The following is a 143116-nucleotide window of genomic DNA, read 5'->3' as shown; positions in this document are numbered from 1 at the left end:
AAAACTCTTGTGGTTTGTTAGAAACGCAAGCTAGCCTATTGTCTGGTTTAACTTCTTAAAGAATGCCTAGAGATGCAAATGCTTGTAAAAAAAGTTTAATTACATCTCTCTGCATCCACCTGTCTCTTCCAGAGCATTTCTTGCTCAGTTGTGCAGCCCTGAGCAAACCCAAGCTGCCAGGCAGCAGCACGTGTTCCTCCCTTGCTCTCCTCTGTGATTTACTCCCGTGCCACACATCTCCAAACAGCACACCAAGGTCTGGTCTACTTTGAATACATATAGTGAAAATATCCATGTGTGTACAAAAGCAGGGGGACAGGGAAAGGGAAATATGTCACATGGCCTTGCAGCTCAGAGCCAGCCAGAGCACATTTCTGCTCCCTTGTTTCTGAAAATAACTGGCGCACATTTGACTTCAAAGTAATAAACAGTACAGACATTTTCCAGCCATATTTTTATCACTGTAGGAGAACACAGCAGGAGACTGGGTTAGTGAACCAGTTTTTCTCTCTGCTGCTCGTGTTCTGGATGAATTGAAGCAGTACTTCCAGAAAAATTATCTGTTCCCAGGAGAAAATCGCTTTTCTTTGCCCCTTCCCTTCTCTGCTTTCCAGGAGGTTCAGGGAATTCACATCAAGCAATAGTCCCATCTCCATCTCCCTGCTGCTATCCAGCCCACAGGAGAGGGAGGGACTGGCACTGCTCTGGGAGATGGGCTCTCTGCCTGGTGTGTGGATACCATCTGCCTGGAGTGTCTGAAGTAATTTACTTCCCATTTTGAGGTGTTTGAGCTAATGATACTAATTTATGTCTAGCATATTAGACTCCTAGGGATTCTTGTTGGGACTGACCTTCTGATCACTCTGCTATTTAAGCCTGACTGTATTCTGCTCGTGTTTTGAGACCAGGGCTTTATGCCTGAAGCCCTTAATGACTGTACTGCTGCTCGTGTGAGCAATCTCCTAATTGACTGCCCTGCAGTCCCAGATGCCAGAGCCCACTGACAGCACCACCCAGGACTGGTCAGCCCCAACCCTCCTGTGTGCACCATGCCTGGCATTCCTGGGGATGCTGTGAAGGGGATGTGGGTGTGCTCAGGGTGTCCCAGACCTGCCCAGCACACACAGCAGTCAATCCTTACATCAGTGAGCTCATTCACAGGGAACAGACTGTCCCCTGTGAGATCTCTCTGAGGAATTCTGCACCAAACTGTGGGTCAGGGAGTGCTAACTCAGCCAAGGAGAAATGCCTTGCACAACACATCTGGGACCTCATCTGGGCTGTGTGGGCCCCATTATTTCCACCCCATACAGATAAGATGACTAAAGATATGGCCACACTGGCCTGGAAGTAAGAATCTCTGGAGATCTATGGCCATCCTCAGCACTCACTCTTTCAGCAATCTCAGGAAAGATATTTAACCATGCCCTTTCTGGTTTCCCTCCTGCAGCACAGTTAATGTCTCACACAAAAAAAAATTGTGGCAGTTCAGGCTGTCCCTCGGGTGACTGTGAGCAATGCACCTCACTTTGCTCCCTCCTGAGCTGCCCTACATCAGCCTGGGAGCCTGAATCTCCCCACGTGGCACATAAACCAGGATTTATGGCAAGGCAGCAGCATTTTCTAAGAGTTGTGCCCTAAAATCGAGCCAAAAAGTCATCTGAGCCATCTGTTAAAAGCACAGGTTCTACATAAGGTTTCCTTTCATATGAGTATGGACCAGGGAGGAACAAGTCTACACTTTTGGATGGAAAGTAAAAAGTTTTTTTCTATTCTACTCGTTAGATAATTTTTTTGTTAAAAAAAAAAAATAAAAAATCATAGCTTCACCTATTGCTGAACTGCAGCGATTTTTAGGAAGAACTTGGCCAAAAAGGCAGGCAAAAATATCTCACCCAGGGAAGGAACAATTCCCAAGGGAAGGAACAGGTGAAGGGGGCATCCAGCCCCACATCAAAGCAGAGCTCCCCTCTTTGTAGTGCCGTGAATGAGACCCGTTTTGTGCTCCTCACAAGTGGGTCCCGTGTGGAAGAGGCTCACATTGATTCTCCAGCCTACTTTTAAGGCTGCGGCAAAACCAATCAACTTGATGTCATCGACGGCTTTTGAGAGGCTGAGCGAGGATCTCCGGAGGGAACAATACAACCTGGAAAGCCCTCCTTCCTTTCGGTGCCCCGCACTTCCCCTCTCGCCTTGTTCTCCCTCTCCTCTTTATTAAGCCGCTTTTGTGGGGCTTTCACCCATTCTCTCCAATAGTGAAAAAGTCCAAGCGAGCGAATCTCCTCCTCCTCTTTTTTTTTTCTTTCTTTTTTTTTTTTTTTCTTTTTCCACCCCTCCCTTTTCTCTTATCCTTTTGCTCAGTGGGGTCCCTGCCTCGCCGCTTTGTTGGCATTGTGCTGGCCGGGGCTGTGCAGGTGCAGGGGGTTTTGTCCGCCTGTTGAACACGGGATAATTAGCCGGAGGGAGGGGAAGGGGCATTGCGGCCGTGCCATTCATTACACCGAGACATTCAGGTTCCGCAGAATTCGGGATCTGCTCGATCCCCTGCTGTAACACAGCACACAGGTTTTGGGAGGCAGCATCACGCCCGGAGCGGGTTCCATCGCCTCCTCTCCGCTTGTGCTTGCCACAATCGGGCAGCACATCTCCGGTGGGAAGGATAAATTGCCATCAGCTCTCCACAGCACTTCCACACCCCTGGAATGGTGAAATGACATACTGGCTCAGGAAAGTCCTGTAAAAGAAACACAAATAACCGGCACATGAAACACCACAGACATCCCTGGCTTCGAGGGTTAATGAGTGAGGGTCTGCCCTGACTTCAGCAGTTTTTCTTTGCAAGCTCTCGTGAAAATAAATCTATAATAAAAAATAAATCTATAATGCACACCATATGCAGTTTACATGGCATTCGGTCTGGATATTTATTTTGAAAGACAAGAGTCTTCGCTTGGTTTCATTTGTCACTAAAATGAGAAAGAAGAGGCATAAAACAAGCAAAAATGGGAAAATTTGACCCAAACCCAGGAGAGGTTTAGCAGCAATTCCACAGAGCAGCAGATATGAGTTTCATCCTAGGTATCGCCGTGTGCTTGCTGCGAGGTGTTTGGCACCAGCTGCCTCCAGAGCAGCCCTGGAACACTCCTGGAGCAAACCCCAGCCATGGCCCGAGCCCAGGAGAGGGGCACAAACCCCCGGGAGCTGCTGGAAACAAAAAGGGAACTTGTTGGGAGTTGAGGACTCTACATCCCCTCGGGTCCTCCGACCTCATTTCCAGGGTGTGAGCCGCTCCTCATCCACACCTCCCATCGGTAAACCCAGCCAGGTCAGAGCAAATCCCGTGTTGATTTAGCAGCGTTTTACATTTACTTTGGACTCACTTTGTGCTGGTGTGAATAACTGCATAAGTGTCAGGCAATCAGGGGAGCAAAGATGTGCAAGTAAAGCAAAATAAACCCTGCAAAAATCTGGAAAGGAACAGTTCCAAAAAGTCACTCAAATATTTTTGATCTGAAGAAATTAAGCATCTACATTAAGTCTGGGACGAGGTGACAGCTGCAGATATTTCTCCTACAGTCCAGGTCAAAATTTAAAATCTCATCTTTTATTTCCCCCATCAAGCAAACGATAGCTCAGAGAGCCCGTGTTTGTGGGACTTTTCCACAAAGGGTTTCAGGCAACATAAAATGTTCCTGGCACCTTTTTCAGCCGTGTGTCCCAGAGACACTTAACTCTGTGCTTAATTCAGGTTTAATAGGCCGCGATTATATTAAATAAATACCAGCTGAACTGATTGTTTAATACCCAGTTATAGCTGTTTTAACAGCCATGCAATTGACTGTTACATCTCAATAAACGTATGTTTTTCATCGATCACCTAGTATTTTATTTCACATCCCATAATTTTCCTGTATGACTCTAGGACTTTGAAAGCATCGCCGGGGGTGCCCCAGCTCACCACGCTGGTCCCGTTGGCAGCAGGAATGAGACCAAGAGCTGCTGCCTCTCCAGGGCCTCACTGCAGGTTAGGTGACTCCTTCCCAGCTCCTCCCTGCGTGTTCAGGTGATGTAAAATTCCTCCTTGCATCCCTCCCGGCCTTGTCCAGCTGCTCCAGGCCGGTAACACAGCTGCATCCCTCCACCCCTGCGCTGGCCTCCCCGCAGGAAGTCAGAGATCATTCTGCTCTCAACAGCCTGTAAAGAGTTTAAACCTTCAAGAGCCTCTAGAAACGTATAATCCGGATTTTATCCTTTAAAATTCATAGTTCCTCACCCACTGATGCTTCCCGACTGATATTTGTGCTCTCCCCTCTTTGCCTGCAGCTCTTCCCAAGGCCTTTACTCAGCTGAGTGGCATCTTCATCCCGTTGCTGTCAGGCATTTGGAATGATCATAAGATACATAAATAAGAAATTGTTTCTAAAAGCTGCATCTCTCTGCAGCCCAGGGAGAGGAGTAACAAACTCTGACAAAAGCACATTTGCTGAGGTCTGACAACTGCACCACAGAATACACACGGGTTGTGTGCAGGGCTGCTTTACCCCAAGTAATCCCTGCACTTCTCCAAAGACAGTGTCAAAATAAAAATGATCCATGTGCAGATTTAATTACCTGCTGGTGTTGCTATAAACAAAATGGGTTTTTTAAGGGATACATTTTACAAAGGCTTTTAGCTGGGCATCCACAGAAACTGCAGGCAAAGCCATTTCCATGTATTATAGCAGTGGAATTTCCATGTTCCAACAGAAATTTCAGGGGGACACAGCAAATAGCAGGTTGTTTGGCTGATTTGTGCGTGTCACTGTAAGGTCAGCGAGCCTGAAAATACAAATGTGATTCAAAAAGTGTCAGGGATAAGAATAAAAAGATGTTTTTCACTATTTAGCACTGCCTATTCTTTGAGAATAAAAAAGACAAACCCCTCTACATTCCTGGCTGTCACAAGCTGCACTTTCCTATTCAGATCCCAGCCCACCAAAGCCAGTAGTTATAAATGCTCAAGAGCCAATAAACACTCCTCAGGATTTAGCCCTGGAGAAGCACATGATAAGGAATAGACAATTCTTTGTTATTACCATACGTAGCCCCCTCCTTAAAATGCCCTGACACGATTTCTCAGGCAATAAATCAGCTTTCTTCTGCTGATGTGCTAAAGCCCATCTACATACAATAAAAGCTTCTTTTTCCCCTCCACATTCAATATCCCTGTGATGGCTTTAATCAAAAGCAAGAACACGTGCACGAGAAGAGAAAATGCAGATCTTGCATTTCTGAGAAATAATTCTTTTTGCAACTTAATACTCCTCTGAGCAAGTGGAAAAGTCCCATCCTCACCCAGCCAAGATGATCTTTATTTGCTTTATATTTTCCTGACACAGTCACAGCTCTGCACCGTTCCATCATATGGTAGAGGTATTAATTCACTATTTCCTGCATTATACAATCCCCACTTCCTTTCCAGTTTTCTCACTATAATGATGCTATAATAAAAAACAGAGGTAATAATGAAGTTGGAAAACAGTGTAATTTCTAGCTGGCTGGAACAGAGCACAGCTCTGGAAGCTGCCTTGCTACTAACTTATTACATGAGGTTTTGAACAGTGTCTGAATGACTACCCGTGAACTGCCCTGAGAATCTGCCAACACAGCATTACTGGATCTCCAGAGCAGCACACCAAGGACTGACTCACTGATGGACAGAGCCAGGTAGACCAAAGATTCAGCAGCTGGGGGTTGTGTTCAATTCTGACAGCAAAATTCCCCCAGATGGGCAGATTTTTGTGTTGGTTATAGCTGCTGTGTGCTCCTACACAGTGAGGAGTCCTAGAGGTAGGGATTTCCTCTGCTCCCAAATTCCTCATGCTGCACCACCTGGGTACTGCCATATCCCTGGCACGAGCTGTGCTCCTCCTGATTGCTCTGGAATAAACAGGATCTGAATCAGGACATTAAAATGAGGTTTTTAATGAGCAATTTGGAGATAACATTTCCTTTCAGCACACCCAGAGACACACCTTTCCCCGTAAGCTCTGCCCCTCATCTGACTTTCAACACTTCACTCATGCATCCATGACAATTCCTTATACAGTTGCCTTTTCCCAAAAGAAGTCCTCATGATATAAAGATACTGATCTTCTGGCTGCCTGCAGCTTCCAGAGCTCCCAGCACCAGGGGAAATGGCATTTCACAAGCTGGATGCTCCTGGGAAATGCAGAAATACCAAGGAGACAGCTTGGATGCTTTTCTCAACCAAGCAGAAGAAATACCCTCCTGCTCTCAGTGCACAGCCACAGGAGCAAATGTGAGGAAGGAAATGCCATCTCCAGAAATTGTGACACTGACAGCTTCTTGTAATCAGCTAAATCAGCATTGGAGAAGTTTGGCAGGTACCAATGGAGAGCAGACCATGGAAAAGGCCGTCCTCAGTGCCAAGGACACCGTTTTCAAGGTCTCTGCTCCAAGGGCCCCTCAAGCTGCACCTCTGGGCTGGCTCCCATCTTCCATTAACCCCTCCCAAATGCCTCCTTTTATGCCTCACCTTCCACCACGGGAGAGCAGAGTCAATAAGGACAGGCCTGGCCTTACCCTTCTCTAGCAGAACAGTGGGTTTGCAGAGGAAAATTTACCTCTTCAGCTCTGCAGAGAACAGGACAGGAACACAAAATGTGGGATCTCTTTTATGGACACCAGCTGGAGCCTCCCTCCAATGCATGGGTTACCCCTTCACTACCCATGAGGAAAGGCTGGGCAGAGATGCAGAGGGGACAGGGGCTCTTGCCAAGCTCTGTGAGCTCACACTGAGCAGCCAGACCTGGATCTCATGCAGAGACACAAAATCCTTGTGTGGAAGAAAGCGTGAGAGCAAAACTGCAGTTCTCATCTGCCTGCCATGAAACAGGAGCCTGCAGCCCAGCCCTGCCCAGCTCCTGCAATTACAGAGAGCTTTGGGGGCAATAAACAGCACCCAGCTGGTTGCAGCACAGCCCAGAGCACTTGGGTTTCCGTGTCTGGAGTCTTTGCAAGCTTTGCAAGCACAGATTTAACAGGGAAGCCCATTTCCACAGGTGAAGTTGAGCTGCAGCTGGGAGGAAGTGGTGGATGGCTGGCTGGGCAGAGTGCATGCTGTGGGATGGATCCAGGGACACTGGGTCTCTCACTGATCAAAATGCTGCTAACCCTGACTGCTGGCACAGCTGGAACTGAGCTCCTGGGGAGCAGGAGGGCTACAGTGCAAAGGAAAGTGGCATCCTGCCCTCCCTCCCCACAATAAAGGGGTGCTGGGTGCCCTGCAGCCCTCACCTGGCTGCCAGCACTCTGCACAGGTCTGTGCACCTGCAGAGAACACTCCCCATGGCAGAAGCAGATCCCAGAGTGCATCAGCTACTCCATGCATGGAACAGGAATGCACACCATCCATCTTCTCTCTGAAGGGGATTTCATGCCACCACTTCTGCTTTTTGATCCAGTGGCTGTCACCTGAAACAGCCAGTGCTGCCAAGCACAGCCACAAAGAGAGAGACACTTGCTTGATGCAGCACTATTCAAAATATGCCCAAACATGATGGATACAGTGTCTGAGTGTTTTGACCTTCAAACCTCTCCCTCAGCTTTTCCACAGTCTGCAGTCAGATATGATGGTTGTTTCATTTATTTGGGGTGTGTGGGCAGAGATAGGTGTCTGTTGACTGATGGTATCAGGGTGCATAATTTGCTTTTAATTTATATCTGTCCTCCCAAAGTGTCTAGTGGGGAGAATAAAATAGATCTGAGGATAAAAACAATGGCTTTGGGGTGGGAGGGATGTACAGAGCAGTCCTCCTCTCCCCACACACGTCAGCCTCTGCTGAACAACGGAACAGACATTAACAGCTCCTGTGGGCTTCAAACTATCATGTGAGCTAGAAAATTATGCCTAAGTGGTTAGAGCCCAACTAGAACTGGTTTTGGAGCAGATATCAGAAAACAATAATCTGGGGTTGCACTGAACCACAAGCCTGTGCTAAAGAGATGCTCAGGTGAGCCAAGAGTCAGAGAGGTAGAGAGAGAGCAGTGTAGCCAAGCAAGAGAGGTCAGAGACAGGCTCAGCCACACCTGTGAACTCCTTGGCTTTTGGGAGGCAATGCCAGCCCCTGAGCAATGAAGCCTGTCCTGATTGGGACAGTGGCTTGGCTGGGAGCAGGGACAAGGACAGCCACGTGGGGAAGCAGAAACTGGCCAAGGGGCAAAAGGAGCAGGAACAGGACCCAGAAGGACACAGCACAGGGCACCTTGGAAAGGTGAGAGCAGCTGGTGGGACTCCCCAGCCCCTGTGCCAGCCACAGGGACTGGCAAGATTGATCTGGAACTCATTATTCAGATTGGTCTGGAACTCATTCTTCAGACAATCTTTTTGAGACTTTGATCAAGACAACAATCTCTTCGTTTGTTGTTTCATTTACAGCTCCTTCTACTCTGCAAACACGAGAGCAGTTTGTGTTTGCAGGGACTGGCAGAATGTGTTAATTAATCCTGAGATGCTGAGAATTTTCTCAGCCTTTGTAGTCACACCTGACCTCTGCATCTGCAGAAAAGCATTTTAATGCACTTATCACCAGATTTCATTGCAGTCATGCTCAGCCATCCTGCCTGTGGCTTGGCCCTCTAGAAGCAGGCAGATGCCATCTCTGCCCTCCTAACCTACCCACACCCATCAGCAGCTCACCTTTCTCCACGTGGGGGGAAGGATACAGGCACTGCCTGGCACCTTCACCGTGTGGCCACCTGCACAAGGGTAAAGGATCTCTCTTGGTCCCTGCCAGCATCCCTGCTTGCTCACAGGAAAAGTATCTGTGTCTTTTGCAGCCCAAGACACTCTTATATGACAGTGGTGACTGTCATATAAAACTCTTTACTTTCTCTATAGTTGCTAGCTAACACATAAAACATGTGCCCAGATTTAAATTGTCCCTGTGCACAAAGCAGCACTGGTGCATTTAACCCCCCCTGGATTCCCCTCTTTGCCATTGAGGTTTCCCTGGACTCAGAATTCAGTTTATGACAGGCAAGAGCCCTTAATCATTCACACACTGAATTAACTTGTCTGAATCCAGTGAAGATGAGGAGCCAGTATGTAAAAATGCTCCATGTAAGCCAAATGTTCATGCAGTTTGATTTGTTTTTAATGCCTCAGCTCACGTCAAGTCTCAGCTGGGATCTGACTGCTTATTTCCACTGACTGGGGTAAACCCAACTATCTCAAAGAGTCAGGGAGAAACATTCAAAATAATTTTAATAAGAGTGCTGGTCACTCCCAGCTCCATTGCTCACATTGGAAGGAAGGAACTCTTTTTCTTATTTATCTCCCACTGTCTGCAGCCTGGTCCTGCAAGAAAAGAATGGCTAGCAAGGAAAAAATATCCATCCCAATATCTGAGCCTCTCCATGCCTTTGATAACTGACTTGACTCACTGCCTCATCACAAAGCACAGCAAGACTGTGGGCAAAACTGAAGGGGAGTCTGACATCAGCAGAGAATTTGAGCTCCAGAAAGTAACAGCTGCTTAGAAATAAAACAATTTGGAAGTAAAATAAAATAAAGTAATTTAGCAGTCAAACATAAAGAAAGAAACAGTGAGATTCAGAGTGGGATCAGAACATTTTGAATGTCCATCAGAACTTGAATCCTGATCCAGCAGGTGAATGAGCCATCCAAGGGATGTGGCTCTGTAAGAGGGTGAGCAGTCCCAGGAGCCAGGACAATGCTGAGACAGAGAACAAAACTGTAATTTCAGCAGAGCTAGACAAGAAGTCAGATTTGGTCATATAAAAATGATCTCTCTCAGTCTTGCACTTGGTGAATGTTGGATCCCAGCAGTGGGTGAAGGACCCCCAGGCTTTCAGGTTTGCTCCATACACAAGGGAGTCTCAGGAGAGCTGGGATGGTGTGAGCTAAGCTCTGTACCAAATTAACTTGATAGCCAGCATTTGGTTATTCAAAGCTGGCAACGGTGGGAAACCCTTAGAGACTTCTCCCTGGGGTATCTGCACTAGTTACCTAGGAACCCAGGCTGAGTTTTATGAGCAGAAAATATGTTGGGAGGCATGTTTGCCTCATCTGCTTTAAAAAAGAGCTATTTCCCCCTTTTCCCTACCCGGCAATTTCATTAGCTGAGAACTATTTATGGGCTTTAACTACCCCTCTCTTTTTTGCAGCCTGGATTTCCCAGCCTGAAGAACATCCCATCCCTTTCCACTTCCAGCACTGTGGCCTCACCCAGAAGCAATCTGTGCAAGCTTCCATGGCATCCACAGGACTTTGTGTGAATAACAAACCCTTTATGAGCCTAATGTGCTGAGACCTTAGAGAGAACTCCTTGTGAGACTGCTAATGAGGGGTGGGTGGCAATGGTTAGGGCTGAGGGCAGCCAGACCATGACTGAGCCCAGCGAGTTTTCCAGTTGATTATTCTCTCCTTTTGTCCAGGATGGAGCTGAGATTTCCTTGCAGCCCGTTTGCTGACCATCGCAGAGCAAAGAGCCCGCAGCCAGCGCTGGCAGCTCGATCTCCCCGCGCCCCGAGCAGGGCGCTCTCCCTTCGGCCATCCGCTGCGCCTTGCAGGAGCGATTTCCCAAAGTCAGAGCATCGCTTTAACAAAGCACAAGGGGGGCTCAGTGGCTGCGAGGAAGGCCAGAGTATTAGCCTTTCACCTCCGGAGGCCGTGGCTCAAACCCTGGCTCAGGTTACCAAAGGAAGCGGCTCCGATGCGCTCCTCCCTCCGCAGCAGATGTGCTGCACGCCCCGCTCAGCATCCCTGCAGAGAATCCCTGCATCCCGCATCCCTGCAGAGCATCCCCGCGCTGGGGCTCCGCTCCCCGGGAAGCCTGGCCAGACTGACAGCTTCATGGTACAAATTGCCACTGCAAAGCCAGCAGCACCCAAGGATGTGAAGGTGAAGGCAGGCTGGGAATTATAGCCCCATTTCTTTTCCTTGGGTTTGCTGATCTTTCTTCTCCAGTCCAACTGGACCAGCTAAAAATTTATTGACCCTTTCTCTCTTTGGCATTCTAAAACTCTCTGTGGGTAAAAGTATAGGAAAAAATATAGTTTAACTACAAAGTAGCTAAGATCATCACTTTTCTGTGGGGAGCTCTGCTTTACGTGGGCTGAGCTGCTGGGGGAGTTTTTTCTTTAATTACATCAAAAAGAAGCAAAAAGAATTGATTCTGAAAAAAAAACAACCCTGAACTCAAAAATCATCTCAAGCTCCTCAGACTGTTCCTGGAGATAAGGCTGAGCTTGGCACTCAGAAATGTACTTTCAGAGAGGAATTTTTTTTGCTATTCTTCCTTATATTTAACCATAGCCACCAGCTGTGGATTTTTGCAACAGCCTTCTGGGAACAGTATCAAGGACAAAAATACAGCTTTGGAGTTGAAGGTAGAGCAGTTTAATAAAAGTTTAAGAAGTGACTGCCAACAAGAGACATGGGGTTTTAATTTTATCTAGATGCAGCCTGCTTAGGGGTCTGATATAAGTTTAAATTATTTGCATCTAAAGAGTGCTCTAGTTTGGTTCAGGAAGAAGTGAAGCTGAGGTGTTCCTCCAAACCAGCTGATCTCCTGGCAAAGGGGACATTTTACAGGGACAGTAGACTTCTCAGCACTTCTAAATTTCCTGCTTCCTGACTTCAAGAAAAGTGGGATTGCTGAGATCATGGTGAGGTAAACATCCAGATGCTTTCAACACCAGGTTGGATGGGGCATTAAGCAACCTGGTCTAGTGGGAGATATCCCTGCCCATGGCAGGACAGTGGAAATAGGGGAATTTCAAGGTCCCTTCCAACTGAAACCATGCTGTGATTCTCTGTGCAAGTGCCAGTGAAGGATGGGGCAGGAGGACAGCTGGAAGTGAGCTGCAAATTGAGTTACCAGAGAGGTTCACCCATTTTCAAGGCCAGACTCACTGACCATGCACAAGATCACATGTTCCAGGAGAAGCCAGTTAATCTCAGGTAGACCAAGCACACCAGAGGCTCATCCCTCCACCAGCACAAACCTCCAGGGGCTTAGTGACCACTGCCTTGTGTCCTGTGCCAGCTCAGACCTCACACAGCCCACTGCGGGTGCTCCCAGCAGCCCTGCACGTTGGATACAGACAGCCTAGAGCCAACCAGTGTGAGCACAGGTCTGAACTGGGAGCTCTGGGCTTTTGAACCCTCCCATCTGTCCATGCAGGAACCCCACAGGGGCTCAGAGAGTTTTCCCTGCTCACATCACTGCTGCTTGCAGGAAGCAGAGACCACCATGGCTGTCCAGCAGACACGACCCACTGGTGCTATTTTAACTTTAGGTATTTCTTTTCCCTTCATGGAAGGAAAAAAACAAATACAAGACCTTTTGCACCTGGTGAGGAAAGGCTGTTTGTTTAGACAGCCAAATGAAGTCATCGCTGAGACATGATGCCCTCACACCCCCTTCAATACTCACTTGCCAGAAACCATAATGGAGTGAAATGACCCATCACCATCCACAGCTGTCTGATACAACCAGGAATGTTTCTGCCTCCTCCTCAGTCTCCTCCAACCATACAAAAGCCAAACTTATCATTGCCACTTAGCACAAACAGAAAAGTCATCTCTCTAGAATGAAAAGGAGGTGGAAATTACTGCTCAACCAATTTTTCCTGCAGATTGCCCCGTGAACCTTCTAATGAAGGCTTCAGCACCCGAGCCTGCCCTGCTCTGGGGTCTGGCCAAAGCATTACACTAACCCCCAGCCCAAGCAAAATTGCCTAAAGAAGCTCCATTCTCCTCAAGACAAATGGAAAACTAAGCATTTTTAATTTGCATTTTAAAACAAAGGCTGCTAATATCCAGACCATTAACTTGGCTGTGAGGCTTTCACAGCAAAACTTGTTACCCAGTGCTGCTTTGTTGTCACTAAGGTATATTAAACACTATTAATTGTGATGCCTTGCTATTATGCTGTTTGGAGACTTGCCACAAGCCTGCTTCCGCCCGACCTGTATTATGCTGTGAACCTTGGAGTCATTTTAAACATCTCCTGCAAAATTCATGAATGTGAAAAGGAGCCTGTCGATGCTTCCAACATCTTGAGGGGCTGGGGAGCCTTCCTGAAACCCAGCTCAGTTCAGGGCTCATCCTTAGCAGCCACTACGTCTCAATCCAAGCAGCCCAGCCCCATCTCAAGCCCTGATTATTACCAAGGTCCATATGCACCTTCCTTCTAATGAATATAGGCTTAGGGACATCTCATGCATTATTTACCAAGGGGTGCTTATTATGATTGCAGTGATTTAAGGCAGTTTGTTACAGGCACAGCTCTGAGTGATTGCGATCAATAGAAGAAACAGAACGAGCCAATCTGCATAGAACAACAGCCCTGGTCCTCAGGGGCTGTGCCCCCTGGTTAACCCTTCCCAACCTGGCACAAAAGAGACAGGCACAAAGAGTTGGTTCCCTCTCTTTTGCACTCCCCACTCCAGTCAGTGGTTCTGCAGCTCCTCCAGCTGTTTTTTGGGCAGGATCCCACGTGCTGCTACAACATTCCTTGTGGTATTTAAGGTGCTCCTTGGATGTGGCTGTACTCCACTCATTAGCATATGTCATGCCCCCTCCTTGACGCCCCACATACAAAACCTCCATCTCTTTTCCCAGACACCAATTGAGGAAAAGTGGCTTTTGCTGCCAGCTGGGGAGATCCCAGGTCCAAGCCCTGAGGATGGCCAAGGCAGCAGGTATGAAGCCATTACTGCAGACAGGTAGCTGGACACTGATCCTGCCTGCCTGAAAGGTGGTGGGAGCTTCCTCAGCTAGAATGTAGGGTAGCTTTGTGACTTTCCAAGTTTACAGACTGAGAGGTCAAAACTCTTTGCACCTGATACCTCCTAATGTACAGAATTATGGTTCAGCCTTTGCTCTCTGCACCCTGGGAGCTGGAGCAGATCTCTTGGCCAGCCAGGATGACCCAGTGATGCTGCTGCAATGCCCCACCACAGCAGCATGAGGTCCCAAACGCCAGAAACTCCTTCCCTGTAGCACAGGGAACAGATAACTGTGACCTCTGGGCAGGGCTGGAGTGTGGTGTAAGGACAACCAATAAACACTGCTGTATGTTTATCCAAAACTGCTCACCTGAGGTGACTCTGGAGATGTCCTTTCCCACTGAGGACACGACTGGACTCAGCTCACTTCACTTCTCCATCAGAGCTTTGGATTGGACCCGGCACAGGGGAAATATATTCATTACTTCCAAGGGGAAGCAAACAGGATGTCTGGACAAAGCACCAAATAAAAGGCTAATGACACAAATGGATATTTAATACAATGACTTCCTCTGATTATCCTATAAGGAAACACTTCAAATGCTGTCCATTTTCTACATCCTGCATCGTTGCAACGTGCTTCAGAGGCTGGGAGGGAGTTTTCCACACCACACACTGGTCAGGTGCCCTTACCTGCCTGCTGCAGACAGTTTGGTACATCATGTACAGCCTGCACAAGTGGCTCAGGGCCCCGGGCTGCTCTGTCCAGCAGCAGGATGGGAGCATTCTTCCCCTTCATCAGTGCACAGTGAGGAGGGTGACAAGGCACTGCTTTGGTGGCTGATCATCTTACAAATTCCAGCGATGCCAAGGAGAGCAGAGTTGCCTTTCCCTCTCCTCTCTATCCCTGGGATAGCCAGCAGAGCACCAGGAGCTGGGGATAACACTGCACTGCAAAGCACTGCCTGGGTTCAGCCCCAGACTGGCTCTCCAAAGGTCTGTGCCTCAGCCTGAGCCATCCCCAGGGCACTTCTGTGCTGGGGGATCACTGAACAAACTGAGTTTATCCCAAATCCCTGCTCAGATTAAACCTAGACAGGATTTCATTAGCACGGCACTTGTTCTGCTGCTGCAATCTCTGGAGAACAGACAACTGAAGCCTTTTGCTTCATAGCAACTGGAAGGAAGAGACAAGAACAAAGTAGTTCAGTTAAAAAAAAAAAAAAAATTGTTTCCAGAGTCACCGTGACCTGATGATTGCTTTGGGTTAAACTAAATCCAACCCAATTGGCCAAGAGGCCAGAGACATCAATATGTAGGATTAAGCTTAGATTTCTTTTTGCTGGCGAGAGAAGCCTGAAAAACTTCTCTGTAGAAATTGCCTTTCATTTCTCTGTGATTTTTGATGTGAAAAATTCAAGTGAGAGTTGAGCTTTATATGGTTACTAAATAGAAAAATAATGACACCATTAGGAACACAAAGCTGAATGCAGAAAGTTCCTTTCTAGTTTAAACTCATAGGTTTTGTTAACAGTTATTTCATTCCAGTGTCTGGCCAGCACTTTGTTTAAAAGAGGTCTTTGTTAATATTTTGATTAAGTTAATAAACATTATTAGGCAAACTTGCCTCTACACAGCTAAGGAAGACCTCCTAGCAAAACCAGAAGAGAACATTTGACAGTCCTGGAAATTCTAAGATAAGGAAATACACAGGAAAAACAAAAAGGAAATTCCCTCAACATCAGTAGTCTTTAACCATTCGAGCAAAATTAAATACATAAATTAAATGAAGTCTAATTAAACAGCAAATTTTATTACAGGCTATTTTCAAGGCACTGTTCTTCCAATAAAGGAAATCTATAGTCTGGGGAGGAAGAGGAATACTTTCTAATGTCTTTTGAACTCTTGACTTTCTTCCAGCAATTTATACACTGTTTGCTGGGATAATTCCACTGGAAAAAAAATGAAAAGGAAAAGCCAAACAAAACTAAAACCCCTTTTTCATTTCTCAGCAACATCCTTGGGATGTAACTTGCTTTCCTGATGCAATTAAGAGAGTTGTGACCAATACAGCCATTGCTGGTAGTAATCAGACTCTGGTATCTTTGTACATGGTGTGAATTATAGCTATTTCTGTACCAGTGATGCAATAGCAGCTTTCTACCCATCTTGAGTTGTTCCTAAGCTCGAGGGAAAGAGGCTCATTCAATCCCATCTTTGCTGTACAGCTGCTTTAGGAAAGAAGCCAGTTAATGTTCCATCCCAGGCCAAGAAAAATAATTTTTAAGGATGAGATAAGACAGAATTTGATCCTGTATTTACAGCCCCCATTGCAACAAAGGCCAAGCCAACAGACCTGTGGGAAAGCCTCTCAGTCTCACAGAGCATCAGTGGCACTAAGAAATGTTTGCCCCAGAGCAATGCTTCTCCCAAACACCTTTCTGGAGCAGCACAAGGGATTAATTAGTCTCATTATTTGATAGCTCAAAGCTCCCTATTGATTCCCAACTACTGCTGACACTAAGGAATCACAATTAATTGTGGCCAGTGTTCCTGCTGGGACCAAGCTGCTGGCAGCACCCCTCAGCAGGCAGAGCTGTGGTCCCATCACCTGCTCACACAGCCCGACACCAACAGAGAAATCAAGATGCAAAATCAGGAAAACACCTTCAGTCAGATTCAAGGCCACCTCCTTCTTCTCCCACAGGAGCCCTGGGCCCCATCACCCCCTCCAGCCTGGGAAACAAGCCCCTGTTGCCTCACAAAGGAGCAGCTGATGCTCAGCACAGACTCGCAGCCACCTCCAGCTGCTGGCGGCTGGCTCAGCACAGGAGGTGAAGTGTCACTGGGGCTTAGCAGCAAGATGGGACCTGCCCTTCTCCAGCTGCATCCGTTGTGCTCTTGGGGCTGGGCCAGGCTCGAGACAGAGGATCTGACGGGGTGGAAAAGGAAATTCTGTGCATTCCTCATCCGTAGCCTACATGCCAAGTGAAATGCAGCCACGAGCAGCCAGAGCGGAGTGCTCGTCTGAGGGTTGTGAGAGCTGCAGAAATTGCAGTGGTTTAAAGCACTGCTGTTGAGCTGGGTCCAGAGGAACCAGGCTGCTTGGGGTATGAAATCATTAGACTTCCAGTTGTACGGCTGCAACAGGTGAAATATCAGGAGGAATGTAAATCCCGGGATACACCCTTCAAATATTGAATTCTGGCTTAGGAAAAACACCTGCCCCAAAATGTTCTGAGCATGTGATTTTAATTTTCTATGACCTTTTTACGTCTCTCCTTAGCCAGGCACAAAAATATCCTCCTCAGAAATATTTCTGCCTGGAAATGATGGTCCTTTTTCCTCAAGTCCTTTTAAAGGGAAGAAAATGACTTGTCTTCCAGAAATATGCTGCTATGAACAAGCAGTGCATGAACTGCCTGTTTGGGGGAAGGAAAAAAAATCCTGTTCTGCATGGGGAATTCTCTCAATGCTTATCCATGCCCATCCCAGCTATATTCTGAGCAACCTGATCTCGTGGAAGTTGGCCCTGCCCATGGTGGTAGGGTTGGAACTGGATGGTCTTTAAGATCCCTTCCAACTCCAGTCATTCTGTGATTCTGTCCTAACAAACATAACTGTAATGAAATTAAACAGCAGGAAAATCCAACTTAAATGCAGTGTGACCTTGATAATTAACAGTTGACAAAGTCAGCCTTTGGTTGCCTTCTGCCTCCTACCAGTGCATTATTAACTTTGTATATGGAAATCTCCCACAAGCAGAGTCATGGCTGCTGTGATTACAGCATCATGATAAACGCCCTTTAGTGCCCCATCTGCCTTCAGAGGGTTTGGAGAGGGACTGTACTCCACCCCCACAAGAACACCAGCTCCTTTTCATCCCCTAAAGCACTGTGTGGTTTGCTGGGTTGTTCCAGATCCAGTCACATCCCCTCAAGAACTGTTCACCCCAGATAATTTTGGTCCCATGGTGTAGCTGGGGATCTGTAGGGATGAAGAACATAAAAAACACACAAAGTATCTTCCTTTTAGAAGAAATGTTGGAGAACATGTTCAATATTCATGTCCAGGGGTGCCTGTCAAGCATCCCATGTCCCAGGGGTTGGACTCAATGATCCTTGTGGGTCCTTTCCAGCTCAGGACATTCTGATATTCCATGTGCACTCAAACCTTTAAAACTTCCAGAATGAGGGAGCTGGAGCCAGCAACACTCATGCCTTGGGGAGAGAAGACTCATGCCTCCTAAAACATAACCTGTACCTTCTCACCCTAGCCTGGCAGCCAAAATATCAGCCAGTACCACTTCAGCACCTCACCCTCTCTGTCCAAGGCTGCTGACTTTGATGGGCCAACAGCTCTGGCCCAGGATGGCTTGGACAGAGCTCCCAGCCAGGTTTGAGTCCAGGCATTTCTGGCAAATGTGCCTCTGATTCAACAACTACATTGGGTTTGGAGACCTGGCTTTTGAAAACACACCAGCTCAGCTGAAATCCCTAGGGAACAGAATGGAGAAGGGTGCCAACAGCCAAAGGGAAACAAATTGCTCAAAGACTCTTCCAGGAAGCTGGATCATGCTCTATTGGCATTGGCCACACAATGTTTTCTTCACCACAAAAACAATGTTTCTGCCACTGCTACCACTTATTTCACTCCAGCACTGGGAAAACACTCCTGTCTTTGTAAATCTGTTTCCTGAAAGGGCTCATAAGCCTCCCTCTTGTACCATTCAGTGTGGGACTCATTCCAGGTGTGTGGCCCAGGTGCACTCAGTGGTCACCTCTGGTTGTGGCTGTCACATCTGCTTGGAGGAAGGTGCAACCCTCTTTGGACACCTCTCCATTACTGTGAGCCAGAAAGGAGGATGAACTTCAGGATAGAGAAGCCAGGAAAAGCAATATGTGAGGCATCATTATTAGGAAATTCTCCAGAGCTCTTGGTACCATACCCACAAAACTTGAAGTGCCTAGAAATACAGATGTAGGTGTATACTTCCACACTTTGGTGTACTAGAGGTATAAATTATGCCCAAGCAGCTGAACTAAAAGCACTTCTGCTTCCACATGAGGAACAGTTTCAGGCTGAGATGACTCTGACTCGAGCAGGTCAAGCTGGGGGCATTGGCCCCACAAGAGAAATGGGTCACAGATCAAGCATGCAGGAGGTGTGTGGGGGGCACATCACTGACACTTTGTCCATCAAAGGGCTCAGTTAACAGCTGTACCTGATGCCAGCAGCAATGTGCCAATGCTGCCTAAATGGCTTTTGGTGCTTAAACTTGCTCACATGGATGCTTCTTTCAGCTGGGTTTGCTACTCTCAATATCCTTCCTAAACCATGCCATCAGTGTTCTCTACAAACTGAAGAAAGTCTTCTCTCAGGGCTGATTTCTGCCAAAACTGTTTAAACTCAAATTCACATTCCTCTAGTTAAAATGGCCAATGAAAAACTTTGGGATAAATATCAGCAACAACTTGTATTTCTTGGGTAGAGCAGAAACCTCCCAAGGCAGGATAACCTACGTGCCTGTAGGTGCAGCAGATGGAGCTTGTGCTGAGTTGGCACAGGGCTTGCTCTCTTGTTGAAGGACAAGTGACACAAGATCCTCAGCTTTTCTTCCACATTTCTTCACAGGAAACAGTTGGGATCCAGGAACAGCCTTGCAGCACATGTGCTGGGGGTAAACAACTGCACTGCTTCTAAAACAGTGCAAACAAGGCTACATAACACGGGCCAAAATCCTTGCCCTAAAAGGGTTTTTCCAGCCCTCTGTCCTGTGGTCCTGTTCCTTTGACCTTGCCTTTCTAACATTAACACATACCACACATTTTTCAAAAAGCAACTTGCAAAATGAGATATTTCACTGCATCTGATCCTCCCAGGGAGAGATGAGAACAAAACCTCCTAATGCACGTTAATCCCATCACCAGAGCACTGCTGAAAGATGGCTGATACTTGGGACAGGAGCACTGGCAAGGGATAGGAAAGCCCATACCAAGGCTCCCATATCCCACCCCAGCAGTGGCTGCCTATCAGTGGCTGGGGAAAACATTCTCAAATATAATTTTTTCCAGCATAAATAAGTCTGCAGCAAGGCTCACAAAGCAGGCAGCACCATGGCTCAGGCTCTGCAATCTGCCTGTGTAAGGTGTTGCATCAGGTAAGGGGTGGCCTGGCAGTTTTTGGGTGATGGGAAGCAAACCTCACTGCTCTGCACGTTTTGGGTCAAATCCCCTCCTCCGCAAGAACCCTTGTGTCTCCATCTCAGAAAAACCCAGAACAAGACAATTTGCTTCTATGGGACTCTCAGCCACTGGTCTGGGGGAGAAGAAAGCCTCTGGCAAATCCATTGAAATACAAACAGAGCCTGGATGAAGGGTGAGACCTTCAACAGGAGGAAGGGAGAGTCAAGCAGCAATTTCCATCCTGGGGCCGGGGCAGGTGGCAGCAGCAGCAGCCGGGCTGAGCACAGACTTGTTCTCATTTTTGTCCTTTGACCTTCTCCCCTCAGCAGCTGAGCCTTGTTTACTGGCATTTCAGCAGCCCATCTCCTGTTTCCATTAACCCTCGGAGAGGTGGGAGGCACAGAAAGGAATGGATTTGCACACTGGGTGGTTGGTGCTTGGTGTGAAGGGCAGTGAGCTGCTCTCAGGATACACCACGGGCACAGATTTATCCATGGGAGAAGAAGGGACAGCACCTGGCATGGGCTTGCTGCTTTACCTGATCCACAGCACACAGGGAGAGGCACAGCAGCTATGAGGACTCTGGAGCCACCAGCTTTACCTCTGATGTTGCACATCTGGGGGGCTTTACTGTTCTGACAATTAGATAGACAGTGTCAAAACTAGCCCAGCTTTGCCCTCAGGCTGTGTTTATTCAGCACAGAGATGAGACATTTCCAGCATTCCTCCACCGAGCCTGACCTTGTAAGAGAATAAAATCTGAAGGATCTGTCCCCCGCAAATGACACCGTGGAGACTTCAATGCTCCTGAACAGCCATGCCCCATGGGTTAACTCCAAGAGTTTAACAGAAAAACAAAGGGGAAATATTGCCCTGCTGACATTGAGAGCCACTGAATGCAACTGATCTGAGCCACTTTGGGCCAAACAGATCAGAGATTAAAGATACCTGCTACAGGCAGGAAGGCGCATCACTCACTCTCCCTCTTGACAACACTGCAGTTACCACAGCATGGCTGGTACCTGGGCTATAGATCAGGATTTTTTGTGGGGACAGTCCTGGGACAGTCCTGAGCCATCCTGGCTCTGAACCAGGCCAGTGAATGCCCAATTAATAAATGCTCCATGGTGCACACACCCCGGAAAAGCCCTCCCAAGTCTTCACATTCTCAATGCCTAGTGAGAAATAAGCTCTGCTTCCCTGCAAAATCATCGAGGTTTAGTTTTGGGGTATTTATGTTTATGGATTTTTGCTTATCTCTTCTCTTTTTCCTTTCTCTTTATGGAATCTATTGGTAGCAACAAAGAAATTTCATCTGTGCCCCACTGCCAACTGCAAGGCATCAGCCCTTGGTTTGGGCTGATGAAACCCCACAACCATTCTCCAAGGTAAATGCTGATTTTAATGACAAGCTGTTATGCAGTTATTCAGGATGGACAGACAGACTGACTCTCCTTCCACTCCTAAAGTGTTTCAGTCAGGCCACAGTCAGCCAGCCTGGCTTAGCTGTAGGTTTATTTGCCTTACAGGGACCTGACGGATGGTGAAGGGCACAGATTTATCATTATTCCTGCAAGCACAGGCTCCCCACCCTTTGCCTGGGAATTAACAAATGGCACAAAGAACAAATTGAGGATTACAAGGACCCCTCAGTCCCTGCAATGTCCTGCTCTGCTGCTGGCCCCGGGGACTGAACGCCCCCCTTCCCTTTGTCTGATCCACACTTGTGCAGGTGGCAGCCCCTGGCTGGACTAGACACCCTGCATGCATCAGGGTGCTGATGAATATCCATCTAATTAGAATTAGGGATTCTCCAGACCAGCCCTTCGACTGCAGAAATTAGCTAGTTTATTCCAATAAAGATGCTAATACGGGGGGCTTTGTGAAGGGCTAGAAATTCCCATTGTCATTCAGAAGCAATTTGTAGCGGATTTGAAGCCTTTGAAAAGGTGACGTGCTGGTGGCTGGGTTTGTATAATACCCATCCCTGAAACTCACAGCTGAGCATTCTTCCCCTCCATATGCTCCAGTGCTGCCCAATTTGTATTGCCCCTTGTATTCCCCCGGTGAGGAGGCACTGGAGCAGAGCAGGGAGCGAGAGGGGGTCACCAGCAGCGGCACAGGGGAGGGTGGCTGGTCCCAGGGAAGGGGGACATCAGCCCTGCACGATGGGGCAGAAGGGTTTGGGTAATCTCAAACTTGGCTAATCTCCCCACAGTGCATAGCCTGAAATGGGGAGAAAGGTCTAAGGTGCCTTCCGACATTTGTACTTATTATTTAATGCTTCTTCAGAGTCTTCACACCATTTTGCTGGTATTGAGACCCTCCACATTGCTCCTTTGCTTTTTGGAGCTCAGACCTTCATTAGTCTTTATTTCTAGTGATTGATGTTGAAGTTAACACTATCTCTCCAGAACAATCCCAAAATCCTTGGCTGAACATTTCAATTTAATTTATCTCACCACTCACTCTCCAGATGTGGCCTTCTGAACTGAAGACTCTTCTGGTAGTGTCCTGCATGAGTCACCTGATGGAACTGAATTATATGGGGAGGCCTAAGCTCTCCAAATTGCTTGGCAGGTGACTTTTTCCTCACCTTGTAGCCAGACTTGTCTCCAACGCACCAGTGTCTGCAGCAAACCTAATCAGCATTTTAGGAACAAAGCACTTTTGCAAACTGCAACCTAAACTCACATAAAACCCTAATGCCTCCCTAAGCTCCTCTTGGTGGATCGCTCTAGGAGACATAATGATGTAAAAATGTTTCTCTAACAGCTGCCTGGAAACGGAGGTAGAGCTCTGCAGCACAGAAAAGGACTATTTTTGTGGAGAGGGCATCCTCTTGCCACTGACCTTCCATCCTCTGCTCTTTCCATCTTGTGACATCAAGTCAAGGAATGACAGCAGAAGCCATGAGCAGCTGGGGCTGCTCTCCAGAAGCCCAGATGCACTTGACTCCTGTCCATCTCCCTGTCTCTGCAGCTTTATCCATGCACAGCCTGGCACTGAATTTCACATTTGCTGTGGATTGCATTGCTCTATTAAGTCCATTAAGTGCTAGGGGTTGCTCTACTGTAAATGTCACTCCAAGGCTCTCAGTCAGCTATTTCAACTCATGCCTAAATTTAAACACAGGATGGCCATGCTGAACCCAGGGGACTACTCCCATGCCTGCTGCAAATTCTTTAAGGTCAGACCATTTAGAAGCACAGGTGAGGGAGGAGGAATAATTCCATCTGCTCAGGATTCTGCCTTTGCCCACGGGCCATGGCCCTGCTTAGGAGAGGACAACACTGACCAGGTCAGAGCCCATAAATGCTCACTTTCAGCCACAGTGAAGAGCTTCACATCTCTGGGAATGAGCCCATCAGCAGCTGCAGCTGAACCAGTACCAGGTTTTGATGCTTGAAGCAAGCATCAGTTTAAAACTAATAGGCAGAAGAATATTAATAAATAGCTGCATAGGCAAAAAGGAGGTTTGGTCCCCAGCCAGGGCAGCTGATGCATCTGTGAGATGCTGTTGGCTGTGCTGCCTGGCTTGCCATGGGTCCCTTGTGTGACCAGAGCACAGATGAGGATCATACAGAGTAGGAGAGCAGTCTTGGCTGAGCTCAACTTTGTACTCTGAAATAAGCTAAATTCAGCTCTGAAACCCCCTGAGTAGGGATTACAGAATCTGTTTGTGATCACAAAGCGCTACATAATTGTAACTGAACACTTCTTTTCTTATCTTATTTGCAATGTTAATATGAACTTTATTTAAAAGGAGGGGGAAAAAATGTTTCTCAGACATTTTGGCCAGCACTGAAGCATTGCTTTACATTATCTACCCAGAAAGAATAGCTTCACTAGCACAATAAATTTTTTTTTAACCTCTTGAAAAATGGAGCAAAGATAGAATTTTATTTTTGGTTTCCAACTAGCTTAATTTTCTACGTGGGGCTCAGAACTGGGGAATTTTCTCTGGTCCTGGATGAGAATGGGGCCATAGTACCTTCCTCCCAAAGGCAACAGGGAAAGGAGAAAGGAACCAATATCACCAAAATGTCCCAAATAGGTCAGTTAGGCTCAGGCCAAGGAAAAGTGTAAAGATCAGGACAGAGACCCAACAGCACATGGTCGCAACACCTCCAGACTGAAGCTTCCACAGGGAAGAGGGGAAAGGAAAGGTTACTGTGCTCCAGCAAAAGCATGGCCTTGCAGTCCATCCCTCACTCCAGTCTGGTGACATTCACAACATTCCTATGGTGAAGAAACCCCACCAGGCACCCCACAAAACACAGGCTCTGTCACCTGCCTGCAGGTCAGGTCTTGGTGGATGTTGGTAGCTTTGTGGCTACCCACAAACTGGTCCCCAGCTTCTCCTCTCCTCAGTGGCTCCACACGCTTTAGCTCTGCAGTTCAGGCTCTTTGGGCCCCCATTTTAGTGCAGCCCATGATGCACTAAATGCAGGAGAGGGGCTGGAAGGAAGAATTCCCTCCCTTGGGGACACAGTCCCCATGGGAGGTTTCCCAGTGCCACCACCAGCCCTACCAACGCAGCTGGGTTGTCACCTCCTGAATGGTGCCATTGTTCCTGCCTCCAAAATGAAACAGACACAGGAGGCGTTTCCACCCAAAGAAAACCAGTTTCCACTGGTGACTTCTTCCCCCCTTGCTCGAGAATCCTCCCTCCCTTTCAGGGCCCCCGTAGCTTTCCTTTGTGCCTCTTCCAGGATGAAAAGAGGTAGTCATTGATTGTATTAATAATTCAGGGCCTAATCTCACAGACGGGTGTTCACAGCCCGTGAGGTGGCAATCTTTCATCTTGAGATCAGGATCAGCCAGATCTTTTAGAGGTCAAGGAAGATAGCTGCAGCATGGAAAATGCCTTCAAAATAATAGGTTTAGGCAATCCTCATGCATGGATGGAAATGGCAGATGAAAAGCTCGTGTGTCTCATACTCTCAGTTGCACCTGCATGTCAGCCTAGTGATGCCCAAAAAATCTTGAAGATGATTTCCACCAGTGTCAGTGAGCTGTGATCTCTGCCACATATCCCATGGCACGGGGGCTGGAACTGGATGATCTTTAAGGTCCCTTTCCAGGCCAAACCATTCTATGATTCTATGGCATATCCCAACCCATCAATATTCCCCAGGTAACCTGAGTCCTCCTGCTTTTCAGGACAGCCATCTGCCTCCTGATAATGGGTCTCATGCTCCTCTTCTCCCATGGCCAAGCTCCTCCTTCAACTGCCTGTTCACTTGCGTTGTCTTAATCATATCTGGAAGGACAAACTCTACAGGTGCTATTTGCTTTGTTTGGTTTGTGGCCAGGAAGGTCCCTGCACAGGCAGAGTGGCAAGTTCATCTCCAGGACTAAGAAACTGGTCACAGGCACTAAACTGGGGATTCACCAGAGAAGCAAAGAAAAGGGAAATCTGAATACGCTGGATCTAATTTTAACCTGGGGACCAAATTTATATCAGTACTCTTGGAGTTTCCCTGCAAGGACAATGGCCCACCCCCCATGGAGGCCTTCTCTTGCCCCAGGACCCGCAGCCATCCCCACCACTGCCCTGCCAGCTGGGTGCTGCTGCCCCCACAGAGGCTAAGCTCCCGCAGAAGGTGCCCATGCAGGGCCGTGCTGCTCCCACACCTCACAGGGTGTTTATGGAGGAAATGGCAAGGTCAAAGACATGCACCTTGCACCTGGAACTGGAGGTGCCAACTCCTGTTGTGATGCCAAAGATTAACGGGTGTGCCGATAAGAGCTGGGGGAAGCGGCCAGCGGAGACTTCTGAGAGTTCCCACGAATGCAGCTGTGCTTTGGTGGAGCCTCCCCACTCTGGGGCTCCTGGTTCCCAACAGGAACCGGGCTCAGCACCAATTTGCCGCCGCCGCAATGCTCTGCTGCTGTTACCAAGGCACCTCAGCGCCCTGTGCATTAGCATTCTTCTGTCTTGTGCTTTGTCTTCTCAGGGAAGCCCTTCCCCAGCACAGCCAAAGCTGCCGTGGTGGCAGTGGCAATGCCCCCCCAGCCAGCAGGGGCACAGTCCCCAAGAGCTGGGATTAGTAACGCTCCAGTGTACAGTATTTTACAGCCTGGGACTCACGCCCGACCCACTGTGCACACCTGCAGGAAGGCCTGGCCTTGCCATCACTTCTCCCCCCTCCTCTTTGTCTGCTGCATTCACTTGGGCTCCTCTGAACAAGCAGTTTACCTTCTCCCAGGCAGGGTCTGTGCCTGGTTTCCTGTCTGTGCAGCATCCCAAGCCTGACAGAAGCTGCTCTGTCTCTGCTATGGTGTCCAGACACCAGAGTATCCAGAACTGAGGACTGATTTGCAAATAATTATTACGGAAGGAAGCCGTTCCTTCTATAACTGATAACTTATCTGGTATACATCAGGCTTTCCCCAGACTTCTCTCTGTTCCTGCTTTAATAACTCATCCCCAAACACGTTGTTCCTTTGTCAGGACTATACACTCACTGTGCCCACATTTAAGAGAAAGCCCTCTTTGATGGCAAGGTTTCTGTAGCGGGGCTGTTTAGATTTGTTGTGATTAAATCACATCCATTTTCTAATTTGTACCTTACACACACTCAAATCCCTCCTTAAGCCTGAGCTCTACAGGCACATTTTGTCTTCACTGCTGACTTAATCAAGCAGTGGAGAGCTGCTGTGTGCTCTCTGCAGTCGTCGTCTCTTGCACACAGAGGAGAAAGGGGAGAAAGAAACACTTTGCAAAGAGCTGCTATTATCCACGCGCTACGGCGACAGCATATTTAGTGTTTGTGGCTCTGGGGCTGCAGTAATTAATTGTGTGTCTGACACTCGGGTTGGCACAGCCCAGCACCCAGAGCTTTCCAATCAGCCTGGTACCCGTGCCTGCCAAAACCAGCCCCCACAGGCCTCTCACTGGGAGTGCTGGGGAGACTTGAGGGCGAGCTGCCACACTGCCCAGCTCTCGGCAACGCTGGCTGCTGGGGCAGCTGGGGTGGGCAACTCCACTGAGAGGCTCTGAGGGCAGCCTGGGGTCTCCATCCCTTCCCCACCGCACAGTTCTTCTGAGAGTCCTCCTCCCGCACCCAGTCCCAGTCTTTGTCACCATCCCCCATCAATGTAAAGATGCTCTCAGCATCTACACACACCCCAGGGGCTGGAGAGAGGGGTGACCCCCAAATCCCACCTCCCCTTCATCCCCTCCTGTTGCAGGTGGAGCATCCCGACCACTCTGGGAAAACCCTAAAATCCTCCTCCACGTCCCCCAGCCTTGTCTGCCTGCACACGGAGAGGGGGTGCTGGGGGTCGGGGTGTTGCAGCGGAGACCCCCAGCCCCCCCTTCGCGGGGCCGGGGCTGCGCCTCCTTCCCTGCCTCCCTCCCTCCGCCGCTCCTTGCGAACGACGCGGCTCAGCGTGTGCGGAGGGAAGGAGGGAGGAGGGAGAAGGGAAGGAGGGAGGAGGGAGGGGACCTCTCTATCTGGCTCTATCTCCTCCGCTGCCTCTCACATGCTCCGGGAGGGCGATGCGGCTCCCCGCGTCCCGCTGAGCGAGGCCGCCTGCACCCCGCCGGGGCTGCCCGCAGGGCGGGGGGCTGCCCGCGCCCCTCGGCCTCCACCCCCCCGCCACCCCCACTTCGACCCTTGGGGGCTTTTACTATTTTATTTCGTTTGGGTTTTATTTTATTTAGTTTTTTATTTTTGTTTTATTTACCCCTCCTGGAAAAAAGAATACCAAAAAAGCCGCCGCTGCCTGCACCGATCCCCGCGGGGCTGGAGAGGCTGATGCGGCCGCCAAGGTAAGCGGGGCGGGGGCTGGGGGCCCCCCCGGCCGCATGTCCCCCGGCTCCCTGCATGGTCCTTCCTCCTCCGGACCTGTTGAGGCTCCCGGTCCCCTCCTGGCTCCCCCCTTCCCGGCCGTTTTTATAAGGAACCTGGATTCTTCCCGCTTCCCCTGCCCAGCGCTGCCTGCCCGGCTCGGCGCTAGCTGGCATGCATGAGGTTATTCATTTATCCTCCCTTCTGATGGTTGCCACTAAAGCTGCTCCCTGCTGCGCTAAGTCAGTCGAGTAATTCCTTGCAGACCACTGATGAGAACTGTAAACATCCTCCCCAATATTTCCCCCTTTCACTCGGATTGCTCATCCCGGGGCTGATCGGGTTATCGAGACCGGAGCGGGAACACAAAGCTCTCCCTGAACTCCCCTGGTTCCGAAGTGCTTGGGGGGGTTTACGAGCCCCGAGAGGAGGAAGGCGGGGGGTGACAGCTGGACAGATGTGGGACACGGCTGGGACGGGCACATCTGTGCGCAGGGAGAGGATGGGCAGCTGGAGTGTGGCAGGGCAGCGTGAGCGACTTCGTTCCTGATGTCCTGAGCCCGTAAATAGCCCAAAACCTCCTCCAGGAGACGGGGAGGGGACAGAATAAAGCCCCCAGACAGGACAGTTCAAACGCACCAGGCAGAGCAGCCCATGTCCAAGCTTCCAATCTGGGACATGCACGTTGCCCTTCCTAAAAATTACATATATTTATGGAAACCGGGCTGCGTTTGCAAGACAGGTGCTTTTTGTTGTGGTGGTGGTTGTGAGGCAGGAGATGAAAGTTTGGTGTTGTTTTGATGTGATTCTTGATTGCTGCCTGTTGGAGTAATTGCATCGCAATTGCTCAGAGGTAGAATCAATTTCCCCAAATTGAGATTTTAATGGGAGCTCGCAAGCTGCTGTTATGTCATGTGGTTTAAGGCGGCGTTGGATTGCATTTATTTTATAAACTGGATACTTTTGCAGGCGGCGCAGGGATAACAGCACCACCCAGTGGGGCCGCAGCCCCGGCCCAGCCCAATCCCAGTCCAGCCCAGTACCAACCCAGTTCACCCCAGTCCCAGCTCAGCTCCAACCCTGCCTTAGTCCCAGCTCAAGCCCCAGATCCAGCTTTAATCCCAGCCCAACCCTAACCCAGCCCCGAGCCAGGCATGCCCGGGAGGACTCCTGGTGCCAACTCCAAGATGCTCCCTCTTCACAAAAACTCCCATTTTCGTTTGCCAAAATACCCACAGAAGTGCTGGGTTAAAGTTGTTTGGGTTTGGGGGGTTTTCCCCCTATAAGAAGGAATGTCTCTCAGATATTCAGGACAAAGTTTTAAATCAGCTGTGGTCACTGTCACTCAGTGTCTCACAACTGAGAATGCAGGAAAGGCATCCAGTATTGGGTTGTATTTCTGGCCACTGCTGCTGCAAATTGACAGAAGGAGACCTGGCAAGGCTGATTGGGTTTCACAGAGCTTTTTCCAGAGGATCCTTCAAACAGCCCTTGCTCAAAGGGCTGCAGATGTAGGCTTGCAAACACTCGATGCCATCTCCCACCTTTAAATAGGATTGAGGAGATGTCCTTAGCTGACCTGTCAGTCAGCGGAGGGAAATTAGTGAGCTATGTTTGCACTTTCTCAATATGTCAGGAGCTTTTAAAAGCAGCAGAGAAAGACTGTCCCATCACACAGACTGGCTTCTGTCTCTGCTGATAAGCACCCAATTCTCTGCAATTCTTCTCCAGACCAATTCTTCTGGTCTCCCTGTCCATGGCAGGGGAATCAGAACTAGATTATCTTTAAGGCCCCTTCCAACTCCAGCCATTCTGTGATTCTATGATTCTGACCATTTTTTTGGCAGCTCAGACTTAGCCTTCTTTTCTGCTGAGTTGACATTTGGCCATTTGAACTTGCTCTAGGGAACCTCCCAGCCCATCTTCTATTTTTGCTTAGAGGGGAGCCCAGATGTGAAGAAGATAGACTACAGAGATATTGCTCGATATCTACACCAAAGAGGAGACTGGGCCAGGCAGACCAGCTCCCTGCAGAGAATGAAATATACAGATGGTGAATTCCAGCCAGCCCTCCAAACACAAGGGATGGTTACATGTTCCCATGTGTAGGAATTAGGCCTCGCTCCCCCAGGGCTTTGCAATTGAGGGAAAGGGAGAGACACAAATGAGTGTTAACAAGTCCAAAAAAAAAAAAGTCCATATAATGAACTCTATTTGTCTTAAAATATCCCTGCTTGTTTTGCTTTCTGTGATGGGTGAAACTGGAAGTTTTCTACCAGCCCATCTTCCCTTCCCCTTGCAGCCTGGCTGTTTTTCAGCATTTAGAGGTGATTTTTATGGCCGTGGGCTCGGAGCAAGCAATTTTAGGAGAGAAGGTCACCCACTGTGACTTCAGTGGGGGTTGCTGATAATCAGTTAATCTGCAGATGCAAGGATGCAGATCAACAAAGAGTTCTTACATTTCATTTACTGGTGGCACAAAGCTGTATTATTTTCTACCTTTCCCAACTGGCCTCTTTTTACACAGCCAGGTTGGTGAGGCTGATGTTCAAGGGGCAGCAGTGGGGAGGAGGATTTAGATAAACCAACAAACTCCTCTCTGCACTTTGCTGCACAGGAGTGGGTCACTCTTCAAAGCCCAGCTCTGTGCCATCCCCTCTGCCTGCCCCATCCAGCTGATGCCAAAGTTCACTGCAGGGCACTAAGGAGATCTCAGGGGGACATTTTCCTGCTCTACCTGCAAGGAAACATTGCTAGGGAAGGGGGTTTAGATGGGTATTTGGCAGCTTGGAATGATGAGTAAAAGGAAGGTCTTTAATTGCAGATATCAGAGGTGGCTTTTACTGCATAAAGATGTTGGGGTATTTTTGGTTCTTCTTATTCAGAGGCTTTTTTTCTTTAGGAAGGGAATTGTTCAGCGCACAAATGTTAGCTTTTATTTTCACAAACATTTTGGGATCAGTTGTCAAACCTCTCCAGGCAACAACTTGGGGGTTTCCGTTCCAAACTTCCTTTCTTCCTCCTTTAAGGAGCAGCTTGCTTTTTGCTGCTCACCCCAAACACACACATATCCCTGCAGAGCATTTCAGGATTAGCTTCCTGCAGGAGTGATTATGGCTTATTCCAGACAAGCCATGAGTTAACACCGTGTCCTGAGGCAGAGCAGGAGTGTGGAGATAGTGGTGTGAAAAGTGGCCACACAGAAAGTTCATGGGAGAGTCAGGAGCAGACCAGGAGCCCCAACATCCACTCCTCTAACTACTAGTTGCAGCCCTCGGAAATACCCATGTTTACTATTTTAGCCATATAATTACAGGTAGTGAATGATTCCATTAGGAAGGCTGTAAGGGCAGCCCTCATCTGCAAACCTCTGGGCTCAAATCAGCCACATTCACTCAGCCCCACTGAAGCCCACAGCCATGCAGGGCAGAGAAAAGGAAAGTTCAGCCCAGCTGAGTGTCCCATGGGAACTGTGACTCCTCCAGCATCCTGCAAATACCTCGGAGAAGGCTGTGATTTGCATGTCCCCCTCCACAGTGACACCAAACACAGCAACAACGTGCAGATGACCACGGAGGTGCCTGTGCCCCGGAGCTGAGCCGCTGCAGTGGTTGCATGTCAGTGGTGGGTGGTTTCCCACATTCTGTTTGCAAGGAGCATCAGGCTCAACCCTGCCTGAACAGAGAGTCCTGGATGGGCTTTGAGAAGGAAAGAAGTTGGGGGAAACGCAGTAGCTCTGCATTTCCAAGCAGAGATATCCCCATAAAGCAGGGCACAGATCCGAATTTCACACAGCCTCTGATTCAGCAGGCAATTTAAAGTCCAGAGCTTTGATTCAGCTAAACAGAAAGGTGAACTTTTTTTCAAAAACGTGTAAGGGGGAGCAGGACTTCAGAAACACACCTTATTTGGGGCCTTTTCCTCCCCGAAGTTACGGTTTGGACACATCTGTTGTTTTCTCCAGCGAAATCCGCTGCTTTGATCAGTGCCAAGAACAGCAATCCCATTTGCAATGCATGATGCAACGGAGCAAAATCAAGGAGAAGTTTTTACAAACTGGAGCCAGGGGCATCCGACCGTTGCTTTATGGCAGCACAGTTTTCCCTACACCAAAGGCAGAATTTCCATCAAGGGTCTTATTTTAACTCTAATGCCTCAGACTGGATTCCAGGCTATCGTTGCAATGTGTCAGCCTGCCCCAAAACAGCAATACCAAAGTGGTGCTTTAGGTCAAACCATCAAAGCAGCCTCGCAGCAGCTATTTAACAGCTGGGTTTTAAAAGTTCGTAATTCCGATGGGTTTTTTTAGTTAAACAGATCGTGTTAGATGTCATCAGCCAGGATAACAGCAGAAATTATGGTTTTTTTATTTTGAAATAGAAGCAAAAGTCGCATTGCAAGAGGAGAGGGTGGGAGCAAGAGGAAGGGATTTGAGGTCTGGAACCCCATCCCCTGGATCTCCTCCCCCTTTCCTGGGCTCTTCCCAGCTCACAGACCCTCTCTCTCCTCCCCCTAGGCCCCTTCCAGCTCCAGCTGCCTACACATCCCATCAGCAGGCATTTCTTCTTGGGTGGTAGGAGCAGCTGGCAGGGTTTGGACATATTTGCCCCTGTTTGACATCCCCCACAAAGAGGTGCTTCGAGTCGGCGTTCCTCCCACACTGCCTCTGCTACAGGTCGGGATCCGGCCTGCCAGCTTTCATCTCCTGCCCAGCTCTGCCCACTCTGGCAGCTCCTCTGCACACAGAGCTCCCTCTGACTTTAGTGGACACCATCTGAGCACAGCTCTAGGACCAGCAGGACCAAGGCAGATATTCCGTTAGGCAGGCAAGGCCACAGGATTTTTGGATCCCATCTGGGTCCCAGATGGAAAAGCTGCTGTGTTTTAATTCCTGTTGCAGCCTGGATAAAGCCCCAGAGAAGCTCCTCCTTCATTTGGAGGCATGGGGGCTCAGTCCCCTCATGGAGAAATAGATAGGTGTTAAAAGATATCTTTGCTTCTTGCATATTTATTCCCATCTCCTCTTCCTTCTTCTATGGCATATTTGCTGTACTGGATCACAGATTCAATCCATGACAGGAAGGAGATCACAAACTCTTATTAGAGACTTTAAGCCACAGTCACTCAAAAAAACATCCTTAAGGATGTTTATGAGCTAGAAGAGGAGGTTTCCAAGAATAATTAGAAGAAATGTCAGGGAGTATCCCAGCCTATACCAACCTGCAGGACGGAAGACACATGGTCTTACAGAGCTGGGAGAAGGGTGGTGTAAAAAAAACAAGCATCCTTTTATTCTTTGATAAGAACCCCAAAAGAAAGGAGATGAAACATCTGGATGGCAAGGGGACACGCCATCAAAGGAGAGCTAATGATCCAAAACAGGGAAGTCATTAAAGCCTACACTCGTGGGCACCCTCATTCAGAAGCGGTCTTAGCTCACTGTGGCTAAAACATCCCTCAAGGGAAAATTTTAAGAGATCCAAGCTAAGTGGATGCCTTTCTCCTAGCCTAGCCTTCTCATGGGTGGCACAGACCCCTGGGATGGTGGGGATGCAGATCCAATCTGCTCATCTCCACACGCTGTGGCATCGCAGGAGGAAGAAAAGAGAAAAGAGCAGGATCTTGAAACCCAGCAGGCAAACGCCTGTGTGCTCCAAGCTGCTGTTCCATCTGATGGTTGGTGAGCAGGCAGGGCTCTCACAGGGTTGGTGCCTGCTTGGGACTGCCCAGAGGGTCTCTAAGGGAGGCTTAAAAGTGACACCCTGGGACAACTCTACCAACACAATTGGTGAGACTTTCCCCCAGTGAACATCCAGGTCTGTAAGTGGGCTAGTGGTGCAGAGGAGGCAGTGGTGGCTGTCCTGAGTGAGTTTAGATATTGTTACTCATCTCCATCGGTCCTTGGTGGGCTGGCAGCTGGATTTGGGTACCTGACAGCCGTGCCCCTATGTAAGGAGTGCCAGTCTAATGATAAGGATCTATGACACTTAATGTTTCTGAGTCACCTGGGGTTACTTCACCGCTGCCAGTGCAGGTGCGGGTGAATGACCTGGAACTGTTGTGAAACTCTCACCTTCCATAGTGCCAGGGCTGGGAAGACATGGAGGAGCTCCATGTGCTGGGGGAACACCATCCCGCAGCACGCTGGAGACCTCAGTGTCGCCATCACAACCCCTACCCTGCACCAGCCGCTTAAAGCCTCCCTGCCTCAGTTTCCCTCCTCTGCTGTACGACAGCCCCTTTACCCTAAACTGCTTAGTTTTGGGGCCCAGGATTGCAGGGCCAGGTTACCTTGTTGTTTGGATCAAAGAACGCTTGGCAGGCCCATGGGAGAGGGGCAGGGAAGGCACAGTGTGCGTTGAGACCCGATGGGGTGGGAGGAAGCCCCTCTCCCAAACTGCCACCGAGCTGCGATGCTGGCACACATCAAGAGCCCTTCCCGTTACCCATCCTGCGTGAGACCACCGCCACCCCCTTCACCGGGGGCACGGCAGAGCTTGGCGGCTCGATCCCCATCTCCGACCCCCTCTCTGAGCTCTCCCCGGCTCTTTCTCCCCGCTCCTCCCAGGCTGGCTCCCATGGCCGCGGCCGCTCCCGCCCCTTCCCGCAGCATGGCCGGGGAGGCGGGCGCGCTCGGAGGAGGAGGCGCAGCGGAGGATGCAGGCATTGGGAGGCAGCGGGATGATTGATGGCTGGGGCTGGGTTGTAATGGGAGGGGACGGAGAGGAGGAGGAGGAGAAGAAGGAGAAAAAGTCTGTGTAATCTTTCAGTGCAGAGCCCGGAGCTGGGGGCGCCCGTGCCTGCCGCGCTCCGCGGAGCCATGCGGGGCTTTTGATTTCATTTTTCCCCCCAAGTTCTTTCGATTGATTTATTTTTCCCTTTTTTTTCTCCCCTCTTCCTCCCTCCCCTTCTCCTTTTTTTTTTTTTTTTTTTTTTTTTTTCCTTTTTAAACTCTTCTTCCAGGGAGAGGATAGTGGTTAAAGCTCGAGCTGGATGGATGGGTATGGGGAGAGGGGCAGGATCCACAGCCCTGGGACTTTTCCAAATCCTCCCTGTCTTTCTCTGCATCTTCCCTTCAGGTAAGGAACAGCCTCTTTATTTTGCAGACTTTTTCCTTGTGTTTCTGGCAGCCCTTGGATCGCCGCCCCCGTTCCCCTGTCCCTGGGCCTCTTTCGCTCTCCCTCTCCTCGCAGCAGTTTGCCACATGTTTAAAATAAGCAAGTGGGGCTCGGCTTTGGTGCGTGCACCCCCAATTCCCCGTTCCCCAAGCAGTTGCGGTGGGTGTTTCTCCTTGACCTCATCTTCTTTGTCTCCCCGCTCCTCATCCCACAAGGAAGGAGATGGTGGAAATCAAAGCGGCGAAGGCAGCCGGGAGGAGGTGTTCCTGACAGCGCCAGGTTACCTTGCTCTGCCCTTCCCGGGTGTCGCGAAAGGAAGGGGGGGACGCTGGTGGGGTGACCCACGTATGAACACCCCCATCCGAAATTTCTGCCGTCAGAGTGGTGTGCTCCACGCTCCGAGCCCCCGCGGAGGGCAGAGCCGGGGAGGGGTCTCGGAGGGGCTCGGGGGGTCCTTGCGGTGTGATTTGGGGTCGGTGGGGGCCCGGGGGTCGCACGGCCCCGGCGGGGGGAGCGCGGCCGCGGGGCGCACCTGGGCGGGCGGGCGGGGGATGCGCGGGCGCTCCGGGCGGCCGCCCCTTCTCCTTCACCGCCGCACAGCTCTGGGTGCTCAGCAGCCTCGTTTGCTTGGAAAACTTGCCCTGGCTGGGCCGGGAGCTGTTGTGCTGTCCGAGGGCGGGATGGCAACCAAATGGTCCCGCGAGCATCGGCACCCCCGGGCCGGCCGCTCGCACCCGCCGCGGGGCTCGGCCCCCCCGCCGCCCCCGGCCCCGATGTTTGTATTGTGTCAGAAAAGGGGAGAATTTCAGAATTACAGCTGAAAACGCCATCTGTTTCCAATGAATCCCCCATAGTTTTTCACAATGTTTTTGGCAGATCTCTGCCTGCAAATTCCTTCAAGCCCTGAGTGCTTGTTTTTGTTGGGGGAGGGGAAACCCAGTCCACAGAGGCGGATTTGTTCCTTCCAAAACTCTCCAGTTTCTTTACCTCTTTTTTTTTTTTTTTCACTTGCAAGGGGGGAAAAAATTGAGAGAAAGCCGGAGGGAGAAAGGGAGATTTAAGCCTTAGAGTTTTTCTTTCTCCCTTTTTATTTTAGTAAAACTTTCATTTAAAAAAAATTAATTTTTTAATTTTAAAATCGCCTCTGCCTTTCTTTTGCATAACCGTAGGTGAAGTAGTCTTGCACACACATGTAGGAAATAAATAAATAACTGCTTTCGCCCTTCCTCCCATCTTTGCCCTCTTCGCCCTCTTCCAGGAAGACCTTTTCAGCGCTGCCCTTAGCACTGAGGTGTCTCTCTGGACCCCACTCTTCCCATGAAACTTCGCAGCAGGCTGGAAGCTGAACCCCCTGTTTTTTTTTCTGGAAACTCTGGAGCTGCTCCCGTATGTGTTGCTTAACGCCCTTTTTGGAGCGGTTGAGTTGCAAAGCGTCGAGGCTGTGAGATTTACGGTGCAAGAAAGAACTTGATAGGAGATCTGGCTGGCTGCTTTGTTTGATTCTCCCTTCAGCAGTCAAATAAGGTGCAAAGAACTGGCAGAACGAGGCGATCCAGAGCCCGCGGGAGCGGGGCGCAGGCGGAGACGGGGCTCCCCGTGCCGTGGGCTGCGAGCAGGCTGGGGGCTTTTTTGAAAGCTTTGTGGGTGGAAAGGTAGGGGAAAAAGGGGGATTTATTCCCTGCCATATCCTTTTACCCTTTTTTTCTCTATGCTTCCTGGGAATTTGTGGGTTCCCAGCACCAAGGAGGTTTCGCAGCCCTCCTGGGAGCCCCAGGTGAGCAGGGCCGCTGGAGGCTGCCCAAGCGGGTGCTCGGCGTGTCAGATCAGTGCCTCGCCGAGTCCTGCCCTATTTATTTATTTGCCTAACCCCCCCTACGCTCGCAGCCCGGGCTGGATTCCCACTTGTGCTGCTCTCACACTGATGGCTTTGCCCTGCTGCCTCCTGGGCACTCCCCACCATCCAGTGCCCTTGGGCTGGGTGCTCTGGCCGTAGGTCAGGGTGACCGTGAGGCAGCTGGGGAAGGAGGTCTGGGCAGAGCACTGGCTCACAGTTTCCTTGGCAGAAATTCTCCTTGGAGCTTGTGCCAAGTCCCAGTGTTGGATGCTCATGGGTGCTCTCCCAGCTGAGACCCTGATCTCCTGGGTGAATCAAACCTGTGCCTCCCAGTACAGGCTGTGCTTAGTTTTCTTGCAAATCCTTTTGTACTTCCAGAATCTGGCCCTGGGTGTTTTTGCCCCAGGTGTGGCAGGCTCAGGTTTGCTTTGGCTTTCCGTGTTTGTTTCCAGCTTGGCTGTAATACACCTCTGCTCCCTAAAAATTTGGAGTTTTCTGCTCTTGGTCCATCCAGGCAGTACAGTGGATTCCAGATAAGGATCCAGTCCAATTGGACGTGTATCAGAGTAGTCAATAAATGGCTTTTGTCTCAGCAGCAGGAAGGTGATGGCATTGTTAAGCCAAAATTGAGATGGTTTAGAGGCTAAAATAACCCCCACAGTGCTGTGAACATGGAGCCCATCCTGGGGAAGGTGGAGGCAGGGGAGGAACGCGCCTGTGCGGGATGTTGTCAGGGCAGAGAAGAAGGGAGGGATTCAAACGTAAACCTGGAAATATTTTGGCTTCCCTGTTTTGTTGCAAGCTTGGAGCTGGTCTCGTACTTGGAACAGGGAGTTCTCTGCCATTGCCAGCAAGGCACGTTGTGGGGCTGGAAGGAGGTGCCTTGTTTTTGTTGTAGATGGGGTGGATATGTTGCTTTTTTTTCCACAGAAAATCGTGGAATTCCTGGCCCTTGGTTACTGGGCACAAGGCAATGTTAAGAGTGACTTTGGGTTTATCATGGGAACAGTGGAGGCTTCTTTCTCTGTGGCCTGGACAGCTGTGCTGAGTCGGATGTGCACATGAAAGTGCTCACAGGGCTGGGCAACCATAAAAACTTCCTGACCTGGGGGCTCTTCTTGGGCTCTGCCCTGACCTGCTGTCCCTGGAGAGCCAGGCTGCGGCCCCAGTGACAATGAGTTTTGTGGTCTCTCTTCTGGCTCCCTGATGGGCACATCCCATAAAGCATCCGTAGGCTCTGGTGTGGCAGTGTGTGGCCCAAGCAAGCCCCTCCTCAGCCTGTCAGCCCTTCAGGGGATCCCACAGCCAAGCCTACTGCTCCCAAGGGATAAGTGTTGGTGAGACAGCGAAAGAGGTCAAAGATGAGGGCTTTTGATCCATCTGGATGAGTTTGATTTGGTCTGATTTGCTTTTCCTGTTGGAGCAGACACCAGACTTGGAGTCAGGGGGAGTGTAGAAAGCCAGGACCAAAAGAGCCTCAGGGACCCAGGTGGTTTGAAGAGGGCTGGGATGAGCTCAGTGCTTCTGGAATCCAGGAGTGATGTGTGCTGGGGTGACGGAGAAGGGGTTTTGGGGAAAATGGGGGTTGCATGGAGATGCAGCTGTGGTGGGCAGGTGAGGGAGTGCCCTGGCCTGTGTTTGCCCTTGAAAATCCCATCCTGATGCCACAGATCAGGAATGAGCTGTGCAAGGCGAGGTCCTGCCTGACCGTGCACAGCATCCACAGTGCACTTGTTAGAGAAGAGCTCCTAAATGCCTTTAAAAAGCTCTGTAGCCTGCACTTGGCAGCTACTGGGATGAAAAGATGAAAAGAAGAGGATATTTATTCCCTTGTCTGTGAGCTCTCAAAATAACAGTGCGTTCGATTGTAGCCTCAAGATTGCTTTGCACTCAAGTGCAGCCTGGCTGAGTAAATCACTGCTCCACCAGCTGAAATTCCTGCAGCAAGGGGGAGAATTGAATTATAGCCAACTGCAAAACCAGATGCCATCCCCTTGATGAAGTCATCGGGCTCTCACTGCAGAGAACAAGCTGGCTCCGACACACACGCAGCCCTGGTAGGCGCAGACTGAGCCGCTCTGTCTGACGGCCTGGCCGTGCTGTGTGGGGTGGCCAGGGTCTCATGTCCCCACAGCTGCAGGGGCAGCAGGTCCTTCAGAAGCGTGTCGAGTCCCACTTTGCACTACATGAGCACCCAGAAGTGTTTGGCCATTCAGTTCCAGCAAGCAGAGCTGTCCCTGACGTACAGGTTTTATGGGTCAGGCACAGAGCAAGCTTCACTTGAGGCCAAAGAATTTTCTCCTCCCTTGGTTTCCTCTCCTTCCTGGACAGCTGTTGACTTTGGTCCCCAAAGCCTTAGTAATGATCTATGGCATTTTGGGTTTTGGACAAGCTACCTTTTTCTCTTGCTATGTGACATGCTCCAGCTGGCCCTTTCTGAAGTGACAAGGGCATGTGGCAGGACATGACTCCAAACTTTGCCAGCCCACAGTGATGAGAAAGCATCACTGTGCTAGCATACAAGTGCGGGAGCAGTGGGACTGGGGGAGTGGGTTCTAGTTAGAAAGTTAATTTTTGCTTCATAAAATTAAAACCTGAGTCCAGGAGAGGCAGCATTTAAAAAGAAATAAACCTCTGGAGGTCTGTGGCCGTGAAAGATGAACAGATTCTGTGGCTTCCATGAGGTATGAGCGATGGGGAGGGAATCTGGTGCTGGGTGGGAGCCCAGCCTGCAGGATTGGATCCACAGGGTCCCCTGCATCCCCAGGTGGGGCTCTAGCATCAGTCAGGTGTCTTGATGGGCTTGTGGGGCTGCTGCCTTCCAACCGGGCAGCTGCCACCCCACGCCCTGCACAAGCCAACGCCTCCGATTGAGATGCCGCAATTTTTTGGCAGACATCTAATTGTATAAATTTGCCTCATCCAGATTTATGTGCTCCGGGCTTTTCTCCATCTCCTCGTTTTGTATCTCATTTACCTCTGCGTTTGAAGGGTTGAAATTTCACAAGAGCACAGCGGGGATGATTATTCCTAGAGGGAATCCACACCTGTGAGCAGAAAGTGTTTCCCTGCCAGCCCTGCCACGGCCCGGGCGAGGGGGAGGAGGGTGAGGGACCCACTGCCACACCTGGGGGGCCCCCGGGCACTGGTGGGTGGCAGTGCTGCCTTCAAAGGCACCCTGGGAAAACAGCTTTGGCGTGGGGAGAGAGATGTCTGCTGGAAACCTGAAACACTCGGCGGTGGGGGTGGCTGGCAGAGGTGACCTTATCCAGGGACCGCCGCTCCAGAGGGATGGGGACGAGAGTGGCTGAGGAGGAAGATGAGGGTGATGCTTCGTGCAGGGCATGGGAGTGCAAATTCACCTCTTCCCATGGTACTCATCTTGGGTGAAAGCCTTAACATCCTTCACTGTCCTCATCTCTAAACTGGACCATTTGCCTGAGGAGATTTACCAGCTCTTGGGAACTGTTGGTGAAAGTGTCTGGATGCACTCCCAACAGGGAAAGTCAGGTGTGCAGCCCCAGAACGGCTTCCTAGCCTGCAGCACGCTGTGCTGCTGGAGAGCCAGCTTTGTTAGTGGCCTTCTGCAGAGGTAGAGTCAGAGATCACTGCCTTATCGCTTCCCTCCCTGCTCATCCTCCGTCCATGAGCTCATGGAGGAGTAAAATCTGCATCTTCTGAACCACCCACTGGCACCGCTTCCTCTGACCAGACAAAAGCTCAACAGCTGAGGCAAAGACAGCACTAAGGCCCAAATTCCAGGAGGAAGATTCAAGAACAAAGTCTGTGACTCTGTTGCTGCGTTGTCTGTTGCGCTGGTTCCCCCTCTCATCGTGCCTACTGAACTCCCCAAGGTTTGCTGGTAGTTCTCGGAGCAGCACGGCCCTGGCTGGCAGCTCCATGGGTGGTTCCCTCTTCCATGGTGCCTGGTCACCCTTCTCCCTGCACAGGGATGCTGAGGTGAGCCTGGAGGAGCAGTGCTGGCTGGGGGCTGGGGAGAGCCGCCTTGGCTGGCGCGGAGCATGCCGGGTCAGCCGTAAGCTGAGTCTGGAGCCAAAAGAGCTGACTAAGTGACAGCAGTGATCAAGGGCTCCTTCAGCAGCGGGCAGCAGTTTGTGCTGGAGCTGGTGAAGACACTGACTCTGCTGGTTTCCTGCCTGTACTTGCCCTGTGTCTCTGTGATGCCTGCAGAGGAAAGATGGGGGGCCGTGAACTCGGTGCTGAGGACAGAAAGGAGGTGGCCATGGCAGGTCCTCCAGATGATTTAGTGATTGACACGGGCTGATACGAGAAAAATCCTTCTGTGTCCCTCTTCTGACTTCAAGGAGCTGGTTTCTCCTTCCCCCGGCATCCTCTGGAGCCAGACAAGGACTGGGTTAAAGGAAGCTGCATGGTTTGAGGTGTGCTCTGGGGTACATCTAGAATCACTTTATCATACACAAAGTAGGGCCTTTGCCTGGTTTTAGTGCATTTGCTGCTTTTGCCGGTAGAAATGAGCACATAACCCCGGCCCCGGCGTGGAAGGTGGCCCCTCCGAGCCAACCTCCCGATGCACACCCCTGCAAAATACGAGCCCCAGCTCTTTAAGAGAGTCAGGTTTATTTTCTCCTTCAGTCCCCTCCTCCTGGTCCTCCCCCCGCTTCAGTGCAACTGAAACCTGATCTAATCCCTTTGCACATGGGTAATTTATTGGTCTATTGGGCTTTTCTTGATGGCAAATTGCATTGTCTTTCTTCCTGGGTTGAGGCTTTGGAGCAGTTTGCTGCATTCCTACAGCTCTTTTCTCAGGGCTGATCTTTCACACCCCCTCTGAGCACAGTCAAATCAGTTTTATTGGGCCTCTTTGTTATGCAAACAAGGCAATAATAACCAGGCTATTATTCTGCAAGATTGTGCTTGATTAACAGTTCAAAGGAGGTCGCTGGAAGAGCCCGGCGCTGCCTCCCCGCACAAATCCTTTCACCAAGCTTGGGTCAGGTGGCCCTTGGGTCTTGCTCGCCCCACGGTGCTCCGTGGGCTGCGGGAGAGCTGTCCCTGCCCGTGACATCCCATCCATCAGGGCTGCACCGGATCGCTCCTTTCTCTCCCTGGTGTGACAAGGCGCCGGCTGATCCGTGTCATAAAATAGAATCACACAATGATTTGGGTTGGAAGGGGCCTTTAAAGGTCAGCCCGTCCAACCCCCCTTCCCTGGGCAGGGACTTCTTCAATGTCTCCGGGAATGGGGTACCCACCATCTCTCTGGACAACCTGTGCCAGTGTCTCAGCACCCTAATTGTAAAAAAAATCCTTTGTGTCTAATCTCACAGCCCTCATGGGCAGCAGGGTGTGGGTCCAGCACGGCCACCGTGAGGAATAGCTCATGGGGACACCCTCTGGGACAGGAGCAGCACAAGGGGCTGGGTTTGAAGCACAGTGTTCGTTCCCTCAGTTTTCGCTTGGGACTCCTGATACCTTGCTGGAAGCAGTCCCTTGTGCGGGGTTTTTAAGGAGGAATGTGATTTTTTTTTTTTTTAAAAACACTTTTGGGTTCACTTTCATGCTGGTGGTGACTGCTGTCTGCCTGTGAGCAGAGCAGCCCACATCTCCTTGAAGCTGGCAGATGTTGCTGGTATTTAGCACCTTGGAGAATCGTGCCTTTCCTATTGAGGTGTCAGCATAAATATGTTTATTTAGATTACTTAAATAAATATGTGTTTAGGAGCCTAGGTCTGGGTGCTCAGATCTGAGGCCAAAGGTAATTAGGTTTTACTGTGTTCTCCAAAAAGGCCCTTTACTGCATGTGTGAGGCTTGCACATCTACACTTCAATCCATGTATTTGGAAAAACGCGGGATGATGTATTTGCATCACATGTGGGTGATGAAATACTTTCCAGCCCGTTAGGAACCAAGAGGATATTAAAAAACATTGCTTAGCAGTGAACACTTTAAAATTAACAGGTCTGGTGAACGTGCATTTAAGAGTCTTAAAAGAATTGGCTTTTGCTTACAGAAATTAATTTCCAGTAATTCTCTTTGTTACAGGAATTACAGGAGAACAGATGAAATGTTGGTTTTGTGCTAGTTTTCTGTAAGAGCCTGATTTGGATAAATGAAATCCAGGTTCCTTGACACCCACTGAAGGGAGAATAGGGGAACACTGATAATTAAATGCTGTTAAAGTTAGATGTGTGCATATGTTTGAACACTTAATCTGACATCAGGTAATGCAGTGTACTGATGATGAGGGCATCTGATACCCCAGAGCCCTGAGTGTGTGTTTGGTGGTCCATGGGATGTTGTTGAATGGAGAACCAGGGCTTTCCAAACCAGGAGATCAGGAAAAGGTCACAATTCATTCATTGCCTGCTCAATGCGATTTCCTGGGTAAAGGGCTGACCTCGGGAGAGTTGTGAGTGTGTCTTTATCCCCTGTCCTGTCGGGGTGGTAGGTTGTGCAGGAAACAAGGCTGCTGGAGGGAGATCTCATGGTGGGGCTGGGCAAACACCTTCCAGCGAGAACTTAAAAGTGCAAACCGTTTAGCTTATCTGGAGGATTGACAAGGGGCTTGATTGCAGTGTGTAAATATCTTTGTGGGAAACACACTCGTCACTAACGGACCTTTTACTGCTTTGGAGAAAATCGCTGGTTCTTTTTATGTCCTTACAATGAAGTCAGATAAAATCCACTTAGAACCAAGACCCGTGTTTTGTAAAGGTGATAAACTCCTGAAGCAGCCTGCCCAGGAACTGGGTGGCTTTTCAGTGGGTACAGACCTTACGGGAAGTGTCCCTGAACAGATGGGGGATGTGGGAGGGGGCTGTCCTAGTCCAGGTGGTTTTCTGATGTTTTTCTGGCTTTAGCTTTCTGAAACCGTCGGTTTCAAGATAACAAAGGAAATTTTGTTCTCTGGTTTGAGTGGCACCAAGGCCTTAAAAGAAGATCATGGGAAGGGGTTGGGAGGTGGCTTGGAGGGGTTGAAATCACCTGTGTGTGAGGTGAAGGCTGCTCTGCCATGGACGAGAAATCACCCAGACCTGGGGATGTCTCACAGATCCCAGGAGAGCCTTGCTGGATTCCTGCTTGAGAGGGATTTGTTTCCCTGCTAAGTCATCTGTGGTTGAAAAACAGAACCATTGTGAGTCGATGGAAAATAGATTATGCGAAATTGAATAAACATAGTTTCTTGGCCAGGGTACAAATGAGCCTGCACCACTGTGCCAAAGCTGCTGCCAGAGGGGACGAGGCAAGGCTGCTTGGGAGGGGTGAGGGTCGTGTTTTCTTCCTCCACAGACTTTGTCAGCTGTGTCCCTCCCCAGCAATGAGGGATTTGCCATGAGGGTGGTTGGGGAAGTGTCCATGGAAAGGCCAGGCACACGCAGGCTCTGCTCACACAGCGCCAGGGCACCTGGATTGGGAGATCTGGCCTTATATGGGGCCCTGAGCGAAACAGCCAGAAGGGGATCGGTGCCAAAAGTGCAGCGATAACATCGCAGAGCTGAACGCTCCCCCTTCAGGCGCAGGGAGGAAGGAGATGGGCTTCCCTGCCCTCCCTGTGGTTGGGATTTTTTAATTCAGGACCTTATAAAGTCATGTGTGACCCCAGGCAGGGCAGCAGTGGGGGATGCTCAGCAGCAGGATGTGCCCAGCACTGGGTGTTGGGGGGCTGTTCAGCAGGGCCCTCTCTGTCCCTAGGCAGCCTGCATCTCCTCATCCAAGCAAGTGAAGAAAGTCCTTAAAGAGCAAGAGGCAGTGGGTTTGTTCCTGCAAAAAAAATCCTCTCTATGCAGCAGCTGAAGGGCTGGAGCAGGCAAAGTGCTGCAGCCAGGACTCCATGCTGCTGCCGGGGTGGGATGCTTTGTGTAGTGCATCCTGGTGCCTTGCTGGGCTGTGGGATGTGCGGCTCCTGCGTGTCCAGGGATGTGTCCTCCAGCTTCTCCTGGGGCTGTGCGGGCAGGTCGGGCTTCAGTGACAGCACCTTCTGCCACACGGAACCCCAAGGCATCCTCAAGCTGTACATTAGCATAATAACTAGGAGAGCAATGACTTTAATTGCCTGATGCCACAAGGGTTTGGGATAACCAGCAGTGGTGGCACTGGCCACACTCCTGCATGCTGTTTTGACTCCCGCCTTCCATTATGACAGTCCTGGAAAACCACACTCCTGGGATGAACAAGAGAGGGATGTGAAATAATAAATATCTTTAAATTTGACCCCTGCATGCAGAAGACTTAGCAGAAACATGAGCCCATGTCCCAGGTCAGAACCTCGTTGTTGAGTCACCTCTGGTCAATGATGAGTTAAAGGCTTTCCACAGAGCTTCTTGCAGGTTTAAGTGGGATGCTGCCAAGACCAAACAGCTCCCGGGTTCTTGGTGCTGTTGCTAGCATCTGAGTTTATTAAACATGAATTTTAAAACTGTGAGGAACCTGTCACCATTTCCTATTTGCACTTCAGTCTTCTTCAAAACAGAGAGGAGACTGGCTTGTTTCTCACAGCCGAACTGCTCAGTGTTTTATAGTCTTAAGTCTCCCTTTCTGATTTTCCAGCACCAACTCTGTTTAGGTTTCCAGCACTGTGATGTTTAAAACTCAAACATACTGTTTTCCCTGAAACAATACTGGGTTTTGTAACTTTCTTTTTAAACAAATCTGAGATACTTTTGGCACGGATGCCCTGCCAAGCTCCTTCTAAACAAGCCCCAAGACAGGAATATATGGGTATGCCTGCAAAAGGCACCATGAAAGCATCTGGAAATGGTGAGGCTTGTCTTCTCCTCCTCCTGCTGCCTTTTCTGCCTGAACCCATCCTGTTTCCAAGCACTCTGAGGGGGTCGATTAAGAGGGAAGGAAGGAAAATGCCATGAATTTTAAGTAGTGTGAGCCTGGGTTCACCCAGCAAGACTCCAAATTGGCAGGGGCAGAGCAGCATCTGCGACATTCAGCGCTGGCCATGTGCTTTTTGCACAGCTGCTTTCAAGTCTGCTCCAGGGAAGCCACACTGCCCCAGGGAGCAGACGTTGTATGTGGGGGGAAGAAACAGGATCTGAATTTTCTTTGCTTTCCTCTGCCTTGCCAGGAAGCACCAGGGCTGTGGCTGAGCCCAGCAAAGGCCCTGCAGCCTCTGGCTTCTCCTCCGCCTGGGCAGCACACGGCGGGTGGGAAGGCAAGGGAAGGCAAGGCGGGGGCTCGCTGGCATCCCTGCACCTGCTGTGCCGGTTTTTCTCCTCCACCTCTTGTTCTCTCTCAGCGGGCCGTGGTGGGGAACGGGCTCCCAGGGCTGGGCAGAGCCACACAGATGTCAAGATAGAGTTTTTTTGGTTCCCGTTTCTTTACAGAGGCACAGGGACAAGCGTTGCAGTGTCACTGCTGTGGCGCTGGTGATGGTGGATGGCCTCTGGCTGTGCTGCAGGGTGGGTTGTGGCACTGGTCCTGCTCTAACCTGGGCACGGTGCTTGTGATGCTGCTCTGTTTTCCCAAGCCCATAAAGGAGGAAAAGGAAGAGAGCTTGGTGCTGGTAGAGATCAGTCTGGACACAGTGCCCAGTAACTGAAGCAGCACAGAGCTTAGAATGTCAAACCCTAAAAGGGCATTAGAAACCCCATTGCATTAATGGTCCTCCCTCATCACTGCTTATGAATATATCCCATTCTTCCACACCATGGTTTCCCCCCATGATCGTTCATCTAAAGGCTGGATGTTCTTTCCCTTTTTGGCTTCAATTGGGGCAGATCCTGTTGGTTTCTTTGGCTTTGATGCATGAGAGTTGGGTCATGTGAGAGGGTCACGTCTGGTGAGCGAGGCCCCGTCACGCGGCCGGGCCGGTGTCATGAGTTTGGGCAGCGGGAGGAGGACGCGGCCTCTGGACGGGCTGGAGTTGGGCAAGCCAGCACTGATCCCCCCTTGTGTTCTCCTGCCCTCCCGCAGTGACATCTCCATGCAAGATCCTCAAGTGCAACTCTGAGTTCTGGGCGGCCACGTCGGGCTCGCACCACCTGGGCGCGGAGGAGGCGCCCGAGTTCTGCACGGCGCTGCGGGCCTACGCGCACTGCACGCGCCGCACCGCCCGCACCTGCAGGGGAGACCTGGCCTACCACTCGGCCGTGCATGGCATAGACGATCTCATGGTGCAGCACAACTGCTCCAAGGATGGCCCCACGTCCCAGCCCCGCCTCCGGACATTGCCCCCCGGGGACAGCCAGGAGCGCTCCGACAGCCCCGAGATCTGCCACTACGAGAAGAGCTTCCACAAGCACTCGGCCGCCCCCAACTACACCCACTGCGGGCTCTTTGGGGACCCCCACCTCAGGACTTTCACGGACACTTTCCAGACCTGCAAGGTGCAGGGGGCTTGGCCGCTCATAGACAATAACTACCTGAATGTGCAGGTCACCAACACGCCGGTGCTGCCTGGCTCCTCGGCCACCGCCACCAGCAAGGTGAGCCTTGTCCCCCTGGGCAGAGGTGGGCGAGGGCAGAGAGGCTTCAGAGCAGCCTTTCTTTCCTCTGTGTCTTCCCCTGTTTCCACATCTGCTTGGGGAGGGTAAAACAGAGCATGTGCTCTTCTGAATTGGAATGTTTGGCCCTAAATATCAGATGTCCTTCCTTTTTTTGTCCCCAGCCTTCACTGAAATGTGGTTCTTGTTAAACACATCCAGCCCCGTCACAGCGAGCAGGCTGAGGTGCTGCACCTCAGGGGGCCTTCATGGCCAAGCCAGGTATTGCAAATTAAGAGGACTCCCACCTTGGGATTGCTGTGAACAGCCAGATCAGGAATGATGCTGGCACCTCTTGGGGGACCCCCAAAGCCCAAGCAAACCCCAGGACTGCCCTCCAGGGAGGCTCCAGCTTACAGGAAAAGCCTAGAGGGAGCTGAGCTCCTCGCACTGCCTTCCCCTCTACCCAGGCTTGTAATTGTCTCTGTGGTTTGCAGCCAAGTCAAGACATATTGTGGGGAACAGTCTGTTCTGGAGGTGCTTTGACAGACTAAATAAACATCCTGAAGGTACAAGGCAAACACAGAGAGCCCAAGGGAAAATGTGCTGCTGTGATACAGCAGGATTTGTGTGTCACAGCCTCAGCTTCAGGAGGGACCTGGAGCTGAGGAACTGGTATGCTGCCCCTTGTGCAAAAGCTCTAAAGCTAACAGTGCACTTTTTGTGTGAAGGAAGAAGGGAGACTTGGCAGGAGATATCCTCTTGCTTTTGGAAAATGTCCTGTCCCACCATGGCTGGGAGTTCTGCTTTTCCCTCTGTGTGGGGAGAGGAGGGAAGCATGTTAAGGACAGGGGCTGCTTCTCTGCTCTGGATGTCACCCCTTTATCCTGAGCTGGAACTGGCAGTGAGGTTCTGACCTGTCCCAGATAAACCCCCTGAAAGATACTTAATGATACTCTGATGTCCTTACCTGCTAAAACACATCAAAACCTGCTGAAGGTTGCAAAGAAGTCTGGCTTGAGGAAAGTGGTCCTTAAGGATACCAGGACCTGCTGGGATCTCAGGATCACCATCTTAATTGAGCCTTTTCTCTTCTTATCTGCCTCACAGGCTTGTGGTGAGGAGGGATTAGTCATGAGATCTGCAGTGTGAGCTGTGGGAAGCACTGCTGTGGGCACTGTGCTGCTGGAAACGATGGGAGCACTCAGTCCTTGGGGCTCTTTGTGTTCTCTGCTCTCTTCTCCAGCCCCACCCCACTCTGGCCAGGTCTCAGTCTCCCCCTTCATGGGGCCCACGTGGCAGGAGGTCCTCTTTGCCACTTCTCCCTCATGGGCAGAAAGGTGCAAGAGCAACTCTGCAAGAGCTGAAAGAGGAAACATAGTTTGTGCTGTTTGTACATGTAGATTCTACTCATTTTCCTTCCCAGGTCTTCCCTCCAAAAGCCAGGCCAGCAAGGGAAGAGCAAGCACTGTGAGGTCCTTCCTCTGGAAGGGGCCTGTGTTTGAGCCCAGCCAGCGCTGAGGAGGCACGTTGGGCTATGTTTGTGTCATAGAATCACAGAATCATTAAGGCTGGGAAAAACTTCTTAAGATTGAGTCCAACCGTTACCCCAGCCCTGCCAAGGCCACCCCGAAGTCACCCCCAGGACCATCCCACTGGAGCAGGCTGAGCACATGTGTGCCTGTGGGGTTGAGATGGAGCAGGACGTGTTTGAGGGCCCATGGGAGAAATCCTGTTGGTCTGCAATTGGTTAGGGAAACAAATTGGTCCAGCCCTTGGGATGTAAATGTCATGGGAGTCAGAAGAGAAGCTCCACCACCTCCGAGGGAGTCAGGGCTCATCCCTGCTGCCATCTGCCAGCCCTGGAGGCAAGGCAGTGCTGCATGCACGGGCATGCTGCCACAGGCCTGTGAGCAGGGATACTCCACCCAGCTCCAGCTGCAAGGAAGCTTCTGTGCTGGGCCTGGAGATAACAGGCAGATCCAGGTGGTGCATTCAGTCAAGCCTCTGGGTCTTGGATCTCTTCACAGTGTTCTCACGCTTTGGCTGGAGCAGGATCACCGTGTCTGGTGGGGCTAAAAGTCAGGGCCACTTCTTAGGATGAAGGACCACGAGCCTGAAGGTCATGCTCCTGTCTGGGCCGGGCATCCAGCCCTTCCACCTCCCACCCTACTGCTGGGTGTTCTTAGGTGGTCATCACTGGCTGTAACCATGTTCCTCTCCTCCCCCACAGCTCACCATCATCTTCAAGAGCTTCCAGGAGTGTGTGGATCAGAAAGTGTACCAGGCGGAGATGGACGAGCTCCCCGCCGCCTTTGTCGACGGCTCCAAGAACGGAGGGGACAAGCACGGAGCCAACAGCCTGAAGATCACAGAGAAGGTGTCGGGCCAGCACATCGAGATCCAGGCCAAGTACATCGGCACCACCATCGTGGTGAGGCAGGTGGGCCGCTACCTCACCTTCGCCGTGCGCATGCCGGAGGAGGTGGTCAACGCCGTGGAGGACAGGGACAGTCAGGGCCTCTACCTGTGCCTCCGTGGCTGCCCAGCCAGCCAGCAGATTGACTTCCAGGCCATCCGCTCGGCTCAGGCCACCGAGGGCCGTGCCCGGCGGAAGGGGCCCAGCCTGCCCGCCCCCCCCGAGGCCTTCACCTACGAAACGGCCACGGCCAAGTGCAGGGAGAAGCTGCCCGTGGAGGACCTCTACTTCCAGTCCTGTGTCTTTGACCTCCTCACCACGGGGGATGTCAACTTCATGCTGGCTGCTTACTATGCCTTTGAGGACGTGAAGATGCTTCACTCCAACAAAGACAAGCTGCACCTCTATGAAAGGACACGGGTCCTGAGCCCGGGCAACACGGCGCCCACGGGAACGCATCCCACCCTCTGGGTAGCACTGCTGTGTTTGTGTTGGTTGTGCTTGTTATAGAGGTTTGCTCCTTCACACCTTGGAGAGAAGGGAATGGGGAGCAGGAGGCAACCAGGGATGAGATGCAGGTGTTGAAAAACAAGAGGTTGGACATCAGAGCCACATGGGTTGTCCTCAACTCAGTCTCTCTCTTGGTGCAAGTCCTCCACCTTCCCAGCTCTTGCCTGGGAGGAACGTGCTGCCAGTGGGACCAGTCAGGAGTTTTTGCTGGACTGTTCCTTGTCTGGACCTTGCTCACTTCCCTCTCCTTCTGTTCCCATTCGAGTGGGTGCTGGGGAGCCCTTGTAGCTACTCTGCTTGTAGCACTCCCCTGGTCCCAGCCGTGCACGTGGTGACTGTGACACTGGCGTGTGTGAACTTGGCTTTGTCTTCAGAGAGCAGAGCCCACGAGGAAGGCACGGAGCAGTGAGACAGGACCAGCACAGCAGGGCAGGATGTTCTGCTCACTGGGGCTGGGCTCTGCTTTTCCTGCTCTGCTCACAGCCCTGCTGTTGCAGAAGGTGGTGCAAGGGGCCTAAATGGTGGGCAATGATCCCACACTTGCTTGGCTGCTGGTGCCAGGCACCTTCTGGGTGGAAGGAGGACACGTTCCTCAAGCCTTGGCCTGCGTTTTTTGTGATTCAAAGGCGTCCCCTATTTTAGCCAGGTCACCTGGCTGATTCACTCAGTAGTTTGACTCCTGTCTCCCTTGTCTCTGCCTGGACCCAGCATGGACTCTTGATGGCAGCAGGAGAAACCTGGCCAGTATTCAAGTGGTTTCTGCAACTTCTGCCCAGCATTGGATGAGTTCCTCACACCGTTCGCTCTCTGGTCCCCTAAAACGGGCAGCAGGATGGCTGCTCAGTGGGAGACCCAACCTGCACCTCCCTCCAGCCCCTCCCTGCCTGTGGCTCGGCCTGGCCCAGCCCTGGGATGGAGCAGGAGCATGGTGCTCTTTTTTTTGCTGCTAGGTCTCTGCTCTGCTCCCCATCCTGGGGCCGCGACTTGCAACCCCATTGCAGACCAGTTGCACCTTAAGCCCTTTAGGGCTTGAATCAGAAATGGGGCAATGTCAGAATTCAGCCAGGAGATGGGATGCAGCAGAGGACCCCCCAGCTGCCTCCAGATGTCTGTTCCCTGCCTCAAAACCATCCATAATCTCCTTCCCCCACCACGTAGTGCTGCCCATCTCCTCCACTCCATGTTCCTCTGTGGTTCACCCCATCACTCACTGAACAAACATCAAGACCACCTTTGGTCTGCTCCTTCAAGGCCTCCTGGTGGGTTTCCCCCACCTTTCCTCAGGGGGAAGTTCCCAGAAACAAGCCCCAAAACACTTGTCACACTTGGGGCACCTCCTGCTCTCAAAAGGGAGGTCTCTGGGCGTGATGAGACAAGCTAGCACCAAAAGAGGTGGGAACAGGCTTGGTTTGGCAGTCTGAACTGGTGCCAAGAGGCAGCCTGGTGTAAATACTGAACATGACTATTCATTGTGTCCTTACAGCTCTAGAGCTCCATTTGTAAAGCAGCAGAGAAATGCAAACTTGTGTCAATTGATGTAATTTATATTGTCTCTTTAATATATAGAGCCCTGGCATTGATCTCGTGTGACTGTACAGATGAAAAGATGTAATTGGTTTTTAAATGTTTAAGGAAAGAAAAGAAACAAAAAGATGTGTTTACTACTTTGCTCCTTGCTTTGTTTGCTGATGCCCCAGATAACGCTGTTTAGGGAGATTTTGAAATGAGGATATCACAATTTGGAGGTGCTCAGGTGAGCAGCCACTGGACCACAGCACTGGACAGTTTCATTTCCCAATGCACTAATGCTCAGCCAGGCTGATTTGGACTTTCTGTTTCTTTTGTTCGAGAGAAAACAAATTTTTATCTTCCCTAGAAGTTTAAAACACACTTTTTAAAACCTAAAATCTGTCTCTGGGCAAAGAAAAGGTTTATCCCACAGCTAAATGCAGCTGTGCACAGCCTCCCTCTGAGCACACTGTGCTGCTTGAAAGCTGCCTGAGCTGGCCCAGCCACAGGGTGCCAACAGGTCAATAATTCCCTTAAGAGCTCCCCTTCCTATAAAACAATCACCCCACAGGATGGCACGCTGTGGTTTAGGAAGTTTCCATCCAAGGAAAGTCTGGTTATGTCTTGGCTCATTCCCTCTGTCCAGGTGGGTGCTCCAGTGGTGGCTGATGGTGTGAGGTGGTTGGGGTATCCCTGTTTTAGAAGCAAACAGTGAAGCACTTTATTTTGGTTGTGTTTGACCCAGTTCTGGTTAAAGGTGAAGTGTGGCCAAGAAGGACCCGATACTTGGAAACAAACAAAACAAAAAAACCCCATAGGCAAAGGGGGGGCACGCTGAAAATGCCCCCCCAGCTCCTCCCTGTGCTGAGACCCAGGGGAGTGTCACCACCTGTAAATACTGTAAATTATTTATTGAGAGAAACACAAGTAAAGTTTGAGGTTTTTTTGACAATAAATGAGTGGGTCTCGCTTTGTTCCCCGTGTGTTGCCTGGTGCTGTTCCCCACTCAGGATGAGGTGTTGCCCCATTTCTGCACTCACTCCAAAGCATCTCTCTTCCACCTGAAGGACCCTCTGACAGCTCATTTCTGTCCTGAATCCTACTGAGAATTTCACTCTGGAGTTTGATTTATCTGGAGCCAAATGAGAAAATTAAAATGGGGATGGGGTGAAAATATAGCTAATAAACCATTAGAGCCTTGCCTTGCTGGGAAGGGAGATGTGCAGCAAAGGAATCCAGGTGGGTGCCACCACCCTTCCCCTGCTCACCACAGCAGACTGGGGTGTACATCCCAGTAATGGTAATTCCTCCCTTTTGTTGGTCAGCTCTCCTGTCCCAGCTGGGTTTGTTGCTGCCCTCTAATGAGGAAAAACGAAATTACATTTTTTTCCTGTTAAATTTTCCATTTCTGAAATCTGAAGGGACTCATTGTCACAGCAGCAGGAGACAGGGAGATGCTGAGGGCAGGTGGGACACCCACACCAACTCAAAACACTCATTATTTGGGTGAATTTGCAGTGATGCCCAGCACCAGAGATGTGATTGACATCTGGCCTTCCCCTCCTGCAAAGCCCAGAGAACTGGCAGTGTTTGGGAAGAGCCAAATCCACTCCCTCTGCCACTCCTTGCACTAGAGCTCAGGTGTAGCCATTTCATATGGCTAACACATACTGAAATGCCTAAACCTGAAATGGCTAAATCTGAAAATTCATCTACAAAGTGCCCAGAGTGCAGGGACCAGGGGTCTCCCTCACTGTCTATTCTGCCAGGAGGTCACCAATGGTCCCCTGCTGTCCAGCCTGGGACAGTGAGCAGGCAGCCCCTGCACGTTCCAGTGGGACAAAGTGCTGATGTGACCCCTGAGGCACAAGGATGCCCCGTCCCCATTAACCACACAAGGCAGCAGAGCATCCCCAGGAGGTCAGTGGGGAAGGCACAGGCTGTGCAGAGACATCGGTGGTGGCAGTGGTGGCCTCGTGGCACCTGGGAGAGGTTCAAATTGCTCTCCAGACCATGTTCAGGGCTGGTGAGGGGGCTGCCCCTGGGGCAATCAAGGGTTCCATCCCATCACTCTGTGATGGGCAGCAGCTCATGTGCCACCACCTGGGGCCTGGGGTGGGCTTCAAGCCCCACTTTGGCTGTGCCTGCCCATCCCCTGGCCTTTAGCCACTGTCTTGGGCTCTGAGCTCCACATCTGAGTGCTTGGGGTGAGCCAGGACCAGCTGTCCAGGAGCAGCCACAACTGCAGAGTGATGATGTTCACCAAAAATGAGCTTTTTGCTGGGAACCGGCTCCCTCTAGAGGGTCTGAAGCACAGCCCTGTCCCCTCACTGGGTGGGTGCAAGGCAGGGCTGGGGGAGACACCTGGCATCGGGGTGCTCACATTCTTACCTGCCTGCTTAAATCAAAATAAAAACATTTTAAAAGTCACTGGCCTCAGGTAGATTCACTCAGGCACGTAACACCCAGCCCAGCTCCCTGCAGCCCCTGTGCCTCCCTGCAGCTGAGCCCCATGGCTAACAGCCAGTCACTCTTTCCATTAGGAAATCCATTTTTCAGGAGCATATAACTCAGCTGTGAAATTTCACTCTTGGCTGAAACTTGGCTCAGCAGCAGAGAGACTGGGAAGGGCTGCACCCAGTGGCTACAGGTGTGAAAAGTGCTTTTTACAATGAGCTTTTATAACTTGGGAGAAACGGCTCCAATCCCTGCTCTGTGTGGGCCTCGGTGTGAGCAGTGGAGGGTAAAGAACAAACCAAACCAGCCACTGGATGCCATCACATCCCACCTGGGGAGAGGCACATCCTGCCCAGGAGGGGCTGGGGACAGAGAGAACTCACTGATGGCAGCAGGAGCAACACTTCTCCTAGAAAAAGGGGAATTCTCCCCAGAAAAGGTAAAAAAGAAAATTTACACATCCTCAGAGATCCATTAAACATGGAGGTGGGATAAACACGTAATCATCAGTATCATCCCAGTGAAATCCTGGTGGATCTGGGTTAGAGAATGTACAGCTCCTTCTGATCAGGTGGATATTTCCATCTGAAGAAGCTTCCAAGTCTCTATGACCACACACTGTGAAACAATGTAAAAACAGCCAAGCAGAACATGCTTATTCCTGCACAGTGAAAAGATCCATGGTGGCTTGCCCCTTCCTGGCAGGAAAGGGCCCTGTCATCCCAAACCAGCCCCCAGACCTGCCATGGGACCCTCAGAGACACCACGCTGGGGCCCTTCTGAAAATCTCAGTAACACTTTTTAATATACAAGAATCAAAAGTACAGCAGTTTTACAATGTAGGAAAATTTCATACATACTATATAAACAACATATTTACATCAGAAATCACTAGGACAGTGGCATTTCTTTCACAAATATAAATTAATATTAATTACTGTTTTTAGTCAACAGGTTTAAAAGTCCATATTTTTACAGTAAGAGTCCTTCTCTCCCCAGAGGGGAGGCAGAGGTGGGGAGGAAACGGGTGAAAGCAGAAAAATATTTTTGTGTGGATCACAAACCATTCACACAAGGACTTCAGCACTCGGTTCCGTGTCCATTTTGGTTGGGACCACATCAGCTGTCCCCACAACAAGTTTTGGTCTGCAGGATTTCCACCATGTGAACTCATAACTTTACACCATTTCCAAAGAGGTCAGGCTGAAAAAAATCTTTTTTTTTTTTTTAATTGAACCCCAGCAAGTTACTGCTTTTTTTCTGCAAAGAGGATGGAGGGAATCCCACAGCTGGTTAGGAAGGAAGAGCTGTACCAATGCTGTCACAAACACCACAGGGAAGTTTATGGCTGTGGATGTGTCCCCTCTGATCCCACTCCTGTCCCCGTGACTGTGTTTGGTTATGGTCCCTATGCTGAGGGGACATAAAATGCATTAAGTGTGTGTGTGTGTGCTCAGGGAAGACTTCCTCCCAAATCTTCTCCAGCTTCACTAAAGCCAAACCCAGCAAAGACTCACCCATCATAAATGGACATGATGTGACTTCAACATCAGGCTAAAGTGACAGTGGGGACAGCTCTCCAGTGGATATGGGTAAAGCTTTTGCTGTTGCACAAGAAGGAAATCCCAACCAACCTCATGCCTGGAACCTGGGATAAGCAAAAAACCCCACATCTCAACACAGAAAATGCCTCTTGCTGGGATCCAAAGCTCTCCTGCACCAGCCCTCACACTGGTTGCCAGTATTGCCTTTGCTACACGAGTATGGCACAAACTTCCCACCAAGACAGCACCGTGACAAAAACAGCAAGTCTCTTTGTCCCTCTGAGGCTGCCTCCATTTTCACATTAAAAGCTAATACCTCTGAAAAGAAAGGACCTCTTTGTTGAAGAATACAGCCTGCAATCACAGCTTAGTGGGAAACACCACGGAAATGTGCTCTCTCCACACCTCCCGCCCCTCCGAGGGGGACTGTGGAAGACTTGCCTTCACCTCACCCTGCACAGGTAAACACAAGTGTAACACTTTAACAGGGCAGCAAGTGCCCCTGAGGAAACAAAACTGCCCTGAATTCGGTGGAAATCTTGCAACATAAAAGCAAAAGGGGAACAAAACACTTCCGGTGTGTCCCCTTGGAGCAGCGGGATGGGGAGGAGTGATGGCAGCAGATTTCCAGGGATACACTGCATGGAGGAGTATTAGTGTCAGTTTGCATGCGCCTTCCAAGGCACTGCCTGGAGTCAGGAAGCCAGCCCTGAACACCCATCTGCCCTCAGTCTTTAGGGGAAGGGACATCACAGCTTATTAGAGTCAAACACTGGCATCTTAACAGGAGGCCCAGCTTCTGTGCCCTGCCAAACAGGAGTCTGGAACAGCCTGGTCTTTAATACTGAGCTCAGGGTGGTGATGCAGCCCCAAACACCACTCTCAGGGCAGCCTTTGTGGTCTCCAGGGAACTCCAACCTGAAAAATAATCACCCAAGGTGCTTCTGGCCAACAGGATGTGCACAACCAACCCCTCTCATCACACCAGTGTCCAGGCTGGATGCTGGTTTGCATCAAATACTGTGGTTTGAATACTTGGAGTGTTTGCCCTGAAGTCCACTGAGCTGGGCTGCATATTCCTCTTTTCCCTCTGCCATGCTGGGCTCTAAGACATTTGCTCCAAGGATCTTTACAGATCACTCCTGAATTCCTCATTCTGTCCCTGCTCACTGAGGTGCGAAGTCTTCAGGTTCATTTCCAACTTAGACCAACAAAAGGTCTATAAGTGCAGTTACTTTTAGCAATTCAGAGTCACTGCTGACTGCTGCAAAAGGTGACCGTTCCCTGAACAGTGATCACTCCACTGGATTCCTATTTCACTTTGTTCTACCATCCCCTATCCTTCAGTTACAGTAAAGGTTTGTGATCACTGCTTTATGAAGCAAAGAGAGAAACTATTTGCCCAAAGACCAGAGACCTTAGTGGCAGGAAGATTAGGAGTTCCAGTATCCCCAGAGCCATCTTTTGATCTTGCACCTCCCAGCCAGCATCTGTTAGTTCCTGGACCACACAAGCTGCCCATGCCAGAAGAGAAGAATTTTGTTACAAATTCCTGAGCCCTGTCCACTGGGAAATACTGTTCTCACTCCAATTATTTCCCGATAGTTAGAAGTGAACTAAGCCTTCTGTTGGCCTTTTCTTCCCAGCTCCCACTTACCCCCAGAGTCAAGATTTGCCAGTTCCAGCTCTGGAGATGGGAGGAAGATCCCCCCACCTCTTCTGTTGCAGGGGACACAACAGCAATCAAAGCAGAGCCAGTTTCTTGAAATGGATAAAGACATGAAAATGATAGAATGGCCAGGAAAGTGATGGACTGTCACCAGCATGGCTCCAGCTCCTTTGGAGTCATTCTGCAGGGACATCAAGTCCCTCTTTCAACCAAGTTTGGCTGCTGAGGGACTTTCCTGTCCCTCCTTGAACATATCCTTCCATTGTCCCATGCTGGTGACACACAAATCCCAGCCCAACCAGTTTATCCCCAACCCCAGAGCAGCATCTGTCACGTAACATCAAGTCAGAGCAGGCACACAGCCTTCTGCACCATCCTAAGCAGCATCAATCTGCCTTCTCCTTCTGAGGAAACACTGGCTGGGGAAAACTCCCTTGGGTCCATTGGACTGAGGAAAACAAAAACAAAACAACAAACGAGGCAGCAAGGCTGGTTCCGTGACAGAACAGTTCAATGGTAAAAAAGGGGAAAGGAAATGGCAATCTAAACCAGAATCAAGAACTAGGGAAAATCTTCCTCCACCCACTCCCCCAAATTCCTCCTTGACCCAGCCAGATGATAGCAGCATGTTCAGAGTTTCTGGTTGCTGGCTTGGAGAAAGCAGCCACCGCCGCACCAATCCCAGTATCTCGGACGCGCGCGTCGCCCTCTCCGTCGCTTTACGCTTTCCGAATGTTCCAGTTATAATCTGGATTGTTTTTCTGTTCCAATGACCTATCCAGAGGTGACCTGTGATCGAGAGGTGACTTGGAATCGTGGGGGGATTTCTGAGAGGGGGGCGAGCGAGGGTCCGACACGGCAGGGTGAGATGGAGGGAGGGGCTGTTTGTAATCGCCCAGTTTGTCTGTGTGGAAGGACCGGTAGTGGTCCGAAGGTCCTTGGCCGTGGTAGCCCATGGGCGGCCTGTGGTCAGACATCCGCCGGAAATCCTGCTGGTGGTAGTTCTGAGGCCTGAAGTCCTCGGACCGTCGGCGTTTGGAATCGTGGTGGTGCCTGTGCAGAGAAAAATAGACAGAGATCAGCTCCCCAAGCCCGCTGAGGTGAGGGCAATGTCTCAGGTTGGAAATGGGTGCGCATATTCTATTCCTATCTGTGGAGCAGTTATCTTCTGTTCATTGGGCAGTTTTCTTTATCTCTTCCACAACCAGTCCTCCCTCTGGGAAATATCTTCTGTTAATGAGCCAGTGAGTGTCACTGTTTGACTGATAAAATTACATCATCCCATTGGGAGATGCTCTGCCCAGGGGGAGGAGCCAACCATTCCTATCTGGATATAATCAGAAGTATGGAAGACCACAGGCAGCCTTTTCCACTGGATTCCCAGAGGAGCAGCCCTTTCTCACTGGATTCCCAGAGGAAGACCTGACTCATCTACACTACCACTGGAGGTACTACTACTGTCCTTCAGAGGAAGACCCTTCTACAAGATCCTTGCTTCAACAGAACCACACCTGGCACTGCAGGAGGGCTGCAGCCACCATTTAATGGGACTGCTCCCACCACCCTGACCCACGGCTCCTATTCTGACTCTGTCAGTGTTGTTTTGTACCACTGCATTGTTTATTTTATTCTTTTTATTTTCTTCCCTAATAAAAAACTGTTATTCCTCCTCCCATATCTTCGCCCGAGAGCCCCTTAATTTCAAACTTATACCAATTCAGAAGGAGGGGGTTTACATTTTCCATTTCAGGGGAGGCTCCTGCCTTCCTTAGCAGACACCTGTGTGTCCAGACCCATCTCTCACCTGTCGTAGTAGTCGCGGTGGCCCCGGTGGTCGCGGTCGCTGTTGTACTGCTCGTAGGGCCTCTTGCGGGACAGGTTGTTTGGTCGGTAGTTGCCGGAGCTGCGGTGGGGATCCCCCCGCGACCGCCGCTCCCCGTAGTGGTGGTCCTTGTACCAGTGCTGCTCGTACTGGTGGTGCCGCTCCCCGCCCCACATCTGGTTGCTGTTGCCGCCGTAGTTGAACTTTCGATCCCTCTGCCAGTCTCCTCGGTCTGCCATGAGCAAAGAGCACCTCTGAGTCTCTGTCGTGTTTTGGTTTAAGCCCATTTGCTTCCCTGAATTCTCCAAGAAATAATAGCTATTGACACTCCTTTAACTTTCTCCTCCCTAAACAACGTGGGCCCATTTTATTCTTTGAATTTCTTTATCACTATTTCGTTATCATCCTCACAAATCTTACTCTGTCCCATTCTCACATTCTTTTCCTCACTACATCACCACGTTTTCGAGCCCAGCAGTACGAACAGTGGCAGTGTATGTTCTATCCCATCCCCCTTAAACCTGAACAGCCACAAGTCCCAGAAGGATTTGTGTCCAGGAGCATTATGTCAGAAGGGAAGGTTTCTCCTGGCCTGCCAGCGCTCACCTGTGTTGCTGAAATGTCTCTTGTTTGGGTGGCCATAGTTGTCCCGGGGGTGGCCGTGCATCTGCTGCTGGGTGTGGGAAGGGGGCATGTGGATCTTCTGGGAGTGAGGATTGTGAGGCACGTGGGACTGGGACATCACGGAATCGCGGCTGGAGCCTGAAGGCTCTGGGCGGAACGGCTTCTTCATGCTGGACATGTCCTCCTTCTTCTTCTGCTCCTGCAAGGTGGAACAGAGGGATACAGCTCAGCTGCTCTCCCACCAGAAGAGCAGGACTGTGAGCAATGGCCTTGTCTGCCAGGCTCTGGATTTTCCTGCCTCTTTGAGGTGAGCCAACTCTGTGCTCAAGAACGGCACAAACGTGGTGGAGGACAGGCACAGTTTGGCAGCTCTGCTTCTACACCTGATCTCTACAGGGCAGCACGCCCAGGCTTCTCACTCCACAGGGAACTGAACATCACATGCCACACCAAACAATGCTTTCGCTTGGTCAGGACAGCCAGGACAAAGTGACCAGAAATGCCACATGAGAAAGAAGGCAAATGCAATCAGACTGTTTAGATGTTGAGAAAATCACAGTGCTAACAACAAAGAACACCCACGGTAAGAGGCAGAAAGAATTGGCACTTCCAGTGCAGCAACTTTTAAGGACAGAAATCAAAGGGTAAGCACTTCAGGTCTCACCTCCTCTTCCTGTGATCTTTTTTTATGAGCCATCTTGTAGAGTTTGTGTAGTTTTCTGGCATCAAATTCTGTGAATTTTGACACAAATATCCATAGGTTCCTGGAAGGACATGAACATTTTCTGTTAAGTGCTACAGCAGCAGTTTAACTGCCAACAGCTTCCAAACCAACATCAAATTCCTTCTACCCTCTCTGGAAAACAGTCTCAGCTCAGGACAGGATGATCAGGAGGGCTGGAACCACATTCTTCAAAGTAAAATAAAGAAGTTTGCAGTGGTTTATGTGATTTAGCTTTGAAATAAATTTTAATGAAACCAGGATAACTTGAAGAGAAAACATTTGCCTGGGACTGCTGATGGAAGACCATCCCTGGAAGTTATTCAAGGTTCAGGCTGAATGGAGCTCTGAGCAACCTGGTCTAGTGAACTGTGTCCCTGCCCATGGCAGGGGACTGGAACTGGGTGATTTTTAAGGTCCCTCCCAACCCAAACCATTCCATGATTCTGTAAGCTGAGTGGACCAGAAAACACAAGATTTCACAGGTTAAGTAAGAGGCAGATGGCACATCCATCCACAAAAAAACCAGCAGCCTCTGACTACCAGTTCAAAATATCCTAGACCAGCTAAGGAAAACAAAATTATTCCTCACCTTCTCCACAGCTTGATGTGATCCTGGTCAGTGTAGGCTTTAAGGCACTCAGAGATGCGATCACCGATTTTCAGGAGGCAGTTGCGTGTGTGCTCCAGCTGTTCTTGGACTGTCAGTCCCTTATCAGGCTTATCAAGTTGCTTCAGTGCTTTTTTGACTGGTCTCATCCTTTCCTTGCACTTGAAAGAGCAACAGAGAGGAGAAAGTGAATAATTTGGCAGAGGGCTCTACATCATTACCCTGTTAATCGAAAAGAAGCTTGTTTAGCTTTATCTGGCCATTAGGCAAGGAGAAATCAGCTATAAAATAGCAAATTGTTAGACAAACTGCAGACAATCATCAGTAAAAGACAAGATTTTCCCCACCTCCACTGTCCCTGCCTTTTAGGAGAAAAAAAATTGCTTTGCAAGCAGTAACCACACATGGTCTGCCCCTGCACGGATCCCGTGGTAGGCAGGGAAGTGGATCCAAGCCTCCACACACTGAACCAGCCACTCCAGCTGAAAGACTGCTCAATTCAATCCTGTCCAATCCCATCTTTGGTCACTTTAATGCTTGCTTTTACTAAAACTAGCAGACATGAGATGAAAGAACCGTGTTTTTCGGCCTGGGCACATCAACACTTCACACAGATAGGGAATCAGACAGGTTTTTTGACTGCCTGCCTGGATCTTTTGTACATCACAGAACGAAAGGTAAAGAAAAAGAAAAAACCCCACAGGACCTTCAACAGTACAGAGATTTGCATTGAGAAAACTGCTTTTAAGAAGGGATATTTCAGCCAAGGAGAATCTGCTATGACAATTTTACTAAAAGGCAATTTTTACAATGAGCCTTGTGGGCATGTTTGCTGTGAGAGCATTTACACAGCTCTACACCTCCAACAAGGTCACCCCCAAAACTCTACTGCATTTCCTTGGCTCCTTGGCTTCTACAAGAGAGGAATGTAAGGCTGCAGGGTGTCCTGTAACTCAGGGCTGCCAGCTGAGCAGGGGAGGTCACCAGCTGGAGCAGAGAGCCCTTGTGCATGCCCTGCTGACAGGCTCCCAGCTGGCAGCACTGGTGGGCAGCTCTTGTCCAGGGTTGTCCTGCCCTGCTCTCAGATCAGCCAGCAGAAACCCTTGTGGGGCACTAGGAGGGTGTTCACCCCCCAACACCTAAAACACGTCCTTGGATGACATCTGAGCAAACCTTGGCTGCCTCGCTGGGCTCTCAGCACTGCCCACCCATTTCCCAAGGAAAATACTCACTATGCTGAATGTTTCTTGGTCCAGATCATCATCCTCATCTTCTCCAATGGGGATTGGCTCGCTCCCTGCAGTGATGTGGACAGGACCCTGTGATCTCTTCCCTTTACTTCCAGATTTGGCCTCGCCACCTTTAGGCTTTACAAGGACAAATCACGCACATCACACGATGAGCCAGAATGGAGGATCCCCAGTGACCCAGCTAACAACCTCCACACTATTGTTACTGGCAGTTGCTAAACCTGGGCACTGTTCCTACAACTTTCCTCCCACAATCTCCAACTGTTGAGCTGCAATGGCTCTGTTTAGCTTTACATCATCCATAAGGGAGCATGGAGAAGTCAGAGCCAACAGTTTGGACATGAATACGATATTCACACTCATGGGGAGAAAACAATGTTGAAGACTTGGAAGAGAGGTTAAAATAAAGAGTATCTCCCCCTTGCATCATTTTTACAAGCATCTGAAACTTTATGTGATTTCACTAGTTCTCAAATCGTGGCCTGTTCATGTACATTTTTACCTATATGACTTACTTGCAGTCAAAGCCACACCAAAAATCTCTGGAAAGCAAACTTTCCCCTACTTAGGCAACAAAACTTCTTAAGTTTGCACTTATGACCTCAGTGTCAAAACACACTGAGCACGTAGTACATACCTGTTCCTTGGACAGGTACTCCAGGTCATTATTATGGAAGCTTTTACCCCCCCTTCCAATTTGCACCCAGCCTCAGGGCAGTTGTACCCAAAATTCAAGAGACATTTGAGTCTCCAGCATACCAGTGATGTTGAAACACTCATTCTGTTGAGTCCTGAACAGTGACAATGACAACTTACAGTCTTGATGGTGTGGACACTTGGGTCATTTGGGTGAGTTTAAATTAAAGAGGAATACAGACAAGGACCTGCCAACCCTGTGATAAATCACAGCTGGACAGAACTTTGATCTGAGAGCTCCAGGCTCTTTCCTTAGCATCAGCTCTGTGGCCATATCCATGTCACAGGGACAGCTGTACTTTAAAGGCATCCTGACAAAATCTCTTCCATTTTGGTCACATTCCATGAAGATTTAGGACATATTGCCTTTTCTACTTTTTATGGCAATTCAGAAGGGCTGAAAAAGAGATGGATACCCCCACACCCAATGGTGCTTCACTGATGTCTCTTCACACAGGGCCTTTAATGAATCCAAAGTCTCACAGTATGTCCTGCTCAGGCACTTCCCTATCAGGCTGCTCCTGAAAGCACCACATACCTTCTCTTTCTTGTCTTTTGTCTTCTTTTTCTCTTTATCGCTTTCCTTTTCTTTCTTAGAGGATGTCTGTTTTTCCTTGTTCTCTTTGTTCTCTTTCTTCTTCTGTTTCTTTTTCACTGGGCTCTTGTCCAAGCCATCCTCCTAGAATATCAGTCACAGCACAAAGTTGGAGTCCTCTCACCTCATGTACATTTTCTTCCACAAAACATCCTTAAAACACAGGCAACTTTTGAGGTCCATCCAGATTTACCCTCACACCTCTTTAAGCAGACATCGAGCCCTGCTCAAGCAGCTGCCATCCCCCCAAAGGTGACAAAAGGGTATGAAAACCAGACCAGCCCCACTCTGTGACAAGCTGGCAAGCTGCAGAGCAGCCCTGCTCTCCTGTGCCAGCTGCACTCCAGAACGATCAGCCCCTGAGGTAGATACTGATCAGCACACGAACAAAAAGCCTCAGACTGCAAGCCAAACCACTCAAAGTCTGAACATTTTCTAAGCAACAGCATGACCTTGGTAAACTCCAGCTTCACCACGGGCTGACGTGCCCAAAAGGAGAGGGAAACAATTCTTCTTTCTCTCCTTTATAAGGGCAACAGGCTTTGTCCTGAGACAACCTTTCCCCTGAGTCAATGTGTGGATGTTTGTGGCCATTCTGGGATGCCCCAAATCCCTTAAAGCACTGAGCTAAAAGAATAGGTGGGAAAGGTCCTTCTTCCACACCAATAGCTGCATGGGTGGTTTTGTGAGTTTGCCAATCCTGTGGGAATTCACTCTTAGTGCCTCTGACTCCTGGGGGCTTCCCAAGGTGACGTTGGGCAGTAACAGCAGAGCCCAAGGAAACCTGGAAAAGCCACTGCTCACCAAGGCTGACTCACCTTGACTTCACCCTCTTCTGACTGGTTGTCTGAGTGCCGAGGAGAGGAGAGTTCATTCCCATGCTCATCTTTGACTTTGGGAGCCTTGTTCTCTTTCTTCACTCGTGGTTTCCTCTTCTTTAGCTTGCCCTGGTAAAAACATAGAACAAATCAGGGAAAGCAAATAGCTACAGCTACTTCCTGGGGACATTTCCCATCTCCTGAACATTGTGCAAACAGCTGCAGGTCCTGCAGGCTGGCAGGAAACCTGATGAGCCCAAATCCTTCAGTAAGAGCAGCAATAACCTGCCCCTTATTAATTATCGTTTAAATGAGAATTATCACTATGTAATCAGACAATAAGTCCATATTCTTTCATAGAAATGATGTCTGGTGACCTGGGAACACAGGGTGTCTCCTGCCATCAGCCAACCACTCCCCCTTAAACCCCCAAAATCAAGAGGCCACATCTCACCTCTTCCCCATCTTTCATGTTTTCTTTCTTGTCCAGATCTTTTTTCAGCAGTTTCAGTAGATAATCAACTCGGGTCTGGAGCTGTTTTCCCTGAGGTTTCTTATCTGTCTCAACTGGTAGGATCTTTGATAAAGCAGAAAAAAAAAAAAATATATATACACCCACATGCACAAAACTTGACAAAAGATTTACACATTAGCAGCAGCCCTTCCAGGCCCAGCAAAGGGCAGCAGATGCTGCAACTTCTGGGGGAACAAGAAGGCTCAAGCCTTCCTTTCCCCTCTCAGACTGTCCCTGTCTGGGAAAAAGGCAAAGCTCCTAGCAAGCAAGCATCCCTCCCCTTGAAATCCTGCACAAGTTAAAGGATCCCAAGACTTGCTAAGCCTTGCAAGCTTGCTAAGTCCTCTTGAAGGAAAAAAGTCCTTTACAAGCTATATTTGGGACTTTGAGCTGCAAAACTGAGTCCACTCGCCTTGACACCTCAGATTTGTTTGTGGCAGCTTGGTCACAGCAGCCCAGTCACTCTGGTAACCTGAGACATTGCTACAGCAGGGGCACAGATGCACAATTTTTAGTGGAAAACAAGGCTGAAAGGTGACACTTTGTGGAGGAAATAGCTCAGCTTGCCAGCTAGGTTTGCTTCATACTTCACTAGAAAATGGGTGGCGCGTTTCAGGCAGCTGTTTCCATTGCAAAATGCCTTTCTGAGCTCCACACATGGAGGGCTCTCAGGCAGAGCCTGATCTTTGCTAAAAGCACCAGCAGGGATGTCAGGGGAATGCTGCACGCTGGCAGCAAAGCTGGTGTGGAGATTCCCAGTGCTCCTCAGCCCTGTGCTGCAGTTTCCACACTCTTTCCACCACACTGACACAACGGATGGTGGATTATTTTTAACCCAGATCATTTCAACATGGTGCCTGTAAACTGTTCTTGTGGGGATGACTGAGGAACAGAGGAACTAGATGGAGGCTTTCCAGCTGGCTGTGCTGCCATTCCCAGTCGTGTAACCATACCCTCAAAGCTAACACGGACCAGCCTTGACATAAGCAGTGTCAAATCTGTGAAAAATTATTTCCACTCAGAAATTCACACTCAGCTTCTTGTGAGATGCTCAAGGAAACATCAAGTCACAGCCTCTTCCATCCTGTGCATGGAACCACACATGTCAGCACTGCCATTTTCTGCTTGCATCAATTCAGTGTGGTTCACCTGGTACTGCCCACCAAGCAACACAAGTCTGCTTTCCCTCCAGCATGCAACATTCCATGAAGGCCACTGTTTTCCTCATTACTACTGATCATGGTTTCTGGAGTAGTTACAAACATAAACATCTGTTTCTGGAGTAAATGAGGCGCGTTTGCTATGAGCACTGCAATGGACCCAATGGAAGCAGCAAGCAAAGCCACCTACCTTATCAGACAACTTCAACTCCGGATCTGTTTTAATTAGCTCCCAGTTTCCATAACCATGCTCGTAAATTCCCACTAACAAGCGAGAATCCTCCTCCACTCCCCAGTCTACATCAAAATGAGCAGCTTTGACACGGCACGTCAGGCGGTACCTAAAGGCATTTCAAACACGAGCTACTTTTAATGCTGTGGAGGATAAAGCAAATCCACACATCCAGGCTATTCTCTTTCCACTACAAAATCCAAATTCCCTGAGTCTCTTTCTGCATTGCCTACTTAGCCAAACTCACTTCTTCCTTTCCTCTGGGTCCGAGGGAATGGATTTGTGCAGCATTTCAAACTCCTCTTCGTGCTGGATGATGGATTTCACATTGACTTGGACACCAGAAATCTTGATGGTAGGACCTCGTCTCTTTCCAGGTCCTTTCCCTGCTCAGCAATAAAACACAGCAATTAAGGGAACTCTTACAGAAGGAGGACTCTCTGTAAAATGGCTTCACAGACAGTGATCAAGACCTTGCCTGCAGCCTCTTATTTAAACATAAGGCTGAAAATATAAATTTTCTTCCACTAACTCGCTTAGATCTGCAATTTAAACACCTCCCAGCACCATTTTCTTAAAGTATGCTGGAGCTGTTGATTCTGCAGTCTTGGTCAGCTGCAACAGGCAGAGACCCAGCAGGAAATCCATCCCTGACTCTATATGTCCAAACAAAGAGCAAAGAACAGCCAGACAGAGAGTGGGTGGTGATTCCAGCTCTGGGAATTGCTAACTGTGGACCCAGCTTTACCGTGGAGTGCACAGCACCAGTCTGATCTCCAGTCCTAGGAGCAGTTAAAATAAGATCTGCTTTGCTTTGTGGCCCAGCATTCAATGAGCTGGTCACTTCAGCCTCTCCCCACAAAAACTCATGTCCAGCAGAAGCCAAGAGACCCAAGTGGCACTGCCCAGTCTGAGCAGAAAGCTCAGGGCTCCTCTCTGAGGGTGAGAGCAGCCTGGCAGAGATGGGGTGATTTAAGTGTGTTCTTGTTCATTGTTTCTAAGTCACAATGTGGCCTCCCTGTCCAGCACAGGAATGGTTTTCTCACAAGCTCCATGGAACACTGCCAAAACCATCCTAACAGCAGCACAAATCCCCCTTGCCTACCTTCTGCTGGATTTTCCTTCAGCTGCTCCTCATATTCCTGCATGGCTGACACACAGCTGTTGTGGATGAGCTCCCCTAAACGCTTCAGGTCAGCCACAGACTTGTCCACCAGCTCAGCATCCCGGGCAATGCACTCCAGCCTGGGGAACAGGGACAGTTTTGTGTGTGATACAGCAGTTCTGCTCTCAATCACTCCCATTCAATTGTTTCACAGCTCAGTGCTGTACAAATGTGAGTGTATAAAACATGCACGAGCTGAGTTTGTGCAGGAAACAACCCAGGTTTGGTCTTTTTTTTGGTCTCACAGCTGCAGTGCAGATGTAGAAAAACTGATCCAATCCTCTGGATTTTTTAGTACCAAAGCAAAGGTGAGAACTGTCTCTCCTGTGAACAACAGGGACCCTCTGTGACTGTCCAGTATTCCCTCAGGCTTTTCCAGTTCCACATTAACTCCATCTGATGGTCCAAAGCTGCCATCTGCTGTCCCTTTTGCCTGCCTGAAGTCAGTAACATCAAGACTCACATGCAAGCCTTGTGTTTTATACCAGGAGAGCAGAACCAGCTGAAAAAGCTCTGAATTTCTCCTATTATACATTCAGGGAACTCTGCCTCAGCCCTGAGACCTTTCCAGAGCCAGCACAGGGCCAGAGCCCTGCAGATCCATGTTTAAGAATGGTGCCTCTCTTTGTTTCCCTTCAGGAGGGACAGAGCATGGAAAGATGCTCCAAATCCAGTCCTGAGGCTAACGTGCATAGAGAAGCTTGGCAAGTGTTTTGGGTAGCATTTGTTGTTCTGACAGCTGCTCCCTCTCCTCTCTGGGCAGAGTGGGAATGCCCCAAGGGCAGGACTGTGCCAGCAGGACCCTGCTGTGGCACCACGACTGCTCCAGCTGGTTTTCAGCCAGCATTCATCAGTGCCCATCAACAGAGACACCAGGGAGTGCAGAGCAGTGCTCAGGGTCTGATGGCAGGCCAGCAAGGCTTGTGCTGTCTGTGCAGGTTGTGTCAAACACAGAGCAGGGTGTGCCTGGAGTGCTCAGGAGTACAGTGTGCCTCCATGATTCCCCTCTGGAGCAGGGCCAGGTTGGGACTCACCTTTCAAGAGGCAATCCAAACTTCTTGTAAGCCTTGATAAACCTAAAGAGAAAAAAAAAGCAAAATAACCCCTAAACTAGCTGCCATAAAAAGTAGGTCCAATATCACAAATATGCTTGAATATATTAATTACAGCCTGTCACATTATCACCCTTGCATTCCCCACTGATCAGCTCAGCATCCCTCAGCACTGGGAAGCCTCATCCATTAGCCCCCACAAAGAGTTCTGTGACCTTGGCTGAAGAAGAACACAACATTATTATGAATGTTGAGTGTTTGACAGATGAGGGGTAAAAAAAAAAAAAAAGTAGGAGAGTGGTTACTGTAGGGCAAAAAAAAAAAAAAAAAAAGAAAGCATTGACTCACACCATGTTGGTAATTATTAACTTCATTTTTCCAGGAAGAAAAGAGGCATTAAATCAATGTCATTAGCAATTTTGCTGTAAACGTAGCAACCCATCACAGAAGAGCCAAATGTGGTTTAATCCATCACAGAAGTTTGCAGATGAGGCTTGCTATTTATTTTCATGTCTTATTTTTATTGTGAAAATCCCTGCTGTGGCTAACACATCTTTAGAGCAAGAGTTGCTGCAATCAAACATTGCCTTGAGCTGGGAGTAGACACAATAGCTACAACTACAGGTTATTTTTAAAAATAATTAATTTTCTGCCTTCTCATTTTCAATTTATATTCTTTCAGCCCCTTTCTGCTACATCACAATAACCTAAATGGCTGTTATATTGCATATTGTAATGTGTCCTCCTACTCCATGGTTTCAAGATGGTTATGGGGCAGCCATCACAGCCCAAAAACTCTGTTATCTCCTGCTTAAAAATACACCAGCTCAGAGACAGAGAGTTAAGGAAAACTCCTAACTCCCTCTCTTCCATCTTTGGCTGAACATCTGGGTAGAGCTGTAAGACAAAGATCTCTGGGAAAGACTCAAGAATTAGAAGATAGGAGAAGAAAACAATACTCTGAAATTCAGTCTCCAGCTGACATCAGAGTCTGACACACAACCACTCGGATAACAGGACCAGTGCTTCTCATGAGGTCATTTTGCCAGAGCCTGCCCTTCACTGAGAGCTTAAATCAGCAGGATGACTGCCAGAAATGTGTCAGGAAGGCCAGAGCCCTTGGCTTCTCCAGCTCTGCAGCTCGTGGCACCTAAGACCTCACATGTTCTACAGCATTAGCTCCATCCCACAAAGGGCAGTTACAGCAGGGATTAATTTCAGGAAGGCATCAGCTTCACTGTGTCCTCACTAAAGACAATCCAGTCAGTTCTGCACTGACCTGAATGTTAAGGTCATCAGCTGGGATCAAACTGAATTATATAAAGGTGAAGAAGCTGTGCCAGTGAACCAGCTCTGCCTAACCACCGACGTGCTTACAGGTGAACACATCCTGGCTTAATCTGGGATTTTCCCCACCTGCATGGGATTTCTATATTTGTCTTCTGAACTGTCTCTTGTGCCCAGCACTGACCTCCTGATTTCAGCATCAGTAAATCCTTCCACAGTGTCTTTTCTGACACTCCGAGGGCGTCCCCTGCGCTTGGGTCTCTTCTCGTCGTCGGTGTCGTCAGTCTCGCTTTCTGACCCAGAGGATCTCTGTAGCCTTCTCTTGGTCTCTGCATCAGATTCACTGTCATTTGTCTGAGCCTGCAGGTACCAGAGAAACAGCAGGACACTTAACAATGCTGATCTAATCAGCTAACAACCTTTTCTGTCCCTCCGTGCACTGGCACTATCTAATGGACTGTAAAACACCTGAGCATCCATTCCTGAAGATGCAGGAGCCCATGTGACCAGCCAGAGAGGCTGCACAGCCTTGCAGTTCCCAGCTGGCTGAGGCTGTGGTGGCCATCCTCCTTTTACAGCCACCAGGTTCACAACTGCATTTTGATCTACTGAGAGGTGTTAAAATATTGATTTCCATGGGTTTGTGCCACAGTCCCTCGGACTATTTTCAAAACCAGGACACCTCAGAAATTAATCTGGATTCATCCAACATGAATTATCTTTGTGTTTTTCACATCGGTGTTTTTCTCCAGCTCACCCCACAGAACAGTTCTAACACCTTAATGTTCCACATCCCAGCAGAGCATCCTTGCACAGTCAGCTTTCCTTTGGATTGGGGTAGATCCCATTACATAAAGGACAACTTGGGAAGACACCATCTCTTTTGCTTCTCAGGATCCAGATTTAGGCAAGAGCCACCCAGGGAGCTAGACAGCCCAAGGAAAAGAGCCAAAAAATGGCAAAATCTGCAGCAAAATCCAATACAATGGGGTGCTTTGCTTTGTGGTCACTACAGATTCTTTTGATTTTGTCTGCTAAGGTGAGATGAGTTGCACCAAGTCCAGTCTGGGCCCTCAGGCTGCATCCCAAACCATTGGTGCAATGCACAGGGCCAACAAGAGGTCACTGTGCTACCTCTGTGCTTTATTCCCAGACAACTTTGGGGGAGGGGAAGATGCTCAGATGGCAGAGAGGCTTGCCCTGAACATTCTCTTTGGCAGCTCTCTCCTCCAGCCTCTCATCCCCTCATGATGGGCTGTACCTTTTTCGTTGAGCTCCGGATTCGAGGCAGCATGTAGATTTCCTCCAATTCTTTCTGCCTTTCTTCCTCCTCCACCTTTTTCCTCTGCTCTTCTGGAATGATATCATCCCAGTCCTTCTGGGACCGCTCATCCAGCTCTGTCTCTTCCTCCTCCATGGTTGCAAAGTTGGCAACCTTTTACAAGCAAAGGAGAAGTTTTAGCAATTCCCTCCCCTGGCAGGAACACCCCAGAGCTGTCTGCTAAGCCTCAACTCCTTCTCCATAGGAATTCAGCCAACACTTCCATAACTTCTCCATAATTGATCCCTATGCCACTACATTCCTGGCTCCTTGCCCCGTCTTTGGACTAACAGCTTTTGAGGAAGTATGTGCAGTTTAAGGAGTACTGCTGAGTATTTGTAAATTACTGGGTTTGTTTCCAAATTTGGTAAATTCTGCATTTTATTCACAGCCTTCAAAACCACTTTCCTGAAACTAAATTAATACCTACCTCAGGGGGGTTGGAACTGGACGATCTCTAAGCTCCCTTCCAACCCAAACCATTCTGTGATTCCGAGATCTCTGCGAGGTGTTGCTGCCTGTTACTGACCTCAGCTCCAAGGCAGGGTGTGAGGAGCCACATTCCCACAGCCCAGCACAGAGCCTGGGGGGGGTCCATACCTTGAACTGTGAGAGCAGCTCGTCGGTGGCACTGGTGGACACCTCATTCTCCCGGGTTTCAGCCAGACGCAGAATCTCATCGATGTCCATCTCCTGCCAGTCAGGGAGAAGGAGGGATAAAGCAGAGGGTGCCAGGCACAGCAGGAAATAAGAGGCTTTGAGAACAGGCTTGTGTGCTGATATGAGCTAAATAAAGTGCAAATATCTGCAGGGTGTCATCCCAGAGGGCAGGGATGAACTAGCTCAAGTGGGAAAACGAAGTACAAATAAGGTGACAGAACAAAAGGAAAGGGCCATGAAGCCTGAACAGTGGGGAAAATTTCCAGGCAGTGAGATGTAAGAACTGTAGACTGTTTCCCTGGGGAGAAGCAGCTCACTAAGAGAATTGGTCAAAACACTCAATGCTAAACTGTCAAGCAATGTTGCACTGAGGCAGGAGAGAGTGACCTGCTCACTGCACTGTGCTGACTCCTGCCTCACTCAGAACCACCAAAAAGTGCTGAGGAAGTGCTCAGAAGAGGCAGGGAGAAGAGCCTTCAGTAGGCTGTGCTGTCACTAGCTAATAATCCTCAGAAGGCAAGGGACTCCCATGGTGACCATTACCATTTAATCCTCAACAACAAGGTTCTCCTCAACCCCTGATCCCCCAGTCCCAGACTCTGCTTCCAGCTTCTCCAGATTCCCATATGTCCTATTCACCAACGTGCTCTCATGCACAGGGCAAGGACAAAGCAGGAGCAACCACACACAGTCCTTCTTGAAGACCTGGAGAGCATTACAAACTGCTATGTGATTTCAATTTCAAACTACCTGAGGCTCTGACTCTTCCCCTTCAAGCTCCTTGAAAAGATCTTCAGCTCCAAACTTCAAAATAGCTGTCAGCTCCTCCTTGTTGAAGGGATTTGAGCTGCAAGAAGAAAAGAAGGAAAAGGTGTTTTGAGCTGTTCAGTCAGAACTGCTACAGCACAAAGCCATACCAAAGTTTTTCCTAATTGAAGCAAGGAGTAAGTTTTCTACCCAGCACTATAAAAAGCTTTGTTATTATTCTCTTTCCTGCTGCAGCACAGACAAAGACTGCAGTGGGAACCACCTCCATCTACTGGGGGAAATGAAGAGAATCTGAGGTCACTGCCAAAATGCAGCTGCTCCACAGCCAGGTTCCCTCAGACCAGGATGATTTCTGGGTGAGAGACAGAAGCAAAAACAAGTAGCGCCCTAAAACTAATTTTAAATGTCTGTTCATCTTTACCCTATGTATTCAAATAAATGTCTGCAGAAGCTAAATCAGTGGAAGCTGCCATGATTTATTAGCCTTCTGCCCTGTACCCTATCAAATAAATACTGGGAAATGCCAGCAGGGGAAGCTGGTTATGCCACGTGTTCCAGACATTTCTGCCTCCTGACACAGCCACGTACTTGGATCTCCCAGAGTTGTTGTCCAGAACAGTCCTGCCAGTGGTGTCCATACGCTGGATAACCAAATGATCCAGCACCATTTTCTTCTTGGCTCTCTCAATGATCTCCTCCTCCACTGTCCCCTTGGTGACCAGGCGGTAAATGTTCACCTGAGAGGCAAAAAGAGACCACAGCTATTTCCTGGACAGGCTCTGCTGATACAGCAAGGAGTCCCTCAGCTGTTTTCACTGGGCTGCTGACATTGTCTCTTCATGTATAGATGTGCTTTTTCAGAAGAAAAACAAACACATTCTCTCTGCATCCAGTTAAAAGAAGGATAATTAACACAGATCCTGTAGTGTGCCTAAGCACAGAGCAAAAATCTTCTGAAACAACCACTCTAAATTCAAACTAGCACCAAACTAGCTTTTCACATATCTAATAACCCCTAGTAAAGGTGGATGTTCTACTTTTTAAGTTTTTCAAGGCAAGAAAGAACAGAGTCCACTAGGACTAGGCTGAGAAGTGCAATGCCATGGGCTGGGTTCTGGGTATGCTCAAAACCAACAGAAAGACTTGGCAAATCTGGGCTGCTTTTTGTCTCCTACTTTTTAAATGAGATCCCCTCGGGCAGCACTCTCTGGAGCAAGGACTGGGACAAAAAGCCCATGTTTTCAGAAGCTTTGGTGAGGTGAAAGAATGTTTAGGTGCACACTGAAGCCACAGTGAAACAACCCAGGCAGCTGTCCTGACCTGCTTCTTTTGTCCAATCCGATGAGCTCGGGCCTGAGCCTGAAGATCATTTTGGGGGTTCCAGTCCGAGTCGAAGATAACAACAGTATCAGCAGAGGCCAAATTAATTCCCAACCCTCCAGCTCTTGTTGACAACAAGAAACAGAAGTCCTGGCAAGGAAAAAATAAAAAGCATCCATGAGTTAACTAGCTTGTAACTGTGGGCATAAAATAGCAGTGGTGACTCAAAAGCTGTAAAAGGGAAGGCTCTGTTGCACTCATGCTTCTTAAAGCAGAAAAAGGATTTCCTTCTCATATTTCCTTCCCTTTCCTGCTCATGAAGGCTGAGCAGCACCAGTCTTTAAGCCCAGACCCAGGGTGAGGCAGTGCTGGCCCAGTTGAAGGGATGAATCAATATGGGATAGTAACACAAGCAGCTCAAGGCAGGGGCACCTTGTAGTCACTTCTGAAGGTCAGACCCCGTTGCTCACCAGACTCCTACAAAGGCAGCAGGCAAACACCTGCTTATTGCTGCTGGAATCCTGAGATCAGCAATGAACAGATTGTGCCAGGTTAGAGCCGAGATGCCTGAGCCCCCATAGATGTCCTTAGGACAGGGAAAAGGGCAGGTTCTATGGGCATTCTTGCTCCTTCCCCCTCACACTTCCTTTTGTTAATTTTCCTACAACCACGACCTCTCACATTCCCTGTGTGAGCCAAGAATCCTACTCCAGCCCAGGCTCCTGGAGTAAGGAAAGGTATTTCTCACAGCTGGGCTGACTGACACAAAAACAAGTGTCTTGCTCCAGTCACTGTGAGTCAGCAAGCCCAGATGAGAGGTTTCAGATGCCCTCTCCTATTACACTGGAGACTTTCACCTCCAGCACCGGACTCCACTGCCTGCCAACACTTAAAATCCTTCTTTTGCCTCTGTCATTTCATATTCAAAACCAGCTTCAGACTGGAATCACTCAGCAACCATCTCATTCTCCAGACCAGTAGGGAGAGAATCACTAAATTTTGGCTCTTCCCAGCCTCTTCAGAACTTTCTGGAAACGTGACTTGCCGCCCTGTTCCTTGGATGTGAGATATATCAAGTAATATGGCTGGCTGCAAAACCTGCCATATCTGTGTCTTTAAAAGTACCTGGTCTCCTGTGAAAAGACCTGAACTGAACTAAGCCCCTGGCGTCAGTCACAAGCTGTGGCTCAGCCACAAACCCTCTGCCCAGACTGTGGTACCTCGGAGCCGTCGGCGTTGAAGTGATCCAGCGCCTGCTTTCGGATCTCCCCCTTGATCGAGCCGTCCAAGCGCTGCAAAAATCAACAAAAGTGATAAAAGAAAGGAGGTAAAGGAGCCCTGAGGCACTGCTGCACCCGAGTGCTGCCAGCCCCGCAGCCCCCTGTGCTGCCTGCAGTGTTTAATTGTTAAAAATAGCCACCAATTAAAAATAACTGTGCTGCCTCAGCTGTGTCACAAGGGCTGGGGGATGCTCGGGGAACAGGCACACGGGTGACACCGCAGCTCCCGTTACAGGCTCCCAGCCAGGCTCTCTGTGCTCACTGCCCTCGGGGCTTAGCACAGGACACAGCCCAAAGCAGGGCCTGTCAGAGGAGTTTTGCAGAGATGGGGCCACGCTGAAAGGAAGGGACATCCCAGTTCCTTCTACTAAGTGCCACCTGTAATCCCAGCCACCAGCCTCTGGGGAACTCAGTGAATCCCACTGCTCAAGCTCCCTCCACTTTTGCTGACACTTTCAAGGGGACCCCACTGTCTTCCATGCTGATGTTTCTCACCTGAAAAGGGTAGTGTTTGATAGTCAGGTACTCTGCCAAGATGTCCAGCATCCTCACCATCTGGGAGAAGATCAGCACTCTGTTGCCTCTCTCCCGCAGCCTGGTCAGCAGCTTGTCCAAGAGAATCAGCTTTCCACTGCTCCTGATCAAAGACTGAAGAAATAACCATCATTTCCAATCTTACCCTGATGTACATCACACAGAGACCTGCTCCTTCTGGGGTCATTCATCTCTTGTACATCTCTAATCTAATCAGCTTGATTTACACAGCAGAGCCCACACACACAATGAATCACACAAGACAGATGCTACACTGCTCACAACTCTGCTCTAGAAGGCCATAAAATGTTGCCTACAGTAGAGGTGGAGGGCTAGGGGTTCAAATAGCTTAGCTCTGAGAGCTATTTTTGAAGAAGAAGCCACAGAAAATAAAGCTTCACCAGATATTATTTTGTTGGGAGGACAAAAGAATGAAGGTGGTGACTAAGGACACCACTCACCTGCAGACTCTCAAGGCCATTCTCTCTCTCATTTTCCTCGGGAGGTTTGATAAGGTAGCAATGGTTGCAGCACTTTTTTAATTCCATCACAATATTCAGGAAACCAGATGTGCTTCCCCTTGTTCCCTTTGAAAGAGCTTTGTAGTTTCTTGTCAAAATCCACCTGCAGGCAGGAAAATTAAAGTCTGGATCATTACTCAGTGTAGAGCAGAGCCTTGGAGGAACAAAACCTTCAGGAACAGCTCATTTAGGCATCAGTCTACTTCCCTGTCTCCATCTCTTCTCACTTCTCTTACAGGATGTTCTTTCCTCTCTAAAAACCCTGAGTTGACTTTCCTATTGATATTATCACTGTTTAATATTGAACAGCATCCCAACTTTGTGCATATTGTCACTCCCCCAGGAAAGACATAACCTCTGTCTTGCAAATCTGGCCAGTTGAACTGTATCACTCAACAAAAACATCCTCCAGAAGGAAAGATATCAACTCCCCTAGCTAATATTCCTGCTGGGAAGCTCCCAGTACCAGGTGATGGTGTCTCACTGCACTCTGAAGGCCACAGTATGCACAGAACACTGGAACACGTTGCCAAGGCCCACAGAGAGATGTGCCCATTTCTACTGGCACTGCCAGTAACTCATCCAGTGACTCACTTGTAGTACTGCTTCTGCAGAGCAGACATTTCCACCCGGAGGATCTGCTCCACTTTGGCTGGCAAAGATTTCTCCACATCCTTCTTCACTCTGCGCAGCAGGAACGGCTCCAGGACTTTGTGAAGGCTCTGGTAGCCATTCTCTCTTCCTTTCCCATGATCTTCCTCAAAATCCTCCCAGAACTCAAACCTGGCAACAGAAAGGAGGAGAAGGGAGGTGTCAGAATACCTCTTGTCTTATGGCACCAAACACACCTGTTGGATACTCCTGCTGCACCACAAGACAGGAGAACGGCAGTTTAATGGAAACACCGTGGAAGATAACAGATTCACTCTGCTCTGGTTAACTGAACAGATTGCTGGCAAAGCTAGAAGATCTCTGGGCTTAGACACCTTCCTGACATCTTATATTTGAGCTCCACCCTGACTGCCAGGACCCATAATCCCAAGTTTCCCACTATTTTACTCTGCTGGCATTTACCTGGCAGCAGTTTCTGAACTTCCCACAGTGCCTCCCCTGGGCACAGCTTTGACAACTGAACTGTTTTACCCTGTTCTGAAGGCTCTTTTGGGATTGTTGCTTCCTCTGATAGTTCCTATGAAATGTGGAGATCTGCTGTCCTCCACTTGGGAGACCTCAAGCCTCTCCTTCACTCTTTATGTGATCCAACAAAAAGAACTTGGGGGACAGCTCTTCTTGCAGTCAAACATAATTTCAGTGAGCTTTGGGGCATGCCTGCCTTAGCCTTAGAGATGCCCATAGCTCATTTTATTTTAAAGGAAACAAAACATTTGTTACATTGTGGACACACAATCAGCCAGACAGCACCCCCAGAGCTGCCATGAAATAGTTGGCAGAGGGGCCTGAACCACAGTGTGCTGGAAACCTCAGAAATGGTTGAAATGATTGCTTCAAACAAGTTTAGCTTTTTAGAGATGGCTGGAAGACAGCAGACAGATTTGAAAGGCATGTATCAGATTTCCCCATTCAGTTTGCTGCCAGAAATACTCCTCATGTTAGTTATTTAACCTTTGATTTTCCCCACTAATGTCTGTTCTCCTATCATTCCTGTCACACCACTGAGTTTAATTCAGGGATTTCTGCCATTCCGCACTCCCTTGAGCCTATTTAACAGACAAGAATGGAACAGAGACATTTCTTGGAAGGCCTGAAAGGAGACTCACTTCTCTGGCATGATGAAGTGCAGCAGGGACCAGAGCTCCTTGAGTGAGTTCTGAAGTGGGGTGCCAGTGATCAGCAGCCTGTGGTTGGACTTGAAATCAATCAAGGTTTTGTACAGCAAGGAGTCGTCGTTTTTCAACCGATGGGCTTCGTCCACGCCCAGAAAGGCCCAGTTAATGCTTCCCAAAACAGTCTGGAGGAAGAGAAGGGAAAAACACGGGTGTTGAGGAGATGCTGGGTCAGACAGGCCCCACCACCTGGCACATGTGTCTCCCTCCAAGGCAGAAAGCCCTGCAGTGTGTGATGCCCAGGGTGTCCTGACCCAGCCCTGTGGCTGCACCCTCACAGGATTTTCTTGCTAACAAAATCTGGGGACAAGGGTGCCTTCCCAGAAAGGAAAAGGTGAAAATTAGCCATGTTGTGCAACACTTCTGTATCTCAATAGGCCTGCAGCAAGTACACCTATCTTAGTCCTCCATTGCTTTACCCAGAAAGCAGAGTCCTTCCCCAGCTCTTTATTCCCCCTTTCTCCAGGCCCTTGGGGCCCTGGGTAGCACCAGTCCCACTGGAGCAAGAACAGGAGAGCAGATGAACAAGCCTAAAAAGTTCAAGTATCCAAGAGTTTTGATTTATTTTTCTTTTTAAGCTTTTAGTTTTCTGCTAAGACTCAGTGATACACTGACAGGGCTGATGAACATTTCCTAAACAGATTTCTTGTAGATGTAAATATGCAAACACTGTTAACACTGTGGCCAGAGGTTCAGTCTAATGTTTTGTCCTCTTAACAAGCCTAAATTCAACCAGGTAAAAATCCAGGTACTGCTGGATCCTGCCAGAGATGTCTTACATGTAAAAAAAATACCACAACTGTGCAGTACAAAAGTGAAGACACTGCAAAACGTGTCCCACACTCCCATATTTGCTTGCAAATGTGGAAGGAAATACAAATGGGGAAGGAAAAGCAAATAGTGGCTGCAGTTGTCCATCACCACAGGGGGAAGAAGTGAAACCCACTGGCTGAGAACTGGCTTTCTCCTTTGAAAATGAGAGAAAGTCTAGATAAAAACATTCTTGGAGTAATGACTCACCTTATCCTTCAGGAGGATCTCATATGTTGTGATAAGTGCATTGAATTTCAATCTTTTAGACTGAGAATGGATCCACTCATATTCACGTATCTGTGAGGGGAGACAAAAGTTAACTTGAACACGTTATCAAAAGGAAAGAGTTAACAATTGTTATTTTAGTGTAGCTGTAAGCCAGAGACTCCAACCAAGTCCAAACCCCTGTTGTGCCATTTCATGAGCTCAAGGTGCCCAAGGAACAATTTGTTTTAGTGCACACATGGTTCAACTGCCCTTGCACAGGTAACAAAATAAGGCTAACTTGCTGTTGTGACATTAATGAACACATCACCTCACTGCAGACACCACTGGAGTCCCAACACTTGTGTGTCCCTTTGTCTGAATAGCCCCAACACTGAAGACAAGCACTTTACACTGCTGGACCTCTCACTGCATGTTTCACTCCAGATCACTACTGGCTCTGAGAGAAGCCAGTGCTCCTGCACTCACTCCAAGAGACAAAATAAAGCAGAAAATTCCCTGCAGCAGGGAGTTACACCCACACACTCAGCTCCACCAGCTCCAGCTGCCTGCAGTGCTGCCAGCACTATCCACCAGCCTCTCCAGCTGACTGTGTGTCACACACATCACACACAAGCTGCTGCCGTGCACCCAGTGCTTCTCCCTGAGCCCTCACCCTTTGCTCTCTGATTACACACCATGTTCCTGCTCATGAGGTCTCCAATGTAAACCACCACGTTTATCTCGGGTGCCCACACTTCAAACTCCCTCTGCCAGGAGGTGAGGGTGGACAGGGGCACGACCACCAGGAAAGGGCCATACAGCTGGTGCTGATGGAACAGGTATGACAGGAATGATATTGTCTGAATGGTCTTGCCCAGTCCCATTTCATCAGCCAGGATCACGCTGTTGTTCCTGAGAAAGAGGAGAACAAACAAAAAAGCTGTCTGAGTGCACGTTTCTGCCACTACGTGTAGCCCCACATTTCTCTTCACAGAGAAAAGCAAGGCACAATTCTTCCCAAGAATATTTCTGGGATTCACATTCTCTGAACCTCAGAGAAAGAAAACACAATTTTTATCATTTGCTGTGCCTGTGTTTGTGCCAAAGTAGAATGCAATATGGAGATTGCTTACCCAAAGTGATGGTGTTTTGTTTCCTTGGCCTATCAGGGCCAAGTGTGTGTGTGTGTGTGTGTTGGGACTGTCAGCTGACAGTCATGAGATTCTGTGCAGTGGAGTGCAGCTGGGTGCAGAGTTGAGTGCTTGGCAGATTCAGTTTAGATGTAATGTAATATAGTATAGAATAATATGGTATAATAAAGTAATTAATTAACATTCTGATAAGATGGAGTCAGATGCAATCTCTTCTCTCTCCCCACGTCGGGTCTCACAGCACAGCTATAACTACTAATTTACTGTGCTCCACACAAACAGCAATCCACGACAAGGACAGAGAGGGGCAGTGCAAAAACAGCTATTTGAACAATTCTAGGTGGATCCCAGGGACAGCCAGACTGAACATGGCACAATAACGTGCAAAAATTAACTTTGATGACTCGAAACTGGAGGAAAACAGGCAAAGGCAGAGGGGACTCAGTGGCCTAATTTTAGAAGGACCTCTCTCAAAGACTTCAATGAGTATATAAGCACACTGAGCCAGAAACCATTTTTTCCCATTAAGTCAATGGAAATCTAGGGTTTATATGTACCAGGCTCAGCCAAATCCATCATGTGAACAGGCCCAGACAGGGAAAATGCTTTTTGTTTTCACACAAGGTTTCTTAAGTTCATGCTTTAGGAAGTTCCTGCATGCAGCGTCTGCAATGCAGCTGGGCATGATAACATTTGAAATCCTCCAAGCTGCAGAAGGAGGGCGGGTAGAGACCTCACTTGAAAGGGAGGTGTGCCAGATCCTTCGGGGACAAAAAAGGCACAGAATGAACCTGCCAGGCTCTGCACATACTTGCACCAGGAGTGAGCCAGCCAGTTGAGGCCCTCCAGCTGGTAATCCCGCAGCTCCAGGTTCTCCCCGCCGATGTACGAGGGCTGCTTCTTCAAGGCAACAAACCTCGGCCTCTGCTTCAACACCTGAAAGAGAAGCTGCCATAAGTCCACTGAAGAGAAAGACAGAACTCTCAGTGGCTGAAAGGCTGGAAATTCAGCAGTGAAATAGATGAATTCAGCAAAGAGTGCGTATCTCTTCACTGGTTCGAGTGAAGCGAACTTCACCTCCATCCACATTTTCCTAGCCAGTGCTTGTGTCTGCATTTCTTGTGATTTGCCTGCTGCCCTCTGGTTTATGATCAGGGCTCTGAGTCCCCCAGGAGTGTAGTAAGCGGCACAAAATACACAGGAGTCAGAACAAGCTCCACTTCCTTCTTTGTCCTCTTTTGGTTTTTCTCCCATTATTTCTGTCCCTCTCCTTCACTGTATCAGCATTTTGCAGGCTTCCTCTTTTCCCAGGTGTGCTGTTTTTTCATCCAACTGATATTAAAACTGCTGCAGCTCCTTCTGAGGAGGAAGCACTTTGCAAGGATTAATTAAGCCTCCCACTCCCCAGGGGGACATAACGTTCTCACCGTGCACAGAGTAAATGAAACTCAAAGGGCTTCACAGCTCTGCTTGAAGTGCAATACAAGAACAGCAAACAACCCCTCAAACGCAGGTGGGAGGATGGGAAAAATGTTCTCTGACATTTATCCTGACAAAACTTCATGTTCCCACTGCTTGCATCTTCCCCCAGCCTGGAGGAACCCAGCAAAGGAGAGAAGCCAGCAAACCTTGCAGTCACGGGTGGGAATGGTCTTGGAGTTGTTCCTGCTGTTGAAGCTGTCAATGCAGTGCTGGAATTTCTTGCTGATCAGAGCCTCATCTTCCCAGCTGCACTCAGCATAGGGCAGCCCCATCCACTTGCACAGGTATTCGGGGTCATTCGAGGATGTTTTGCGACTGTTTGCTGTAAAATATGCAAAAAAGCCCAAACCTCAGCACCTGTAGCTGAGCAGCTGAACCACAAGCATGGTTCACAGGTTGAACTGCCCAGACAGCCACAAAACAGGTCTTGGCTCATAGCAAAAGTGTAGAGAGACCAAAGAAATGTGCCTTTACCTGGGAAATCTGAATGTCCCGTGGCAGACTTGCTGGTCTTCACAGCTGTGTTTGGAGAGAGAAGGGAAGGGAGGGTTGGAATGCTGGCAGCCAGCAGAGGGAGCAGGGCAAGCCATCACTGCTTCACACCCACGTTTTTACAGGAATTGTGTTGGAAATAGCTTACACAGCTCCCCAAGCCAATTCCCAAAGTTAACTGGGTGCTGGCACCTCTGACTGACATGAGTGTGATATTACCAAAGTGCTCAGTAAGTTCTGGTTTTATTTTTATTAATTAATCATTAAAATCTTGCCCCTGAGCTGCCTTGCAGCCTAACCACATCCTCAACCACACCTCAAGGGGACCTCACAAAAGCCAGGCCCATGCTGCTGCTTTGGAAACAAACATCTTGCATCCAAAGGGCTGGAGACAAAGAAATTCAGTAGCCACAATTTCAGCAACCTGTTGGAAACTAGTGTGTCATCCCATACTCCAGGCAAGGAAAGTCCCTGATCTGTATTGCTTGTATACAAGCACAAATCTGTAAACTTGGATTTCTACTGTCCAAATTCCTAAATTTCACACAATGAAATATAGTAAACACCATGGGGTTTTCTTCAGGGATACTGGAGGACAGGGAAGAAGAGAGAGCTGCACACTTATTCTGCTGTCACGTGGAATAAAGTTCCCATTCCTACTTCACCCCTTTACCATAAAAGTCTTGGCTCCACTTACCTATTACCCTCTCCACTATTTGATATTGTTTATTTAGCTCTGAAGCCAGCTCTTGTTGGCAGTTGAAATATTCTACATCTTCAGGTGATACCTTGCCCAGCCTAGATGCAAAATAATTCAAATCAAAAGAAAAAAAACAACACTATAATGCTTCTGCCATAGTGCTCATGGATGTTACATACAGAAAATCTACTTTCCTATATGGTTCTGTAATTCAGACAAGTCACAGAGGCAAATTAATGTTATATGACATGTCTCTTAAATTTTCTAAAATTGTAAATTATTGCTGAGAAGTGAATGTCTTAGATGTTCAGATTGTCTCCCTGTTAAATGCTGCCTTATTCTGATGCAAGAATCAGTCTCAAAACAGGAACCAAATAGAGATGGAAGCTGCTACTCCAGCTTTAGCACTTTGGAAAGGCACTGTAGCTCCCCTTACAATTCCTGGGGAAGCTGGACATAAACTGATGCAAAACTTGCACACAGAAAAGCCCATAATTAACAAGGGTTAACAAGGCTGCAAGCCCTCACAGCACCTCCTGGGCCAGGTGAGTCTGTGCACCATTTACTGGTCGTCAGCCTTCCCAATTCTTAAGGTTAGGAAGTGGCAATAGTGTGGATTTCAGGCCTTGTCCTCTCCATTTTCCAGCCATCCACACCACAGATATAATTTCTGGGGGTGGAGGATGCTCCTCAGCAGGCAAAGAGAGACCAGAGTGCACATGAAACACAACTTGTAAGAAAAAATCAAACATTTTCGGTCATGACTCCTCAAACCTCTGGCTAAAAACAACTTGCCCAATGCCAAATCACTGCTTGAAGTGAAGCCTACCATTGCTTGATCTCCTCCTCTTTTTTCTTGAAGTTTTCTAGCTTTTTCAGGCCCTTCACTTTCTGCTGCTGCAAGGACTCCTCGCTCTCCCACGTGCTGTGGATGTATGACCAGCCCTTCCACTTGATCAGGTACTGAACCTCCCCCTCCTCCTTCTCGGGGTCGAAGTCGGCGCTGGGGTTGCCGTTGGCCTCGGTCACGTACACGGTGGTGGAAGCTCCAATGGCTGCAAGAGACACCAGCCTGCATTTGGTACCCTCCTGACCCACCAGTGGGCATCAACTGCATTACAGAAAGTAACTCTTCTAATGCATCTTTTGTGGGAGCACAAAGAACATCCAAAAGATTCTGCAAGCCTATAAGGGAGGCACACAGAAGTTCTCCACGCAACAGAATATTTTTAAATCTGTCATAATTAGCTTTTCTTTAAGTATAATTCAAAGGCCTCTTGAAAGTGATCACAACCATTCAGTTTTACAAAAAATACTTTTGCAAAGGCTTTGAGAAGAAAACACTGCCTTTATTTTCATTATGGCTTTGTCAATGGGGCTATGAAAACTGACTCTCCTAGATCTGTTTTATATTTCAAAGCAGAGAAAAGCAGGAATTGCAGAACAATGCCTGCATCTTTAAAATGAGTGCAGGCTAAATGAAAGCTCCTGAGCACACAAACTATAGAGATTTTAGGATTTTAAATATTATATGTTACAGAAGCTATTCCATATTACAAGATGTAACAAAGAGGCACAGAGGAAAAGATGAAAAGCACTGAAACACCCCTTGGCCCCACTTTAAAGCTGCAAAAGCATTGCACCAGTTCAAGAGAAATAAAGGCTTCTTCCAGAGCCACGCACCTCCCTTTTTTCCAAGCCTGATGTCCAAGACTTTCTCAATAGTTTCACTGTTGTCTTGTTGTTCATCAGCTCCTTCCCCAGTCATCTCTATCAGGTCATCAGAATCCGTCTCAAAATCATCATCCTCTTTGTAGCTGAGTAAGATCAAAACCAAACTGATATAAAGCCTTTGACTCCTCCCAGCCCATCAACACAGAGAATGGCTCAGAGTGGAGCAGCTTCTCCAGCATTTATGCTGTGGTTCAGTGCATGTTCAGCACACAGATGTGTTAAGTATTCTGTATTCTCCCCAAGACATTCAGCTACACCTTATCAGACTAATCCTCAATCTTGCCCATATAGTTTTTCTGACCATGGCCAGTATCAGGTGATTCATAAGGTGGAACAATCCCTGCAGCAGAAGCAAGGCCATAACAGAGAAGGTCTCCACTATTGAGGGAAAGATTATTCTATGGAGATTGCAAAGCATCAAAAGGCTCCATGGGACAGCACTTCTCATCTTTGGTGCATGTTTAACCACCACAAAATATCATTTGAATGGGTCTTTGCAAGCCCCTTACTGGGACTGCCTGAAAGGTGAGAAGGTACATTGGGGAATGGATAAAGCTTTACTCCACCCTGGCTCAACACACTGTCGCCAGCCACCCTCAGACAACTGGTCCAGTCCAGCATAGCTGCTCCCTTTTGCTCATTTTCATCTATTATTTGCAATTATCAATCTCATCTGAGAGTGTTTTAGAAATATTATGCAACCATCCTCACATTTCTCTTAGGAGGGACCGGTAAACATTCCCTCCTTCACAGATGGCAAAATGAGACAAACCCCGGATGTGCCCAGCAGGAACCTGCCAAAAGAGCCACACCTCAGCCACAGGTCTCTGCAGGACCACACAGGAGTCAGGGCCCCCAGTGCCCCCCTTCCCCAGCCAGCTCTCACTCCCAAACCAACCCCACACTTCTTCACACCTGACATTTTTGGCTGCTCTTCGCCGAGTTTGTCTCTTGGGGGTCTCATCGTCTTCGTCATCATCGTCATCTTCAGATGAGTCTGGTTTCTTCCTCTTCCCACGCTGGATTTTGTGGGGCTTTTTAACACCAGCTTTGGCCACTGTTCTAAAATAGGAGTTAATAAAGCCATAATACAGCATGGTTTATGTAAATATCCGCTTTAATGAGTCTTTAAGGAAGCACAGATCTCAAATATTAGACTCCTAAGGGATTTAATCTGCTCTAACTACCATGAAAACCACTCATGTGCTCACTGGAGCATGAGATGGGGAGATGAGGGAATAACTAGGCCCTAGGTTTATTAGGTCACAAACAAAGGTAGTAATGCACGAAAAATTCATTAGTGACAACTAGGGATTTCTTCTCCGCAGAGCACAGGCAGAAAAAGAGACTGAACCAACCATTCCTTACCTCCTCTGGACAGGTCTTCTTGCTTTAATTTTCTTCGGTTCAGGCTCACTCTCTCCACTGGTGCCTTGGTCCCCTCCATCTTCATCCTCTTCTCCAGCAGACACCTCTCTTTTCCATTTAATTCTGTGGTCAGAAATGTAGGTCATGAAGGGCAACAATATATCTGCACAAATAGCTGGCTGAACAAATCCTCAGGTCCATAATTACAGGAAAAAAATTCAAAATTCTATCCTTGGCTGTTCAGTGCAACGCAGAGGGGACGCTGTGCTGTGATTCTCTGCTTTTAGGAGGGGGGTCTCATTCACCTGGGGCTCTGCTCACACAGTGGCAGGACTGCCTTCAGTGAGAGCAGCTCTTATCACGTGCTGGTGGCAGAGCTGTACTGCTCAAACCTGGGCAGGCAAGGGCTTTGATTGATGATTTTTTTTCTCTCTACTTCTGCATTTTGGAGATGGGGTGGAAGGATCTGAAGAGAAGTGCTCACTGTCACAGAGCATGAGCCACAATGTGCAGGGTTACACCAGCTCCTTGGAGCCCAGAAAATGGAACAAGTCTCCTGCCATGGAAATTCTCCTGCCAATTCAAGTTTCCAAGTCACATTGTACATTAGTGGAAGGAAGCACATTCTCTGGGGACAACTAGGAACAAAGCTGCAGCTCCAAAATGCCTTTTGGAGGAGCCCCTCCTCTCACCAAGAGGACATGGATGGTCCACAAGGATCACTGCCCTTGCCCAGGAGAGGTCCATACTACCACAGTTCTCCCTGTGCTTTATCACCTTCCCTCCTGCACTGATGGGCACAACTAAATGAAGAGTTAAAAGACAAAATGCAGGAGAAAGCAAGCAGGATGATGTGGCTCTGTTCAGATTTTCTCCATCAGGCAGCTCATTGTTCCCTACTCCACTTTAGTGTATGGAAAAACTAGAAGGTACTTATTAGATAGGAAAAGGCAGTAAAATATGACTGTAAGTGAAGTTAGGGTGCTTAGACATCCAAAGCATTCTTTATGGAAGTTCTTTTGTTTTAACAGGGGGTTATAAAAGATAAAAGAAGGTAATAATTTGGTATTTTATTCTCAGTTAATCAAAAAGGTGGGAGGAGAAGGGATTAAACTGCTTCAAGTGTCTCTGAAGGAGAATCAGTAATCTGATGGAAAAGTGAAATACTGACAACAGAAAGTGAACCTGACTCATTCAGATTCCATCACAGGCACAGCAGGAACATACAAACAAAGGTTGGAAAATTGCATCCATCTAAAGATTATATTCACACTTCAATTTTAGTAATCCAAAGTATTATTAAAATATGTATTTTAAAAGATCACCATGCTGACAACTCCTATCAAACAATCCAATGCACTTCTGTTCTGAGAAATAAACCAAAGCATCACCACTCAAAACCCCTTCCTTAGAAACTTACTTTCTTTTCAACTGCTTCTGGCGTCTTCTTTTTGGGCTCTCATTTTCAGATTCACTACTTGCCTTTAATTGAAAAGAAAGAAAATCAAGTTGTAGACTTCACAGTGGACTGGCTCCTCAAGGATGCAAGTGAAACATGTGCTTGTGGGCTGAGCCAGGGTGCTTTCCCTGCACCTGAAGGACACTGGTGCAGAGCAGCTGCCTCCCAGCACAGCCACCTCAGCTGCTCAGTCCTGCTGCTCTGCTCTCAGTGTGAAGAAGAAAACCCTGCAGGAAGCCCGGAGAGCTCTACAACATCACCTGTCTTGAAGCCCCTGAGCTCAGGAGCCATCCACCCCTCAGCACCAGCCCCCAGTGCCCAACAGACACCATGGCAGCAGCGGCCAGGCAGACCTGCAGTGTGTGCAACACCCAGGGATTGCAAACCCACCGGTGAATTTATCCCAACAACTGCATTGTGATCTCTGCCTTCATTGCACAAACTTCCTACAAGGAATGAAATAAAAATATTGTTGTAAAAAGGCAATAATGTCATCAAAAGTATACTTGTCTTGCTACTGTTTTTTTCTCCCACAGCAAGTCACCAAGGTCCTTACTGGGTCAGAGCTGTGTCCTACTGCTTTCCTTCCTCCTAGTTCTCCAGTCTCCACCAGTGAAGTCTCTTTGGCTAAATATATCTAGAGCTATTCTAACTACTTGCTGTACTATTCTAAAAGTGGGCGTCACCAATTCCCACAGACCAAGACAGCTAAAATAATCTCTTTATGCTGGTTGTACACAACCCCATTTTCATAAAAACTAGTCAACCATGAAAACAGATCACCACACAGATAACGTGACTTCTTCTTAGCCTCCCCCAGAAAACATAAATAGGCAGGGACAAAACTGAAGAAACCCATGTGAGATTTCTAAAGAAGTATCAAAATGACAGAAGTAGCCCCCAAGATTGCTTCCTCCACACACTTACTGGAAATCTTCCACTTCTAGCTGCTTTTTGCCACAGTGCTCAGCTTTGGCTCTAGGCACTGTCTGTCCATCACTATGGGTAGCACAGTTTGCATCCCCTGACACCCCCACTGCCCTCCTGGACAGAGCTCACACAGCTGTGCACACAAGGACCTTGTGGAATGGTGTGAGCTGTAACATGCATCCTTCATTCCCATTTTCCAGCTTTCCTTCCACCCATCGAAACTTCTGTCTCATCAGTGTATCCACTAAAATACTGGATGCCATCTCTGACCGTGAGCTTTCCTGGATTTTGGTGTCAGATTTGCATGTGGCACAACAACAGCTTTTGCACTACATCTTAATACAAGCACGTGTTCATCCACCTGTTTCCTGGCCCTGCATGAAATCCCTGTCTCATTTACCAGCCATGAAGCAAGTGCCTGGCAAACACCATGGAGAGCCCTACCCACCCTTGCAACACAAGCCAAGCATTCCACAGGTTTCAGTTTTAACACACAAAATTTAAAAGTCCTCAGTTTTCCTTTCCTCTTTTAATCTCTTATCCACTTTCTGAAGCTTTTCCACTCCAATCATTGGACATGATTTTAACAGCTGCCCCTCAGTGCTCGTTTGCTTTTGCTGTCTTTTGGCAAGCCACAAGTAAAGAGAGGTGGATTTCTCTTCTGCTCTGCGTCAGAGATCACATTGGGAGAAAACCAAATACAACCTTTAGCTCTTTAAAATTAACTCCACTTCTGTGCCAAAATCCCATTTTCCAAGTTTCTAGTGTCCATTTTCCTAATGCCTGTACACTCCCACTGCTCTGTCACTTGTCTCTACAAAGCTGATGATTATCTCTAAATGACTTGACTTTTCCTCGCCTCTTCCACCTTGTGACTGCAGCTCAGCCACCTTCTCTGACATATTTCAAAGACAGCATTGTCTGTGTTGGATGCATGTCAAGCTCAGCCCTATCTCCTCTGACACAGCCAGTCCCCAACTTGAATCACCTGCCTGCCTTGTGCTCCCACATCCTCCCCATCCCAGAATGGAGTGCTGGGAAGCACTGTGCTGCAGCTCCTCAGCCTCTCCTCCCCGCTCCCTCGTGTCTCCTGGTGGTAAATTCCTTGTTTAAGGAAGCACAGAGGACAGCCAGAGAGCCAGGGTATGCCAGGTGCAGAGTGTGCACCTGAGGCCCTGCCTGCCCACTGCCACCATCAGAACACACTGGTTGGGAAATCACATGCAACTTGAATTTTTGTAATGCCACCTCCCCGAATGACACAAGCTAGACTGGCAAAGTCCATCCCCAGTCCCAGAGGGATTTTTGTCAGCCCAGCACGAGATGCTGGGGTCACACTGCTTGCTCCAGAGCTCAAGTGCCAGTGCTGCCCTGCTGGGGTGCTGCTGCTGTGGCCAAGGGGAAAGACAAGCCTGGCTCCCCCTTATCAAAATGTGCCCAACTTATTCCTGCACCACTGCTTGAGCCAGACTAGGATCTGGCGTCTTAAAATTTCCTCATCTCCAGCTGAAGGGATCAGCCTTCCCTCTGCATGTCTCACTGACTCCTCCCATCAATTCTTTCCCTCTCCCAGCACATGAAGTGCACACACTTTTACCAGATTAACTGCACTGTATTTTGCCAGGGAGCAACACTGAACAAACATAATGATGCTGCACGAGTAGCACCAAGCAGAGTAACATAGAGCAATTCAAAGTTCTGCTCCTATAGATTATCCATGAGTGTCCTTGCCACTAGCCCAGGCTGGGAGAAATGGAGATTCAAGGCCATTGGAGAGGAGCTCCAGGTGAGCCTCTGGAGCTCACATTAGGAAAGATAATGACTTGCTTAAACAGAGCCAAAAGTATTTCAGACTAAAGTCAAAGTGAGGATTTGTTCATTTCAGAGGCCAAACTCCAGTGCTCCAGAAAAGCTGGAGAATCTCAGCTAACCAGGTTAGTTTTATGTCTGCTGAACTTCTCTTTCCCAATGAGACCAGTAGTGTTTGGATTTTCAGCAAATACATGAGGCAAAGCATTGACCAAAATGCAAATGAGCAGATTTTTTTTCCAATAAGAAAACCAGCTGTATTTTTAGAACACACTGGTGCGTGACTTGTGGCCTCTCTCTGACAGAAAAAAATACACTGACATTTGTCACCAACTTCAATCTGAAACTATTCTTTTTATAGTAAAAAAATGTGTCTGGTTGGGGGTTGATTTGTCAACTGCCCCAGAATCATAGAATCATGGAATGATAAAAAGGTTTGAGTTGGAAGGGACCTTAAAGATCATTCAGTTCCAACCCCCTGCCATGGGCAGGGACACCTTCCACTAGACCAGGCTGCTCAGAGCCCCATCCAACCTAGCCTTGGACACTTCCAGGATGGGGCAGCCACAGCTTCTCTGGGCACCATGCGCCAGTGTCTCACCACCCCCACAGGGAAGAATTTCCTTTATATATCTAACCTAAATCTCCCCCATTTCAATTTAAATACTCTGAAATGCACCTGGTTCTGCACGCCTCACATCCTCTGGCTGAAACCTGAAGCTGATTTATTAACTACAAAGAAAATGCCTGGGGAAGTAGTGTTTTTACTAGAAAACTCACACATTCTCTTGTTCCTGGAGACAGCTCTGGGCCCCTGAGCAGATCTGTGCTCCTATGCAAAGCTGCACTTTCGCTTCCCCAATGGCACAGCCCATGCCTGGATATTGATCATGACTTATCACTCTCCCTGATCACACCTCAGACACCTACACAACGAGCCCAGAAATCCTCAGAAGGTAACCATGTCTAACACACAAATAACTCTACCCAGAGTGCTGCTCTCAGAGGACACAGTGTTGAGCAGGGCCCCAAAACCTGAATCACCTCCACCTCTGTGCAGGTGAGTCACAGGGTAGAGCAGGGAGCTGGGATGGCTCATCCACCCTTGCTCTGGTCTCTGAGCCTGCCACACTGCCTGCATGATGCTCTTAGCTAATCTGCAGAGAAGCATTAGGGAAGAAGGCAATTACAAGCCCCCTGACACTGTGCTGGAAGTCCCAAGCAGCAAGCGAGAGGTGCAGTTCACTGGAGACAGGATTAACCCTGTGAAGGCAGAAAGTGTCTTCAGATGTGCCTGAAGGGTTTCTGCCCCCTCCAGCAGCAGCAAGGAGTGCTCAGCACCACGCAGGCTTGAGCTATGCTATCTCCTCTCTCTTGGTGTCTTCCAAAAGCAAGACTTTCCATCTCCTCCTGCTCTCTGCGAGGCCCCAGCACTGTGCTCCTGACAGGTCACACCCTCCAACAGACTCTGCTGCAGATGGGAGCTGCCCTGTGGGGACCAGTCAGTGTTGCTTTAGGGAGAGAGGGGTGAGGGCATGCTCCAATTTTTTTTATTTCAGCTGTTTCACAGATGTTGCAGTGAGTGTTATTTGGAGGACCTTTGGGGTGGTTTTTTTTTTGTTTTTTACAATATTTTGTGGTATAGCAAAGTTTTTGCATCTCAGATTTTTAATATTTTTTTTAGTTTTACCTTAAGTAGTAGGAAATAAAGATATTGAAAAAGAAAACAACATTTGCAAAACCACGTAATATTGTAAAACAAAAAAAGAAGGGACTTACCTGTGCCCCTAAGAGGGCAGGGGGGTGTGCAGCGGAACTCTGGGGTGGGTGTGAGGTTGCCGGCACAGTGCATGCCGGGGCATCGCACAGAGGGGCGGCCGGCCAGCCCAGCCTCTGCCAACTTGAAAAGGAAAACAAAAGCTACGTCAATGGCGCACCCCGAGCCCCTTCCTGAGCTCTGTTCTGCGGGACAGCCAGCACAGCAGTCTGGGGGGCAGCTGGTGGCACTGGGGTGCCACCAAGGCTCAGCAATAACGCACCAGAGCAAGGAGCTGGAGACCTGCGTGTGACCCCTAGAGCATCCGAACACACATCTTGGTGTGAAAGCACAGCCTGAGTCAGACAGCACCATTGGGCCTCTGCTCTGCTCAAAGTCTGCTGCTTATCTTCAGATTCCCAGCCCCAAGCCCCAAGCTCTCCACAGATGCCTCTCTCTGGTTCTCCTTCCCCTCTGCTATAGCTACTCGACCTTCCTGAAGACCTGCAGATGAAATGCTCCATGCAGAAAAACCTGTCAGATGCAAATGAAGGCAGAACCTGATTTCTGCATCTTCAGAAAAAACCCAACAGTGTTATGGAACAGGAACAATTAGAAGGTTTGGCTGCCAGGCTCTGACCACTGTCACCTTCAACTGAAGCATAAAAGACCCCCCAAAGTTCAACCAAAGAAAAGTGATGGGTCATAAAGCTGCACACATACAAATGCATTTATTAGTGGGATCCATTCCAGGATACGCAATAATGACTGTTTTGTTGCTATGAGGTGATTCTGGGAACTTTCCTTTATTCCTGGTTGGATTTGTGTTGCAATTTGGTCTCGTTCTGTTTTTTTAATTACACAGACTCCTCTCCAGGATGTTCCTACATCATTTTGCCCCATTGCAGCAATCAGATCAGTGCATGCAGATCTCAGCCCAGGCAGTGTCCGGCTCACTCCAGAGGTGTCAGGCCATGGATCCAGCTGCAGGACTGGGACCTCAACTGTGAGCTCCAACATCCATGCACCAAACTGGGACTCAGTGTTTACAAGGCAATGCAGTTGAGACCTCCCTTTCCTCTTTGGGTTTGGTTAGTTTTATATGTTCAGTAATCCCTCATCCTTTTTTTTTCCTTACCTCATCTTTTATATTAAATCGTGACGGTTCTTGTCTGCTTCGGTTTGACCTCCTAACCCCATAAACATCAGGATATTCTTCCCACATCTGCAAAATAAACAGACCATCAGAAGGCCTGCTTCACCCCAATTGTTTTTGACATTTTAGAGAAGTTTGATGGTGTCTTAAAAAAAATCAACTAAAAACCGTTAGGGAATTAGCAACCAGTAGATGGACATTTTAAAAAACTGGCTGGAAAATATTATTATTATTATTATTACTGTTTTGGGATATTTGACACCTTTCTAAAGCAGCATGTGTTTATCTCAATGTTATCTTTACAGTGGTCATCTTTCCACTGAGGCACAAATCACGCTCCAGCTCACTCAGGCTGAAGGACAGAGTGTTGAGGTAACCAGCCCTCTGAAGAACTGGTGCCAAAGGAATGGAGGCGACACCTTGGATGTGGAATGAACAGACCTACCAACTCAGCAGGGCAATTCTCTGTCACTAACAGCTTCCAGCACAATTCCTTTCCTGGTGGAAAGCCCCACCAGCTGCCTGTAGACATGGCCAGCTGTAGTTTCAAAGGTGAATTCTGTGGCCTAGTCTGGATGGCAAATGGAGCAAGATACCCTGTCATTTGGCAAGGCAAGGCAGTGGCCACTGGTTCCTCTCCTGAATGCACTGATGGGAATGCGGTTTGGCAGTGCAGGACACATGGATGTGCAGAGGTGACTGATGGCAGTGGTTGTGCTCTTTGCTGTAAAACGAGGCTCTCACCAGTTCAATACACTGTGTATAAGAGCATGCAATTGTTCTTGTGGATGGGCAGGAAAAGGGGACACAAAATGGATGCCCTGAGGGGGATGAAGGCAGAGCTGTATTGGTGACACAGGACACAAGAGTTACAGGGCAGACACAAACCATCACCAGGCCCCTCAAATTCCTACAGCAGCAATTCCTCTCTCCCTCAGCAGAGCTCTTAGAGCTCTTAGCTCTTAAAGCTCTACATCGATTCATTTCCTTGTGATTCTCTCTCTCTCCAATCCTCAAATATCTCTGCAAGCCACTGACAGGAAAAGGAAATCAAACTACACTGCCAGATGCAGGAGTGATGGGATTGAGAGTGTGATAGATACAAGGCTGCAGCCCAGCAATTCTTCTGCCTCTGTTAAAGGAGAATAAACCCTCAAATTTAATGCTCCCTCCCCAAACCATTTGAAGAGCTTGTCTTTTCATCTATTAAATGGCATGGGTTTTGAATGTGTGAGCAACTTCCATGACAAATCTTAATAGCACCTAACACAGATTAACCTTGCCTTCATGGGTGTATCTAGACAAATACCAAATAAACAATAATATAATAATTAATTGCATTGGTTATTCAAGGGGAAGATGTATCAACATGCCTAGGTTAGACCTAGCTAAGGAAGACACCCATTAACAAAGAAATTAAGGAAGGGAGAGGCTTTCTTATTAGAGGGTGTCCTGACCTTTTCATGTTTCACCTGTGCTAATTATCACCCTGTGCATGGATGCACTTCCTCACAGGATAATGTTAACATTTATTGTTAGGGACATGCTCTTAGAATCCTTCAGAGGGAGAGAAGACCTCCTTTGGTGCACACTTATCAACAATAAACCACAGATTTTAATATGGTGTTACCACAACTGCCTTATAAACTCATCCTCCCTTGCCAGTCCAAACACTGGAGGATTAAGCCAGCAGCCTGGAGCTTTGTGGGAGGGAGAAGTGGTAACAAAATCCTTTACTTCTTACTGGCAGCTCCGTGGGGAGCACAGGCTGGAAGCACTGTCCTTCCTCCTTATCCTTTACACACACAGCATCTTTCTCCATAAAACTCACTCTCAGCAGCAAGCTGTGCCCAGTGCAACCCACAGATAAGAACAACAGGACGGTTACATACCACAAACAAACAAGCTGACCTAACCAGAATTTTCTCCTCCCAAGAGAATTCAGTTCACTGAGTTCCTGTCTCCAAATGGTATTTGGGGTCCTCTTTCTCACCTCACACTGCCCTGTGTTAGTCAGGTGCCTCCATCCCTCAGGTAAAGCAGGTACCTGAGATGCAGCTTCTGCCCTGGGGTGTGCAGAGGGATACCATGAGCAGTAACACCCACAATCCTGCTGGTCAGCAAGCGGAGTGAAAACCTGACTATCTGAGGGGTACTCCTAGAGAGGAGTTGGGAAGGTGCACGGAAAAAAAAAACCACAACAAAGAAGCACTGTTCTGCTCTGGACTTAATAAATAATGGAAGTTCTTTTTTTGTTGTTTTTCCTATGCTTTTTAGAGAGGAAGAGTGATGTAAAGAAAACCAAAGTGGTTCAAACTTCAAACCCTAGACAAACTTCAAACCTTCTTCCTGAGGATTTATCACATGGGGAAGCTTTACTGCTTCTGAAGAGAGACGGGATAGAGGAGTGGAAAGACAGAGGAGAGGATGAAATGACAGGATCACGTACTGATGACAGGCACCTGCCTCTCATTCACACCAGTCAGCCCTGTCACCATCTACCTGGTGCCCCAGGGGTTGTTCCACAAACACAGCAGCTCCTGCTCTCAAGGGTGACAGCAGCAGGGCTCCAGCACACAGACCAAACAGCCCCTGGGGACACTGGAGGTCAGAGGCTGTTTGGTCCATGTGCAAAGTGGTCAGGAAGTTGGGCACAGCTTCACTGAGGTCCTTCCGTGGTGGGTACAGGAGTAACGTGTCCGTGCAGAGCAGCAGGGGTAATACCTTTTTAACATCTGCTATCCTTTCCTTCTTAGAGGCTGGTTTTTCTTTGGTTTCAGGAGGGGTCTGCTGGGATTTGGAACCCGTTGATTCACTTTCAGATTCAGACTGACTCTCAGAGGACTCGGAGCTGCTGTTTGACTCGCTGCCCTGCTCACTTTCAGACTGGCTTGCAGAGTCAGAGCCAGAGGCTTCTTCGGATGCTGAGTGACTAATGGTAGAGAAAGAAGAGGTTACATTTAAACTGCACTGACACAGCTGTGAAATACGCAGGGAGCAAACCTTAGACACATCCTGAGCCACAACAACAGGTTTGGAAAAGCCTGAATGCAAGTGTGGACCCTGTGTGTACACCCCACACCAGCATTCTGCAGCAGAGGCAATTCCTTCCCAGGACTGGCAGTGAACACGGGTGAGAGTGCAGCCCCGAAAATCCCTGTCCAGGATCTCCTGGTCATCACCAGAACAAAAGCAGTGGTGGTAGGTGAGGAGAAGCATCAGCAGTACCAGCAGCACAGGTTCTCCTGGGAGGATCTGGGTGTCTTGGAGTGAGGCAGAGTGAGGCACAGTGGGGGCTGCAGCACCCACAGACCATCCTGTTATTTTAAAGATGAGCAGTTGCTCCAGCATGGCTCTCCAGTGCATCCTAGTGTGGCCAGTGGTTCAAAATAAACCTGATATCCACTTTCTGGAAAAGGCCAGTATCAAAACCACTATACCCATAACGCCATGAATGATGTTAAATGTAATGTCTTTTGCAAAAAGAATTAATTCAGCAACAGGGGAGAAGAAAGAAGCTTATATGGGCTTGTGGCTGGTGCAGCTCCTCTTTAAAGGATTACACCTGTGCTGTGCAGACTGCATTTCTCAAGCCAATAATGGGAGAGTAGAACACTAAGTAGGTGTAGTTTTCTCCCCCGTCCCCCCCTTTTTTTTTTTTGTATCTTTATATAAAAATGGGTTAACACCCAGTGCATCCCCTTAAATAAAGGCTCCTCAACAAAACAATGAGAGGCTAAACTATTTTAGGTGGCCAAAATATTCAAATACCTTTGCCCAATCACTCCCAACATATATTTTTTATTTTAAGAGCCAAAAAAGCCAAACTGAAATCTCAGAACACCTTAACACATGTGCTCTGGCAAGACAGCATTCAAACCCCACCGCCACCACAAACAAAAACACAATGATGATGCCACAAACTTTTGGAACAAGGAGCACCGCTTTCCCAGTCAGCTTTCCACTGGTAGCTGGATGTGTTTGTGATATTTAAGGATTCACTTAGGTACAACATTATGAAAGAAGAGTCAGGAAAACTTTGCAGAGGGATTAAACAGATTTTTAATTTTTTTTTCTACTTTCGTACAAAAGTGACAAAGCACGTGAAAGGCTTTGCTCAGATTTCACGATTCAAGGGAGAAATAATACAAAGAAAAAAAAAACAAAACAAAACAACCCAAACAAAACCCAACCCAAAGAAGGCATGTGCACATGTACATTTCCATCCGACTCGGCAGGGGTTACCATGTGGGGATGGCCCGCCCCGCTCCCGGCCGGACAATCCCGGGATCCGCGGCTGAGGGCCGGGAGGCGGGCAGGGGGCAGCACCCGCGCGCCCTCAGGCGCCGCTGCCGCCATTTCGCGACCGCCCCTCCGCCGCCATCTTGCGACCGCGGGGCTGAGCCCGATCCCTGGGATGGATCCCTGGGATGGATCATTAGCACTGCCCCGGGGAAGGGGAACCGTGGGGAGCGCGGCCCTCCGAACCTGAGGGGACACAAAAGGAGCCCCTTCCGCAAGGAGCGGGGGCAGCCATCACCCGTGGCTGCTGTTTCACTGTCCCAGCCTGGGTTTGAGGGAGCTGAGTTATCACATTGTGTCCTACAAGCAGGGCTGGAAATTCAAGTTGAACCACGGCCATGCCAGGCTGTCCAGGCCCTGTCCATGGGTGGAGGTTATCCACAAGAACCAAAGGAACATGTCCCACTACACCCCTTGTTGTGCGGGCTGTAAAACAGTTGCCCCCCCTTGTCCAGCACAGCCCTCCCCTGCCACAGCCATGGCCGGTGGTGGTGCCGCACACATGACCTGCGGTGGGGCCATGGCCATAACCTGTGGGGCCGCACCCATAACCCATGGTGGTGCCACAGCCATAACCCGTGGTGGTGCCACACCGCTCCTGGCAATGGCACTCCAACAGCTCTGGGGATGGATGGTGTCCATGGGCAGGACTCAGCAGGACACCATCCCACTGGGCCTCCACAAAGGAACAGGATCTGGAGGCATCCAAATCTCTGCTGTCACAACATAAGTGACAACATCACGCTCTGCTTGAGGCATGTTGGTGTCCCGTGTCCCACAGGGATGCACGGAAGAGGAAGACAGTTTTTCCTTCAGTCAGATTTCTGAGCAGTAGCTGGATGGAATTTTAACAGCCCAGGCAAGACTGAGGCCAGACAGCTCTGACAGTATTTGTTTAGAGGCAGAACAGTAATTAGTGTCCTCCTCCCACTCTGGAGCTCTTTGTTCCTCAAAGCCCTAAGCTTTATTTCAAGGACACAGGGACAGAGGCTCTCTGCACATCAAGAGCCATAATTCATGTGCTTTATCCATAACATTGTCTGAACACTGTAATTCTTTTTTTCAGGCTGTGAATAGTGTCATCTAAAAAGAGGGAGACTTCTCTGGTGGCATACATATCTGTATGTGCAGATATTTGCCTGCACACCTGCTTCTCCTACTAAGGAAAGAAACACAGATGGTTATGTCCTTTTGAAGGCTGTTGCAAATAATTTTCTTTTTTTTTAATTAAGGAACAACCTGTTATTGAGGCGAAATATGTGTTTATCTTCTTTTCTATGTTGATCAGATAAAAGAAAAAAAAAACTGAAAGGCCTGTTTTAATAAAAGAATCCTTTCTAACTGTCACTGGGATAATCAGGAAGCATTTCTACCTGACAACAGAATATAATGTATTAGCAACATTAGGTGTCAAATCAGGCCTAACACTGTATATACCTAGAGACCTAAGTCCTCTTTTCAGAAGTTATTTTTGGAATTTGTCCTGGTTTAATGCCCCTGAGTTTGCATCCAAACAAGACCTACTTCCAATTAAACTAAAAGTGAGAAACATGTTATAATTAATTGTCACAAAAATCACAATTCAGCCAGACCACCCTCCTCCAAAAACACCCATGAACATGAAAAGAAAGCAACAGATGGACCATTGGTAATTTCTTTGAAGTAAGAAACTCCTAAAAAATTTGAGATTGTAAAGACTCAGCCAAATACATTCCTCTGGTTTCTAAGAAATACTTTAGGCTGTAAGTCTGGTTTAATTAAGACCCTGCTCCTGACTTGAAGGGGAGCAAAACTAAATCATTCCTTACCAAGAAGAACATGATCCTTCCAAGAAATAAGTAGCTGCAAGGCAGCGATAAGACCCTTTACAGTGAGGCATCTGAGTTTAAAAGGCAATTACCACATGCCTGAAGCCTCCAGACTTTGCATTTAATATTTCACATATGACTTCCTTTTATAGGGAATCATCTTTGCAAACAGCAGATCATTTTAGAAGTTCTCAGTAAGAACAAACAGCAGATCTGCTTCCAGAAGGTGTGAGACAGCTGAAAAAATGACCCCAATACGCATTTGTGAAACCAAATGACGGGGGAATGGCTCTAACTGGGACCATTCTGCTCCACTGTTTAAACGGTGGCTTTTGAGGGACAGAACTTGAATTCAGACAGGGGAATAAAGGAGGATTAATAACCCAACACCCTCCCACAAGCCAAGCTCCTCCCAGCTTTAAGAACTGTTGTGAATGTTTTGAATCTAAAGAAGTTTGAATCCCAACAGCAACATTCCACTGGGCTTCGCAAGCTCTGCAGGGATTTGGCACCAGCAAAGCCACCCTGTGAAGGCTGGAGAAGGACCTTGGCAGATTATCCCATGGCTGGATAACATCAGGGGCTGGATGACAGCAGGAACCGTTATATTTAACTCCTGTACATGGCTGGCCACAGCGTTAGGAGTGCTGTGGCTAAGTGACACCCAGGTGCACATCAGCAGCTCACTGACACCAGAATGCCCCGGGCAGGTGGCTGGGACACAGCCCCTCCCCACTCCCATCCCTGCTCCCCCTGCAGCCCATGCTCCCAGCACTGGCTGGACCCCCCGGGCTTCCGAATAACACACCTGGACAGCCCAGAGAAACAGCAGGTCACTGCCAGCTTAAGCCCAGGCAGGCCCAAGCCTTTACAGTAACAGGAACAGTGGAAATAAACTGCACTTGGCAGTGCAGGTGAGTTGCAGAGTGGACAATGCAACAATAGCTTGGACTCAGTGATCTCAGGGGTCTTTTCCAATCTCTTAGATTTTGAGAAGGGGGTGAGCAGCCCAGGGTTGGAGGAGCTGAAGGGTGTCTGGCAGAGCCAACTCTACCTGAGAGGGCCTCCTGGGCCCCCACAGCTCTTCAGCTCAGGCTGTCAGCTGCCACTCCCATCCACCAGCAGAACCAAGCTGAGATTTACTCCAAAGCACAGAGCAGCAAGGCCAGTGCAGGCCACCAACTTAAAACTATTTAAACAGGTCTATCTTCCTAAAGTGACCTGTACAAACTGTGGGACACACAAGCACGGTGACAAACCACAGAAAGGGCAAACACATTGACTGAGATGAGGACTGGCTACTGTTAAACATTTCCTTTGAATATCCGATCTATAAATGTGATGTTCCTATTATGAAGAGAAACTATTTACAAGAGCATGTAGTGACAGGACACAGGGGAATGGCTTCAAACTGAAAGGAAGTAGGTTTAGATTAAATATTAGGAAAAAATTCCTTACTGAGAGCTTGCTGAGGCACTGGAGCAGGTTGCCCAGACAGGTTGTGAATGCCCCATTCCCTGGAAGCATTTGAGACAGGTTGGATGGGGCTCTGAGCAGCCTGATCTAGGGGAAGGTGTTGCTGCCTATGGCAGGGAGGTTGGAATGAGATGATCTTTGAGGTCCCTTCCAACCCAAACCATTCTATGTTTCTATATAAACATATATGAAATAGCTACATATATTGCAAATACAAACAAGCACCATCAGTGTTGTTATGTGCACTCAAGTCACAGGGTAGCTGTAAAAAGGCACTAAACTAAATTTAACCTTTAGGCTAAACAAGCCAGAGAGAGGAACACAAGATGGGTTCTAGTTATAGATCACTAGATAAAGAGAAGATAATACGGGTAGCACAGAGGACTGAGCAAATACCACAGTAATCATAGACAAGGCCATACAGACACGGCACATGGAGCGTGCAGGAGAGCCAAGCAAAGGACAGACTGTGACACTGAACATAAATAAATGCATTCCTAGCTTTTTCAGTTCCCTTGATTTTATTCTGAAAGTCTGCTAAAAAGTGATTGGTGCTTGTTTGTCTCCCAAGGCAAAGATTTTCTGAGTGAGAAGCCTTGAGAAGGGTCATTTGGTGAAAGAGCTTTTCCCAGTTTATTTCCTGCAGGGAAAAGAAGAAATGGGGGAAGGGAAGGAAGAAAAATACTCCTGCTCCTCTATTCTCCATACCTATGCATGGTACTTTTACACATTGATCTTCAAGCAAGAACTTAAACTAGAATATTCTAAACACAACGAGGCTCCTCGTACTGTTTAGGAGTGAGTCTCAAACAACTTTGAATACTCAAAATATGATTTGTCCAAATCTGGGCCAGCTTTAAAGGGGCACAACAAACTGCCACGGTGATAGGGCTGGCCCTTCCAGATTACCAACACGTTCTTCAAAGCAGCATAAAAATATTTCTGTAACTTCATTTTATTATCAGCAACTTTTTTTTTTCCCTTAAACAGGCATGTGAGAAGTTCTCATGGAGAATCCACCTGTGTCTGCAAACTTCCAGGCTATTCCAGGCCACTGCTACTTACCCCAGCACAGGACTCCCAACTGCCAAAGGCAGAGCTAGATATATCCCTCGCTGCTCTGCTGCAGCTCAGCAAAGCAAATTGGGCTATCCTGAATGATACAGACCTCCTAAAAGCTGGTGGGGTTTTTTTCCTCCACTGGGAAGACACTATGTTGTGTTTGCATAAGCAAGCAAAAGAGCAATTCATTCATGATGGGGAGAGCTGGCTCCCTCTGCCCTCTGATCTTTAAGCCAGAGGCTGAAAACGCTTGGGATGTTTAGTGGGGACCGAGGAAAAAAGAAAAAAAAAAAACAGCAGAGGGACAAAAGGAGTCAAAACCTGTCTGGTTGATTAAGGAGCACCATTGATAATCTCCAAGGCAGCATCCTTCCCTTTCCCTGCACAGAAAGGGGAGAACAATTGCAGTTCTCAGGGTTTGAAAGGGCCCATCTATCCCTCCTCGGGAGGCAGCCAAGCATTTCCGGGCTCCACATCCCACATCAGCGGGCGGAGCCCGGCTGGCTCCTGGCAGCTCCCAGCTCCTCCTCAGCCCCAGCCAAGGAGCCCGGGGGTGCACCCCTTCCTCAGACAGCGGGCAGGGCTGTCCCTGTGCCTCCGCCCTTCCCGTTCCAGCCACCGCTGCGCCACGTCCCGCTGGGGACAGCCAGGCTGAGGCTCAGTTGCAGCACAAAGGGGACTCTGTACACTGGTGCATCCCACTGGCAAAGGACATGTGGATGCCCGAGGGGGGCTGGAGTGTGCACACACAATTAGTACTGAAAAAGTGGGTGCTTTTTCTCCCTTAACATTTGTAAACTGCCTTTAAAACCTCTCAGATTAAAGACATGGAGTGTATTTGGAAATTTAGGACCCAAACCCCATTAACAGGAACATGATGGTGCAGAAATTCCTTTATGGTTCCAGGTGACCTGCAGTTCAGAATAAGGGAGCCTGATCTGGCCTGAGGGGGTTATTCCAAGTGACTCTTAAAAGCTGTTTTTAACCAAGAGATGTAAGCCTAAAGTTTTACAGACAGCACATGGCATTCAGATCTCAGCTGGTGACAACTCTGCAGTGAAGTACAGAGATTCCTCCCCATGAGAGAGATGCAAACGACTCCTATAATTAACGTATTAGCAATTCTTTTAAGTCATCTATACCTAACAATAACACTTGCAAGAAGCATAAATAGTTGCAACACGGCTTTTTCCTAAGGAGTCGGGTGTTCAGGAGTCAGTGGATTCTTGACATTGCAACACCCTTGTTCATAGCTGGGGTAAAGGTTGGTGAGCAACGAAGTGTTAAGCATCCCATCCCATCCCGTCTGTGGAGCTTGGCAGACACACTGAACTGAGCCCTGCCAAGATCAAAAGCCATGCCAGCATTTCCAGCACAATACCAGAAAGGAATCTGAGATCACTGTTAAAACTTTTTAATTTTTAACCCTTATCAGTCAAGGTAAGAAAAGCACATGTAGTACAGAGTAGGTTATCTCAGCCCACAGGTAAATATAAAGGAAGGTAAAGATTGAAAATTATAATTTAGCAGCAGTGTAATGTAACAAGCTGTAATGTAAAATGAGCTGCTGCACATTTGGAAAGAATCAGCAACATTTGGCTCTTTATATCCAAAAGATATTCCCTGCTCTAAGAAAATGAGGCTTTAACAGTGTGACAGACTTACAAAAACTTCACTGCAAGTCACTAGGGGTAAACTTTTTCTCTGGGCTTTTTTTCTTTCATTTCAAGTCTCCTCTATAGGATGTGAAAGTGGGCTTTACATACACACCAGCACCTACTGAAAGAGCATCTTCACGTGGCATTTCAGCACATGTCTATTAATAAAAGCACACCAGAAAGATTGATGTAAGACACCATGTCAGTAGAACAGCACATCCTTTGCTGGAAGGCTGCTTCTATCTAATTATGGTAATCCAGGCCTTCCCCTCCCCCAGTGCTGTGCTGTTTGTATTTATTTTCCTTGAAGGAGAGAAGAGATAAAGCAGAACAGAAGCTTTCTCCAGCCATTATCAGCTCCTTCCTGAGCTGGATTTCAGCTAGGGGCAAGGAGAGATTTAGAAGCCTTTTCCATCTCCAGAACTTAGCAGCCTAATTTAACATTGCAATTCCTGCTGGGACCATCGTGTGCAACCTGAAACAAGATGGAGTGGAAACACTCACCTCCAGGTTATGTATTGGGACATGCAATGACAATGTAAGCTGCCAAACCCACCCAAAGCAGGTTTACTTGGGCTGTCTCGAGTTCAAAAGCAGCCAGTCTATGGCATCGGAAGTTACAGATCAGTCCCTAGACTCCTGCTTGCTGTCTCAGGTACTTCACCTGCTGCTCAACACCAGCACTGATAAACCTGAATTAAGAGATGTCCCAGTATAAAAACTCCTCAGAGACAGGTTTGGCAGCTCAGTAACCTGCTAGTGCTAGGAGCAACTTTCTGAGGGGTGAAACACTCGAACAAAGACAGGAATTGGTTTATCCCTATATCGAGTTAGGGAGATTGGCCTTCCTGTCCCTCCTTCCAAGCCCTGTCAAAGCTGCCAGTGGAAGTGTTTGTTTGAAGACAGAAATGTGGTTATGGCAGCCCCAGCGCTGCCCCCGAGGCACAGTCCGGATCCGTGTTCTCGGAAATGCCACCACCGAGCCTCAGCTCAGCTCCAGCACTGGAGGAAGTGGGGGAAGATGCAGATAAGGGCAAATGTTGCCCTCAGAGTGCAGCAGGTGAAACATGAATCCGACAGAAGGGGGAACAGGCTCCTGTCTGCGATCTGAGCCCTTGGCTGGAGGCACTCCTGGAGTTGGGAACATGCCTGCACACACGTGCACCCAGCCATGGCAACGCCCCAGCCCCAGCACAGGCTGTGCCACAGGAACTGGGTTACACAATTACCCAGGTGAGCTCTTTATTCCTACTTTCCAATTTTTATTCAGCAAAAGTCATGCATTTTAGAAAATCTATGCAATTTGATTAATTAGCTTAAGATGTTTAACTTAAAAAAAAAAAAAAGAACAATCCAGAAGACAATGAACTACAGCTAAATGTAGCTTCTTGCAGTTGGTGAGCTCTTTTTATAGCACTGTATATACTGTATCCATCTCTGGCAGCAATCACAAAACAGGGAACAGAGGAGTTGAAAGCCTCAGGATTGTGCATGCGTAATTAGATGAGACACTTCCTTCACGAGGGTAATGTGAAACAGAAGTAACAAAGCAAAACAAGAACAATCTCCTTTGTGCTGCACACAGATTACATCATGATTCATATGAATTCCTTGCACATTATTCCTTTTGTGTCCCGCACTGTTCAGGCATTTTTCCTTTTCAAAAAAGGCTGTGGACAGTTTCACAAAGGGTTAAAGCTTAAAAAGGGACAGAGAAAAAAAGATCCTTGTTGAAGAATGCAGGGGTGCAAATGAAACTGAAAGCACATGCACATGGCCACAACAGCTAAAAAATAATTCGTCACCCGGATAAAAACTTGAAACCCACAGTTTGAAGCATTTTAACAAATGTGTTCAATGATTCTACTCAGCTGAAAGAAAATCAGTTGCAAAATATACACTGAAAGCAAACAGTGAATTTTGGTGATTTAAGGATACTGAAAGCTGTACCTCTCCTCAAAAAAAAAAAAAAAAAAAAAAGGAAAAAAAAAAAAAGACAGATGTTCCGAGAATACTATGGCATTCTACAATTTCTTTTTGAAGTTTAAAAAAAAAAAGAAGAATCCGCAGCAAAAAATAGCCCTGCTTCTTTTCAAGTGACTGCTGAAAATAGCTTTCAGTATTAAAATGAAAACCCCTTAAAATGAAAGCAGAGCGAGCCCACGCCCGGCAGCGGAGCGGAAGCGGGGGGAGGCCGCGGCAGCCGCCCGCTCCCGGCGCGCTGGGCCCATTCCGCTCCCGGGGGCCCGCGCGGCGCGCGCAGCCAATGGCGGCGCGGCCGGCGCAGGGCGGCCTTTGAACCCCGCGGCCGCTTCCCGCGGCGCCCGAGCAGTGCGGCACAAAGAACAGCCATTTTGTGACAGCCCCGGCCGCCGCCGCCAGCCCGAGCCGCCCGCCCCGGCCCCGGAGCTGCCCCAATGACAACAGGCTGCCCCCTGCTCCCGGCGCCACACACCGGGGGCAGTTTGTGCTTAGCGCGATCGTTTCCCTCCTCTCCCCCCCTCGGCCAGATGCTGGTTCGTGTGCACCGACATCTCCATAAAATGGCTGCCACGTCAGGCGAGGGTGTTGTGCTGCGCAAAGCCCTGCGCTGGGAGGTGGCTGCTGAGCAAAAACACGCCATTTCAGACCTCGGAGCTCCAGCTCTGCACAGAAAACGGCCTGGGAACCAACCCACTGCAATCTATTTTTCCCCCGTAAAAAGATGTTTTAATGCTAGAGAAGCCCAGAGCTGGATACAGACACAAGGGCTGGCCCAGCCTTGCAGGGTCTGCAGCTCAAACCATTCCCACGCCGGGTATTTCTGAGGTGGGAGAGCAACTGCAACAGATATAGGCCAAGGGAAAGGAAAACTACGTATCCACGCCTGTTACTTGCTATCCCTGCAAAACTCACTCCTGGGCTTCAGGGGGGCCCCAGCCTGCCTCGGGCCTCTGCACTTCTCATGAGGGCCGACCATGGATGGTGTACCTTCACACTACCTGCCTTTCAGACACGCAGCAGAGAAGATGCTAGAAAATACAGCAGATTGTGTTCAATTACTTATGCAAATCTCAGGCACACAGGTGGGGGTCAGCAGGAACTGCAGCAGACCCAGAGAAACTTTTACCTTGGGCATTAAAGTTGCATAAAATCACTCAGCTCCAAGTTGGATTTACTGTCAAAGCACAAAGGACAGGTGTTGCTGGGCACCTGGAGAGGCAGGACTACAAGCCTCAGCTTACAAACTGTAAAGAGTTAACACCATCTCTCTCTCCAAGAATAAATCATTTGCTTCGGGACAATTCTCAGACATTTTTGTTTATTCCGCAAAGGCCTTTGTATTCCCTAAGAACTGGAAAAGAACAAGTCAATTCCTCAGTTAGGGCACTACAGCGGTGTGCAAGAACTGTATTTTCTTCCACTAACACCCTTCTGCAGCCCAGGTGAATGGCACTGGCCATATCCACCTCCTCCACCATCCAGAGTTCCCACCAGGACTGTGCAGCTTCCATGTTGAGGTACCTCCATGGATACCAAGCTGGTCTCAGCAGCATATGAAGTGCAGACACCGGTGCATTTCGGGGTTACAATACAGCAAAGTGGTGGCTTTACTTCCTAGAAATCATTTCCCCTACTTCAGGTCAACCTCAGGAAGTAAAGCCCATTTTATGACATTGAGCTGACTCACACCTCACAAATAAGCTCAACAGGGTTCACTCGCAAATATCCTGTGCTCAATTGTTCCCACACTTCAGGTGTGCTGGTGTCACACACAGCAGGTTAATTTAGAGAAAAAAAAGATGCGAAGGGGGAGAAGGGTAACCTCACACAACAGGTGTTAAATGTAAATGGATCAATTATGATAAATAACCTTTAAATGAAAACCCCAAAAGCACACGACTCGCTCTGCAAATCTCAGGTCCCAAAGGACAAAACCCCCTGTGGGACTCCTGCTACATGCCTCAGATTTTAGCTCCTATTCCTTTCCAACACTGGTAAAATATTTTCAGTTTCCTCAACAAATTATGTCTATTGCTGCTCTTGCTGATAATCTCCACTTCAAAAAAGCATAAAAATTTATATAATCTGAAAAATAATTTTTATAAATGGTGATTTTTACATAATATTTCATGTGCAGCATTTACAGTAAAGAAAGCACAGTATGAAAATCTGATGTGTTCTTAAACTGCATTATTAGAAAAGCTCTAAGTGCTTCAACAATCCCTGAGGCTAATTTAGTTATTAATAATTTCAAATTAAACAATCTTACCCACACTTATTTTAGAATTTAAAATTTGACTGCATTTTTAATACACCCAGAACACCATCCAGGTTTATACTAGAAGGTTACAATAATTTGATAATATATATATTGCCACACTATTTCAAGTTCGTGTGCTTAAGGAAGGTTAAATACTGGACATCAAGAATACTATTCAAACACCTGAACATCACATAGAGCACATGTGATACAACAGACAGTTCAGAGTTCTTTTTTATTAATGTCGGTTAAAAATGCAAGAAGACAACACCAGAGAAAAAGAAACAAGCCAAGATTCAACTGAAATTAACAAAATGCAAAACTCAGTAATATTTACAAACCAAAACCCAAAAATGCATATAGTTTAATTTCCAATTTTTGGAAGAGCCGACCTTTTAAATACAAAATGAGCGATTTGATAATTGTACTTCTGCATTCCAAGCAAACAAACATTGTCAGTATTTCATACTTTTCCCACATCAAGGTTAAGTTTCTAAAAATCTGTAAAGAATCTCATTGCTTGACAAAAATAAATAAAAATATCCTGAGTAAAAATATGTTAAACAAAACAAGCAAATCATTTGGTGCCTCTTGTTAACAGTCCCAGTGTATATTTTAGAATACAAAATGCCATCACCAGCAGGACAAAGTCTGGTTAAATTGTATAAAAATATTCTAAAATACCTCCACAGAATCAAAGTTCTACAAGCTCAAATAAAATTTGAAGTAAGAGGTATCCGACAAACAGGCACTTTCCAGTTTATATTTTAAAATAAGCTTTTTTTCATTCATGTAACTTTTTCTTGTGCCTATTTACTATAATTTACTACTACACCAGGCTTCTGTATGGCCCTCAGTTAAAGTTTAGACTTCTGAGATTCTTCAAAGAAAAATTTGCCTTGTATGTAAAATGGTGCAATGCAGCAATGGCTAAACCGACAAGGTCATTTTTCACAGCACAAAAAACCTAAAAACCGAAATTCAAAAGCTGGAAAAACATCACATAGGGGCAAGGGCTGCCCTGAATAAAGGTACAGTACCTTTTGCCTAGGACATGGGCCCTTAAGTCACAACACAAGTTTCAGAAATTGCTACCAAAAAAAATTAGGGTGTGGCATGCTAACAATCTCAAGGTCATTCCTTAAAAAGGAAGCAAAATCAGTAAAATGTTTTCTATTAAGCACTGACAGTAACCCAAGGCTGTCAAAGTAAACAGGGTATTCACAGGTTTTACAAAAAAAAAAAAAAAAAAAAAAGAAAGTTGATAGGTCATACCTCGATGCATTGCTGTGGACTGAACCCTCCTCTCCTTGGCTTTTGTCCTTATTTCTCATCATCTTTTTATTCTTAAATATTAAAAGGGGGTCAGGGGTGTCTGTTTGCTTTGAAGTCCTGTGCCCAGGTATTTACTGTCAAAAGTTGAAAGAAAGGTAAGGTCCCAGTTCGTTTCACTGGCTTTCATTATCAGGAACAAAGTCCTGACGCTGCAATGATATTGTTATAACAATACACAGCACTGATCAACACGGCAAACCGGAGATTTAAAACAAATAATCATTTTTACAAGAAAAATCCGAGAATAAACACAGGAGAGGAGCATCCTGCAAACTTTCCCAAAGTAACACTGGATGCAAATAATCTCTGTATCTTATTGCGTCATCTCAATACAGCACAAATCGGTCGAAAATCAAAGTACTCAAAACAGCAGAAATCTAAAAATTATTATTATTAATTGCTCACCTACCTGATCCATGCACCGCCGCCAGGACCAAGTCGATATTAGTTTCGGGTAGTGGAAAAACATCAGATCCAAAATATTTGTAATTATACGGATAAAATACAAATTTCAGAAAATGAAAAAAAAATATATATTCTAATCCCAAAAATATGCTGCCGATAAAGCAAAAGAAGCGGTAATTAGTACAAAAATGTCCGGGGGAAAAAGCTCATTAGGAGAGCGCACAAAAATGGAGGTACGCCATGGCTTCTAAGCTGGAAAAACAACGACCTGGGCTCTCTCCACGGCTTCTTCTTTCCAGCAAGGCACGAAAAGGGAGCCCTCAAAAGCTGCTTTTCTGCCCGAAAAAGGTCCGCTCGGCCCCCGATTAGTGCCTAGGAGAGGCAAGGGGCTGTGGGGGCCCCCTGAGGCTGCCTGAAAGTTAGGGAAAGTTGCGTAAAGTGTTGGGGAAGGCACGGAGCTGAGCGCGCTCTCTCTAAGGCACAGCCGCCATCTAGAGCTCCTTCCCAGCTCTGAGCTCTGCCTTTGATTGACACTCTCTACATTTACCCCACAACTCAGGTGATGTACCATAGACCCACCCCTTCATTTCTACCAAAAAAAGAGAGAGCCTCCACCTAAAGGGTGCCTGCTACCCCACAGCCCTGGCTCCTTCCAACTACCCCAGCTCAAGGGGCACCTTAACCCCATGTGGCTCAGGCACCCTTTGGAAGCCAGAAAGAAATGGAATTTGTGCCTTTTGTTTTAAAGATTTGTTAAATATTTCAGTGCCTGGGCTAAAATTACTTCCTCCCTGGACAGGAAGTGGTGCTGTTACAAGCCATTTTGAAGGCATGGCAGTGGAGCTCACAGCCATGCAGACAGCAGCAGCCCACCCTGGGGGTCACCCCACCCAAGGGGCAGCTTCCCCCCAGTTTGGTGGCAGAATCCCCAGACAAGAGCTCTTCCCTCTGCCCCCCAGTGCTGGCACTGGCAGGGGGGGACAGGAGCATCACCCGCTCCCAAGCCAACTGCACAGAGCTGCCCTCCAGCTCCACAGCGCCTCCCTAGTGGTTCCCCCAACAACTCAAATCCAGCAGCCACACCACTTCCATCAGCTACGCCGAGGCACTGCGGTCAAGCCAGTCCAACACCATCAAACTGCTCATTTCTAATGCACTTTCTTAACCCATTCATGGTCATTAACAAGATTTTACCACAACAAATTAATTTTAAAGCTGCACAATAGCCAAGCTGCAGAATTGCAAATCAATCAATGGACATCTCCAACACGACATATCCTGGAATTGAGAGGATATATCACCAAGGAAATGGAGGTGACCCCAGTATTCCCTGACCACTTGATTCTGACTACCAGTTGTCTTCCACGACCAAAACCAACCCCTTAAAGCACAAGAACATCTGGCATATTCATAAGCATCACAACAAGACAGAGCCACCAGTCACTGGAGGACCACTGGAGGACAAAGGGGCAATGGGCTAGTTTGGAGTTCTATGGGAACATCCATGCCACAGCATCCCAACAGCCCAGAACCATTGGCTTCAACCAGTAGAACCAACACCATCCCCTTTCATTCCTCCACAGACCTGCCATTTATCTCCTACAACCATCCATCCTCTTTCCACAAGGGGCTTCATTAGGAACTCTCCAATGCCACAAGCCATTAAAAAAACCTCCACTTTGCCAATTATTCACAGAAGACTCCTTGCACCTCAACTGCAAGAATTAAAAAAACACAATGCAAGACCATTCCAAGCATTTTCTGGTAACACTAAGAAAATCTACTCATTTGAATGAGAAACCCTTCAGGTTGGTCCCAGAATCACTCCACCATAAAAACACATGGCAAAACCAAACTGGGGCAAGTGTGTACCACCAAAATGGCAGGATGGAACAGGCATGAGCAACTCATCATGGCAAAAATGGGTATTTCCAAAAAAAGTCTGAGCAAGGCAAATGGTTAAACACAGACAATGAACAGGATTTTGTTTGGGTTTTCAAATATAATTTCAAGGTTCTCTCAGCACCAGGTTTACCATCTTGACCCTCCAGCACAAAACAAAGACAACTTTGAGTTTCAAGTGAAACATACAGAAAACAAATGCCTACAGTTAAATTATTAGATCCACTAGAAACCTGTAAGGAAATCATGACTTCGAATATTAGAGCCATTTTAGAATTCATTTGCAAAGATTAATATGTATGTCATCTGTAGCCATATCAAAAACAACTCATTTTTTTCTCAAACACATGGCACAGTATTGTGACACTAAGGCTACATGCAAGAGCAGTGAAGCAGATTGGACACTTGCACAGAACAATTTTAAGACCAAAGAGACTGTTCAGGAAGTCTGTAGTCCAGGAAATCTGTTGAAAAGTTTCTGTACCCACACACAACCCAAGAACATACCTAAAAAAGTTACACAAAACATTCAAGTACTCCTTTATTGTCGTATTTTCTCAGCCTTCAATTGGTATCAATTCCATCTTAAAATAACTTCACAAAGTTCAGCAGCAGTGCCCTGACAATAGGCCAAGTACTGAAAACCCCTCATATTAAGCACCTGAATGAACAAGCCAGTGAATAAAAATTCATTGGAAGTCATGGCAAAGTGAACATAATTTGCAAATGAAAACCACATTTGATACCAAGTATAGCACAAAATTTTACCTTGCCTCCAATACTTAGCTAAAGTATTTCTCAGTTTAATAGCAACCAAAAATGTAACCCGCTTCAATATCAACTCAATAAAAGATATTCAGCCAGAAAGGACAAACACAAAGTGTGAAATAAACCAAAACCTTTTATTTAAAGTCACTTTATAAATTACATTTTCTCAAAAGCAGTAGCAACAGATCTTTTACCAAATTAATTTGCCTGTCATGCAAAAACAACCCAAAAGGAAAATTTTGCCACCCAGTTCTCAAACAGATCCATCATTGGATAGTCACTGATTAATTCAAATGCAAAGTCCATTTTGATAGGATGATCACAACCCAGATCTTCTCTGGTTTTATAACATCAGAGTCCACGTTTTAACATCCTTTTCTTGGACAGACATCCCAGCACTCATGCATTAGTCCATTTCCTCAACCTCTCACTCCCCAGTGGAACTGCCATCTTGGTGTCTCATTCGTAGACTCCTTTTGACACTCTTCATCTGACTGGATTCTTTATGAAAAATTAGAAGAAAAATGCTGTTGGAATACACATCATTGCTTTAAACTAAGACATTCAACTACTGTACCTTGAAAATAATTTAAACATGTAACTGATGCTTCATTCCATGTTACACAGTCCACAATATCTACTTTTATCAGAAACAATGTCAAATAATCAATTCAAGAATTAAAAAAAGAAAATTTAACCAAAACTATTAAAAAATGGGAGAAAATATTAGCAGTCAAAGAACCCTTTCAGGATCCATGAATTCCATTTGAAATTTTTAAACCACTAGAGAAATCTGTGGTGGGAAATCAAAGAAATTTGCTCTTGCAACCATTTTCATTGCACTGGCCCATCCCCTGAAACTGACATTGCTTAGCAGAACACCAAGGTTCTTATAACAAACCAAAATTTGAAAGTACTGTTCAAGCTCCTTTCTTCAAAGATCCATCAAAACCAATGAAAACTGGTTTCTTATAGACAGATGGTGACTGGACACAAGACATTCCACCATCTTAACCCAGTTCTCCAGCTCAGGAAAGATGTACAGTGCAACAGCAAACACAATTACAAGCAAATGGAAAGACTGGTTTAGTTACTGGTGGGAAAGGACACACCAGAAATGAGACAAAAATGCTCACAAGTCACACTAGCTACCTTTAGCAAGGCTCCTGAGCCATATTCCAACTGCACTCATCATGGAACTGCAACCAATCCCACAGGTGAGCAACAAATCAAACTGAACAGCATCCACATGGGTAAATACAAACCCAATGTTCCCATCTTCCTATCTTCTTCCAAAAATTTTAAGTTCAATTTACTTCAAGTAAAACCTTACTCCTCCTCACATGCAAAATGTAGGTACAGGAAGTTACTAAGTGTTAAGAACATCATTTTGAAACCAATGCTGACTGTAGGCTGACATGCAAAAAGGGTTTGAAAATGTCTTCATGATTTTGAGTATCTGTACTCCAGCATCAATTTATTTTTTTGAATATGTATAGGTTTAACCTCATTTTAGTCTGAAAGCCAACTTCACCACCACTCTGCTCCCTGATAATCCTGGGCAGATTCTGACAAGGGATGCAGAAATTACCCATAGCCCAGCAAAAACCAGTGGGGCCATCTAGTGGTCTCTGCCTCAGCATCCCAACTTCCCCAGTCTCATCTCAAAATAACCAGTTACAGCAAAGCAAAGAGCTCTGGAAGCAGTGCAACAAGCCCCAGTCTGACTTTCACAAGTACCCATGTGTCCTGTTTTATGCTGTTCTATAGACTTCCTTGTTTTAAATACAATGGGAAAGTCATGCACACGGAAGAGGAATATGGCATCTGGTAATTCCACTTTGCACTGAGAAATATGCATAGCTGCAAGAGCACTCAACTCCAGGACACTCATGCTTTCAGAAACAGAACTTCCAAGTTTAAAGAAATGCTGTTTCAAACATTCAACTCATCCTCAGTTAAGACAATGTATTAAGTAAAGGTGTTTCTCTCTCACACTAAGCTGGTTTTGGGGTTGCTTTGGATTTGGTTTGGTTTTTTTCAGTTCTCACCAAATTAATTTCAAATCTATTTAGGAATTTGAAGATTAATTAAAATTTTGAATGTTTTTTCATGGTAATGCCTTGACTGAAGTATCAAAACACGAAAAACCCCCCCACAAAGTTGTCCATTATTGACACAATCAAACACTCTGAAGTACTAACATACGTACAGAGGATAGCCCACAAATAAGATCATTAAAATTATTTTAAGCTATTTTTAATAAGCTTAAAATATAGAAATCCAATTACTGACATCAACTTTCCCCACCTCTAAAAAAGGCAATTTAGTTAGGTATTAGTCACCTTTTAAAAGGCTCTTTCCAGTTGGGTTAGCCCTCTGCCTCAGACACCCACAGGACCTGCCAAAAGCAAATTCAGGGCAAATTTCCCTGCTCGGTTCACCTACGTTGGGCTGGACCAAGAACTTCACAAGTAACCCCATGACCTTCATCTTAAATGCTTCTCTAAGTCTTGTAAAATAATTAGCAGTAAACAGAACCGATGAGGTATTATAATTAAGAACACATTCATGTTCTCCAAGCTATTATACATCAAAAAGTTGCCACAGGAATGGCCAAAATATTAATAGCAGCCTCTACACTTGTGAAATTTACATTTGCTTTAAAAGACTTCACAGGATTTGCTTACTTATGAATTAAGGCATATTTTACTAAGAAATTTCAACAATGTTACAAAAATACACTCCTCCATGAAGACATATGAAGTGATCCTACACTTGAGGTAGGTACTGAAAAACCCATTTTTTTATCTAGATGACACGAGTCTACCATTCCTTCTGTAAAATGAATTAGGCACTGCCCATTTTTCAAGCTTCTGTTCTCTACTATTTACTGGTTTGGTTTCCAAACACTGTTATTTTGGTCATGATAAATTTGGGACCTGTGTAGTCCTGTAATCCTGACAAAGTTTCCTTCAAACCACCGGTAACATGTTGGCACTCCATGCCATCCATTCCCAACATGCCTAAAGGTTCAATGCAACAATTACTAAACATCTGAGTTTACAAAGTTTTCCTCTTCAGCTTTTTTTGCAATTATTTGTTGCTGTATTGAAAGATCACAGCAACGACCGACATTCCTTATGGCCAAACCCACAGCTTCAGCCATTTGAGGTCCACTGTGACCCTGCATTCCTTAAAGGGTGAGACTGAAGCCCAACACGTACAATTCCCATGCATTAGACACCAATACATTTACAAACTATTCCAGAATGAAATCTGAGGTTTAAACTCTTAACCGAGGTGACCTACTTGGGAAAGGGAATTCACTCCAACAAAGGGAGCTGAATGGACAAAATGAGGTTCTGAGCAAACCAAACCTCAAGTTCTACACTTCAAAATTCATTAAAGCAAGAGTTTACTCTCAACAACACCCCTGGTAACCTTTACACTGGAGGAAAGGAGTGTCCTCTATTGGCAGCTAAGTCCATTATTTTATTCTGTAGCATCTTTAGCAGGAACTAAGTGCTCTGGACAGCCCTAAATCTGCTTTTACCACCATCAGATGTTCCTTAAGCAGAGCAGTAAAAGCACAACTCATGTAGGTTTGGGTACTTTTAGGTAAGAAAGGCTATTTGCCAGGTTTGTTCAGATTTCAAGGTTAATTCCAGGTAAGACATGGCTTTATTCACAAAAGCACTCTTTTGTGAGTATTATTTTTAAATAATAAATTTTACTGCATTAAGCAAAGTATGCCAACTTTAACAAAGCCCCCAGTGTTTTTGAGTATTTTCTCATCTCTCTTAAAAAAGAGAGTTAAAAATAAAAATCAGTGCTTCAACTAAACACCATGTTAACCAGAGAATGCAACACCAGATCGTTCACATTGCAATACTTTCACTACTGCTTTTAGAAACAACTTCTTTTGTAGACAACTATTTCAACAAAGTCATTTAAGGGTTTCACATTCACCTTTTCCTTTAGGTAAGGATGTAAACCAGGAAAGGATGGAATAATTACTCAGTGTGTAACTGAAAAACCGAAGTTCTACTCAAAGAGCCAGATCTGACAATAGCTAATTTACAACCCAATGATAAAAACAAAAAAGGAACATAGCAATCACACAAAGATCAATATTAAAGTGGAACATGAGTCACATGTTTAGAGACTCTAGCAGGTGACTGGGGCTAGGAAGGCATCAGTGGATAGCATTGGAAGAGTTTTTGAGGAACAGCTGGAGAAGAAACATATCAAGAAATATACTGCTCAACAGACACCTGCAGTGGAAAAAACAGCTTAAGACTTCTGAAAGAACAAAGTAATAAAACTTACAGACAACAGTAGCAGAAAAAATTAAATACTTATCAAAACTAAATTTGCGTACACACATTAAAAACTTAATTCCTCGAAGTCCATGACCTCTTTTGCTACATCTTTTTCTACTTCTGGACTGAAAACTCAATTGATTAAACTGGTCCAAAATGAAATGGACCCAGAAGCAGCAGGAGGCCAGACTAAGACAGCCTGGCAAAGTCTGTACCTTCTCCCACAAATTCCTTTTCCTTTTCAGAAGGGCTCTATGTTAGGCTGCACACCATGGAGTGGAAGAGAAGCACAGGACTTTGGAGTACAAAATCAGCTTCTTTCTCAGCACCTGAGGCAGTGCAGAAAGCAGTGGCTGTTGGAGGGCTCTCTGTTAACAAACACAGCCATGGGACAGCTAAAATTCACTGTCATCTAGCCACTAAAATGAGTGGATTTGCATCTTGGAACATTTTCCTAAGCTGTCTGAAGCATAAGGAAGGCCTTGCTCAATCAGGTAGCATGTCAGACTAGAAGAAGCTGTCTCTTAAAGAAAAGCATATATTCCAGAGCACAGTGCTACAGGAATAGAGCTTCACATAAAAAAAAGTTAGCCCATGTACACAAAATGCAAAGGATGCCCTAATTAAATATGCAGAATCAAGGAATCTGATTTTGAAGCAGTGAGAAAGACAAAAGGACTTGGGTCTTTCCACAAGCAACTCCCAAGAAAGTCACAAAACGTGCCAGAGACAACAAAAGGTCAAGACCAAATCCCTTTAAGGAAATGGGAAAAAATTCTGTCCCTATATTCATCCAGTAAAGAACTGAATTAATTTACCTACTCAAGCCTGCCAATTTTGTTTTGACTAAATGAGGAATGATTTCAAGTCTATCAGCTAGCAGTTTAATTTAAAAAAAATACAGGAAACTGTACTGGCATTTATCATTTTGTGCAAAGCCAAAGCTTTATGAATGAAGAACAGAAACAGAACAATTGTAGAACAGGAGACAGTTACTGTCTGCTCAAAGGCTCCCACTGATCCTGACAGAAGCATAAGAACAACACAAGATGCTTGTACAGCAAGTTCTTCCTGCTATACTTTCCACACCATTTGTTATCCAAATTGTGTGTAGTACCTCTCTAGAGACAGACATCTGCATACCAAAAACCCTTCTGAACAAGCACAACTATGATATAAAAGTTCTCAGTGAAATCTGGAGTCCAATCACGGAAGCCCCCAGAACTACAATCAGATCTGAAAGCTGTTCTGCAGCCAGGCAGGGAGAGAGCACTATCCAAGTACTGCTCATTTCCCCAGAGCCCAGCAGGAATGATCCAGGGTCCTTTTAAGCTTTTCTGAAACACACATGCACACATGGCAACACACTAATGACCTTCAGAATGTATTCAGCCAAAGCCTTCAGCCACTTAAACATTATAGCCATGTGTGGTTGCTGAGGTTTTTTTAAAGCTAAAAAGTAAATGTTATTAGGAATAACAACTTACCAGTGCTTCAACCAAGAGCAGCTATTTTGCTTACAGTGAGTAAATCAATTCCTCAACACATCTGTAGGGAAAATAGGATATTAAAACACTTGAATTAAAATAAATTAAAAAATAAAAGAGATCTAGACCTTAATGTCTACAAGACGAAGCATTAGCTTTTATTACAAAAGCCCTCATAAAAAAAACAAACAAAAAAACCCCCCACAAACACAAAAAACCCAACCATTCCCAGCTCACAGCATGTGCTACAGAAGTTATTTTTATAAAAAAAATTTAAGTATCACTAAGGACCCTGTTATTAAAGAACCTGGAAACAACCCAAGAAATTCAGACCCAGTCCACAAATTCATTGAGGAAAAACAACACAAAATATATTCATTAAAGTTTTTCAAAAAGCAAGTGGAAGTATGCTTAAGCAAACTGACTTGCCCTTCACAACAGAAAATAAAATGCTCTTTTTATTGAGAGGAGGTATCTGCTAGATGCAGGGCAATTACGTAACATTTATGTGGAACAAATTATCTATGCTATCTCAAAGTTACTCATGTATGGGCAAGGTCCAGATGTGGAAATCTGACCCTGAAAAGGCCTACTGGCAATCTGCATCAATAAATTCTTAATCTGTTCCTAATAGTTACCTTAAGCAAAGGTAGAAAGACCTAAAACTCTAAAACAACTCATGAACCCCCTTTTCATGGTAAATTTCAACAACATGAAAGAAGGCATTCAAATTTATCCTCCTGACACATACAACAAACCACTTCTCTTGTCATCTCTCAGAATCTACTTATATTGAAATATAGCCTCAAATACATAAAAATTAATGAACCTATCCAGTGACAGCGTACTGTGCAATCCTCTAAATTCTTCTCTTCCATTTGACAGCTACTCAGAGGTGTAGAAAGAAATATGGGATGAGCAGGATGTTAATTTCTTTGTTGATGTAATTTACTTGAAACTCTTAATATGGAAAAAGTCTTTAAAAAGGGAAACAACAAAAAAAAAATAGCAGTAGGCAGGCAGAAACATGTAGAATATCCTAATGCATGTGAAATTTAGAGTTTTAAAAATGTATTAATGATATTTTTAAATGTATTTGAATGCGCACAAGCAGCTGCTACTAAATGGAAGCACAGAACTTCTGTGACGTGCCCATCCACCATTTTAGAAGAAACAGAACATGGCTGCTGGACCCTGATCAGCCATGATGCGTCCACCAGTCATCCAAGGCATGAAAAATGAACCACGGAAACAAGTGTTACTTTGAATCATTTCACTCAAAAAAGGCCACTTAAAAACTACAATCTATATGAGGGCAGGTAAATTTAATTACTGTAAGACTCTCAGTTTACAGCTCTCATCCATTTTTAATAATTCACAGCACAGCTACACATCCATCATTGCTTCCAAGTCGGCTCTTGTTTGTTTAGTTCTATGTCAGGCACACAGCTATGGTAGTTTGACAGAAACTTTAATGAGGGTAATAGTTAATATGGCTGTCACCAAAAAGCACCTTCTTCTAATGACAGTGTTATGAAGACTCCACTGCAGTTTTGTTCTTCTGAACTCAGCACGCTTGTGCAAAATGAATCTTTGGTGTGTCAGAATGACATCATGTAGTACTAGTGACACTTCTCTTCTTGGAAGTGAGTTGATAAACCAAGCAATGAGTTTTGTAAAAACAGCAGAAGGATGTTGATAATATATTACATTTCATTCACAATAGCTATTTTTTCACTATTACAGAATAAATCCACTTATTTTGAGTCTTTAATTTTTACATCCGAAACACATTCACTCTTCAACTACAGAATAAATCACCAAAGCTACTGGTTTATGCCACAAGCCAGAAAGCAGAGCTTGGAAATACGAAGTCTTGGCTCAAAGATATTAACTTTTCATGTTAACAGCTGTATTTCCTGTATCTAATGTCAAAATCTTTTAATCAGACTACCTGCTGTAATTGTTGTAGCCTGAGTAATTTAAAAAATCCATCCCCTATTTAAAAATAAACATGAATTTACTTTTTTTATGTTATCTAATAGCTGTGGCTTATTCTTGTTTTAAAATTACAGACACTCGAACACAGTACAGCCTACCCCACAAAACATGCCTGGCATCATAGGTCCGTGGCTCCTTTCCCTAAAGACTGGCACTAACCATCACACACTGCATCTCCTTTTTTAGTAAGAGGCAAGGTCAGACACCCAAAAGCTATGACCTTGTATCATTTTCTCTTGTATTATTTAATTAACAAAGTATTTTGACAAAGAGTATGTGTATCACCACACCAATGCTCTTCCATGAACACTGTCAACGCTACCAGAATCTATTCTATGAGAATATTCAACAGGGGCTTGTATCCCCACAGAGGAACACCTTCCTCTACTGAGAAGGTTTGGACTCAACCTGAGAGATTCTCCTTGACCCCCACCAATCCTCACGAGCATGCTGTAGCATAGCCATGAACTTGGAACTTCCCTCAAGTCCCAGTAGTGTGCATCTAACCCAATGAGGTCTACTTAACCTAGAGGTGAAGCCACCTGAGCTGAAAACAAGCTGCTGCAAGAAAAGGCAGCTCTGAAAAGCTCACAAAAGGGACAGTTAAAGCTGCTTTTATTGTAATGTCTATTCAGCACTACCAGCATTAGGACAATACTGGAAAGATGCAAGACCGTTAAGATCAAAGTGCTGAATTTCATCGTTATCACAAAACACTCAGGTCAGGCAAGATCTGTTCTTGAGCACTGTGATTTTCTAAATTTTACTTTTCTACTTTTTTTTTTAAGAGCAGGTCAGTTAGAAATTGCAGATTCAGACATTTCAGAATTTAAAATCATGAATATAAGTCAAGTCTGCCAGGTTCAATCCCATCAGCGTTATCAGACTTTCGTGTCTGACCCAGCCTGGTCCTGCCTTTATCGTAACAGACTGTGAAGTATCTGTAATTTTTGACTCTCTAAACTGAAAACTTATGTGGGATTTTAGATATGCCTGGTTGTTCTTAAGGTATGAGATAACTCCTAACACAAACTTCTAGTTCTCACACTTCCCATCAGACAGCCACACGATGAAGTTGCAGGAACATTCTGACATATCACCTTGCTCGTTAGCTGTGTTTGCTGCAGGACATCCATGACGGTGGCACATGTCCAATATCTATAAATATAATTTGAACTCTACCTTGAACATCAGCAGTGACTCACTGCAGATAAAGGTTTATTACAACCTGAAGAGACATTTTTGTAAAGCGTATGGAAAATTGTGTACAATCTCTTTTCTGTGAACAGACTGAAGGCTTCACCCAAGACAAAAAAAAAAAAAAAAAACAAAAACAAAAACCAGCTGCACTCAGATGGGGGCTCACAATTGTATTTTTTGGTTATCATGATGAATTACGTAACTTGAAAAAGCAAATCATCAAACGTATTTTTGGGACTCCTGATACACGTGTCCTCATGAAGACACCTTACGCTTTGAGGTCCTAAGTACGCACAGAAGTACACGAGCACGGGAAGCTGTGAAAAGGAACCAGTTAAGACAGGCAAACAAGATACCCCACTTTTAATTACAGAGTGGTGAAAGCCTGACTCAAAGGTTACTCTGATCCTAAATGCAAAATCTGAAGTGTAAAAACAATAAATAAACATCAAAAAGATGCTTTGTTTACAATGCAAGGAGAGCAAGATACCTTGTAACAACTGGGTACCACTTCAGGCTTTTAGAATAAAATTTACACCAAAACCAGAATTTTAAAGTTTATTGTACAAGCAATTTCTTGAAAAGGAAAAGCTTATGAGCGTCCCTTGCTAATAAACCAATACCTTGAACTAAGGAAAAGCATTCCTGAAGTTTGATCAGACAATATCCTTAGGAGATGACAATCCTTTGGCTTCACCACATGTCAACATGGTCACAGCAGATTGTTAAAAAGTTGTACTTGTGAGTGAAATAAAATCTTCAAAGATGCAGGAGACTTTAACGTTGCTGTAGTACGTACATACTAGCAATTTCCAAATGCACCAAGCTCACAAGAAAATAAATTCAACAAGGTAAAACACTGAAACTTAAATGTTTAATGTTTATTTTGAAAAAAACACATTCCAGGATGATTAAAAAACAAAAAGCACAAAGCAAAAAAAGCCCCACAACAGTGTAACATACCTGGCACGCACAGTACAGAATTTTGCTCAAGGTCTGTTGCCCAACCAGTCATCTGAATCTTTGAAGAACAATATCCAGTAATAGCCCTTAAAGATAAAAAACAACAAAACCAGGTTTGTCTAAAATCAAGGTACGCACAAGCTCTTTAAATAAGTCCTAACATTCCTGACTGACAAACTTTCTGAAAACACGTGAAGAAAATGTCTTTGAATAAACGAAAGTTTTACCAACGGTACAAAACCAATATTCTATCATCGTTAAGCATCAGTCCCCCAAAATACGTAACAGGCCCCCAAAAATCTCCTTCTCTATAAATTTTCTTGGGTTACTACCTTCAAATACAAATTCTACCATTTCCCCAAACATTACTGCTACAAACTCATTAGGTAAAAAACCTAAAACATTTCCCAAGTTTAATGCAGGTTTTTACTGGTGAAACGGGACATACAGAACTTCAGTTAATATGCAAATACTGTCCTTTTCCACCAAATACAATACACAGTACCCATATAATAAAAATAAACAGTACACTTATTAAATAGCCTTCGTAAACTGAAATTTATACCCAAGCAGCACATAAACGTGACATTATATGAAGACAATCTACCTGTAACTGCAAAGAAAAGCTTTTTACAAGTCCAGACAAATTACAAAATGTGTCCCCTCCATATAAAAATGAGTTCTTTTTTTCTTCACATCAGCACAGTAGCAAAAAGGCAATTTCCAGTTTCAAAAAAATAACAAGGAAATTAATATAATAACACAAGGTACAACCATTCTTACCTAAGGAAAAAAGGCATGAACGAATCCTCTGGAAGCTAGTCAGGAAATAAAGGTTCTGTTCACGAAATCCTACCTGAAAAAACAAAAGTATGGAAATTTTCAGTATTTCGCTTTAGAAAAGCAGCATTAGTCATATGTCTGAAATCTATCAATCTTTAGATAATTATTAAGTTGAGAAAAACTTATGATCACAGTAACTGTCTTTTGAACTGAACTCTAAAAATAAAAGTATGAGTGGCTGTACATTCCTGGCTGAAGAAAAACCCACTGGAGATGAGTGACTGACATACAACATGCATGATATGTGTTTTTCATGAATAACTGCAGTCAACTCTTCTGTCTCCCATTACTTTAATTTTGATAGACTTAAAACTAAAATTCAAATTTCAGATTATTTTTTACTGAGTACTTTATCACACAATATCCCTCAGCCCTTCTACTTTTTCTTTTTCCACATTAAAGTCTTTAGCAGTAGACTATACAAAATTAAATAAAACCTTTGCTGATAGCAAGGTTATTTTAAAATGGCTTCTGTCATCAGCTTCTCTGAATTTTAAGTCCTAAGTTATTTCATCTCCCCAAAAAACCAATCTTTTTTGTCCTTTAGAATACAGTTTTAAAGCCTTCAGCTTCTTTAACCTTTAATCAGATCTCAAGCTATGTTCTTTTAACACAAGGAACACCATATTTGCACAACCTCTAGCCAACTTTTCTTGCCTTTTGTGAAAAGCCGTAACATTTTATTTTGCAGCAATTATATTTATCACCAGCATTACTTCATACTCTAGAAGTGTAGAATCATTCTGTAAAATTACAATTTTAAAAACCATTTTTATGCTGGATTAAAAGAAGTATAAATTCAAACACCTACACCTTAAATATAAAAAATCCGCTGCAGAACTATTAAATAAAACACATTATGAATTACAAGTAATTTATTTTCTGGACAATTACCTGCTATTTTATTTTCAGCTGTTAAAATAAACCAATCAAAACTATTTAAAAATTATCCTGTAATATACTTAAGACAGATCTAGCAGACACCCACCTAAAGCTAGAACTTTCTTAAGGGCAAAGTGTGTATGCCAGAACCTGTTCTACACTGCAGAACTGTTGCTGGGGTTATAAAACCACCATAATCCAAATCTAAAATAAAGACACCAAACACTTTGCATAAAGGTGACAGAAGTCCAGTGGTTGCTAAAACTTGTATTTCTATTTTCAAAAAAAGGGCTAACTTCAATTGTTGCAATGACAGATTCTTATTTGCAGAGGAAGTACCGAAAAACGTAGATTTACCTCCAACTGCAGTATATAAAATCTGCACAAGAGTTTTATAACCTTGCACAAGCGTACACCATTAAAATCCAACGAATATGGCTAAACACAACCTCCAATTAAAGCTTAAGTTTTTAGTATTTACCTTCTGCTCTTCTACAGCGACCTTATATATTTAAAATTACAATTTTACCCTTAAATTGGTAATTGCTGAGCGCAAGCCAACCCAAAACAAACGTCAGGCATTACATTTAAACTTGCATTTTCAGAAAGTCTTGCAATAGGTCTTGTACAACTTCTAAATTATCAGAACACCGAAAGGACGATTAAAACGTTTTGTAAAAAGAAGTAACTGTGAAATCTCCGAAAAACGTATAAACTGAATAATAAAAACAAACCTGATAACCATTAAATGTTTTTTTAAAGCTTTCCATGTCAGACGTAAACTCATCCGTTTCCTTATCTTGTAATTCGTATTTAAGTAACTCGTTTCTTTTGGTAGTGTCGCCTAAATCACAACTGTAGTATTTTGCCAACTTTAAACGGTAGACTTGGCATGACCGAGCTTTGTTTCTCTCAAGCTTTTAAGTTTCTACACTGCCGCTTTAGTTGTAAAATCAAATTTGCACGTAATTCCTAGGATTTTCTTTTAAACTTCTGCACCTGAATTGCTGTTTCTCCAGTGAAATCAATTTCTCTCTATTGTTTCATAAAGTACCAATCTGTCTCATCTGCAGCCTGCTTCTCTTACTGGTTTACAAAGAGTTAAAAGCCAACACCCCACAGAAAAACCACTCCAAGTTTTATTTTTAAGAGAAAAGGACATGGCGTCTTTGTTCTTAGGAACTACGAAAACACATCCCCATCCGACCAGCGACGGGCAAGAAACGCTCTTTACACAGACACGGGGCTAAACATTTCAGTGATGCTGTCGTACAGCCCTCACCTCTCCCCCCTCCCTCCACTGCTGCATTGGAGTTCAAGGCTGGTTTGCAGATAGCCCCCTTGAACGCTGCGCTGGGGGGGAACCGGTCTGCAGCCCCCCCTGTGCTCGGTGCTGCACAGGGGAGCAAAAACCCGCCGCTGCTCCCCCCGGGGCTGCATCGGGGACAGGGCGTGCGGAGCCTCCCGGGTGCTGCAGGAGAGCGAAGGCAGCGCCCGCAGCCGCCGAGGGTCACCGGGGCTCCCCGTGTCCCGCCGCTCCCCCTCAGCCCAGCCCGGTCTCGGGCACGGGCGGGGGTCCCCGAGGGTACCCCGCAGGTCCCCTCAGCGAGCGGCGGGGGGGGAAGGAGGGGGCAGGGGGAGGCAGCGCCCCCTCCCCCTCCCGGCTCCAAGGACATTTTGTTTTTCCTCCCAAGGACAAAGGACAATGAGGAGCCCGAAGACTCCGGCACTTACCCGGCGAAGAGCAGCCCGCTGACAGGCACCCGGGCCCCCGAGGACGGGACGCTGCTCCCGGCTCTCCCTGCCCGCGGCCAAGGGCGGCCCCGCGCCCGCCCGGCGAAGGAGCGGCGCGGGCAGCGCTCGGCAGCCCGGCGCCATTGCTGCCCGACCGTCGGCAGCCCCGCTCGGCAGCCCGGCTCGCCGCCCTCCGAAGCCCCGAAGCCCACAGAGCGCCGGGCCCGATTTGGCGCCCGGGAGCGGCACCGAGGGCGCCCGCCGGGCGTCTCCGGCGCGAGCGGCGGGGACAGCGCCGGGAGACGGGCGGGAGCTGCGGCTGCTCCCCGGCCATCTTGTGCCGTGTGTGTGAGGGAGCCTCCGCCGTCTCCTCTCAACTCCTTGCTCCCCTCCCCCCGCACAACATGGCCGCCCGGTCGCTCCTCACTGCGGCGGGGAAGGGGCGGCACCGCGCGCGCACCCCGCCCCTCCCCGCCCTCGGCTGCGCGCGCGCAGCGCGCCGCTCCCCATTGGCCTCCCCCCGCCCGGGCCCCGCGCGCTCCGGCGCCGCCGCCTCCCATTGGCCTGCGCTCCCCGCCTCAGCCGCCCCCCATTGGTTCCCGCCGCCTCCTCGCGCGCCGGCCGCAGCAGCCGCCCCTCAGGGGGAGGCGGGAGCGGGAGCCGGAGCGGCCGCCGCCCCCTCCCCGCCGCACCTGGCCGGGCCGTCCCACCTGAAGTGCCCCAGGACAGCCCTGACCGCGCTGGGCCTGAGCGCTGCCAGACCCCACTGCAGAGATCTCCTCATACCTTCGCCTGCCTGCACTGACACACAGCGGGGTTCAGCCCCCTGAGCTGGCTGCTGGCGCCCCGCATCTCACGGCTCCGTTTGCCGCCATTCCACAAACACCACCTCTGTTATCAGCCCTTGACATGAGCCAGAAACAGCTCACCCCCCAGGGTCCCCACGGAGAAGAGGGGCCACGAACCCCTCTCTTCTGATGGGATACACCCCGCTGTTGTGCACCCTCAGCTCCAGAGCCCGACTGGGACACAGAGCCAGCACAACCCAGTCACCTGCCCGTCTGCCACATCAATCCCCCATTACTGCTGCTCAGAAACAGATGCACAAATAAAACTACGTATCCTGCTTTTTTCAGCCAACACCATAGAAACTCTCAGTGCCAGCCTCACTGTCTCCTGTTTTGACTAGAGCTATGGAAACCACTTCAGATATCAGCAAGATGGAAAGGCATCCCTCACATTCCTGGTCACTGCCATGAATCCTCTGCCAGCCCCAGTTGTGCTCCTCTGCAAGAAGCACACACAGCAAACATGACAGAACTGATATCAGTTTTACTGATATAAAGTTTCACTTCAGCAGCCACTTTGAATAGTATGCGCACTTTTCACCTTCTTTCATTTGTCCAGGTGACTCCATTAAAAGCAGAAAGAAATTGTCTATATCTTCCTTTTTCATATTAATGAACCTGGGTAATTTTGACAGAATTAAACTAACAATACTTCAAATGATTATGGAAGGCCTCAGAATCCAGTCTGGCACTAGAGATCATGCAGTTGGACTTTGGCAGCTCTCTCCTGAGCTGAGTCCTGGAAAAACCATAAGGAAGTGGCCAGCTGAAAAGCATTAATCCCTACGATTTTGAGTCAAGAGTTGTTTTTCCTTTCAAAATACAGAGCAAAGATGACCTCGTGTATAGGATAGCAGGGGATATATACTACTTGTAGACAGTGGGATAAGGTGTTACCATCTTCAGAGAAGGGATGGTGGTGACCCACATAAAGCTGCGACAGCATGAGACCTCCAGTCAAGGAATCAGTGGTGGTACTAAAGAGCTGGTGCAGCTTCTCATTGAAAAGGAGCAAAATGCCTTTTTTCCCCCTCCCACAAGAAGAATTATTGAAGTTCTGGTCTACAGAGGCTATGGATAGCAGAAAGCCTGTTCTGCAACTTCTTTCCCATTTAGATTCCTGCAAAGGCCAATCCTCTTGCTCTCAGCGGAACTGCTCAGATATAACTGTATCTAAAGGTGCTTGCACAGACAGAACTCAGATGTTGTCCTCTTTGGAAAACCACCAGCAATGAAAAAAGGGGGCAGGATCCAGATGAAAGCAGGGGGTAGCAACAGCACTTCTCCTTATGTCAGCATTTTCAGCCAATCCTGCATGGTAGAAGTTCACAGCAAAGACCAAGATTAGAAATTCCATGTACAGTTTCCAGCCTTTCTCTTGTTTCTTCCCAAAACACAAGTACGTTTCTAGCAGAATATATGCGTGATCACTTGCATAACCAGATGAAAGGGAGAAAAGAGATCAGAGATTCTAGACATAATAGTGCCTTGTAAGAGTAGTATGATTCCAGCCAGCAGAGTTGAGATTGTGCCTGAACAAGACCTAACCTGTGTGCTCAGACTGTTATCTGATTTTCTCTAGTTATACCAGACTGTCTAGTGTAAGAGACTGTTCCTCTTAAAAAAACCCAAAAACATAACAACCCTACGTGCATTTATAGATCAATGTTTCTGCAAGTGTTACTCTATTGCTGCTATGTGTAACAAAAAAATTACTCAAAGTCTAATATCTTCATTAAATAGGTGCAGCGCTGCTCTTTTGCTTCCTAGGCACCAGAACCTGAAGCAGCTCTGAAAATCCTTCCACGACTATCCATGACCTCCTCTGTTCCCTGGCCCTGAGTAGCTGCATGGAGGTGAACACAAGTACAGTCACTCTCTGCAGAGCCATGGCTCCCCTCACACAGTGTTGCTGTTCCTTACCAGGAACAGACTGTTTGCATTCTTCTTCCTAATGAAACAGTGGAACAAAATTCTCATTCCTACTGCCTCTGCAGTCACCCCATTTTTTGCCTACTAAATTCAGCATTTCTACACTGAAATTTCCTCTATAAAATTAATTCCTTCTTTTTCAGATAACACATTCTGTTCCTGTGTGTATCATTAGACCAAACACTTCAGCCATGTTTTATGAACCACATGTCTGAAAATAATGACACCAGTTAATGTTTCCATTACTAATTTGGGAACTATTTTCTGGGATTGCGTCTGTGGTTGGAATTCCAGATGGAGGCACAGAACCTGACTTTCTGGTACTCTATTTTCTTCTAGAACCTTTCTTCCTTCCCCCAGCCCCATGTTATTATCCCTTAGGGGATACAACATACAAAGGCACACTGTGATCCCACAGGGCAGTGTCCCTTCCCCACCTGTCCCAACCTGCCCTCTGTACCAGAGGACCCCAAAAGGTTGGTGAAGCAGTTTATTCTCTGTTCTACAGCATGGCCCACAGATCTTTGGAGACACAAATATAATGAAAAGACAAAATGGACAAAATGGTTAAGTATTATATCTGTCTTTTGAAGTAGAAAACATGAGTCTGAATAAGACTGAAGAAAAGTCGCCAAACTTTTCTTCAACCAAAACTCTCACTTTTCAGAAGAAATCAATGCCAATTTCCTAGACCCTAGGCCAAACAGAATAGTTTAGATTACTTGGACAGAGAATATGCAAACAGGATATGGAATGCCCTTTGAGCACAGTGAGCTGTTTGTGGGAGGCATTTAACTTCCTGTGAACTGGGTGTTTATTGAAGTTATCACTTTGTCCTGAATCAAGCAGGGGGTCTATTTTCAGATTTTGTATATAACATGTAAAATATTGGTCAAAAAAATAATCTGGTTTTTTTTCCTTGCCCCTTCTGTTTCCTTCCTTAGTAACTGACTATTAAAATCACAGTAACGGCTCAAGTAGGTACAAATTCACCTTCTAAGATGGAACCACATTCCCCATGTGACTGGTGAAGATGATTACGGTGTATTGATCCCAGCTAAAGCTTTTTGCTACTGTCACAAGACAAGCAATAAACCCAGCAGCAGCAAGGATAAAACTCAGTTCTAGCAATGAACTCATGATGCTCATTCTGCTCCAAGTCTGGAACTGGAACTGAAATCCAGACTTTTGCTCCAGCCGGTAATGAATAATTGCAAACACATCAACACACATAAAGAGAACTTTTACACATGCCCTTTTTGTTCCTAGGCTTTAACACCGAAAACTGAGATTATGTTAATATGGGGGGTTTGCTGCCACTTCTATGGGGCTCATGTTCAGAATGATGAACCTTGTGAACAGCAAAAAAAAGATTTATTACTGTGAATAATTAGAAACAAATTCTTATCAGTGTTATAAACATATGGTAAAGAAAAAAAAATCTTTCGATCTAAGCCAAACCCCAGTGTTTTTTCAATTTATTCAAAATGAAGCAATTCTAACCAAGATTCAGCTCTCTCTATTCCTGCTTTCAAAGGAAAGTAAGTTACTAATAAAAAGTATAAAGACGAAATGGAAGTCAGAAATGGATTCAACATATTTTTTGGGACTTAATGGTCTCTCCTAAGCAAATTTTTAGCTTGTTGGTCACAATGTATCAAAGAGTCAGTACCGTTACTGTACACATGATCTTGTGGCCTGAGCTCAAAGTTTAGATCCAAGAGCGCCTTAACAACTGACACACCTCGCTGTTTCAGTTTTGCATGAGTTCCTGTATACAATAAAGCAAATAGCAGACCAGCAACTATTGTCTAGTGAGAGGATTAATTATTATGCTTTATATTAACTCCACTAGGGAATATACACACTTTTTTTTGGGGAAATCAAATCCATTTTTCTTAAGAAGGTTTGAGACTGTTTTTTTTACAGATCATCTTCAAACCAACCCTTGTTGCCATCTTAAATGGATGTAAGAAATAGACACCATCTCAGTCAAGGTATTTATGCTGTATTTGGTCAATGTCTAACACACAGCTATTGCCTTAAATGGCACCCTCAGAGGTATAAGAAAGTCAGAAAGAAGCAGTAGTCCTTATTCTGGTGAAATCTTATGAAAGTTAAAACTCTAGACTGTTTCAAACTTAAAGAATGTGGGTGATAGGATAATAATATGTTTAATTGCTTCTTAAAGTAAACCACTAGAGCTTGGAACAACAAATCTGTTTCTTTACCCCCTTTTTAGCCCCTACCTCTTCTATGGAATGTTCTGTTTTTTCATGGTCACCTTTTAGGTAACAAACTATTCTGCTTGGCTTGGAAAACTTTTATAAGAGGATTGGGACATGGTAGAGAAATACTGACCATTTTACTTGTCTCCACTTAGACACTGGAATTTATGAAAGTGTTAACAAGGTATTACAAGTCTCCTTACATGGAAAAATTATTGCTTACTGCTGACATCACCTTTGAAAGCAAATAAGAAACTAAAGTGCACCTTCCCAGGGACTGTAATGCCAGAGGCAAAGCACACCAAGGCAGATGCTGTGACCTGGCTTACACACTTGAACTGATCAAGTTCCCTGCCTGCAAACTTGCAGGACTGGAACCATACAAGGATTAGGCGTGGTGATAGGGTTTAAAATCACTTTAAATGGTAGAAGCTGCAAGCATTGTTCTTTATCTCACCATTCCAGCTGGAAACAGAGTCTGCAGAGTCATGGGAGTGTTTTGTGGTCATTGTTTTATCAAGAGTTTATTTAAAAAAAAAAAACATCAGCACAATTAAGGGAGCCTAATCCCATCTTACATTTCAAAACAGATACTGTTCTCCCATTTTCCAATATGTTATGGAATTGTTACATAATGAGTCAGAACATTTTATAACTTTTAAGCCAAAACTTCAAAATATCTGACTTTAAATGTAGCTGCAAAATTTTTAGAAGATCTAGACAACGAAATTAATTTTTTTTGTAAGTTCAGATATTTTGAAATTCTAGCATGATTACTTCCTTATGCACATTTAAAGTTTATTTTCCTGAAAGGCATTTACCTGACCATCCTTGAAACTTATTTCCTGCAAACAAAAGCCAGTAAAGCTTGATTGCTTAAGTGTTTGAGGAATATGATCAGAAAAGGGGAAACAGGCTTAGCACAAATATGTGTTTACACATCAAAATTGAGGACAAAAAAAAAATTCCAACTAAAAGCTCTAATTTTTATTTTTACACACTCTCCATTTGAGTTCTAGTGGAGACTTTGGAAAGTTATGATGATGATTGTAACAACAGCTATATTTTCTTGGTAAATCTCCTTGGGTTTTTGGAGGCAAAGGGTTTCATACCAGCCTTGCAAACATGAGGAATTTCACTCAGACTGAACAAGATAAATTACAGCTACTCTAGATTGAAAAGAAAAACAGCCCAGGTCTCCAAAATCACGAGTATAGAACTCGGATTTTTATTTCAAGCAAGTTTCAAGCCTGTTTCTATAATGATCTTCATTCTCGTCTCCCGTGTGCAGGTGGCACCGTAGGGCATTTATTGATTGGTATATAAAAGTTGACAAAATGATGCATTATTCAGTAAATTGCCACATGCCGGGAAAAGAAATGGTACCTTTTTTTTCTGAAATCTTACAAGCATATACTTTTTTTATTTCATAGACAGTGTGACAAAGCACTGAATCATCCTGTTGTAGTGCACCATATATATAAAAGACCACTAATGTTGTAGCTCAAAACAAACTTTTTCATATTTGTCAATATTTGCTAGATGCGGAGTCCAATTTTTGCTGTAGTGAGGCACCAACACACTTGGATTAGAATGTCACCTGACCAGAAACAGCTCCTGTGCCAGGCTGATGTTTCCCATGAGCTTTTATATTTTCTTCTTACAGTCAATTCATGAAAAACTGGCTCCTGCTAGAACTTAACCCAACTCAGATAGCTCATCAGCCCATGGACTAGAGCAGCTCTGGGCATGTCAGGCACATAAACTCCAGAATTACCAGCTGTAACTGTTGCAGACAAGAGATTTTCCCTCTGAAACAAATACTTCCCTACTCTCTGACCAACCCAGTAAGTGTGACAGTCTTGTCTCAGCTTAAAACCATTCCCAGTGCACTTTTTTTTAATAGTCAAAGTTTTATATTAGGTGGTGAGCTGTGACAAAACGTAAGCAGCCCTAGAAAACACTGCTGGTACAATCCTGTCACAAAATTAGGTCAGTGGCTTTTTGTGCAATTAAAGCAGCAGAGCAAACACAAGACATCTTGGCTGAGACACACACAGTGCTTGATCGCCACCTGAAAAATCTGACTGTCACCTTCATTGCCATTTCACCCAGAGGAGGATCCCAACAAGGTTTTATGTGCCCAAAACAAGATTTATTTTCTTCAAGATTAAATCATGCATCTAACCAAAATCTATCACTTCTCTCTACAAATGTGTTTTAAGTGTAGAAACACTTGCTTTAATGACAAAAGCTGAGATTTTGATATCTTCTTGTTACTCCAAACACATGGGACATAAGTTATGTGCCTGCGCCTTTAATTCAGGGCTGAGTAATTACATTTAGGCCAATGGAATCACTCCAGTTTTTTCTTGGTGTCTAAACCGAATGTTGTCCTAAGGATTTGGAAGCACATGAAGTGAATTAGGGATGAACATGTATGGCAGTCCTTGGAAAATGCAACTGAAGTGAACTAATCCAGTCTGTAGAAGGGAAAGAAAACCTGAAGCAGAGGTCTAAATTTCAAGAGTAAGAGCAAGCATGTTGTAGCTTTGCACATACAGATATAATTGCAACACCATTATTTTAATTTTTCCCAACACTTCTTTTTCACTCATATTTTTATTAATAATGGTAAAACAAAGAATATGAGTTGTGCTAGGTAATTCACCTTATTCCTCTCCTTCAGTATGCCTTTAAAAACCTTCCCTAAAACAGACTGTTGGCTATGAAGAGACCAAACGTGAGACAGAAGTAGAAACAAATAGGTCAAAATGAAATGTTTTTAATTTAGAAACTATATTTTCTTGTAACAAGGCACACATGCTACTGATATTAAATAGCACATTTGAATACTCCAACTTAGGGTGTAATACAAAGGAAACCATACAACGCGTTGGGGAAAAAAATGTGTGGAGAGCATAAGTTCATATGTGTAGGAGCTAAAGGCAAATGCTTGAATAATTTACAATCATAACATGCATGAAAATGAAACACTGTGACTTTAATAACTAGCTTCCCCCCCCTCTAAACTCCAATTATTAAGCTATTGTGCTCCAGGCTAGCATATCAGGTACTGATAATGAACATTCAGGCATAGTACTTCTCCCTCACAAACGAAAACTGTTCTGCTCAAAAGATTAATAAAGGATTATCTTCTTATATATACATACACACACACACACACACACACACGCTCACTGAACAGAATGCAAATTGTAACCAAAATTAGAATCTTGAAATCTACTCAAGTGCTGTTAATAATATGGAATTAAGTTTAGGGGAAAACATAACCTAATTAAGAGGTTCCAAAAGGCACATTAGTATATGCTGAAAAAGTGATTTTATATATGGAAACTATTTTATGCTTTATGTTATCATTATAAGGCACAGTCTTAAACAAACCAAGGATATACACGGATGTCATGCTAGAGTTCTACATTTATTGCTGGTGATCAGTGCACTGCACCCAGGTTATGTTTGAACTACAGATGGAATGTAACTTAGAAGAGTAAAAAAGGTCAATCAAGAAAAATAATAGTTGTGAGATGGCAAAGAGGCTTTTCTGTAATAAAGGAATCAGCGTCTGAAAGAAATCTTTGCAGGTGACAAGCTTGAAAAGGAACCTTTAGACCCAGAGCGAGGAGATCAAAGACCTTGAAAAGTTCAGCTGCACATAACATGGAGAAGTCTTAAATATGACTAATACTCCTTGAAAACCTAGCTGGGATTTCAATACTGTGGCTGGAAGTTTTCAAGTCTTTTGTGAGTAGCAGGAATAACGACGGCTGCCTTACTGGGAGTCAGAAGCCCCACACCCAAGTGTGCTGCACTGCTGCAGCATTCCCAATCCCACACCATATTCCCACAGCGGCTGCAATATTTCTGAGCTACACATTATGGACTGGTCAGCTGGCAACGGGATGGTCATTCATGGGTCAGCAAGGAAAATAAAGAGAGACTCTCTGCACTCATTTTGTAGCTCTTCTTTTAGAAGATGCACTGATTTATCTCTATAATGTGCAGCCTTCCCCAAAGTGCAGAACCTCTAGAACAGAAATTTGTTGAAACTGAACATCAGATCAAAAGCTCCAGGCCTTTAACAGCACCATTTCATGAGCTCTGCCTCCTTAAGAAGCCAGGAGGAAAAATACAGCTACATGAAAAATAAATGAGCAGCTTTTCCTGACTCTGAAAGCAGAAAATAATGACATGAAACCAAAATCAAATGCAGCACTATCAGTTGTATTCCCAAATGCCAGCATTAATTCTCCCTCTTCCAGCTCCCTGAGACTTGTTAAACAAATGAGCCTTATAATGCATTTTGCAAGTGAAAGGTCCCGGAGTGGTAAAAAGTCAACTCCCATACCAAAAGCCCTTAATGAAAATACTGCAGCTTATTCCAGGAGTTCTGCACTGAAGGGCATCAGCCTGAGCTCACTCCTGACACAATTCCTATTTTCTCCTTTGATCAAAAGAGCATTTCTGCAGCACTAGCAATAGTCTGAGCTTTTAGATCAAAACTAGCATCTCAAAACCTGGAAGTCAGCTCGTGTAAATCACAAAAGGCCGGTTTCCTGTGTGCACAGACCAATCAGACCTTTTTTTTGTAGCAGAAAAAAATCCTCTATTTAAAACATTCCTGATGTACCACATTTTCCCTGCACACCTGGGCTGGGTGTACAGCCACTCTGTCATCCTGGTTATCTTCCCCACACAGTTCACGGCATTTTTGGAACCATGTACACCTCTTAAGATTTTTTTGTTTCCTAAGAGAGACCTGATTTTGTTTGCACACTGTGATACTCTCAAAACTTTCCCCCTTTTCCCTGGTTTTCTCCGTTTGTCGTAACTTTTTTCCTTCAAGTTTTAAAAGCAAAAGCCTTTGGACTGAACGAAGGTGAAGGCGGGATGAATAAGCCTCTTGCTTCAAACCAAAGAGAAAAACCTTAAAATCCGAACTGCACGAACACAACATGTCTCCTCTCGCTGCATTAATGCCGCCTCACGAAATGGCGCCTGCCTCTGCAGACAGCTGCCTCAAAACGCCCACGGCTCCTCGGCAAAAAAGAAATGCAACTTCTTTTTTGTTTGGTTTTTTTTTTTTCCTCTCAAACCTTTTATTTTTCTCTCTTCACATTCAGCCCCTCGGTACCTCCCGAGAGCCCCCCGCAAAGCCGAAACCGGACGGGGAGAATTCTCCTTCATAAAACGGCCTTTCCCCTCCGCTTTCGAAACCCCCCGGGACTGCTCCCCACACGGGCGTGGGTGTGTGGGGCTGTGGGCTCCAGCCCCTGCACACTGTAAATAAATGTGCCGATTCAGCCGCTATCGCCACGATCTTGCCTTTCCAGAATTTTCTCCCTCCGCTTCCCAAATATAAAAGGAGTTTTTGTGCTGAACACGGAGCGGGAGCGGTGACGGGCTCGGCGCAGGGCGCCATGTGGTATTTGGTTTCTCCACAGTACATGTTTTTATAATGAAGGGGGAAGGGAAGGAAGGGAGCTGCTCCTACCAGCATGCCAATAATCTGTTGCAAAGGGCTGGAGCGCTTAGAGCCAATTAGTGCTCCTGTTAACCATTTAACTGCGGAAACAAAGCCAGTCCCGGGCACGCAGTCCGCGGGATTCGAGACAGAAAAGACCGTGTGGACTCCCAGGGCATCGTGTTCGTACAGATTTTTTCGTAGACGCATTTTTCCTATACTTTAATAATAAATAATTTCGATAGTCAAACTGGCCACTGAAACTGTTAGATCACAGAATGCAAAGGTTGCGCAGCTATATCCTGCACACGTACACCACACAGTTTTAATGGAAGCTGGATGTGTTTCAGGATCAGGGCTGGCCTGTGGTGGAACGATAAAAAAGCCACTCACAGGAGGTGCATTTCCGATACGGATATCAGGTCTCTGCCACAGGAACAGCAAATCCATGCTGTCCGTGGTGGACTGGGAAGGGTCTGAATGCTGCTCTGCCCAAGAACAGATGTGTCACGGCAACATCTCCCAGCAATGCTGCTGTGGGTGGAAAAACACCGTACAAGCTCTAGGAAAGCAGTGGCAGAGTCTGTTGTCTGTCTTCCTCTAAATATGATGTCTCCACCATCCAGATAGCACTAGCCTGCACCAGTCTTGTTTTTTCAACCCCTTAACCACATCAGAACAAGACCAAAAAAAATTATTTTTATATGCTGCAGTGTAATATGTTATAAACCTTTAAAGCCTGAGGCAGGCCAGCTCGTGGCTTGTTGTGTGTCACTGAACAAGCCAGGGAAGAAGATGAACAGGGAATTCTCAGACTCGACCTTTTTTTCTGGGGGCAAGTCTGAACATTGCCAGAGAGCACAGATAAATTAGTCCTAAAGCACAGCAACAGTAACCTGCTCCCGCTGGACCCAGTGGGTCAGTAAACCTATTTTTGTCCTCCTTTTTTACCCCATGACGTACCAGTGAATATTGTATCAGACTCCCAGGGATGCCAGGAGGAGCAGCAGAGTTTATACAGCTCACTGAAGTGCCCAGGGTGCCAAAAGCAGGCTCTGCACCCCAGCTCAGCAGGCCTGGCGAGAAGCAGACTTTACTTGCTTGGGAGGGGCCGCAGCAGCACTGCAGGTCTGCTCCCACCCCAGGCAAGCTCTGCAGTGCACATGAAAGGTATATTCAAACATCACTACCTTCCCTAAGAGATGAAGTCAAATTTCCCTAGTCGCCATGGAGAAAGTCCAGTGTCCTTGAAAGTTGCAGGTTGCCCCATCTGAAGTGCTGTACCAAGGCTAACGCTGTAACACATCTCACTTTTAAGCTCTAGGAAGGATTCCAAATAAAGTATAACTTTACATTCAAATTAAAAACACTGGGGACCAGGGGGAGGAAACATATGGGTAAGAAACTAGCAGATTATTTAGGCATGTGAGCTGTGAGAGCACAGGCAATACAAAAGCTCTCTTGTTCCTGCTGCCTCCCACAGCTGCATTCACTAAATATATCCCGGGCTGAGAGCTGCATTTCTCCACCCCTTCCTCAGCCCAATCGCGTTTGCACAAACACCACCCAGGTCCCTTCGGACAGGCAGTGAGGCAGCCGCGATGCCCTAGTTAAAGACGGCATGAAGAACAGGAGTGACTAACCATGTCTGCAACAGGGTGAAATTGTTACGTCCACACCTTTTTTGGAGGAGTCCATGCAGCTGATCTATATTTAACTTGAACCCAGGGTGGTTTGTTCTCTATAAGGATACACCCCATTTGTATGACAGAATCTGTTATGGAAGTTATTCCCATCAGATAATTTTCAATAGTTTATGGAGAGGAAAAAAAAAAAAAGCACAAGAATAGCCACCTCTATAAAAAAAGAATTCACTGAATCCACCTCCTGGCAGATGTGGAGGAGAGCAATGGTCTTGGGGACTGACTGTCCCCCAGAGAGTTTTATCCAGTTTTGCCTTCCATCAAGTCTCTGTGGTGTATTGACTGATATATACATTTGGGGTGGGGGGAAGAGATATCACTGAATTTCCAAATTTCCATAGGACTGAGGTGCTCCCTCCACGACCTACATTCTGCTCCTCGCGTTTCTGCCATCCACTCTTTGCATCCTTTACCCTCAAGGACGAATCCTTTGGCCTGGCACAACAGAACCTTGGTCCCAACTGCAGCCTTGAGACACTGCTGCAGTCACAGCAACAGAGGGAAGAGCTGCCCCCTCTCATATAATGAATTCTATAGTAGATCAAATTGTGGCAGAAAAAAAAAAAGTTATCTTGGTGTCTTTCCTCACTTCCAAGCTGTGAACCAGCAGGGATTTTGACCCTCCTGGTCTCTGCTTCTTCCTTCCTCACAGTTCCCTGTTTCTTCAACACCTCCAGTTCCACTAGCAGCGCAGCAAATTTGACAGAATCTGGTCAATTTTTCAAGCTTTCTCATTTTAAGAAGTCAGTGGGAACACACTATCTTGCAATCAAACCTCACAGGAGGGAGAATTAAATACCTCATGCATGACCTTAATCCATAGGATTTTGCAGATAGTACCTCTTGTAATCTCAATACCCAGAGTTTATTACGCATTCAAAACGTATCTGTAGCCCCGGAACATTTTGCAACAAAAGAAACTCGAATTCATTTTGATATAATTATGCAGTCACACCAGTCACATGCTTGCTATGGAATAAATATAAATACTGGGCTTTTGGGAATAACTTGCAGATTTACAGTGTTTAAAAAAACCACAAAAAACCAAAACCAACACAAGAATGAAACCATCTATTATATATGGAAAAAAGATCAGGTTTAGATGTCAAATTTCAGCTGAGAAAAAAGGCACAATTATGAAGTCTTTTCTATATTTTTTTCAATCTGCAAAACATAAAAGAAAGAGCTGAAACTGATACTTAAGCCTCTCCATAAAAGTAAGGACGTAATTTTCTAAAGCAGGAATATCATTCAAGGCATTTAAAAACCTTTGAAATCAGATAATTCTTTCACAAAATGGCCACAGGTCCCTAAGCTTGAATCGCTGAAAGCTAGAAAAATTAGAAAACTGTGCTCCAGGGTTTGTGTCTTTCTAGCACGTTTTTTTCTTTCTCTGCTCTTCTTGCCTTCCTAAAACGAAATTACCTCAAAGACTGTTCTCATTTTGTCGTTGGAAATTGCCTGTTTTAATTGGGGACGTTGCTATTCAAGAGCCACACCCTGCTGCCCTGGTGGTGCTGGAAACCAGACTCGCTCACTGAGGACAGCTGGGGGTCTGCCTGCTCTGGTCTCCTATGGTCTTCAGGATCCTATGGGTTTTGGACCACACGTGGGAAGATGTAGTCCCATCTCTGTGCTTTTAAAAAGGAAATACAAAACGTGAAACCAGATGTTAAACCTGAGCCCCAGAGAAGCCACAGGAGCGTGAGTTACCGTCAACAGCGCTGCAGTTCTAAAAGCAAACAAAGGCATGAGGGGTTGGGATGGAAGGTTTCATCCCTCAAGGAAAGCAGTGACTCACCCACATTCCTAACTTCACAAACAAGGGAGGCAAACCCTCCTCTGGCAGTCAGGATCCTCCACATTTTCCTGTGAGGAGCAAATCCCAAGCAAAGGCAACTGTGGTGGTGTGTTAGAGCAGACATAGCACAGGGCAGATGTATTTTGGAAAGGGAGCCTCTTTTGCACACCTCTGTGTTTATGTGCCTTCTTGAAAAAATAAAGAGTTCCCAAGTACTGCTCTTCACTTCTGAAAACACACTGAAAAGGAAAAGGGCTACTACTAACAACTGGTTTTTAAGAGCCAAACCCATCTTTTCTTAGATACATTTTTTTAATACTGAGGCAGTAGTTTACTTTAAAAATCCAAACAAACAAACAAAAACCAATCCAAGGACAGATGAAACAAGTCCAAAAGTTCACTGAGCGAAGAGCCAAGCAGTGTATAAGGTGCTGTTTCTAACCATCAAGTTACCCATATGGGAACTTTTGACCAAGGGATGTGGAAACTCACCCTCCCAAACGTCTGCTCAGTCGTTCCCATCAAACAAGGCACACTTCACTGATGGAGGACCAGCATACTCCAGGTGATGGATGGCATGTAGCCAAGCTGCTAAACATGCCCTGCTCCATCCTTCCTGCATGGCTCTTCCAGAGGTGGGGAGCACTGTGCCGGTCCCCAGATGGCCGGGGCATCAGTGGAGCTACTGGGTGGTAGCAACAGAGCCCTTAGCAGCAGGGATGATGAGGAGGTGGTGGAAAGGCTGGGTGTGAGGAAACAGGACTGAAAAGGAACCCAGAAAGCACAGAACGTTGCTAATTTGCGAGAGAAGCTGCAGGAAACCAACATCTCTTAACTGTAAACCTCAGAGAGGCTGTGGTTAGGAGACAGGTGACAGGGTGACGGGGCTGCAGGATGGGCTATGCCTGCACCCAGGAGAGATGCCTCAAAGCCACGATCCCAAGTGGAGCTCCCCAAGGAGTGGGGCTGGGTAGGTGATCCCCTGTGTAGCTGTGCCAGGGCTCTGCAGGGTGAGGTTTGTTCCTCTGTGCAATGCAGGATGCCAGAACACCAGCACACAATTCCCCTCTGGCTTCATACTCCATGAAGCAGAATTAAGGCTGATGCTCTGCGTGTTCCACTTTATATCAAATTTTTAAATTCTCAGGTTTCCAGTGGTAGACAGACACTCCAAAGTAATCATTCATTCTTCCTGGGGAGCAACTCCTGAGGGTTCTTGGAGCTGCTGCAGAAGGGGAGTGGCAGCATTACCTAAGTGGGGGGGACATGTGAGGGGGCACACTTGTTTGTGTGACAATTACCAGTGCAGTTTGTCTGCTGATGCTGGGAGAGACCTTGGCAGCACGGGCTGCTAGCAGGACCAGAGAACTCTTGTTAATGACAAGTATCAAGCCTCGAACAGATAAAATAAACTCTCCTGGAGCTGAAGCCATGCTTGAGGCATCATGGAGACGCCTGCTGCACTGACGCTGCTGCCATACTTAAAGCTAAGCCCCAGAAAGCAGGGACAGCACACAGACCAGGTCCTCCTGCTGCTGCAGATTCTGCTGGCAGCATTTGAAATATTTTAGGCATTTCAGACTACTCTCCTATCAGAACTCCAGAGCTTCCATAAAAAAAACAAAAAAAAACCTGTTTATCAAGTTGCAGAACAACAGCGATCTGTCTGGTTTATTAGATAGAAAGGACAAGAGCGGGGGACGATTTTGCTAACAGTATTTCTACCTTGATTAAGTGACTGTTATGATCAGAGCAACAGAAAACAAACATTACAAGATATTTCCTTGTGCAAAGGAAGAGAAACTGCCACAAGATATAGACTCAATGTATATTATTATTATTATTATTATTATTATTATTATTATTATTATTATTACTACTACTACTACTACTACTGAGCATTTTGGCTGGCTTGTGCTGTTTGGAAAGCCCAGTTCTGCCAGGCTGCTTGAGAAAAGCAGCATTTGTCCTCAGCTTTCGGCGTGAAAACACAACTCAAACCCCTTTTCGGGAACAAAGGTGCTTCCCAGGAGCCTGGCGTGCTGCCGGCATGCCGAGCGCGTAGCCAGGCAACGGCAGCCGGATCGGGGCTTGCGCCTCACCCGCGATGCTCCAGCCTCCACAAACAATTCTTGCCACGTAGACAGGACCGTGCAGGGTAATGGAAAATTACTGCAGGCTTTTTCTTAAAGGGCGAGCACTGCCGCTGGCGGAGGAGGCTGATCCGCATCGCACTTGCCAGCGCGCCCCAGGGTCAGCCCGTGTTTCCTGCGGGGAGGCTGCAGTGCGTCACCGCGCACCGGGGCATTAATACACTGAAATATCATTTACATGCTATTCCAGCCGGCTGCGGGCATCAGGAGCGTAAAGCAGCGAGCTGAGCTGCGAGGGAAGGGGGAGCAGAGCAGCCGGAGCTGAACAGCCGAGGACTGCCGTTCTCGAACTGCTCTCTCAATGCGGCTCGAGCACGGCAACCTTGGTGCGGTGCAGTTCGTACGGACTGCGGGCTGATGCCAAAATAACCCTCCTGCACTTGGCAGAAACAGCGTTTTAACAACTGCCTGGCACATTCCTGCAAGACTGCAGGAAGAAAAAAAAAATACCCTTAGAGAAAGAGGAAACTTTGGCAGTGGTTAAGCTGCTATCGGGACAACAGCAATAATAATAATAATAATAAAAAAATTATGGCTATGTTTACCTCCATTTCTGATGTAAAAGAGAATTTAGTTAATAAGACAGCATTGTGCTTACCTAGCTTTTAATACCAAGCCGAAAAGTCACACAAATAGCTACAGAAGCGCCCAACAGCCAGCTCGAGGCACTGCACCTCTGAAAACCAGAGATATGCAGACTTACTGGTTGGGCAGGGCAGGATCTGCCCCCGGACCACTCAGGAGCTGCCCAGCAAGACAGCACAGCACCAAAAGGTGCGCTACCCAGAAGTCTTCCAAAATAGCTCCTGTATCCCTTACAAGTTTCATTTTGTCTCCTGCAGGAGCAGACCACGCTGCCTGTTCTTGGGGTACCTATGGGGGACTGTGTCCAGACTGCAGCAAAAATAGAAACACGGACGTTCTGCTCTTGCTTTTCCTTTTTTGCTCACTGCATGCAGCTCCTGGTGGCCCTGGTGTGACTCAGGATCACATGTTGCATGCCAGACTGGTTCTAGGTCAGCTCCTGCAGCAACAGCTCTTTTGTTCTTCCCTATCGTCATGTATTAATTTGCCTGTTTTTTCTCAGATAAGCCCTGGTTAAAGCCTCAACCCAAATCTTTTTTTCACTCTGTTGTAGTCAGCAAATGAAAACAAAGCCCCTACACCAAGGTAGGGGACTACTTTGTAATAGAAACTTCCTCTCCCTTAAATAGAAGCCTTTGTTGTGAAGCTGTTTTCATTGCAAGCTCCACAGGGAAAGTCATTATATTTAATAGAGGTTGACCTCATTTTGTAGTCCTCGATATTAAACCTTAGAAGAGGGACACATAATTAGAAGCGGTGAGTTCTCAACAAAGATACACAGTACTTGTTGCTGTTTCCTTCTTACCTAAGGATTAATTTAATATGGTTTGGAAAGAGTAACTTGAAACAGCTTTTGGCAGATAAGTGAACTCTAAGTAAAACGTAAAGATCTGGTTTCCAAGAAGCTTTTTA

At 46.9% G+C, this 143116-nt stretch overlaps 2 protein-coding genes across 12 annotated transcripts; one reads left to right on the top strand and one right to left on the bottom strand.

The window, feature by feature from the left end:
• Positions 1-27468: 27468 nt before the first annotated feature.
• On the top strand, positions 27469-52510 carry RGMA (repulsive guidance molecule BMP co-receptor a). The gene is made up of 4 exons (XM_059858593.1): positions 27469-27729; positions 34712-34827; positions 46608-47119; positions 49350-52510. Exons 1-4 carry the CDS (start codon positions 27716-27718, stop codon positions 50043-50045), a joined length of 1338 nt encoding a protein of 445 aa, XP_059714576.1. The 5' UTR covers positions 27469-27715; the 3' UTR covers positions 50046-52510.
• Positions 52511-54788: 2278 nt separating this feature from the next.
• Positions 54789-142318, bottom strand: CHD2 (chromodomain helicase DNA binding protein 2). 11 transcript variants are annotated; one of them, XM_059858587.1, is made up of 43 exons: positions 142218-142318; positions 122794-122866; positions 122011-122096; positions 117847-117907; positions 109369-112535; positions 108900-109033; positions 95800-96007; positions 93058-93144; positions 87386-87447; positions 85966-86088; positions 85513-85659; positions 84547-84680; positions 83693-83918; positions 82861-82961; positions 82146-82190; positions 81818-81993; positions 81001-81125; positions 79734-79950; positions 79039-79128; positions 77953-78143; positions 76769-76957; positions 76115-76277; positions 75615-75767; positions 75060-75131; positions 73840-73989; positions 73108-73256; positions 72502-72598; positions 71692-71784; positions 71032-71205; positions 69955-70130; positions 68466-68507; positions 67372-67511; positions 66514-66652; positions 66225-66375; positions 64815-64937; positions 64361-64489; positions 63486-63626; positions 62234-62368; positions 60984-61162; positions 60335-60434; positions 59653-59869; positions 59029-59278; positions 54789-58277 (listed from the first exon to the last, which is right to left on the bottom strand). In XM_059858587.1, exons 6-43 carry the CDS (start codon positions 108959-108961, stop codon positions 57944-57946), a joined length of 5490 nt encoding a protein of 1829 aa, XP_059714570.1. In that variant the 5' UTR covers positions 108962-109033; positions 109369-112535; positions 117847-117907; positions 122011-122096; positions 122794-122866; positions 142218-142318; the 3' UTR covers positions 54789-57943. The 11 variants fall into 11 exon arrangements, with proteins under 11 accessions (XP_059714570.1, XP_059714567.1, XP_059714569.1 ...); XM_059858584.1 differs by lacking the exon at positions 142218-142318 and adding an exon at positions 139959-140230; XM_059858586.1 differs by lacking the exon at positions 142218-142318 and adding an exon at positions 137153-137449.
• Positions 142319-143116: the final 798 nt, after the last annotated feature.

Source organism: Haemorhous mexicanus, chromosome 13 (assembly GCF_027477595.1).
Source record: "Haemorhous mexicanus isolate bHaeMex1 chromosome 13, bHaeMex1.pri, whole genome shotgun sequence".
Classification (NCBI taxonomy): Eukaryota; Metazoa; Chordata; class Aves; order Passeriformes; family Fringillidae; genus Haemorhous; species Haemorhous mexicanus.
This window is presented reverse-complemented; position numbering and strand designations above follow the sequence as displayed.

Excerpts from the sequence above, each read along its gene's own strand:
- RGMA (XM_059858593.1), top strand. Across the intron at positions 34,828-46,607 it reads TCTCTGCATCTTCCCTTCAG|TGACATCTCCATGCAAGATC; the intron begins GTAAGGAACAGC and ends GCCCTCCCGCAG. Across the intron at positions 47,120-49,349 it reads CGGCCACCGCCACCAGCAAG|CTCACCATCATCTTCAAGAG; the intron begins GTGAGCCTTGTC and ends CCTCCCCCACAG.
- CHD2 (XM_059858587.1), bottom strand. The coding sequence starts at position 108,961 with ATGATGAGAAATAAGGACAAAAGCCAAGGAGAGGAGGGTTCAGTCCAC. Across the intron at positions 76,278-76,768 it reads CTGCAGAAGCAGTACTACAA|GTGGATTTTGACAAGAAACT; the intron begins GTGAGTCACTGG and ends TCCTGCCTGCAG. Across the intron at positions 67,512-68,465 it reads TTTGGATTGCCTCTTGAAAG|GCTGGAGTGCATTGCCCGGG; the intron begins GTGAGTCCCAAC and ends CCTGTTCCCCAG.